This window comes from Brachyhypopomus gauderio, chromosome 10 (assembly GCF_052324685.1).
Source record: "Brachyhypopomus gauderio isolate BG-103 chromosome 10, BGAUD_0.2, whole genome shotgun sequence".
Classification (NCBI taxonomy): Eukaryota; Metazoa; Chordata; class Actinopteri; order Gymnotiformes; family Hypopomidae; genus Brachyhypopomus; species Brachyhypopomus gauderio.
Genome location: NC_135220.1, coordinates 1,614,669 through 1,753,868, shown reverse-complemented (window position 1 = coordinate 1,753,868; position 139,200 = coordinate 1,614,669). Strand labels below are relative to the sequence as shown.

The 139,200-nt window shown below is 44.0% G+C and overlaps 12 protein-coding genes and 1 long non-coding RNA gene across 20 annotated transcripts in view; 5 read left to right on the top strand and 8 right to left on the bottom strand.

Moving 5' to 3' along the window:
- Positions 1-1,026, top strand: part of LOC143525072 (uncharacterized) — a 3,514-nt gene extending 2,488 nt beyond the window's left edge. The window contains exon 3 of the long non-coding RNA XR_013133559.1: positions 719-1,026. This is a non-coding gene — a long non-coding RNA (uncharacterized LOC143525072). The remainder of the gene's footprint in view (positions 1-718) is intronic.
- Positions 1-8,690, bottom strand: part of pfkma (phosphofructokinase, muscle a) — a 9,963-nt gene extending 1,273 nt beyond the window's left edge. The window contains exons 1-20 of the mRNA XM_077018561.1: positions 8,519-8,690; positions 6,111-6,184; positions 5,885-5,962; positions 5,605-5,794; positions 5,272-5,437; positions 5,121-5,165; positions 4,831-4,939; positions 4,296-4,391; positions 4,117-4,209; positions 3,704-3,829; positions 3,558-3,622; positions 3,230-3,293; positions 2,936-3,082; positions 2,753-2,823; positions 2,327-2,414; positions 2,085-2,237; positions 1,831-1,995; positions 1,532-1,593; positions 1,250-1,361; positions 1,021-1,120 (exon numbers count right to left, since the gene is read on the bottom strand). Coding sequence (XP_076874676.1) covers positions 1,021-1,120; positions 1,250-1,361; positions 1,532-1,593; positions 1,831-1,995; positions 2,085-2,237; positions 2,327-2,414; positions 2,753-2,823; positions 2,936-3,082; positions 3,230-3,293; positions 3,558-3,622; positions 3,704-3,829; positions 4,117-4,209; positions 4,296-4,391; positions 4,831-4,939; positions 5,121-5,165; positions 5,272-5,437; positions 5,605-5,794; positions 5,885-5,962; positions 6,111-6,184; positions 8,519-8,609 — 2,095 coding nt within the window. The 5' untranslated portion in view covers positions 8,610-8,690. The remainder of the gene's footprint in view (positions 1-1,020; positions 1,121-1,249; positions 1,362-1,531; positions 1,594-1,830; positions 1,996-2,084; positions 2,238-2,326; positions 2,415-2,752; positions 2,824-2,935; positions 3,083-3,229; positions 3,294-3,557; positions 3,623-3,703; positions 3,830-4,116; positions 4,210-4,295; positions 4,392-4,830; positions 4,940-5,120; positions 5,166-5,271; positions 5,438-5,604; positions 5,795-5,884; positions 5,963-6,110; positions 6,185-8,518) is intronic.
- A 479-nt stretch (positions 8,691-9,169) lies between these two features.
- Positions 9,170-17,637, bottom strand: troap (trophinin associated protein). Of its 2 annotated transcripts, none has more exons than XM_077018562.1 (18): positions 17,518-17,637; positions 17,023-17,088; positions 16,656-16,896; positions 15,388-15,889; positions 14,919-14,965; positions 14,522-14,576; positions 14,164-14,300; positions 13,143-13,197; positions 12,860-12,999; positions 12,675-12,738; positions 12,373-12,509; positions 12,172-12,223; positions 11,437-11,504; positions 11,255-11,350; positions 11,043-11,156; positions 10,671-10,944; positions 10,018-10,187; positions 9,170-9,919 (listed from the first exon to the last, which is right to left on the bottom strand). In XM_077018562.1, exons 2-18 carry the CDS (start codon positions 17,076-17,078, stop codon positions 9,860-9,862), a joined length of 2,268 nt encoding a protein of 755 aa, XP_076874677.1. In that variant the 5' UTR covers positions 17,079-17,088; positions 17,518-17,637; the 3' UTR covers positions 9,170-9,859. The 2 variants fall into 2 exon arrangements, with proteins under 2 accessions (XP_076874677.1, XP_076874678.1); XM_077018563.1 differs by having other exon boundaries at positions 10,731-10,944.
- Positions 17,638-18,153: 516 nt separating this feature from the next.
- On the bottom strand, positions 18,154-29,945 carry phf8 (PHD finger protein 8). Of its 2 annotated transcripts, none has more exons than XM_077018556.1 (22): positions 29,560-29,945; positions 28,007-28,380; positions 27,814-27,899; positions 27,356-27,491; positions 27,047-27,207; positions 26,787-26,928; positions 26,477-26,663; positions 26,137-26,299; positions 25,626-25,713; positions 25,392-25,498; positions 25,105-25,196; positions 24,733-24,822; positions 24,306-24,614; positions 24,080-24,171; positions 23,833-24,002; positions 23,636-23,721; positions 23,415-23,533; positions 22,917-23,236; positions 22,661-22,756; positions 22,467-22,576; positions 21,958-22,351; positions 18,154-21,555 (listed from the first exon to the last, which is right to left on the bottom strand). In XM_077018556.1, exons 2-22 carry the CDS (start codon positions 28,102-28,104, stop codon positions 21,467-21,469), a joined length of 3,135 nt encoding a protein of 1,044 aa, XP_076874671.1. In that variant the 5' UTR covers positions 28,105-28,380; positions 29,560-29,945; the 3' UTR covers positions 18,154-21,466. The 2 variants fall into 2 exon arrangements, with proteins under 2 accessions (XP_076874671.1, XP_076874672.1); XM_077018557.1 differs by having other exon boundaries at positions 27,356-27,479; positions 29,560-29,942.
- A 2,091-nt stretch (positions 29,946-32,036) lies between these two features.
- arf3a (ADP-ribosylation factor 3a) lies at positions 32,037-38,507 on the bottom strand. Of its 3 annotated transcripts, XM_077018558.1 has the most exons (6): positions 38,446-38,491; positions 38,251-38,361; positions 36,400-36,566; positions 35,341-35,451; positions 34,877-35,001; positions 32,037-34,518 (listed from the first exon to the last, which is right to left on the bottom strand). In XM_077018558.1, the coding sequence occupies exons 3-6, from the start codon at positions 36,545-36,547 to the stop codon at positions 34,357-34,359; spliced, it is 546 nt and encodes a 181-aa protein (XP_076874673.1). In that variant the 5' UTR covers positions 36,548-36,566; positions 38,251-38,361; positions 38,446-38,491; the 3' UTR covers positions 32,037-34,356. The 3 variants fall into 3 exon arrangements, with proteins under 3 accessions (XP_076874673.1, XP_076874674.1, XP_076874675.1); XM_077018559.1 differs by lacking the exon at positions 38,251-38,361 and having other exon boundaries at positions 38,446-38,507; XM_077018560.1 differs by lacking the exons at positions 38,251-38,361; positions 38,446-38,491 and adding an exon at positions 37,648-38,226.
- A 3,267-nt stretch (positions 38,508-41,774) lies between these two features.
- Positions 41,775-47,505, bottom strand: wnt10b (wingless-type MMTV integration site family, member 10b). Its single transcript, XM_077020876.1, has 4 exons — positions 47,169-47,505; positions 43,835-44,097; positions 42,591-43,027; positions 41,775-42,311 (listed from the first exon to the last, which is right to left on the bottom strand). The coding sequence occupies exons 1-4, from the start codon at positions 47,240-47,242 to the stop codon at positions 41,826-41,828; spliced, it is 1,260 nt and encodes a 419-aa protein (XP_076876991.1). The 5' UTR covers positions 47,243-47,505; the 3' UTR covers positions 41,775-41,825.
- Positions 47,506-49,549: 2,044 nt separating this feature from the next.
- On the top strand, positions 49,550-55,991 carry wnt1 (wingless-type MMTV integration site family, member 1). Its single transcript, XM_077018555.1, has 6 exons — positions 49,550-49,863; positions 49,986-50,312; positions 50,646-50,751; positions 52,636-52,889; positions 53,154-53,419; positions 53,696-55,991. Exons 2-6 carry the CDS (start codon positions 50,303-50,305, stop codon positions 54,185-54,187), a joined length of 1,128 nt encoding a protein of 375 aa, XP_076874670.1. The 5' UTR covers positions 49,550-49,863; positions 49,986-50,302; the 3' UTR covers positions 54,188-55,991.
- Positions 55,992-67,584: 11,593 nt separating this feature from the next.
- ikzf4 (IKAROS family zinc finger 4) lies at positions 67,585-76,298 on the bottom strand. 3 transcript variants are annotated; one of them, XM_077018551.1, is made up of 8 exons: positions 76,062-76,298; positions 74,601-74,661; positions 74,335-74,439; positions 73,820-74,125; positions 73,572-73,739; positions 69,154-69,306; positions 68,913-69,041; positions 67,585-68,405 (listed from the first exon to the last, which is right to left on the bottom strand). In XM_077018551.1, exons 2-8 carry the CDS (start codon positions 74,638-74,640, stop codon positions 67,585-67,587), a joined length of 1,722 nt encoding a protein of 573 aa, XP_076874666.1. In that variant the 5' UTR covers positions 74,641-74,661; positions 76,062-76,298. The 3 variants fall into 3 exon arrangements, with proteins under 3 accessions (XP_076874666.1, XP_076874667.1, XP_076874668.1); XM_077018552.1 differs by lacking the exon at positions 76,062-76,298 and adding an exon at positions 75,811-75,999; XM_077018553.1 differs by lacking the exon at positions 76,062-76,298 and adding an exon at positions 74,883-74,921.
- Positions 76,299-76,831: 533 nt separating this feature from the next.
- Positions 76,832-81,215, bottom strand: dnajc22 (DnaJ (Hsp40) homolog, subfamily C, member 22). Its single transcript, XM_077020875.1, has 4 exons — positions 80,580-81,215; positions 79,608-80,222; positions 79,166-79,458; positions 76,832-77,435 (listed from the first exon to the last, which is right to left on the bottom strand). The coding sequence occupies exons 2-4, from the start codon at positions 80,152-80,154 to the stop codon at positions 77,253-77,255; spliced, it is 1,023 nt and encodes a 340-aa protein (XP_076876990.1). The 5' UTR covers positions 80,155-80,222; positions 80,580-81,215; the 3' UTR covers positions 76,832-77,252.
- A 465-nt stretch (positions 81,216-81,680) lies between these two features.
- Positions 81,681-94,627, top strand: lmbr1l (limb development membrane protein 1-like). The gene is made up of 17 exons (XM_077018549.1): positions 81,681-82,064; positions 86,571-86,655; positions 88,039-88,072; positions 88,251-88,390; positions 89,086-89,189; positions 89,426-89,549; positions 89,654-89,722; positions 89,871-89,935; positions 90,244-90,316; positions 90,557-90,640; positions 90,731-90,807; positions 90,888-90,965; positions 91,134-91,207; positions 91,533-91,623; positions 91,719-91,785; positions 91,966-92,127; positions 92,845-94,627. Exons 1-17 carry the CDS (start codon positions 82,002-82,004, stop codon positions 92,928-92,930), a joined length of 1,476 nt encoding a protein of 491 aa, XP_076874664.1. The 5' UTR covers positions 81,681-82,001; the 3' UTR covers positions 92,931-94,627.
- A 3,567-nt stretch (positions 94,628-98,194) lies between these two features.
- Positions 98,195-103,637, top strand: dhh (desert hedgehog signaling molecule). The gene is made up of 3 exons (XM_077018550.1): positions 98,195-99,569; positions 101,593-101,854; positions 101,964-103,637. The coding sequence occupies exons 1-3, from the start codon at positions 99,258-99,260 to the stop codon at positions 102,785-102,787; spliced, it is 1,398 nt and encodes a 465-aa protein (XP_076874665.1). The 5' UTR covers positions 98,195-99,257; the 3' UTR covers positions 102,788-103,637.
- A 2,683-nt stretch (positions 103,638-106,320) lies between these two features.
- On the top strand, positions 106,321-134,409 carry kmt2d (lysine (K)-specific methyltransferase 2D). 2 transcript variants are annotated; one of them, XM_077018547.1, is made up of 54 exons: positions 106,321-106,487; positions 109,684-109,766; positions 110,167-110,278; positions 110,535-110,737; positions 110,823-110,932; positions 111,026-111,188; positions 111,304-111,475; positions 111,639-111,753; positions 112,247-112,428; positions 112,748-112,899; positions 113,647-113,856; positions 114,015-114,838; positions 114,947-115,063; positions 115,717-115,830; positions 115,934-116,038; positions 116,160-116,341; positions 116,561-116,725; positions 116,829-116,938; positions 117,060-117,101; positions 117,227-117,415; positions 117,614-117,799; positions 117,912-118,028; positions 118,126-118,383; positions 118,482-118,565; positions 118,662-118,739; positions 118,848-119,009; positions 119,087-119,180; positions 119,264-119,502; positions 119,640-119,713; positions 119,797-119,847; positions 120,228-121,826; positions 121,917-122,084; positions 122,256-122,383; positions 122,509-124,355; positions 124,454-124,577; positions 124,680-124,767; positions 124,851-124,917; positions 125,087-125,319; positions 125,432-128,458; positions 128,544-128,687; positions 128,818-128,982; positions 129,192-129,339; positions 129,424-129,505; positions 129,586-129,761; positions 129,892-130,016; positions 130,104-130,242; positions 130,528-130,652; positions 131,179-132,499; positions 132,614-132,750; positions 132,857-132,987; positions 133,107-133,392; positions 133,572-133,645; positions 133,789-133,897; positions 134,023-134,409. In XM_077018547.1, the coding sequence occupies exons 2-54, from the start codon at positions 109,718-109,720 to the stop codon at positions 134,113-134,115; spliced, it is 15,195 nt and encodes a 5,064-aa protein (XP_076874662.1). In that variant the 5' UTR covers positions 106,321-106,487; positions 109,684-109,717; the 3' UTR covers positions 134,116-134,409. The 2 variants fall into 2 exon arrangements, with proteins under 2 accessions (XP_076874662.1, XP_076874663.1); XM_077018548.1 differs by having other exon boundaries at positions 106,322-106,487; positions 119,102-119,180.
- A 3,127-nt stretch (positions 134,410-137,536) lies between these two features.
- Positions 137,537-139,200, bottom strand: part of acvr1ba (activin A receptor type 1Ba) — a 13,915-nt gene continuing 12,251 nt past the window's right edge. The window contains exon 9 of the mRNA XM_077018545.1: positions 137,537-139,200. This exon is cut by the window's right edge and continues 510 nt beyond it. The gene's annotated coding sequence lies outside the window, so the exon portion shown is untranslated.

The following is a 139,200-nucleotide window of genomic DNA, read 5'->3' as shown; positions in this document are numbered from 1 at the left end:
ACTATCCCCAGGTGTTCCTTGGTCAATTTCCCCAGTATATAGATCCCTGGTCTTTGGCTGTAGCCATATGTATGCATATCTGACACCATACGTTTACCCCTCATCACATTGTTTGCTCTTACCATTGTTCGTGGTTCCCTGCCTCATTAGCCTCAGTATCTACGAATTCCTTTGTGTCTGTTGTTTTTTCTTTTTTCTTTTTTTTTGGTCTCCTATTCCCTTTGTTTGGGCCTCACTGCCGATTCCCCATGGGCTTCAGTAAAAGATCCTCACACCTGTATCCTGCTTGTGCGCCTCCTGCTTCCACATCACGGTCTGCAGTGCTGCCCGCCACTCTGCAGAGCTGGGCGTGGCGTCCTCCGGTCAAACACATCCGCACATCATGTGATCTCTTATATGGAACCATGTGAAACTGTCGCTCACTGGCTACAGTTCATACTTCAATACCACAGTCTCCCTCTGACTATTTGGTAAGGTCAGAGGGTCTGTGACCACACCCTCCAGCTCCTGTGCACATCTGCACACACTCCGCTGTGTGTGTGTGTGTATGTAGCCTTGAGTGCACACCTAATATGTGTATCATGTGTAGGTTCTTCTTGAATCTTAGGACTTGCTGAATTTCATTTCACCTTTCTGCCTGCTACAAATATGCATATAACAAATAACCTGATTCATTCATTCAGTATATGGTCTCATCCAGAGCTTCCATATTTATCAGTATGAAAGTATGGATGCCCCTGGGAATTGAACCCATGACCTTGAGGTTGCAGTAGAAGGTGAGCTACAGGAACACACTGAGGGAACCAGTTCATCAGCCTCCACAGGAACTGCAGCGTATCCATCAAACCTCTCACAAAATTCTGGTACATTCTGTGTTGAATGTATATTATTAAAATATTCTAAATTATTGTGGTACATTTGCCTTTAAATTGTGTTACATTTCTGTTGTAAAAAATACATTTCTATTATATGGATGTTTCCAATCCTCACAGGTCATAAGCACCAAAATGTGACTCTCACCTTGTCTGTAGCATTGTTTCAACTTCTCAGTTAGCCAGATAACAGATTTAGCCCCCATCTTAGTTGCAAAGTTTCTGTCAAATGGAGTTGGAGTTCCACCCTAAAGCAAAAAAAAAAAAGAAAACAAAAAAGCAACACAAGCAAAGCAAAATGTGTAATTGCATTTAAATAAATCTTCATAAAGCGTCTGTGAAACCATGATAAAACACTGATGTGGGTTCTTCGTCACCTGCTGCATGTGTCCCAGAACATTCTTACGGCAGTCAAAGATTCCTTTCCCCTCCTCTGAGTACAAGTTGAAGATGAAGTCTGTGGTGTAGTTGGAATTAGAGTTCTCATTTCTACAAAAAGAGACAGAAAGCACACTGAAGTGAAAGACTAGAAATGTAGTCTGTGATTCTGAGTGTTTGAAGGTTTAATGACTGAATCAAACTCTTGAAGACTGGCCTATATTCAAGCACATTTCATTTATGAAACAAGATCTGTGTGTGTTATTTTGGTTCTTGCCTACCTGAGAATTAGACCTCTCTTAACTGTGGTCTTCATCTTTGCTACAATATGTTCTACATTTGTCTGATTGTAGGAAAGAAGAAAAGTGTTAAATAAATGTAAATGTGCCATATTTTGTCAATTGTGATATATATATATATATATATATATATATATATATATATATATATATATATATATATATATATATATATATATATATATATATATAACTTAAACATCTACACATTTAAGGTTGTACAGTCATATAGTGTTTCGGTCCATACAATCCTGTATATAGTTTGTGTTTCACATGTTCACCTCCAGATCCCGGATGTTGAATTTCTCCTCAAAGATGTAGGCTGCGTCTGCACCTGCCGCCAGGCCTGACATGGTGGCCAGGTAACCACAGTAGCCTCCCATAGTTTCGATGATGAACACCCGACGTTTAGTGCCAGCAGCGGACTGCTTGATCCTGTCACAGGTCTGCACACGCGCGCAAGCACAGAGCTAAGACTAAGTAGAAATACAGAAAACCTCATCGACTGTGGTGTGTTTTAAGCTACAGCTCTGACCATGGTGATGGTGTTCAGGGCGGTGTCGGTGCCGATGCTGAAGTCTGATCCGGGGACGTTATTAGACACAGTAGCAGGTATGATTACCATGGGGATGCACAACTCCTCGTACCTCTCTCTACCCTGCACCAGCTCCAGACCACCTGAGAACGCCTGTGTCAAGAGAAAGGGGGGAAAACCCCTTTGAGCCCTCCAACATACATGGGGTACGTGGGCACGTATAATGACTCATTTTTGTATACCTCAAAACCTCCTATAATGACCAGACCATGAATGTTGTACTTGGCGATATTCAGGCTGATTTCCTCAAGGTGTTTTGCTGGAAGGACTCTGTCGAGAAAGCAAAGAGGTCAGAGGTCTCTGCAAGACCAAACGTGTGACTCAGTGTTTGTATCAGGATGAGGGAACTGTACCTGGAGTGTATCAGAGTTAGTAATCAGACATAACAGGTGAGGGAACTGTACCTGGAGTGTAACAGAGTTAGTAATCAGACATAACAGATGAGGGAACTGTACCTGGGGTGTATCAGAGTTAGTAATCAGACATAACAGGTGAGGGAACTGTACCTGGAGTGTATCAGAGTTAGTAATCAGACATAACAGATGAGGGAACTGTACCTGGGGTGTATCAAAATTAGTAATCAGACATAACAGGTGAGTGAACTATACCTTTTTGTGCCTAAAATTGATCCCCCCTTTCCTGTCCAGCCTCCAACACTGGTCCAAGTGTGCTGCTCAATCTGAGGAAGGGATCAGACCCGTCGGTACTATCAGACACTGGCCAATGGCGTTCCTGACGCAGTGATGGAGCAGCGTTCGTCTGCGTCTCGCAGGGCCCAGCGCGCCACTCACCTTTCCCTGGGCCAAACCCTCGAAGCCATCATGCACCGCCAGCATGTTATGGCCCTGTGTGATGCCGATCCTCACTGCAGCTCGCACTGCTGCGTTCATGCCCGAACAGGGAGCTCCGACATTTAGAACGGCCACGTTGATGTTACTCTACATAAGGAGGGAGAGAGAGAGAGAGAGAGAGAGAGAGAGAGCGCACTGGAGTGAGTACATTTCAAGTTCACATGGCATAAGCTGTAGTGTGTGAGGACTTGATTGAGCTGGTGTTAAAAAGCACTGAATGCTAGTGTTGAATACTTTGGTCTCCGGGACATGCACGTGGGCCAGCAGTTTGTACGTGTTCCAGTTGTTCTCGAAGCTCCTGGACAGAGAGACAGTTGTGTACGATAAAGACAAAAGAGTGTTGCTTTGAACACTGGATATGCTTTTGCCTAAAATTAAGCAAAATTTTATTTATTAAACCAACCACTTAAGATACTGCAGAAAATTTAAAAACAAACAGAAGATGAGTCCACATCAATATGTAAAACATGAAATACGTAACACCAAACTAGACAAACATGAAAGACCCAACCACAAACAGCATATCTGAAGACAATGGAATGAAGTGAATTTGGACACATGCCTTCCTCTGAGTTTCACAGCATCGTCATATCTGCCTTCTTTCATAGCAACAGTTACATCCTTTGTCTATAGAAGAGAAGACAAGGATTGTAAAGTATGTCCCCTACACGGCCTGCGGGGGGTGCTGCAGCACAGACAGGGACGTACCACTTGCACACACTCCATGAGGGGCAGCCTGACAGCCTGGTTCCCAGACAAGCTGACCACACAGGCTGGGGTGTCAGGTGTGGCCTCCATCAGAGCCATCACTGCCTCCACACCCATCCTGCTGCCCTGTTACGTAGTGGACACACACACACACACACACACACACACACATAAACGTGCACAGGCAAAACATTGTCATTAAAGACTAAACTAGGATTACAATACCACATAGAAAGTGTAAAGTTTGGGGAGGTCTATAAGACGAGGAGAGAGAGAGAGAGAGAGAGAGAGAGAGAGTGATAGTGATAGTGAGACTGAGACAGAGAAAAGCACAGGCAGTGAGAGAGAGATGATGAGAGTGAGACAGAGAGAGAGAAAGAGAGAGAGAGAGAGAGAGAGAGAGAGAGACCCACCAGTATCCTGTCGAAGGCAGAAGGAGTTCCACCACGTTGCACGTGTCCCAGGATAGTGGAGCGTGTGTCATAGCCCACTTTCTTACTCACTAACTAAATGGGAGATTCAAAACATGTTTTTGTTATTGTACCTGTGATGAAGACATGAGAAGGTGGTGATCTGGTGATTAAAGCATCACCTCTTTGATCTGATCGCAGGTGATGGGTTTGCCATTCCGTGCCATAGCTCCCTCAGCCACAATGATCACATTGAGACGAGAGCCTCTATTTCTGGTCTGAAAGAGGAATGATGTGTAACACAGCAATCCATGATCATTTCAGGTTGGAATATCATATATTTCACATCTTTGGAACATTGACAGGGTTTGGAAGGTTATGTTCAAAATATGTGGATCAAACTGAATACTGATTAAAATAGTTGAATTTGGCAATTAGTTAAATATTTCTTGACAATTCCTGATATTTTGTTTCCTATGAAAAACTCATAATATCAAATAAACATGTTGTTTATTTCACAATGATATCAATAATCTGATTGCAGCATGTTGAAAAACTTGTGTGTTTTTGCATCTACGGTTTAGTGAATATTCTGTTTACTATATTCTGACATAGCGGCATAGCAGCACCTGCTAGTTTGAGCTGTGGGTAATAATGCTGCTCTAACATTCAGAGTAGCTGCACCACCAACACCTCCATCACTCTAGATGAGCTCACCTCCATCAGTCTCCTGCACAGGTGCTCCTCCCAGCCGTCATCTGGAGGCATCTCAGGAATAAACACCCAGTCAGCACCACATGCCAAAGCAGTAACCAAGGCCAGGTAACTGAGACACACACACACACACACACACACACACACACACACACACACACACACACACACACACACACACACACACAAATTTATATAGACATTTATTAAAGTCAACAAAAAAAAATGTCTTATGCCATATCCTGGAGCCCCTGTGATTACCAGTGACGATTAGTGAGGACCTGCCTGCTTACCCACAATGCCTTCCCATGACTTCCAGAATGAAGGCTCGCTGGTGGCTGCCAACGAAACCAAAGGTCAAGGGTCACAGTGAGGCAAACATATGCTCAGAAAGCAGGAGATCCAGAAGACAAAAGTGTCATAACTCTGTGTGAACCCGCTCACCTCTGGGCTGTGGTGGTGATGCTGTCGACCACCTCCATAATGCGGTGGAGGGCGGAGTCTGTGCCGATGGTCATGTCCGTCCCACAGAAGTCGTTGTCGATGGAGCCCACCATTCCCACAATGTTCAGGTGAGACGAGTTCTTCGCTTGTTCTGCAGTGATCTTACCTGAAGGGAATATAGTATATTGCATCGTGCAAAGACTTCACATAATGAAAAATCAGGTGCAGCTAGTATATGATGCCAACTCACACGGATACGCACACTGTATATGTTGTTAAATACACTATTTTGACCTTGTGACCTTCCAGTAGGGGTGGTGAGTGGAGGCTCACCTTTGCTGACCAGGTTCATCAGCAATTCACTCCACTCGGTGCGGAACTGATTAGCACCGGTCAGACTGCCATCTCCGCCAATCACGCAGAGGTTGGTAATGCCAAGTTTGACCAAGTTATGGGCAGCCTTCATTCGACCTTCCTTGGTCTGGAAGTCCTTACAGCGGGCGCTGCCAATAACAGTGCCCCCCTACCAAAAATCCCAAGAAAGTGAAGAACGCCTTTAAACTGAACACAAACCGAAAAGGTTCAAGTTTTCGGTTGTTTCAGATGTACTCACAAGCTGGAGCATCATTGACACACTCTCCCAGGTGGCCTGGCGAATGTTATCACCTCCGTCCACCAGGCCCTGGTATCCCTGCAACACCACAAAACAACATCAGGGAAAAGATCACAGCACAGGTAATAATCCTAAACAATTCTACAGCAGCCGTTTGGAATGCTGGGGCGGTCTCTTAATTCGTAAATCCCACCGCTGTTATCTAAATGAACACACAGATTAACACCTCATGAATGAAGAAGACTTTGGCTCCGGTGTACAGTCCTACTCTGACAGTGGCTCTCACCGCAGCATTCATTCCTGAAACAGACAGAAGGTGTGGGACCAGAGAAAATACTCACCCTTACACGGATGCCACTAGATCTTATACAAGACAACACCTATCCTTATACACCAGCACACATACACACACATCCCTGTAGGTGCCTAAGGATTTGTGTAATATATGTGGGTATATGCAGAGAATGTGGGACCAACTGATGCTTCAGACCCCATCTAGACTAACACTGTATACTGTTACAACATCTGTAACCAGCAACTGCTCTCATGATGAAAGACTGATGAGTTATGAGGGGAATACCTCATCCTCAATGAGGGGAAACCAGGAAGAGAGGTATATCTTCATCACCTCCAAACCCCGACATTGGGAACCAAGACCCAGGGAACCAGAGACTGAACATCATGGTTAAGATGGGTACTAGTCATAGCAAAGGTTGGAGGACAAGTTGAGGGTGGCACAGAGAGTAGTTATACTCTATCAGAACTATCAGAACTAAAGCCTTGATTAACAGTGCTGACTAGCCACCTGAAGAGGAACACAACATAAGTAGAAGCCAGGAAGATAAACAGCATGTTCTCCCATGAACCATCTAAAGTGCTCCCAGGGGCAGAGCAATAGCACAAGGACAGATACAGCAGATCTGGAAACAGAACGATACTGGGAAAATGAATGGGAGATGTAGACAACACACAAAAATACTTAATGGCTGTTGAATCTGAGAGCAGACCACAGTATGGCAACATGGTGGCTTGGTGGTTAGTTTGTTTGCCTCTCAGCACTGGGGTCTTGGGTTCAAGTCTCTGTCTGAGTGGAGTTTCCATGTTGTCTCTGTGGGTTTCCTCTGGGGTCTCTGGTTTCTTCCCACAGTCATGTGGGAGCATGAAGGTCAGGTTTATTGGCAGTGTGTGTGTGTGTATGACTCTTCATGTCCAATTAAAAATACTGCTCTCTGAGTGTCTGTGCATGAATGTGTGTGCTCGTATGCCCAGTGGTGGATGGTGCTCTGTCAATAGGGTCTGTCCTCTGTCCCCTTTCTGTACCCAGTTCAGTCCCCCAGGGGGCTTGTGGATTCTAGTAGAGTATGCAGTGTGTGATTGGTCGTTTGACTTATACCTGTGTTAAAATTGTAAAGCGACCGTGAGTATTTTGAAAGGTGCTATACGAATCATTCACTCGTTCAACCTTTGAGACCACTTTATGAAATATCATGTTTCTACATTATTACAGTACTTTGCAGTTACTCCCTGTATATATATATCCAGAGAGGATGTTTTTGTTTTTTTGACAATAGTCCCTCATTGGCTATGCAAGCAAGCCATGTTGCTGTATGAGGATAAACTAGCCACTCATATTTTTATGCATTTTCTATATTTATGTATATATGCACATGACTGTCATATACATTTTAAATTTAGTCAGGGAGTCATGTGATCAATTGTGGAGATATGCATGGGCCAGTATTTAATCAAGCACCCTTATGTATAATGAGGGGAATAGAACATTTGTGGAGCAGTCATGAGATCAGGTAATCCATCTCCCGTGTCTTTGGAGGACTCTTCTGCAAAGGCCAGGATGCTCTGGCCTCTTGTTGTGCTCAAGTCAATGCGCTGTCTCTAATTTCAGAAGCCAACAGCTGTGTGGCCGATGTTCCTATCTACAACTTTGTGCCACTCCTGCAAAAGGTCACTGGTGCTAAATTAAGCTCCAAATTACAGAGGGACCAGGGAGCAGGACAAGAGAAGCTGAAGCTAAAGGTTATATGAAAATGAATATGAAAGTTATGAACTAGGAACAACTGCTGATCACACCATGTGCATGTTTTAATATATATATATATATATATATATATATATATATATATATATATATATATATATATATAATGTTAACCACAAAAAAGTACAAAGTAGAATAGTATATTTTAAACATTGGCCGATACATTATTTTATACTGGACTGTTTCACAATCTAATTTACTGATGGCTTCCATGCAAGCATAAACATTAATAAATTGAATATGTGAAGATTATATGAAGAATTCTCCTTCATAAGTACTTTAAACACTACATGAAACACTGCACAAAGAGTGGGACGGCACGAGTTTCATAAACTCACAAAAAATGCAAAGTGACCACAGCTGAAACCCCGTGGTTGATGGATCTGATGGTGCACCCACTCAGAGCATCCTGACCCTTCCGACAGCACAGGGGTCATCAGACTTCACCGCACTCTTCTGGCCTTCATGTAAATGCCCTTCAAAGACCACTACGCTCCTAGCAGCTCAAAGGGACCAATAGAAACCCTGCGTTTGACCAAGAGTCGTGCAACTACGACCATTCAGATGCATCTGCATACCTTGGGCGTCGCCTCCTGAGGTCAGCACAGCGATGGCCCGGCCGACGCCCATCTTGGTGGGGTCCACACCTGAAGCAGGTGCCTGGGACATGATGGGAGTTGCTCCAGGGAACCAAGTGGTGAAAATGAGGGGAGAAGCAAGTGCAGGATGGTTGTGTTCCTGTTAGAGGTCTCTGAGAGCAGGGGGGGGGGGGGGGCGGCACAGGGCCTTTATAGGTCCACCTACCACGTCCCGCCCCCTTTACCCCAGACCAACACCCCCACCCACCTCCACACGGGACTAAATATACTGTAAGCTAAATGTCACCACCTCAGCTTCTACTGTTAACACTCCTCCACTCTGAATACATTCGTACAATTAAAGTCTAATCAGAGGACTTAAAGGTGTGTGATCAACTCTTGGTCAGGTGAGTAAAAGATCAAACCGTGCACATTGAAGGAAAATGGTTATGGAAATGCTTAAAAACAGATGCTGTTTAAAATGATTCATTTTCATCATCTAATCACAATCAGCAGAATCATTATTGGATCAAATAAATGAAGTGAAAGAGGGTTTGTCCATTGCACGTGCCGGTAAATCAGAGACAGTGACGGTGGTTAGTCACACTTGACTCGATTAACAAACAAGCAAAAAAGGACAAGACAAGAGACCATCTGTGATGTACATTTATTATTAAATATAGACAATATAATTATAGCGATTGATCAAGATACATTTGAACTTTATAACGAAGTGGCGACGCCTCCACCTTATTCCACATGTACACGCATGATGGAGGGGGAGGAGTCACACAGCCGAGTCAGTGATCAGAAGCAGTCTAGGGTCGCCAGTCTTGGTGGTGTTTTTTCTTAGTGTCACTTTAAAAACAGAGCATGGAATAAACACCACAACCCATGTGCAGTTAAAGTGTTAATATCCCTGGGATATTTGTAAACCAAATTCGCACAGGGGAAATAACACATGAACAGGTCCACTAATAATACTGTCTAGTACAGGTCATTATTGAACATAGTACAAAAGCAAAACAAACAAAAACTACGTAGCCCACCACCCTGAGTCAGCCATCAATCCACAGCTGTAGAACGGCATCACCCTCAGATTGGCTTGAGAAGTGCTGTTTCTCAGTTGATGAAGAGATCCAAAATGCTCAACTACTGAATACAAAAAGTAGCCAACCGTAGCGACAGGGCTAAAGCTACTCGTTTGATAGCAGAGGATGGTGTGGTACAGGGAAACATGGGGACACTTGCCAGTCCAGGTTGGATTGTACAAAGCCGAGCGGAACTACCAAACGTCACCAACATTTGCATATGCGTGTTCATTCTTCAGGCTCTGATTGGTCAGGAGAGGCAGGACACCGGGCTAAGGTTCGAAGATCTTACACCAATAGGCACGAAGCGCTGTGGAGGGGAAGAGAGAGGAGAGCAGTTCAGGCAAACCGACTGGGACCCGTAGCCGTACTGCCGTGGGACGTGAAGGCCGAGAGAGGACCACGCACCGTGGAGTCGTGGAGGAGGAGCAGAGAGGCCACGGGGTTGGTGCAGCGCGTCTGCGTGGGCCTGGCCGCCCTGCTCGACGTGTAGGCCGCACACTCCTCATCCAGGAACATCTCCTCCAGGGGCGGGAGACGCCGTCTCAGAGCGCACACCGCCAAGCTGGAGCTCGAGGCTGAGTGAGCGAGTCAGACACACAGAGAGAGACAGACATGCTGTCCATTAAAACAGGATACATGATCGCAAATCAGCAAATACAACTGTCAGCTGTAGCACTTTGGAATTAAAAACATTTAACATAAATAGAAGTTGACAGGAAGTTGATATATCCTGCTGGTCACGTCATCATCCAAAACAAAAACACAGTTAACACACCACACGAACTGACTTTCAAAACACATATACATACAATAATACACATGTATAAACAGACTGGTGGAAAAGCATTATAGCTGGCTGCCTCAAAGGTGGTTAAGTGTGCACAAAGCATGAGTGTGTGTTCCTCATAGCAGAGGCACACGTCATTTCATTGATTTGATGCATTGTTTTCCTAAAATGTAGAAAACAATAAAGAAAATTTAGGCCTGTCCAACTCCCCCTTGTAGCCTATTAAAGTAAGATGTTCTACTTTCTAGTGAGTGAACTCTGCCCTCTTTACCTTTCGTCTTGCACAACGTACTGGGCGTCATTCGATTATTTGCATCTGGGTTTAGTGTACCCTGTGATCCGCCAGTCTGGACTGCAGAGGGTTCCTCAGGGGTCGGAGGGGCGTGGCCCAGGCCCGGCTTGAGCGGCTTCCGCCCAGATGAGAACACGATGACCGACTGCCGGTGCGCTGCTTGAATAAAGGGCTGAACGGCACCGAGCTCTTTCTTTTCAGAGCAGAGGCGATCTGGCTCCATGTCACCTTCCTGCTTCAAGCCAGGTTCAATCTGGGAGAAACCAGAACCACAGACAAAAGGCCAGTAGGTCAGAAACATTTGCCACAACGTAATAAACCAGAAGATCAAAAATCAATGGTGCCTCTTACAGTGCGGTGATGCTCCTGTGCTTGACCAGAAACGGCATCGATTTCCCCTTCCTGCGGCTGCTCGCTCTCCTTCTGCTCTGGTTCCTCCTGGAATAACCTCTGGACCACATGCTCCTAGCGCAGACACATATGAATGTTAGCAACTTTCATACTCCTGGCCTTCACGGTGTAAATGAAGCTGAATGGTGTTGAAGTCCAGGACGACCCCTTACTTCATGCTGGCCTGAACCGTCCGTGGCAGGGGCTTGGGCGTAGCGTAACCCGGGAGAACCGCTCAGGGATGCCTTGTGTGCGGAGATTAGCCTTCTCTGAAAAAGCACACAGCCCCCACACACTAAATGAAGCTTCGTGAACACCATGGACAACCATAGTGGCCACAACGCTGATTACTGACCACAGACTTGTGCTGGCTGTAGGGAACCCGCTGCTGCGTCTGGCTCCTCGCAGGAGTCCGGCTGGCACCTGTATCGCGAAAGGAGGTGCTGATCACAACAGTAAACAACAACAACAACAACGCCCTACTGTGCTGCTACTCCTGGTGTAGCCTGTGGCTTCACCCACTTAGAGCCACTGCACCTACAAGCCCTCTGCATCGACCATGCACAGCAACGAGCCAGTACCGCTCGCACACTTCCGCCCCCGCTGAAGGATCCTTCGCATGACAGGACCCGTGCGTTTGCACAACTGGAGCACCACACGAACACCCCGACACATCACAACAGTCACTAAAAGATCCGCGCACAAGCCATCAACCTGAGGTCTGCTGAATCGCTCTGCTGCATTACATAATGGGTGAAATACGCTTTAGTGCAATGCTGTTAAACGCTAAGCGACATTACTAGTCCAGACACCTCTAAAGCGTTCAGGTGAACAGAAAGCACATTCACATGTGGACGACACTGCACACAAGTCGCAGAGTGACTGAAGCGTCTTTCACACCACCTTCTCTCCACCGAAATCTCTTTAGGATTAGATCCACTGGGACAGCAAACATGGTGCTAATAGCACCAATGGCATGGGTTTGATTCCCTGGGAAATGCACTGCCATCCTGATAAATATGTAAGCTTGGATAAGTGTTAACTGTCATAAATGCATGACAATAGACACCATAAAACAAAGGACACTCACCAGGAAGTGTTGGGGCTTCTGTGCCGTGTTTCTTCACTGGTACTCTCTGAGCCTAGACCAGACATCGTTACATGTTTAAATGTCATTTATAACCATGGAACGACAGTGGGGCACTGTAAGGCGATCCACCATGCATGCACGATATGATCCAAATCAAACTTGGTGGAGATTTGAGTGGGAACAGCTCACAGGTTCACTCACAGAGTAGACGGGGGTTCCTCTTGCCAAGGGACAGGCAGAAGCCCGGGGCGTTACTGCAGGTCCCTCCACTTTAACACCCTCATTGAGCAGATTACTACTCAGGGCTGCTGGGTCAGGGGAGAATGGCATAGCGCCCCCTAGAGCAATCATTAGTATATATATTTTATACAAATGTCTACAAAGAAACACATACCCTGCAAATATTACACAACATTTTCCTTTCTAGTCAAGATACTTTCTGCATCCGACAGTAATACCCCACCCCCCATTGAACTGGTACTGCTGTAGCAAAGAGAACAAACCATTATGTCTCGGCAGTGTTGTGGTCATTTCTGTTTGAGCCTTCTTAATGGGTACTCTTTGAGCCTGTTTGGAATAAACCGCTTTGTTCAAATCTTATAAACCATAAAAGAAAAATAAATAAATAAATTTTAAAAAATAAAAAATTAAAAAACACTACATCTGGACATTTTTTTTAAGAACTCACTGAGTAAACAGAGGCTCCTCTCCCTGAGGGCAACACGGACGCTCGGGGAGTTGTTCCGACAGAACTCCCCACTTTAATACCCTCATTCAGCAGAATATTACGTGACGCTGATGGGGTAGGAGAGGATGAAACAGCATCTCCTAGAACGGACGTCACCACTTTCAATTTACAAAAGAATTTCACACAGGCTAATATGTCAATGTTCAACCATTTTACCTCTGTACTCAACTTACAGTACACAACGTGAATAATTATGAGGATGGAGAAAGAGCTGAGAGTTTACCAACAGGTCCAGCCGTTACGTGTGTCTGCGGATTTCTGACCGGGACCCTTTGGGCCTAAAGCAAAGAGACAAAAAACTAGATGGTTATGGAATACAAGAAAAATGTTCATTCTACTCAAAACAAACAGTAAAGGCAGACACTGATCATTGCAGTGGTCCCCATTTTTACAGAGGTCAAGGCAGTTAAAGTAGATGGTAGCAGGAAAAATGGACATCTGAGCAATTCTTATGGCACAAAAACAAGTGATGGGGTCCTGGGTTTGATAAATCACTCGTTTAAATCATGTGGGTGACCAGCAGTGTTGTGAATAATGCCATTAACAGCGTCATTTTGTCAGAAACGGGATAATATAATTACTTTTCCTGTCGTTACAATGCCGTTTACATTACTGGTCATTAAAAAGTGGTACGTTACTATATATTGATATGCTAACAGTAATCCGAGCGGATCTTTGCCCAGGCTAGTGAGGAGTAACAGATCTCGATAGGTTACAGTTCTCGGTGTAACACCTGTTTAACTTAACAAGTCAGTAAGTGATTGGCTAAGGCAGCGTTATGGTAGCCAATCAGAGTCAGTGTTTTTACATGCGTGCCGAAGCACACCAGTGACACACAACACAAACGGAGAAGAGGCAGAAATGGCGAGTCAGGAGCAAGCCAAAGAAAAATTTGCATTTTCAAGGTGGCAATATAAACATTATTTAAGGAAATACTTGAAGTTCCTGAATGTCTACCAGACTGGGTATTTGATTTATTTAATTAAGAATAGAGGTTTTATTGTTAAGTTTACTTCTGTTGTGAACAAACCAGTTGTCTCAGGTTGAGAGAATTTAATGTAATTTGATAGATGTTAATGCACTTTATATAGTGTAACTGTTTACTTTTGCTTTTTTTTTTTTTTTAACAAAGATTTGGGATTGCTACAGTGAAGCTACAAGCTGCAGAGCACATGACACATACCAAATAGCCAAATGGTGTGTTGAGACTATCATGGCTGGTGTGTATATTCCAATGGACTTACAGAGTAGACGGAGGTTCCTCGCCCAGAGGGGCAGACAGATACCCGCATTGTTGCTCCCGGATCACCAACTTTAACACCCTCATTCAGTAAAATACTGGACAGGGCTTCCGGATCAGGGGAGAATGGAACAGCGTATTCTAGAACAAACACACACAATCATGTTGCCATAATCTTAATAACTTTCAAATTCTGGTCTTTTGAGATGGCTGTATGATTTAAACCAATATTAGCCCTTACATATTTTCAATTGGAATACAGCAATATACAGCTTTTTCATAACGTATTTATAAAAAAAAAAAAACCCAAAATATTCTGCATTTGTCATCAGAAACTGGAAGCTGATTTAAGTCACACTAACCTGCCGCAGCCTGAGATCCAGAACAGGCCTTCTTCTTCACGGACACTCTCTGAGGCTAAAACACATTCAGCAGTCACTCTGGGATCTGCACTCCCACACAATTCCCCCACTTATCTGTACATTTCAAATGACCACAGTAATGGTCCCGATTGCTCCGACACTCACCCCGACGCTTCCGCAGCTGTCAAAATAAACTGCAGCTGTACGTAACCATTCATTGGCCATTATGAGGAACACACGTCAGATCAGTGAACAAATTAAAATTAATCAAGTCCTAAGACAAATCAGCCGGAATGACGCTTCTGCTTCAGATCATACTGATTATATGCTACACCCCAACATGCACACACGGCGCTCTGGAAAAATGTTTGGTTATGTATTCTAGTACAGCACTCACCAGGTAAAAACTGTCCACTCCTTCAGACTGCACGACAGCACACACACCTGGGGAAAAATCCAGAGAACCTCTCTGTAGAACCACTTACTACTAATTTATGACTAGATCTTGAATTAAGGAGTCATTCTAATTGGAAAATTAGTTTAGTGTCACACGTTAGTATTTCTTGGTTGCTAACTAGACAGGTCATTGGTCCAGATCGGGGGGGGATCCAGTTCTACAGGTCATTGGTCCAGATCGGGGGGGGGGATCCAGTTCTAGTGCTGGCACCCTTTTGTTCTGCACAGATTCATGTTTTGTTTTCCTTGTGTTGGCACAAAACATCCAGCTCCTAAATGGCTTGATAATTTGGAGTATTTACATCCAATGTGTTAAGAGCACGGAACCTTCAAGAAGTGTGGGCCACAGCACTGGAACCCGAAAGCCTCCCTTGGTCTGGGAGATAGAAGTCTGACATCTTTCTCCTCACCTGTTGTTCTGGTGCATTTAGCAGAAAGGGGAGTCTGAATGCAGCTTTTGGTCTTTATCTGGCAACCAGCTGTGTCTTCATTCCTACTGATTCCAACAGAATTGGCAAGATCTGAATGTGTAAGTGTAATGCCACCCAGCCGTGTGCTTAAGTCCTTCTGAACGGAGGACGCAAGTTCATTAAACAGCCCCTCGGCCAGCACTGTCCCAGACGGCGCTTTATTAACTTTTGACACTGCAACTGTATGGCGCTCTAGACCTAATGGGATATTTATAGTTGCTGTATTGCTTGGGAGATGCTTGCGTGTGTCTAGTGACGCAGCACTTTGCACAGCAATGCCAAGCTCGGTTCTGTTTTGAGGGACACTCTGTGGTTTGTACGGTGCCTGCAGAGGACGACTGCCCAGAGGTGCTCCAGATCGGTTTGCCTTAACAGACACGCTTGCAGTGCTCAAACCCAAAGGAACAGCCTTGGTGCTGGTCTTTCTCTTCTGAGCCTTACCCTGTGGAGGTGAAAAAGTCCATTCAACCAAACTTACGAAGTGCCCAGCTGGACGCATTATACAACAATGAATACTGGTAGTTACTTCCAACAGTCCTGAAGAGGTCTGACAAATGCACATTTGCACACTCACACAGATCTGTTACCTCAGCTCTTGCATACAATTGCAATACCTGGTACACTTTTTTTTTTACCTGGTAAACTTCACTGTTTCTAATCTAATAATACACGTTGTCTGCTCCTCTTACAGTCTTTAAGCTGTGAAAGTCTATTACTAATGCATCCAAGTGCATTGCATATTCAATACACTACAAATAAAATAGCACCCCATTACCCACCAACTATTATCTTGTCCAGTGTTGTATTTATTGCATTTGCAGTGTTGCTACTGTTTAATATCAAATGTGGGATAGTTTGCTGGATTTCTTTCCCCATTCAGCACATCTGTGGTGAGGAGGATTAAAGTTTACTGACTTGGAGTCCCACCAATGAATTACTGGTGCTTGGTGATAAAATAAGTGTCACACCGCCCACCCATCTGTGTGACATAAGTAGATCTGACCAGCAGTCTAGTCAATTAACTGTCATTAAACAGCCATTGTGTTTTTGAGCAGCTGTAACAACTCATTACATCATGTCTCAGTTCTATTGTCTCTATGAGAAAGCTTAGAGAGCTTAAAAGACACAGGGCAAATCTTTATTTTCTTTAAAATCTTAAGCAGGTCGATAACAGTTGTTAGGTAGATATAATCAAGACTCTGCCTTACCAGTAGTGGCCTCTCTTCCCATATGTTATGGATTGGAGTTTTACAGACGACGGTAGAAACTGTTTGCATGGATTTTACAAGAACTGGAAGCCTGCTGACACTCTTCATCTTATTTCCTACTTTTGTGTGTTTGGTTTCATTTGGGTCCTGATTCTCAGAACCTCTTTTGGACGCCTGAACAGTGAGGGGTTTAGTCCTAGAACTCTCGGACATTTTATTTAATTCCTGATTCTTCAAAATCCTGTAAGATTCATGGAGATTAATTCATGAGACAATGAAATTATTAGCTACTCATGACATAGCTAGAATGAAAAACTAAACTCTGGAGCGTTTTAGGAAAGAAAAACACGAGCAAAACTTTATTTACCCCGTAAATTCCTTTTGCTTATTGTTCTGAGGACCCATGTTCGATGAAGACGCCATTTGGTGACTTCTGTTAAAAACATAAATAAAAAATTTGCATAAACGTACAACTTGCTAACCACAAGACATTCCAAAAGAAAATGAAATGGCTAATAAAACCAATTAACAAATATAACGACATAGAAAAAATGAGACGGTTAGAGCTGGTTATGTAGTTGATTCAGTTAGCTTTACCACTGTTTCTCGACAAATGAACCAACATCAACATATATCTAACAGGCCTCTTTAACAGTAGATAGTCAGTCTGGCTAAATAAATTAGTTAACTAGTTAACGTCACCTGTCTCTAACTTAGTTAACTATCTAACCAGCCCAGCCAGCAGCTGCTGACATTACAAACTAACGCAAATCTGGCCACAACGTGCCATCAACGATATCTCAGCAATATCCATGTAGCTCTAAAGTTGAAGTAATCATTTTGCAAACACACCCATACGTACCTAATTACGGTTAACTTCAAATCCTCTGATTTTAGTATTAGTTTCAAGTTCACCACTGAGTAAAAGTAACGTTGATTATTTCTTAGGGAGAAGAAAAACCACCACAGTGGGATGTTGACTTCCGGGGTACGCGGTAATTTGTAAAAAGCACCCGTCTCCATTGGCTAAAACATATGGCCTGTCACCCAATCGTTGGGCTCCATCAGCATTGCCGTGGAAACCGTGATGCGGCTTTAAACCTCGTGGACGTTCTGTTTGCTTTTTTTGGTCTACAATGTTAACACACAACCAGAAAGCCACAAATGCATCTCTGGCAGTACTGCCAGAAACTACAGACCAGTAGAGGTCATACATCAAAAATACTATTCATCAACTTGAATGCGGTCCTGGCGATTACACATCATGTTAATCTGCTTCTACTGTCAGGATTAAATCGATGTGTAAAATGTTTAGGCTATATTTTGAGTTAAACTGGACATGCACTGCAGAATCAGTTTTCATTTTTGTCTACTTGAGCACCGCCAAGGAAATGTAATGTGTAAATATTTATATAGCTCGTTATCTACTGTAGTGAAACATGTTTGTTTCAAATAAATACGTAAATGTAAAGATGACAAAGATGCAATGAATAAAATACAAGTTTAAAAATATCCTTTAATTGGGCTCATTTGAAAAAATCACTTTAAGCCTTTTCAAAAAGCAAATGGTGTAGTAGACAATAGCTGGTTAGAACAATATCAGTATGTCTCATTATCAATTTGCAGTGGACACAATTTAAGCTTTTAAACGGGTAACTGTGTAGGCGCGACGGACATACTTCTGTGTTTTCCATCAAAATTATATTTTAGATACAAAATAAACCCTGAGAGAAACTGTGAAATCCATGAATCATTTTTCCCCAAAATAACCTTAACACACACAAAAAATACTTAAAGTGTAAAAGAAAATCACACATAGATAAAACAAAATACAAAGGTCATCAAAGAGAAGTAATTAACTGAAATTTGTATGGGAAGTTTAATTAGCCTTTAAAGGCAGAATAAACATACAACAAAAATACATTTTTTCCTTAAATTTTCTGGACTGTCCAAACATATTTTATTCTCAATTCATTTTAAGCACAACCCTTAATCACATAATTAAAATGAAAACACGGCAGAGGCCAATGGCAACCTGTGTAGAAAATAGTTCCTGGTAATTATCCACCCCCAAATCCCACCCTCCTCTCCTCAAAAAGAAAAAAAAGAAGAAGAAGAAGAAAAAAAAAAGGTTTTCAGTGGCCTACTAATGTCAGTTATTATTTTTGGTGCTCTATATATTCACACTATTCCTCAGAGGAGTTTCAAAAATGAAAAACAAAAAAATAAATAAAAATAAGGGACCACTAAAAAAATAATTCAGATTTAGTAAGAAAAGTGTTTCTAACCAACCCCTCTAAAAAGAATATTTAAAAAACTAAAATATATTGACATGTTGTTTATATAGGTGAGGGGAGGAGCAGAGATGAACAAAAGACAAATCTATAGAATACGTTAACTTCATTGTCACCTTACCAATGTCATAAAACATCAGCCAAAAATAATAACATTTACGCTATACAAATAAAAATGACTAAACAGCTTACTGTTAAACTCTCACACACATTTCCCAAAAACATTAAAGTATCTTTTTACAAGGTATGTTAAGAAAGATTCAGATGCAAGAAACCTTTCATTGTAGCTATAACAAAATTACACCAATTATGTACACTAAAACCTTAATAGCCCCCAAATTCCATGCCATCCCACTACACTAATTCAACTTTTGATGCATTACTGTTACCACACCATGCCTGCTGCAGTCAGCAGGCAAACACTATGCTCAGATAAATGAAGGCAAACAGCAGGGTACTAAGGGTACGACTCCAAGACACTCTACTGTCTGTTCCAGGTGACTAAAACCTAAACTAATAATAATAATGGATATTTACATTGCTGAAATGCATTAATCAGTAGAAATACATTACAAGACTATGGTAAAATTATGCATAAAAGCAAGCAGTGGGAGATTAATCGTAATCTAGAGACAAAAAAAGGTGCAGAGGGTAAAATTTATATTTCTTTAGTTCGTCCGTGTTATATCAGTATATGCAAACTGATAAACTCAAAGTGTAACTTTCAGTACTTCAATGACTTGTATTGTATTTACATGTCAGGGGTGCTGACCACATAAAAGATGATCATGCTTGCAAGAAACATTCACAGTGAAATATTGTTTGTATTATTAAGATCCACGTCACTCATTCTTAATTACTGTGCCTCTAAATGACCATAAAAAGTGATAAAAATCAGTTATGGTTTGGACCAGAATAACATAAAAGCTACACAACATAAACTTTGAATACTTGAAATGTCCATATTTTCTAGCTGTGGGAGTAGGTATATTGCATGTTAGGTATACATCAAACAATTCAAAAGTCATTACAAACATTCATCAGCAAAACAGACTTAAGACACAATTATTGTTTTTAAAAAGGTTTCTTGTTTACATGTTTTTACATTTGTTGAGCCAAAACAAGGATTTTTGACTCAAACAGTAAAACCAAACGAACCAATTTGGAACCTTTATTCTCTTGATGTACATTAACTACTCTGCCCACTTGTGTTTTGAAGGAAACAATGACTTCCCTTTCTTCTTTTAAATGCAAGTGTACTAGCACTTTGATTTCTGAAATTGCTGATTGTGTCTTTTAACATTAACCCAATGGAGTTTATTAGTCAGCAGTATAATTGTAAAAGCTCAGCTGAAGGCAAAGTGAGACCCCATATTCTGGCCAGTGATCACATGGGTTTTTGCTGGTGGTGATGGATTACATACAAGCAGACAGTTTGGTTTTCTTTGTTTTTGCTTAAAGTAATATTCCAGTATTTTCCAACCTAATCTCCATTTACTGCACCTTTGATTTATACTAGATTATCGCGGACAACAGTTTTGACACATTTCCCAAAATACAGAAATGGAAACTCACTCATGTAAAATAAACACACACACCCACACACTCAAAGCCTAAAAGGTGGTTGATGAACCAGGAAACTCCCATATTACTGTCTGGGGCAAGTGACTGTACACAAAAAGGCGCAGTAGACAGAGTGGTGCTGGAATATTTCGTTAGTAGTGCCGAATCTCCGCTGGGGGACAAAACCTAACTGGGCAGCTTTATGTTTCTGAATTTGAAGGAATAAAATAGTTAGAGACAGCATTGCTCAATTCCTTTCAACAGTCCCAATGCGGTTAAAGACTTCCTTACTATACAAGTAATATTAATGACCCCAAGCAACAGGAATTCCCCAATGAAATCACATTTCGGCTACAAGAAAATGCTGCACTTGTATATGAAACACACACCACGTTCCTCAAATTACACTGTCCAATTACTCAAGAGTCCAGGAAACGCCATAACCTGGAAATTAAACCATCATCGTTCTAGAATCATTACCATTATTCTAGAAATCATTTGGGCTGCACAATTAACTGTAACTAACTGTAGAGGCCTAATTTAAATTTAAATGTACATACCAATTACTTAGCCCAAAACAGTGATGAAGTTATATCCGCACTAACCCATTAAGTGCTTTGTAGGTTATTAGCTATTGCCTTACAGTATGCAAGTAGTAAATAATAACAAGAGATTGACAAAGACAAAACAATGGATAAAAATGTTAAATGAGTATTAAACATGCATGCTAAAAAGAAGAGGTATTGAGCTCAAAAACAACGAATAGCAAATTTTACATGAAACAAGTCACAATCACAATAGTGAAATCAGTCTCTCTGTCCTTTGTTCCCACCACTTTCAGTCACACATGGTGTATTTCTTCCATTTTCTTCCCCACATCTTTTTCTCCCCTGTCCCATTTTCCACCATCCTCTTGCAGCTCACGATCACAATCTCACCTTCTTCAAAGTCCTCTCACAGAAGCAGTTTCCCATTGCGGTGTATTTTCAGAATCTTTCCCAGTCTTTGTTTAGCTGTTGCAAGTCCTTTCTTTGGACGTTTCCCTATAAGGAAAACAACAGGCTGTTTATTGGCCGGAGTGGTTAAACATGTATAGCTATTAGAAGATGCAAAAACGGTTAAGTAATTTAGAAGAAAAAGGGCTCCCGAAGACTAAAAGCCTGAAAACTTTAGTATAAGTAGCACAATGGGATTCCCAGTAAAAGGAAATGCTTTTTTATGCTTCCCATAAAATAAAGATCCACGGCAGAGCAAGACCAGAGCTCCTGGTCTTCAATTCGGTATTTATTAAAAACTAGCATCTGAGAAAAGCGCTCCGTCATTCTGAATTCAAGGACAACAGTCAGAGACCAGAAAAGTACGATAACTAACAACATTTCCACAAGCTCTGGGTCAGACTATGCAGTCTTACTGAGGCCCTAATGAATATGTGCTCAGGCATTTACCTTGTCCTGACCCAGCAGACCCCGGGCTGGCCAGTCCAGCCGGAGAGGGCGTAGAAGGGGAGTAGCTGCTGCTGTTCTGGGGAGAAAGAGAAGGACGTCTCGAGGTGAGGAACACCCCCGGGGCCATGGCAGCGCTTCCTCTGGGGCCCCCCGAGCCGAAGGGGCTGGGCCCCGCCGTGTACTCGTGGTCCAGCAGGCTGGCGGAGTAGGCCTCCACCCTCCTCTCCTCCACCAGGCAGTCAGCCGTAGGCTCAGGAGGCAGGGGGGGGGAGGGAGGGCCCGAGTCGGCCTGCAGCTGGAGGTGGGCTCCTTCTGGTGCCGTGGTGGCGTGGGCTTTCTCTTGAGGGATCTTTTTCTTTGTGTATTTCCTCTTGGTCGCAGATTTCTGTTGCTCCTGACGTTGGAAGCAAAGGAAGGCGAGTGAATTGTCTCAAGTGAAAAGTCTAATTCTGCAGACTGTGCTGAAGTTTCTGAACCCTGTGACCAATCTCGGGAGTCTCTGCGCTCACCTGCTGGGCCAGTTTAGCAGCGGCCGCCGCCAGCCCGGTCTCCACAGACGCCACCCTGGCACCCTCTCGGACCGGCCGCTCCTGCTTGGGCAGGGTGGGGGTCACACGGGCTGGGATTAAAGACACAGGCGTAGCAGTCATCAACCGTGCAGACGTTGGAAAAGCATTCAGTGTTATTTGTTGCACACTGGTACCTTTGGGGCTCCATGGCGTATCATCCCAGTTCCTCTTCCTCTTCATCTTGGACTTCATTGAGTGGTCCTCTTCATCAGACTCCAAAGAAGGGTATACTGAAGAACAGCCCAAAAGGCATGTAACAAAAAAAATCCAGTTAAGTTCTAGTGAACGATTTTAACGAGAATCAAGTGAACAGGAGCCAAGAGCCAAGACCAATCTGAACAGTGATCTACAGACACAACAAATGCATTAGGTCCTTCAGACTGCGCCTACCGTAATCAGAGTCTTTAAAGCAGGTGCCCAGGGTGTCCTGATCATCAGGGCTGTCCTCGTCACTGAGGTGCCTGGCAGGCCGTTTGATCGGTCGCTTGCCTGGCCTCTGGATGGTGGCCTTCTTCTCGTGCCTCTTCTCCGCACCACTCGAACACGATGCCCCGCCGCCTTTCAGCTTCATGAGCCCCATGCCCTCGCCCGCTCCAGACACAGAGAGGGGAGAGGAGGAGGAGGAGGAGGAAGAGGAAGAGGGGGGGTTGGCCATGGAAAGCATGCCCTGGATGGCATCACGGGTGCTGGGTGAGGCCGGAGCTTCCTCACTAAAAAAAAAAAAAAAAAAAACCCAAACAATCTTAAATCTCTTGAACACACCTCTTGAGGTCCGTCATCACCTTCAGTTCATATAATAATACTGCAGTTCAGATCAGCCTAACTGTAACTGAGAGCATTATTATCAATAAAGCGGAGACCGGAGCGATGTTGTGGTCGGTGCTGTACCTGAGGGCTGGGTCCAAGCCCGCCACCTGTTTGCTGGCCTTGAGCAGGTCTAGGATCCCTCCTGCTCCCCCCTTCACTCCCTGAACAGCCAGCATCTCCTCGTCTGTGGTATAGTCCTCCTGAGGGAAAGGCAAAGACGTGAGGCTGTCCATTACTCTCCTAAGTAACTATATATAATAAAAGAAAATGTTACATGACAAATGTAGAAAGGACAGGTTTACCTCTATGTCAAAGTCCACCTCTCCTGGTTCCCTGACTCTGTGAGGGTCAGTGCACGGTTTTGCCCGAGGTAGTTTCCTGGGGAGACCTAGTGCACAGAAATATAGAAATAAAGAAAATGAAGTTGCATCTTGATATAAATCTACTTCTAATCTGATTGACTGCACTAGCACTATTCCAAGACTGAACATACTCCTACCAGCTATTTTCTTTTTGCTAGGTGCAGCTGGCCTGCGGCGAGGGGGAGGAGACTCATCGATCTGAAGCTCGTCTTCGGAGTCGAAGTCTGAGAGGGCCGAGCTGCTGGTGAGAGGCTGTAACTGAGCGGTGCGTCCCGCCCCGTTGGTGCTGCTGCGGGACCCCTTCTTCCTGCAAGGACACGCGGGTCAGTGACCTTAAACGCCACCTCTACAAGAGAGCAGTGTGGGCCCAGGCACGCCTCATACCCTTGGAGCTTGCCATTGGTCAGGACCAGCTTCAGCTTGCTCTTGTTCATTTTCCCTTCAAAGTCATCTAGACACGCGCCAGACGGCTCCATCTTTTGGGACAACAGAAACAAATCAGAAACACAAACGTTGAAAACTTACAGGACGCCGGAGAATCTTCCGGTTCAAAGTCCAGGTCAAAGTGAATCGTTATGCATGTTTTTCATGCTGATTCACAAGGACCTACCTTGCTCTTGCTCTTGACTTTGCTTCCAGGATGAAACTTCTTCAGGGTGTGTTTAGTATGAATCTCAAGCAGATCCAGTTCTCCTGCCTCCGTTTTAATATCCTTGCCTTTCTGGCCCTTTTTCTTGACCCCTGGAGGGCCTACGCCACCTGCTCCTGCCACGTCCTTAGGCTTGGGACCTCTCTTTTTACCAGGAGGTCTGCCCAGGTTGAGAGGAGTGGTTAACGGCACTTTGGGGGCAGGAGAAGGAAGACCCTGGGAGCCACCGAAGGGAGCCCCAGTCCTGCCCATGTTCTGCTGGAAGATATCCTGCCCAGAGAGGAACACGATGGCCAGTGAGTAAACACCAGACACCTCAAAACAACAAGTCAGTGAAAGTGCATAAAGAGATTCCCCAAACATTTACTGAAGGTAGTGCACCACTCACCTCCACCAGACGTATCTCTTTAGCCAGGTCCTTTATCAGTTGTTGGGTCTTAATTGTCTCTGGGATCTCATCCTCGTGCTCGGTCAGGGACTAAAAGGTCAAGAAGTCATAACACTCTTATCTTGTTCTAATTCAATTAATCCTAATTCATTTAAATTTAATTCATTAAATTTATTATTAAATGCATATCTTTATGCATGGAAATTACTACAATGCATTATGGATTAGAAGCAGGTTCAAAGTTGGATATTTCTACTTTGTACAATATATATAGGACACAAACGTTTTACCTCTCTGACTGTTTAACAGTGTAAACATTACTTTGGATTGGTATTAACAGTGCTGTTTGACTGTGACAGATTAGCAAATTACCTCTTTGCGGGTCCAGCTTCTAAAGGCATTATTGAGAGCCTTGGCCCCGTGGACCAGATATGAGGCAGGATGGCGGCGATTTTCTCTTAGACCTGCGATGAAAAGATCAAGAGCATGTTTTAAGAGATCAGCACTAGTTTGGGTTTCTCTTGGTGAGTTATCGCCACTGTAGTATGATAAGCAGGAAAATAAATAATACAACATCAAAGATGTTATGTCAAGATTAGAGCATCTTATAATGATAGTCCCGAGTCCAAAAGACCTTCTGGTGTGGGTGGGCTCCTCACCTCTGAGAGTGTCCAGCAGATGCTTGCCAACGTACCAACATACTGTCTCAAAGTTTGGGAACTTAAACAGGTCTGCTGTGCTGAGTCTCTTCTCTATCTCATAAGCCCTAATAAATGCAAAATGAAACCACCATTAAGGAAAGACAGAAACTGCTTAATGCGTTTGGATTTACCACCATTTCTACTGCACGTACTTCAAAACATACGAAACCAAAAAGTGGACAAACATCTCACCGAAGCTGCATGTCAATGTTGAGGCTGTGTAGGAAGTTCCCCCCGAACGCCAGGCAGTCGACTGGGGTCAAAACTGCGTGGATCCACCCTGGTAGACAGATAGAGCCACAGGACAAGAACATCAAACACGGCATTACATGCAGCAGCCTCTCTGAGCCTCTCCACGAAGCTTCCCTGAACCGCTCACCAAAAGACACTTAAAAATGCAGCCATGGCACCACACAAGAGACTGAAATGTGCTCGTGTTTTCTGCATAATGGCGTGTGCGCAACTCGGACAGCTGGTTGTTTATCAGAGCCCTCGTTGGTTGGAAACAATCAAACTCGTTAAAAATCACCCAGAGAGGTGCAATGTACACTGTGTCTTGACCTGGACTGAATTCATGGCATGTTAAGCCATGACAAGGATAAGGCTAAACTTTAAATAACAAACTCAACAGTACTATTTTGTCACAATTTCACCACTACTTCAAGCAGCAAAAAATAAATGAATAACTAAATAAGCTGAATACCAGTTGGGATAAAAAGGGTGTTTCCTTGTTTGACTGAGCACTTGTAGCACATATCCACTTGGTCCCCAAAGAAGAGCTCATTCTGATTGGAAGAGGAACTCCAGCGTTCAAACAGTGCCAGGTTGGCAGCCGTCGGACGAATCAGGTAAAAAATCTTTTCACCCTAAGACAAGAATACACAGTGTTTACACAGTTCCGCAGTGTTTATCACTAACCCGGACACTTTCTCAAAACCAAAATATTTTTGTGGACGCTACAAATTAGGGAAAGGCAAAGGTTCTGGTAGTTATTATTATACATTTTTAATACTATTGTTATTACTATTACATAAATGTCATACTCGCAGCACGTGATACCACACAGACGTTCCCCCAAAGTCAATGTGGAAGTCTGTGTAGCTGTCCTTTACGCCCATCAGGCAGTACTTCTGTACATTCGGTCTCTCAAACACAGACTCCTCTGGCCAGAGGTTTTCCACCCACGACAGTTTCCTCACGATCTTTGGTGTCTCCACTAGGTTAGACAACCTACACGGACAAAAATAGAAAGTTAGCCAGTGGTCAAACCTACCTGAAGTGAAATGCAAATGAATCCATCTGTCAATTCAAATGAATTAATTTGATTGTGTAAATTCCCATTAAAAAATATACCTAGTGTCTGAAAACTCCAAGCTGATCACATTGAGGATTTTCTCTCTGTTGGGGCTATTATAGTACTCAGCAAAATCACCAAGTTTCATCTTCAGGTCTGCCTGACGAACCACATCGATCACGTCGATTTCCTTGTCACTCCCTACAACACGATAAAGTGCTTCAGCAACACCTCACGAACTCACACATAGTTCAAGCGCTAAACAAGTGTAGAAACGAAAAATTAAAAAGACCAGGAAGGTGGGGGGGGAGGTGTTTACCAATGTAATGCTCGACATCCGACACGGAGAAGGAGGCGGGGGGAAGGCTCATTCCCAGCCCGTCTCTCCGCAGGACAAGGACGGGGACGCTGAAGGAGCGCTCCTCTAAAAAGTCAACCGTGAGCTGGGCTCCGGTTGGCTTCAGCAGGACCTCGTCAGCACTGAAACATACAGCACAAGGTCCACATACGTTTTCGCTGTTAAAATGACCACTACTATACGTAATCAGCTCTGAAGCTCTGACAGTCTACAGTCCTGACTGTATCGCTATTTAAAGGACAGGGGAAATACGTGCCACAGAAGCATTACCTTGGGAAGGTGCGACAGCGTAACTCTCGAACAAACTGAGCGCTCCCGGTCTTCACAGGTCGCCCCGAGTCTCTCCCAACTGCCGCGCCATCAGACTGCTTAGAGCCTCCCCGACGTTTCCGCACTGGAAAGGAACCAACGACAGGACAAAACAGTCATTACACAATAACTCCAAAAGAACATTCAAAAGGCAGCAACATGTATGATGGAATTGCATAGTTGTATTTTGACTGACAGAAAAAAGCAACCTGAACAAACTTGCTAAAAAAAAAACAAACAAACCAAAAAAATAATGCAGATGATAAAATAATAATAATAATAATAATAATAATAATAATAATAATATCCTCACTGTCTTGAATTAATATTCCCTGACTACTAAGAATCTTTGACAACCTTGAATGACAAGCTCTGGTTAGCTCATTTAAAAAGACATATGGGAAAGCAGAGATACTTACTGACAGAAGGTCCATGTGTAACCTGACAGTTAGGGCAGTGATACAGGTCAATCTCTGCTGCTTTATCCTCTTCCACTCCAACACAACTACGTCAAAGTATCAATACTGTAAGACACTTCAACCACACATTTTGAAGGCGTACCGAGAGTACTGAGGCGTAGAAAGTTTAAAGTGTATAAACTATCACACTCACCTCCCATGAAACCAGTCTTGACAAACATCGCACTCAATCATGAAACGCGTGACATCATAAGGGAGACGACACAAGCAGTACACAGGGACAGATGCCATGCTGAAGTTGTGGACTATTTAAGCACCAGAGTCTAAAACGTCTTTCTTTAAGGCTGGTGCCACAACATACTCATCTGTAACTGAAAATAAGTACAGTCACCCACCTCAGTCTACAGTCATAAAACTATAGACTGCTCAGGTGACAAGTATGGGTGTCTTATTCACTGCAGTGTTGCAGTGTGGAGAATGACAGCAGGTAGAAGAGTCGCAAAGCTCTCAAGCTTCTGGTACCACCGCAGTCAGACTCAGCACAGAAGACAAGCCATGTTTTGGCACCTGTTGGAACAGCAAAACAGCAAGGAAACGTGTCACTGGAGAATACCTTTCTGCTGTGTCTATAAACGTGAAATAAAGCACACGTTCCTACAGAATCAGAAATTCAATTAGCATTTACATTAAATGATTATGCAAACAAGCGCACACTGCTTAAGTAAAACGTGCACGTGAATTGACTGTGTTTGTGTTTTTCGTGCTTTGCACAATCACTAAACAATACATTTATGAATATATAACAAAGTAATGAGTAGTAAACTTTTAAAGCCTTTGTTTTTTAAAAGTGTTCAAACCACTCCACCCAGAGACGTTGCTATAATAAATAGTAGCTTGCTAGGATAGCTACTAGCTATGCGTTGCCACAGTGAACCGTGTAAACACTTGCAGTTTAGAGCCGACTTACTAGCTAGCAATCAGCTGTACACTCATTTAGCGGGCTAGCTCGCTAGCTCATCTAGAATAGCAACATGGCTATGGTGGTGATGTTAATGTGTCCAAGAACAATTAAAAACTCTATTTTGCGAGTAGCAGACCAAAATCTAAAAAATATGTGTACTATGAGACGACAGACGTGCATTATTACTTAGTTAGTATGAACACAAATACAACGTAGCCGAGCAGCTAATATGAACTTAATAGAAAACGAACACAATAAATCAGGGAAGCCGAGTTAGCTAGGCTAGCAAATAAATAGCCAAGCCCTTAAATTGCCGTTAGCTAGCAATTTAACTAGCATGCACAACTAGCCAACGACCTAGCTAAATGGGTTGGACGAGAGCATTCGTATTTAAATTGTGATTAAATCGGAATTGTAATTAACAATTTAATTTAACAATTTTAAAGATAAAAAAAACCTTTCTGGCCAATTGTACTTGACTTGGCTAACTAATGTGCGCTATTTAGCATATAACAAAGCTAATCTAGTTAGCCATCGTGCTAGCTAGCTAAATAGTCGGCCACACTACACACTAAAGTTAGCTAATCTATTTAGTAGCCGAGACGGCTAACTTTAAGTTCAACGCCGCTTAAAATGTATTGATTTTATGCTGTATTCGGGCTACCGCGGTCACGTAGCCAAGTTAAACAGCGGTGTGTGTCTCATAGCGCCGGGCCTGCTTCGAACCAAAAGACAAAAGAGTTCTCGAAAAAGCGCGTATGAGGGGCAGCCGGGTCCGCTCTTACCGAGTATAGAGTGTCATTAGTGGGCCGAGGGCCAGGAGCGTCATGCTGCTTGGCGTCCTTAGGAAAATCCGAGGCGCTATGTAGGCCTATCTTAAAATATTATGATGTTTCCCCAAGTCCGTTATTTCGCATTATTTTTTGCTGATACAAAAACAAGAACTGATAGGTAATTCGGACAAATTGACAAAGTGTGATACAAAACTGCAAAAACAATAACTATGCAAAAACACTAGCGACATAAACATCCGCGATAGAGATGATCCATGTCAACACATCCGTGCAGCGACCACTGTCTGCGGTAGAAGGAACAGTGTCGGTTCAGCTACATTTCGGATTAACGGGCCTGGTTGTCGGCTAACTCTCCCAACAGAAACAGTCGTTTCCACAATAGGCTCAGTCTGAGCATAAACTTGAAGAAAACTACTGTTTTATAATACTTTAAACGTGGTAAATTCTCACGGTGATACACCACACTGTATGTACTTTATCTTGCTTCAAGTTACAATTGTGAATGTTTTCATTAAGATGTTTGATGCTCAAAGTTACTAATCTGTAAATATCAATTTGGTCTTAGGGTTCCTGAATAATAGACGTGTTTCTTCTATGCAATATGTATAGTTTGGAAAATTGTATGTTATTGTGCTGTTACCGAGGATGGACGTTTCTCAAATCTTCCGCTTATATCAGTGTACTCATTTGAAAATTAGTTGTGGATTTTAGAGACTGGATTACTGCGCTTAAAAAAGCGATCACTTAAAATTGTGTCGAATGTAATTTTTGTACATAGTATGCCCTAGATAAATTAAATCAAATAGAAACATAAGAAAATAACTTAATGTAAGAGAATAATATGTGTATAAAACATTGAGAGAAATATTTGTAGAATATTAGAAGGTTAATATTTTCTTAAACATCTCGCATTAAAAAAACATGCGGAAATGCGAACAGGCTATCAAATAGTGTTCTGATGATTTGGCGTAGGACTATTTCAAAAACGTGTCACAAAATATCCCCCAAACACACGTACAGCACACACTGCTACATAATACATTTTCCAATTTTGTCCAATAGGAGGAGGTATTAGCAAAGTAGTGTCAGTGCTAGAAAAGCTGCAGCAAGCAACCAGTTCAGAACCCATGAAACAAGAAAACGTACCCTTAGAATTGCAAATATTTCTATTTATCTATTTTGTACATTATACATAAATTGTTTGTGATAGTCTGTGATTTTGTCCTTAAGTGAATCTTTGTGATTCAAATATTTTGTATTTCATTAACTTATCAAATACTTCTCATCACAGCAACTGTTTTGAGGTCCAGTATCAGAGCACTTTTGTAATGGTGTAAACACAAAAAGCAAAACTTTAGTAGATATCCAAACCACGGAAACTGAATAATTCTAGTTTAATGCACAAATTATCATACAACCACATGACAATTCTGAATTCAAAAATAAATTCCTATTCTGTAAAGCAGCTAAATCAAAGGTCTAGAAAACAATTGTATGTTTGCAGTTTTGCTATCATTATAGTCTTTTCCCCATTGTTTCTTAGACCAGCTCCCTAAACCCTCAAATGAACTTTACCCATAGCTTCTACAGCAGTACCGTTTGGTACACACTGCCATCCCCCAACCCCCCACCGTCGTTGTGCACAACTTCCATCCAACTGCAGCCCATCCAGCTCCATAGGCCTCCAGCTCAGCGCCCCGGCCTCAGCGCCGGTGGCCGAGGCCCGCAACGGGGGTGGGCTGGCTGGCCCTCAGCACTCCACACTCCCATCGCGGATTGATGAATTGATTGCAGCGCTGCTGCCAGTGTGTCTGTGCCCTGGGCGAGGGCGCCCCGGTTACGAGAGGGAATCCCAGCAATGGCACCCGCCGCAGTGCTGCTATTGTGCGTGGCCTGCAGGGGGCCTTGGGGTCTGGCAGACCAGGGAGCAGCCCTGACCCACATACTGCTGTCACGCCCCTGGAGACACACACTGTGAGGGCAGGCAGGCAGGGGGGTGTGTCAGTGTGAGTGTTTTTGTGTGTGTGTGTGTGTGAGTGAGTGAGTGAGTGTGTGGGATAAGCCAGGGGAAAGAGGGGGTGAGATGCTGGACACCTTGTTGAGAGGATTTTCCCAATTCCCACTGCTCGAATTTTCCGAGTTAGTGATTAATGTTTGCAGCGAGCAATTAAAACCCTTTAAGAAAGGGAGACTGCATGAGCTGTTAAAAACTCAGGTACAGCCGCTCATTCTGTATCCACAGCAGTGTATTCCGAAAAAAAGATTTATAACTTTCTGTGGTATCACACAACTTTACCAGCATAGACACATTCTGTAATTACAGACCAAACCACAAAAAGACTGAAATATATGGTAACACAGTCCCACATCCCACAGAACATGGACTGATTCTACAAATAACTAAATAAATAATAACCCCAATGTGGACACAACTGAAAGAGGCAAAGCTCTTCTGCAGATGCAAATAAGAGCTCTATCATTTTGGTTATAGAGAGTTTATTAGTCAGGTTGCTTCAATAAATTACCATGTATAATATCTTCATACGGGCAAATACATTGCATCAGTGAAGGCCAGTAACTTCATGAACATATCAACTAGTGAGAGGTTTTAACTTGGTTTAGATGATCAGTTTCATTAATTACTCAGCTGCTGAGCGTAGCAGTGATAAGAAAGTCATATAATGATTGTACAAATGAAGCTTTTCCCTGTCTGCGACAGTTTGCGATGTTATTCTACAATGGAACAGAGAATCAGAGAATGTGAGATGGCTATACGTTTAGTGAATGTCCAGTAGTTTAAAAAACAGGTACATATATGTAAATATATACTACTGGGAATTGATGATACACTGAAGCTGTTGGAGGCCGACTGGTGAAGGAGCAGTTGTCCAGACAGGAGGTCACATTGAGGAGCAGAGGGATGCGGAGAGAGAAGGAAAGTTCTGAAGGTATCACTGCCTTCTTCTCAGAGGAACATCTCCAACTGAACATCTGCTGAACAGTTGACTTCAACAATGCGATCTCAGCACGAGGAGCTTTGTTACATAAAAATCACAAAGCGCACCCCCCAGTCCCAACCCTTCTGTCAGCAGCAACGAAAAAAAGAAAACACACACACACACACACACACACACACACACACACAGACAAACAATAATCCCCAGATCCCCAACAGAAAACATGATCTGACTTCCACAAACAAACAAATAAAAGAAATCACACAGTATTTCCAAGTCAACACAATGTGAAATGTGACTACAGTGTCTCTGAATCAATCTCATGAAGAACCACACATATTACAAACAGCTAAACCAATCACAGAGTCAGGGGGAGCTACACCTGCCCTTCATAGCATCAACAAAACACATGCAACAAAACACAGCGAGACGGCAGAGCACGCTTGCATGACACACGGGAGTCATGCAAAAGCAATCGGTCCCTTTCACGGGGTGCAAAATGCAAAAATTCAGCAGCCTTGTCATAGGATTGTAGGACTGCACCGTGTGTCTTCCCCAGGTAGCGCATGACTAAAATTAGCACCCAGTGCACAAAGGATCATTCTGACCCAGCAATGTGTATGTGCAAGGACAAAGAGTAGTGATCATGTGATCTATCTGTTCACAAACAGAGAACTGACTGAGGCCTGGGAGATTATTATATTATTATATATATATTATATATAGGTGTGTGTGTGTGTGTGTGTGTGTGTGTGTGTAAGCAGCCAGTATGACTGTAAGTATGACTACCATGCTACCATTTTCACCACTGAATTCAATGCTACTACAACACAGTGTATTATTTTAATATTTAAAGTTATTCTGGAAAAAAATCATATAAAATTTAAACACATTTGAGAACACTGAAATCTAGTGTTCCATGTCTCTGAAATTCCCCAGCAATCAAAACCAAATTTCTGGATTCACTCAAGAACCATTTAAATTTATTTCCTGTATTTAAAGGCTGCTGGAAACAAGATTCAAAGCCACTAGGACAAAGGTTCTAAACCAGGGGTAATCAACTATATTGTTCCGCGGGCCAAATTTGGCAGATAGCTCTGACCTGCGGTCCGGGGGGCGTAACACTCGTGACGGAGTTCAGCGCTATTTTCAATATTTTCAATAGTGCTGAAATAAATGCTCCGGTTTAAAATGACTTCTCCCGTCAAAATTAAGAACTATTTTTAACAATTTATTCTGGGTCCGGATGGGATGTCATTTGGGTCCGTATACAGTTAATCAGGAATGAGATTGGGTCCGGACAGGACTGCGTTCGGGTCCGGATCCGGACCGCGGTCCGCCAGTTGCCGACCCCTGTTCTAAACTATTAGGGCAGTACATTATGATAGTTTAAATGACCTGCATTTAACACTAACTAATTAATGACTATATAGTGAATATATACTCATTTTGATTATCAAATACTAGTGTTTTACACTTTTTACAGCATGAAGATTGGAACTTAGTTTTGGACTACTGAGTCACAGTTTACACAGGAAACAAGCATCTTTCGTCTGTCTTATCATGAGCAAATTGCATAAGCCATGCCAACGTGCTACCATTTATAATATAACTGTCATGGTAGATTTGTCAAAATGCGAGAGAGAGACGTTTAAAGCAACGTCATTCTACCGGCGCCGAGAAGTGGGACACCGTCGGCACTGGGAGGCTTCAAGTTGGCCCGGTCCGTGCAGCCGTCTGGAGAACAGAGTCAAAAGACCCCACGAGCCCGCCGGTCATCCCCATGCTGGTGTGCTCCTGCTGGGGGACACCCTGTCCTGCAGTCCTGTCTTCACTTCTTGCTCTTGAGCTGGTTGGCGAGCCAGTCGAGGCCCTCGTACAGCCCGTCCCCGCTGGTGGCACAGGTGGCCTGGATGTACCAGTTCCGGTGGCGGAGAGAGTGCAGGCCCAGTTTGTCGGTGATCTCGGCAGCGTTCATGGCGTTTGGGAGGTCCTGAGCAGCGGAGGTTAAGGATGTGAGAAAGGCTTGGGTCAGAGTCAGTCAACTGATTAAGTGGTTTAAAATACAAAAAGGAGACAAGGCAAGAATTGTTTCACATGCTTTAAAAGGGAGTTATATACCAGTTATATGCCAGTGTTTGGTCAATTAAACATCTGATAAAATTAGGCTTATAATGAAATATGTTCATTCGACCATCTAAAAGACTCAAAGTATCACTTCTGATAGCGATCCTCTGTGTGGAATATACGAAAATGTCCCAACCAAATGCAACAAGCGGCATTTGAAAACCGTCTTAGCCAGTACAGCAGGGTGCCTGTGTGCTGCAGGAGAGGCTGAATGTCTCTCTTGCCTGTTTGTTGGCAAAGACGAGCAGCACGGCGTCCCGGAGCTCGTCCTCGGCCAGCATCCTCATCAACTCCTCCCGCGCCTCGTTCACCCTCTCACGGTCGTTACTGTCCACTACAAATATCAGACCTGACCAAGCACACAGAATCCACAACAGAAACATGGCACAGAAATGGAACTACAGACCCCTGTTCAGAAGATTTTAAAATAGCAATGCCTTTACAGTTCAGTGAAATGTGTTCAGGCAATGACCTTTCTCAAAAGTTGATTAGTAATTAATTAACACATTGAATCAGAACAACATTAAGGTCAATAAACTACAGAACTTGACATATTTAACTTAACCGTGTCTAACCTGTGATATCTAACCAGATGTATGTCTGCAGATATAACATGGCATGATTCTTGCCTTGATCTCTGCTAGTTGAGATTGATATTGGTCAGCGTGTGTGTGAGCAACAAACTCACCCTGTGTGTTCTGAAAGTAATGTCGCCAGAGAGGCCTGATCTTGTCCTGTCCACCCACGTCCCACACCGTGAAGCTGATGTTCTTGTACTCCACCGTCTCCACATTAAACCCTGGACAATCAAACAGGACAATGACAAAACAGTCAAAACCGTCTCAGTTCTACACTCAGTAGAACACAAAGTCACGGATTATGCACAAAGTCACGGATTATGTAGGATTACAGTCATCAACAGTCATACAACAGGCAATACAGTCATACAACAGCTATAGTTGTATACACTATGCCAAACAAGTGGTAATGATCATTATTTTCATATGTATTCATTAACTGAAACAGCGGCTGTGTGGGAGGCTTAAAACTGCTTGAGGAACAGGCCCATTCTGCTGCAAAGGTGACGTTTTGTCATACACCATTGCAAGACACAGCAACAAGACACAATCAGTAGGCAACAGTGAAGTATGGTGGGCATATTGGGGCTCAATATCATCAAATGGAATAGGGGATTTTGTTTAGTGTCCTCAATGTTGAGAAATATGGATAGATACTTATTCATCATGCAATACCATCAGGCATACATCTGATTATTGTAGGACAATTTATTCTGTAGCAGGAAAATGGCCCCAAACATACATCCATCAAGAGCTATTTTCAGCTATCTTCAGCTCTTCAAGAAGAACAAGGATTTCATGCCCCCCATAGAGCCCTGATCTCAGCATCACTGAGGCTGTCTAGGGTTTGATGAAGAGACACAGCAAGCCTCCAGAAGATTTGTGGTTGGTTCTCCTTGATGAATGGCTCGATCGCCTTAACGTTATTCTTCAAAAATTGTGTGCAAATGTACCTAGAAGAATTCGTGCAGTTCTGAAGTCAAAGCAAACTAGATCTAGATGTCTCTTTTGTTAATAGACAAATAAACTATTAACACTTCTATTTTTGAAAGCATTGCTACTTTGCAGCATATTGTCTATACCTGCCTAAAACCTTGGCACAGTGCCTTATGTGTGTGTGTGTGTGTGTGTGTGTGTGTGTGTGTGTGTGTGTGTGTAAATGAGTATACCAATGGTGGGAATTGTTGTGACGATCTCTCCCAGCTTGAGCTTGTACAGAATTGTGGTCTTCCCAGCTGCGTCCAAGCCGACCATCAAAATCCGCATCTCCTTTTTGCCTATTAGACTCTTAAGGAGGTTGCCAAAAATATTCCCCATGCTTGCAGATTGGCCTTGCCTTTAATAAAGATATCATACAGACAGGCACACATTTCTCTAACAATAAAACACGTGTGTCTATTTTGGGTAATTACTCTAATGATATATTTTTGTTTCCAAACTGACATGCATCACTAAAATTCTAGCATATCAGTTTAATGGCACATTTCATAAATTTTTTTGGTAAACGATCCCTGTCGCTTGAGTTAAATGTAACAGACCTTACACTGCTATGCAACAACACCCTGAGGAAAACGTTATTTTGACCACAGGCGTATTGAAAATCAGCAAATCGGGACATTTATCAACAAAACTGGCAATTTACATTTAAATCATTTCTCATTCTGAAAAGATTCCAAACCGAGAAACAATTCTTACAGCACCATAAATCATCTTACATACACCTGGTATCTGTAATTCTGAGTTGTGGCTATGGAACCAATACAATCCCAAAAATATTTGTCTCTTTAAATCTTGAACTGCAATCGTTTCATTCGTATTGCAGTGCACAAGGCACCAGTCACCCATGTCAGAGTTTTTGTCCATTTTGAGCTGTGTTCTCCACAGCTTTTTGGTTTTGGTAGTGTGGTTCCATTAGTTTGGCCATGCAGGTCAAGAAATACACAGGCCCATTATCTAGCATTAATCCTCTACTGCAGTCACAAACATCTAAGAGGCAGCCATCCCAATGAACCATTACTTATATGAGTACAGTGGACTGCAGGCAAACAAAGTTAAAATGGAAGACCTGACAAACAGTTTGCCTCTGTCACATTGACGGTCAGAGAGAAGCACTGATGATGCTTTGGGGTGTATGCCTTCTAAAAAGAAAGCTTCTGTGTGATGATGGTACAGCAGACACAAGGATAAAAAAGACTGAAATTATTAACATGACAGACACAAAGGGATTTCACACATGTCTATTGACAGTACATGAGTGGAAAATCTGATAACAGATGTAAAGAAATACCACAAGCACAGAAAAAAAAACTTCACAGTTTTTTCAGTGGCCATTACTGATTACCATAGCAACAGAACAGCAAGAAGATACCACTGAGCTCAAGATAGTGGAGCAAAACGTGGCATTATTGCTACGTCACCTTAATCTTTTCAGTAAGAAATGACCACCACTGTAAACCTCATGTGACTCACGGGCGTCTCATCAAAATGAGACTCGGTGATACACGCAGGCTGCATGCAGAGACACTTGGTAATTCTCAAAAACAAAACAACAAATAGACAGTGTCATCTGGATTGAAAACGCAGACAGAGGGGGATCATTGGGCGGATGTTGTAGAGGTGTTTCTATACTCGGAATCATTGGGTACCAACGCGTGCGTGGAGGAGGCGCAGGGGAAGCAGTTTAACCGCAGCTACATTCATGCATTTGAAGCCACCACTATCACTACTATCACTACACTACTACACAACCTAAATGTAAACAGTTAATACTGAACACTGCACAGTCATAGCAGCACTGAAACATATCCGAAATATAAAAAAAAATTATAACAGTAAAAAGCTTGATCACAGCGTTTTACTTATGCAAACGAGTTCAGCTTCTGCTCACGTTCGCCTCCGATATCAATAAATTCCTACATTCGTACTGATTCTGAGACATATTCCAGTGCGCTCAGTCAGCACAATATCATTACAAGATTTTTAAATCACCCAACCATCGGGAATCGCAAAACATTTCTCACCTTTCCTACGGCGTGCTGTGTCAGCTCTAGTGACCTAAATAGCTCACCAGCAGTACGCAAATAAACACGAACACAATCTTGGATGATTCGTCGGCTCTCAATGATCCCACTCTATAAGGCACAATATGTACTCAATAAACAATGTTAATTCATGTGGTTTATTTTATAGCCCACCTTTACCGCATCCTTACTCACCTCTGACAGCGGCAACTAACAAGTCACCCCGCGCTAGTCTCGCGATAAAACCATTATGGACGACGTTGCAGCACGTTACACTGAAATGCAATCTCGCGATTTTATCCAATTTAACAAACCATTATACCTTTGCATTACTCTCATGAAAAGCGCAAATTAACACGCAGGACACAAAATGTTTATGAAAACGGAAAAAAAAACTTGGCAATATATATATATTTTATCTGGGAAAAGAACAAAATTACACAGTATCAGTTGTATGTAATACATTAAGATACAATAGTAGTCTACAGTGGAAGAGATTTAGTTTTTCTTTAAAATAATATTTCAGTCACATCTGTACATGCAGTAGGTCATAACTGAGGCACAGTGTCTTAGACATATCCAAGGTATTTAATTATTCAGCCAAGACTCTACTCCATAAATAAATAACTTGCCGTGCCCTGCCAAACGATATTATTTGGCAGCCTGAAATGTGTTCAGTCATTAACAGAAAAGCAAAAGAGCCAAATGGCATTTCTAAGTAGGCCTCGAAGAGTCAGAATCTGCAGTGAAACCTTCACTGATATCATATGTTGGATTAATATGGTATTCATGCACTCCACCACAATAAAAAAATATTCCTCACATATCACATATCTTCACCATTCCATGCAACATCTCACTAAGACATACGTAAATGATCACTTGACATGCTCTTTCAGTAACTTCATCAATTTACCCCAGTTTCAGAAATTTCCCCCACATTTTTATTTCCACCATACCCTAGAAGCCCATATTCAGCCCCGCAGTGACACGTTGGTGTGAGATTCATGCGTGCTTGGACAAACACTGCTCAGATGAACTCAGAAGGGTCTCTCTGCGTGTCATCTCACGCGCGCGAGTGTCTGTCAGTGGCTTCGTGATGGATGTGTTTATCAGTTCGGCGGTTTCGGAGAGAGAGAGAGAGAGAGAGAGAGAGGAGCGGCAGCAACCGGAGCAACCGCTTGCAGCTGCGCACCAGATTATGGGGTGGAGAGGGCCACGGGGGTGAGCGCTGGGACTCTGCGTGCAGGGAGCCTGTGGGGGCTGCGTGGGGGGAGGCGTACAGTGGGTAGGGGTGATGGAGGCAGAAGCTAGGGTGGGGGTGGGAATTATAATTTAAAGGAACCTTTCCTCTGAAGTGTTTGCCAAAGTGCAGCTCGGCAAACACAATCACGAGTCGGGTTGGTTAGGCTTGCAGAACTAATGAGGGCTTGCACGTTGAGGCTTGGGCTTTGATGTTCTGGGTAGCTGACTCCTTGTTTTTCTCCCTGCCTTTCTCTCTTTATCCTTGTCCCACATCAAAAATGGAGAGGGCTGCCTGGACACGGTGCCCAGAAGCAGATGTTCGAAGCCGTTTTGACCATGTCTCTCTCTTTTGATGTTTGTAGCATGTGCACAAGTGTACGTGTTGATCTACCTGCCCACTTGTCTACCTGCGCATGTCCGTACGTCTGTCCATCTGTCTGCCTCGGCGATGACAAACCACACAATGCTCTGACCCAGCATCAGATTTGTGCACTCCACGCCCCCAAGCCTTACATTTTGGAGTGTCTGGTTGTCATTATTCTAGATGCTGTCAGTATGTTGCTTTGTATGTGTAACTGGCTGCACAGCATCGATGGGGGTGGGAGAGAGAGAGAGAGAGAGAGAGAGAGGTCCAAAGCTATCGAGGCTCTCTGTCTCACACATGGGAGAAACAGCGACAGGAAATTCTCCTTTGCGGCAGCTCCAGGGCGAAATGATAAAGGAATGAAGAAATGCGAGCCAGAGATCCAGCGCTTTATCGTTCCACACCAGCCTCCATCACTCCGTTCCCCTCCCTGGTCACACTAAACACCATGCTGGTCACCGTCGCCGGGACAACAGGAACACCGTCGCTGGGGTCCGCTGCACAGTAGCGCAATGCACATCTTAATCGCTAAAAACGTCGTCAAATGTTTGTGAAATTTGAGGCTTGTAGTTATCCAGGCTTCAGTGTTGGATCTGCTGGATCTGGCTTGAGTTAACGCAGAGCAGTCAGGCATCTTTTAGTGGGAGATGCTCAGAGAACGACAAATTGTCCTAGGCAGTGCACAGCCTCGGTTTACTGTCAACTACGCCTCTGATCCCACTAAGACTGGTACCATTCTTACCCTCCATCTTGTCCTTTCCTATAAAAGTCTCCCTCAAGAGAAACCAGGCATATTCACTGTGAGCCACTCACTTCTAGAATGTTCTTTCATCTCACGTTTCCAGATGCTTCCTTGGTGCTAGAGACACTGCAGGCTACTTTACTAATAAAGAAATCTCCTGAAAAACAAACAAACAATCAGACCAACCAAACTCATCAAAAAATGGTCCAGCGCAAAATTCCAGCTTGGCGCATTTCTCGAGAGGATAAAAAGAGACAATTCATATAACATTATAATTCATCTGTGTCACTTACCATCATTTGTACAAACATTAAGAGTGAAAAAGTATACGCTTCAGTGTCATTACAAATGATTATCATTACTGCAACTTAATGCAGCTTAAAATGGTTTTGAGAAGACTAAAAGGTCCTTTAAAAGTCTAAAGGTCCTGTCCACAACACACCGTTTGGTGTTAAGATGCAGCAGAGTGAGATAAAACGTGACTGTTTCCAATCATATAGGGGGAAAACCCATGGGAAGTACAAGTATTCCCTTCAGTCTGTTGTTTCATTGCTTGCGCTCTGACTGGTCAACATCTGTACAGGTTGGGAACGGCAGTGTGCTATTCTTACATCACACTTGTCCTGGTTTACATTAAATCCTAGCCAAGCAATGTGCGTGGGCACAATCTCTGTTCCCTGTGTCAGTTCACGATGAAATTGCCTGGCTTATGACATCAGCACTGACATCAAGAAGAACTTAAAGAAAGCTTTGCCGTGATAAGACAAGGCCATTAGGCACACATTTACGAACGTACGCTCAGTTGTCTATGGTGGCCGTGCCTTTGCTGTTCAGTAATAATGTGTTCCTGCTGTTGCGCCTTGTTATTGTGAAGAACACAGATGGCTTTTAGGGCATTTTCATGGTCGAGGAACCCAAACAGGGGAAACAAAGGCGAATGACATGAGTCCCTCCTCTCCTCAGTCTTTGTCTTGGCATTTGGAGAATAACAAGAACCACACAAAGCAAATGGATCCCAGATAATGGGGGCTGAAGGGAGACATGGTTAAAGCGACGCTGGGGGAGAGTAAGACAGGAAGGCAGACGCACGCTCGGTGTGAGAGGTCGTCCCGCACCCGTCTCTCCCTCCAGCCACGGACCAGGCCGGGGGGGGGGGGGGGGGGGGGGGGGGGTGGTTGGTTTGCGTGGTGGGGCGGAGGTTCTGAAGCGGCGGGCGGGCCGTGTTCACTTGCACACGTTGACCCACTCGGTGACCCGGCACTCGTCACACAGCACGTAGCAGCACCAGTGGAAGCGGCAGTGGCAGCGTTCGCTCCGCGTCTGACGCAGGATGTTGTGGCCACGGCCGCAGCACAGCGACCCGCAGCCCTCCATGCCCGCACCGCTCTTGGTGCACACGCGCCCCTGCGTGCCCGGCGAGTCCACGGACGGCTCGCGCTCGCAGAAGTCGGGAGACTTCTCGAAGTAGACCAGCTCCCTGGCGAGGCCACGGCGACGGGGCCGGGCCGACTCCGGCCCGCCGGCCGCACGCGGGTCGAACGCACCGCTGTTCTTGTTCTGGGAGTTGATGAAGACAGCGGAGAGGAATTTCTGATGGAGCAGCGTTCCCACTAGGCTGAACTCGGGGGTCACATACCAGCAGGTTTTGAACTGGCAGCTACCAGATGTGCCGTGACACTTGCATTTTCTCTTCATGTTGTCAGTCACTGTCTGTAAACAAACAAACACACATGCCTATATCAATGTTCAGTGTTTCAGTATTAAAACTAAAATGATAGAAAATTGCTAAGCGCTCAAGTCAAATAAACTAGTTCACGAACATAAACTTGATTAATTAATTAAACCCATTATTGAATAATACGATAAAAAGTCATGAAGGCATTTTCAAGCCCACGTTGGCCTCTTGTGCTGCTACACATTTACAGCCACTAAAAGAAAAGAAAAGACACATAAAGATTAATGATGTGAAGATTTTTTGAACCACTGTACCTGCCTGCCAACGCGATTGTTGTGCATCTTCATTCGGGCGTGTATGTCACGAGGCGACGCCCTGGAGTCCAGCCAGTCCCTGGCGAAGCGTACGCCAAAGCGGGCGTCGTGACTGCAGCCTCCCCACTCCCACGTCTCCTGCACGGAGGAGCCCTCCTCCGGCAGAGGCTTCAGCAGGGCGGCGGGCCGGGCCGGGCGCGGGGCGGCGGGCGGGCCGCTGTGGTTGGGGCTGAAGCCCGCCCCGCCGACGCTCACTCCGCTCCTCTGGAGGGTCTGCAGCTGCAACTGGGTCAGCTTCAGCCGGATCTTGTCGTCGTCCAGGCGACGCTTGGCTTCGCAGCCGCAGCCGCGGAGTTTGCCCAGGCTGCAGGCGGAGGCCACCGAGTGGGCCACGCCCGCCGACAGCAGCGCCAGGGAGAAGGCGCTCTCCCTGAACCCTGACGGTGAGAGGACACGGGATTCAGGCTGCGTGACGCAGACGCTCACAACTCGAGAGCCTTTTCTCACTTCCTGCCGCTCTATACACTGAAAAAAATAAAGCATTGGCTCAATGTAATAAAATTGAATTAATCAATCACACAAACTTTTTTTCATTGACTCAATCTAAAAAACTGTCATTTAGTCATGAATTTAGTTTTTTGGATTGAGTCAATGAAAAAGAGTTTGTGTGATTGATTAATTCAATTTTATTACATTGAGCCAATGCTTTATTTTTTTCAGTGTATGTAGGCAGTACTGCGTTAAACACATGATGCGAAAATTACAACCCCCCCATGCTTTATCCTGTCCATCACTGATCGGTTTCTGACCACAGGACCACAGCAGAACGGCTGTTGTCTTGATGTCAGACCATTCAACACAGCATTGTCGATGATTGTGAAGACATGATTAGGGGTTTGGAGCAGTTTTATCGGTTTTTTCAGAAAATATCCAGCCAGCAGTGGCCCTGTGGTTAGTATGCGATCAGTATGAGATGGGCTCCTACAAGGGCTCCCTAATGAAGCGGCCAATGATTACACTGACCCAGCTTTCACAATTCCAGCAGGATACGAGAGCGTTTGAGATTCTGACATCACAATTTGTCGTTTCTCCCACAGACAAACTCTGCCTTCAGCATTTCTTTGCCAATCAATGCCATGTTCATTTGGGCATAATGTAATATTGCACCGGTTCCGTGAATGCTGGTACTTCGGTCAGCGGTTACCCATCTCTCCAGCAGAACGGGCCGTGTGTCTCTCCCTCACCTCTGGTGAGGATGACGCTGTGATGCGGCACTTTGCCGTGGTTCTCCAGGGTGGAGCAGTTCCAACGCTGGTCTCTGAGCTGGTGCTGGCACTCGTGAATGGCGACCTGTATGCCCTGCAGGGCGGAGGCCGTGACGTCAGGACTGCGGACACACAGTCGCATCTGTCTCTTAGTCAGGCCTGCCAGTCGTAAACACACGGCGTTGGGGGTCAGCACTGGCTCTCCTGCCACCTTCAGGCCAAGGATGTCATTACACAATACCCTGGGAGAGTGGACAAGCAATTAATTAAACAAAGCAACATGGTACTGCCTTTGGCAGACACTGCTGATGTTCAACTCGGAAATATGGATCAGCGCCAAGACAATGTACCGGTGTGAAGTCGTGCTTTCTGTACGGGTAGGTGAGAAAATTGCGTTATGACATCATCAAATCACATAGAGCATATTAAAATGAACACTAGGACACTCCAGAGCTCCTGTTTCAGAGATGGTGCCTTTTTTGTCTGATCTTGTTCCTTTGAATAATAAAGCTTGACTAAATTATTAAGCCAGATGTGGCATCCTATTTATCCATGTTATATGATGTCATCTGCTTGCATGACCCAAAATAGCTCCATTTCTCATGTCAAGCTGCCGAGAAGATTTCTGTAGGTATCTAGTGCAAGGTACTAATGCAATAAGGGTCACGTGCACTTTACACATGAACATCTGGAGATGTGCACTTTACACATGAATATCTGGAGATGTGCACTTTACACGTGAACATCTGGAGATGTACACTTTACACGTGAACATCTGTAGATGTACACTTTACACTTGAGCATCTGTAGATGACCTCTTTACACGTGAGAATCTGTAGATGTCCTCTTTACACGTGAGCATCTGTAGATGTCCTCTTTACACGTGAGCATCTGTAGATGAGCTCTTTACACGTGAACATCTGTAGATGTCCTCTTTACACATGAACATTTGTAGATGTCCTCTTTACACGTGAACATCTGTAGGTGTCCTCTTTACATGTGAACATCTGTAGATGAGCTCTTTACATGTGAACATCTGTAGATGACCTCTTTACACGTGAACATCTGTAGATGTCCTCTTTACACGTGAACATTTGTAGATGTCCTCTTTACACGTGAACATCTGTAGGTGTCCTCTTTACATGTGAACATCTGTAGATGAGCTCTTTACATGTGAACATCTGTAGATGTCCTCTTTACACGTGAACATTTGTAGATGTCCTCTTTACACGTGAACATCTGTAGGTGTCCTCTTTATACGTGAACATCTGTAGGTGTCCTCTTTACACGTGAACATCTGTAGATGTCCTCTTTACATGTGAACATCTGTAGATGTCCTCTTTACATGTGAGCATCTGTAGATGTCCTCTTTACACGTGAACATCTGTAGATGAGCTCTTTACACGTGAACATCTGTAGATGAGCTCTTTACATGTGAACATCTGTAGATGTTCTCTTTACACTTGAACATCTGTAGATGACCTCTTTACATGTGAGCATCTGTAGATGTTCTCTTTACACGTGAACATCTGTAGATGAGCTCTTTACACGTGAGCATCTGTAGATGTCCTCTTTACACGTGAACATCTGTAGATGAGCTCTTTACATGTGAACATCTGTAGATGACCTCTTTACATGTGAGCATCTGTAGATGTCCTCTTTACACGTGAACATCTGTAGATGAGCTCTTTACACGTGAACATCTGTAGATGACCTCTTTACACGTGAACATCTGTAGATGAGCTCTTTACACGTGAGCATCTGTAGATGTCCTCTTTACACGTGAACATCTGTAGATGAGCTCTTTACACGTGAGCATCTGTAGATGTTCTCTTTACACGTGAACATCTGTAGATGAGCTCTTTACATGTGAGCATCTGTAGATGTCCTCTTTACACGTGAACATCTGTAGATGAGCTCTTTACACGTGAACATCTGTAGATCACGGACGTAATTTTCAAAAGCCGGGTTTGGTCCCCCCCCAGTTTTTATGGTTAAAACCAAATATTTAAATAGCGACGAATCCATGTCCCCCCCCACTTTTTATTACAAAATTACGTCCATGCTGTAGATGTCCTCTTTACATGTGAACATCTGTAGATGTCCTCTTTAGATGTGTGAGGTAACAGTTTCCTGTGTTATTTTTCAATTACAAAATGGCAAGGAATAAACAAATGTGTCTTCTAAAGCAAAGCACCTTGCTTGACGAAGTTCTTGGTGAAACTGCTTTCTCTGTGTATTAATATGATAGTGTCTTTTGTTTCTGCTATATCCTTGTTTAAAGGACATTTGATTTAAATGTAGCATGATAAATAGTCGTGTGAATCTCTTGTTACAATGGTTTTCATTCTCATATTTTCATTAACTCACAGAGAAAATAGAGTGTTTTTTTCTATAACACAAAAACAAATCTTTGGAAGAAAATTACAAGGCTTTTGTTTAGTGACATGTATTTTGTACAAAATTTTAAGTATTCAAAAACAATCATGAATTACTCTTTAGGCGCGTCTCAGGCTAACCCCCCAGACAGAGCTAATGTTACGACATTACAGCTATTCCACAGCCCTGCTGTCTCTCTCATTTCTGGCAATCTTATTAACAGTTGTGAAGAGAAATGAGGGTGCTTGGAAGCAAATGTTGGGAGGTGTTACATCCACAAACACCTTATTGTTAATAACCACTCTGTATGTTCACTGATCCTCTGGGGATTATGGAAAGACAGCGATTGTCTGTAACCATGCAGTTTACTTGGCACATGCTTAAATGGTTTTGATTAGTGTGTGTGTGTGTGTGTGTGTGTGTGTGTGTGTGTGTGTGTGTGTAACTGCAAATATGGTTGTATGACTGAAATAGTGCTCACAAAGAATGACATTGGAAATTATTCTTGCTGAAAACTACAGCACAGCACAAAACAGTACAGCACATTTTCAGCACAGTGTGTTCTATATGCCTATATGTCATTTACATAATCATCTTAATCTAGAACATGATCACATAAATCGGTCAGATATCAAATATATGTCTGTTTCTACACACACACACACACACACACACACACACACACACACACACACACACACACACATATATATATATATATATATATATATATATTATATATTATATATTATATATATATATATAATATATATAATAGTACATCAAACACAGCCCATTACTCATACATAAAATAAAACAACTTAGTTTCCATAAAGGCTTCGGACTGTAAACTTGCACCTTTCTACTTACGTGAACGTGTAAACTTGCACCTTTCTACTTACGTGAACGTGTAAACTTGCACCTTTCTACTTACGTGAACGCAGGTGACAGAAGTGCGGCGGCCAAAATCAGGATTCGTTCCAGACGACGTTTGTGTGACAATTCCATTTTGTAAAACGCTTTTCCTGACGTGACATTAAAACACTGGTTTGATAAACGTTTTAACGGTAAATTAGGAGAAACCAATACACAACACTTTCAGTGTGGAGCCGAGAAGGATGTACGGAGCGTTGTAAGAAGGTTGGGACGGTCACTGAGGAGGAGGTCGTATAAGAAGGTTGGGCAAACACCGCCCGGGCGGTTGTTTTCAAAAGTGCTTGACTGAAGCAGGCTATTGAATGGTTCAGTTGCACTTTTAAAAAAGGAATATCAAAATACCAAGTTATGGTAGAGTTCTTACTCCAAAAGACAGCGTGGAGCTACTGTTTTTTCGCGAGCTATGTGCGACATTAATTATTGCTGTGAACAGCTGTTGTTTAAATGTATTCATCTATTTTTCAGTAGCAAACCCAACAGTCTCGACACAAAATTTGTGTGTGCGATATACGCGTATCCACATTCTCATTAAGAATGTCCTTATTGCTACATTTGATGAAATTGTTCACAGTATAGTATCTTATATCTTCAAGGTGCAAGCCCTAACTTGAGCAGCAGGCAGGCGCGCGGCTTGCAGCGCTGGAACAATAACCGGAGCAAGTGCGTGATCACGCGCGCACAAGTGCACCCGCCACACCGTTCAGACTCACCACAGCCAATGACGGTTTAGACTCATTACATTCATCACTCTTTATGGCATTCTTTAATACGGTTATAAATTCCTCTTCTTATTATGTGTGTTTCTAAAGAAGAAGAAGAAGAAGAAGAAGAAGAAGAAGAAGAAGAAGAAGAAGATGATGATGATGATGATGATGAAGAAGAAGAAGAAGAAGAAGAAAAGCGCTTGGAAGTCAGGGCTTTTTAATCTAAACTTTGCTAAACAAAGTTTGTTCAGAAGATTGTTGTGATTCCAATACAGGTCTCGAGACAATAGACTGAATAAAACTTTAAGAGGTTGTTATTCCATATTTGGATAATAGGCCTATATATTGGATAATTATATTGGTTATTTCATCCAAATAAGAAATCAAAGCGATAATTCCCTTCCAGCGGTTGATAAACGTCGGATCTAACGTTGTTATGAACTGCATTAAAGGAAAGTATCTGTACTGGCCACAAACGCGATACAATATTTTCACAGCAGGTGGGCAAAATTAGGGCAAATGAAATAAGCGTATCTTCGTTTCGGATTTGCGTAAATCGTTATATCGCCAGTTTACTTCAGTCGATACTTTATTATTACGAGCCTTAAAATGTTTTGCACATAAGTCGTGGCAAAACAAAACCGGATTATTTTCTTAATGTGAAACTAGTGTAAAACTACTCGGATTTATTTTTAAAAATTGAGTTAAAACAATCCGTACCTACAATTAACAAGAGATACTGACAATTCCTCATTTAATCTCTTCTATTTTATTCCCTAATCTCTGGCAATGAAAAGTGCATTAGCATTTGCCATGGCGTGTAAGTCTAAGTGGCTTAAAAAGTGATTTGAAGTTGATTTGTATATAAAAGGCATCCCTTTAACCGGATTGCCACTAATCTGCTCCGTGTCGCATGAGTGCACCAGGAAACCAGTTTAAGCACCTTCAAGAACTAAGAGTAAGTGTAGAATAGCGGCACTCATTAAATACCCCCAACAAAAGCGCACTTCCTTCAGTTAGCCATTTGCTGCAAACCGTTAGAGAAATCGTGAATTTAGGCAAGTGTGTATGGGATGTGTGTGTGCTACAAAGAATGTGGGGGACCACCATTCTTACGGAGAAAAATGTTTTTCGACAACCTCAACGTAGTATATTTGTAGAAACGGTACGATTCAAAGGGCACAAAATTAACAGGGAGATAGTTCTTAGTGCAAAGATTTTCGATACATCGCACGATGTCTGTACTCTTCTCTGACCCGTGCCAGAGTTCCACTGGCCATATGCGCTCGAGGAAGGTCTGCAGTCCAGATGCTGGAATTTATATCTCTGCTTAGGTCTTTTCTCTATTAGAGTCACCCCTTAAACCTCTCATCCAAAGAATTATTAATCTACTAGAATAACTTCCCTTTCATCCTTACCCTGGAATCACACAAAAAGAGTTCTGCGAAACCTTCGATAAATGTTTAGAATAATACTCTCACGCTGATAAAGTGCGGCTGTTTAGATTTCTTTCCCCAGATCCTGCATGATTTACCTTCAGCTCACCTAAAATTTGTTACGAAAATGGAAATTTCCATAGAGGGCTGGCTTTTGAATTATATCTGGAGTAATATTCATTATTCAACCGAAGAACTAAAGGGGGGAGAAAGGACGTTACGAACGCAAAACGCGTTACATTAGCTGGAATTCATGAAAACACGGTTCTTTATTGCCGGGTGAGAGAGGGAGGGGTCGCGGTTAAGGGAGTAATCCAAACACTCCGGGTGAAAAGGCCAGATTAGATGTTTCATATTCCGCGTGTACTGTACTGTGTCGTGACACTGTCTACGGCATTGGAGAGAGACGCGCGTGCCCTCCCACTGCAATCAACACACACCCTTGCTCTGCTGCTGGAATAAATATTGTTAAATAGCAAATGGAAGACGCGCGGCGAATGAAGATTATATTTCATTATTCCGTTGCATGTATCAGTGGAACCTTTGGATTTAAGTAAGGATATGTCGTTTGAGACATGCTTGTTGTTTTCTTTCGTCTACTCTTTCTCTCTCTCCGGTTTTGTTTTCTTTATCCACTGTGTCCTATGAGGAGAATTAACCTATCCGTCTTTTCAGTCCTTTTCAAAGGAGGGAGGGAAGAATCAGAGGGAGATGAGAACAGCAAATCCCTTTTTCATTCTTGTAGAGCTTCAATAAGCGAAGAATGTATCGCCTCTCAGTCACCAAGGGGATCAAGTCTGCGGGACTGTCCCACGCGCTCAGAGCGCCGTGCAGCGCATCACTGAGACACAAACAGTGAGCGGGACCTGAGCGACAGCGACCACAGCAGCATCACTACTGGGACTGCATTATTTATCGCCGAGACTCGCCAGTTCCGCAGAAAGATTGAAAAAAATAAATCTATTATTTTCCATCGCGTTTCTCGCACTGGAATGTGGAGCGGTAAGTAGACAGTACGTGTGCATGCCGGAAAACAAGAGGACAGATTACTGTGCATGATTATATCATTAAGTCACCTTTAAGTTTAATTTGAATTCAGTTTGCCAAACTGAATTATGGGAGGAGTGTAGAGCAAGTGAAGTAAATCGGTGCACTGATCACCATGAATAGAAAATCATACAGATATAAGACTGCAGGTGAATGAATCAGTTATGAATATTAAAAGGCTATTGTACTGACTGAATATTCTCCCATTACGATCGGTACTAATTTGGAACTCGACAGTAATTCTCATGTAAGCTCGCGGGTAATTCTTTTTAACCCGTTCTCTTTAAGATACCATGCGGGTACTCGCATTGCTTCTCGGAATTAAAGCCGCTTGTATCCTCCTGGTATCTTCGCTGTCAGGCACAGGAGCGGTAAATAACAGCGGCCGGTGGTGGTGAGTTCATATGTGATGTATTTGTCTCATTTATGAGCATCCATGCTCATTGTAATTGACGTTAATGTGCAATTTGGGTGGTAATTTGTTCTTTTTTAATTAACTAGGTAACCTATGAACTTAACAGGTGGTGGGACTACATCTAATGCATTAAATAACATTGCTTAGTAATACTGGCTATTGTCAAAATGTCAGAATGGAAATTCAGCGAGATAGAAAGTTTCCAAGATTATAGGCTATTTCGACGTAGGAACCTTTAAATGAACGATGCTACCCTACAAATATCCATGTTTAAACTCAAGCAATAAATAACCAGATTTAATTAGAAGCCAGCATTAGACAGTTTCACACAAAACAACACATAAACATCAAAACAATGACAATGACGTTTTAGTGACTTTTTCACGCTGCGTTCTACCCTTTAAACGTAATTACACTGTAAAAACGTAATTAATACGTAATTTTCCGTATGAATTTAAGAATGAGAGTAGGGGTACGTTAACAGTTTACCCCATTCCAAGCGCAAGAAAGAAGTAACTCCCGAGTTTGTTTATCTAGAGTCTGGACTTCTGTTCACGTTCTCTCTCTTCCACCCCCCCCCCCCCCATTCTCTCTCTCTCTCTCTCTCTCTCCCTCTCGCTCTCTCATTTTGACCGTGTGGCTTGAACACGAGACAATTTTTTTTCGGTCCAATGTGGGATAAATTAAATGGGGATTTATTTCATGGCTGAAATCAATTGCGTTCCAGAACTCATGGTAGCATTCTCGTAACGTGCTGAAACTGTAGACTAAATACACGCCATTGCTAACATCCACATATATTTATGACAATAATAATGATGATGTGAAATGTGTTTAATAATACTTTAATTTATAAATTGTACACAGTGACTGAAAGAACCACTAAGTTAACTACTCGATTCTTGCGCAATCACTCGTCAGTACAGAGCGCATCCCCTAGCCAACTACTTGTCGTCCCACCCAAATGTTTTAGGAAAATGGTGATGTGCAGTGTCGTTTTGGTCTCCCGGTTTACGATGAATTCTAGAACTCTGTGAACTTGCAAAAGTTCTGTCTATGACAAAGAAGTCACGAAGACAAGTATGCTAAACTATAATGGAAAGTTGTTTTAAAATACATTCTAAAATGAAATAGTCATCTTATTAATGGTCTTGTACCACAAATTCAGCTTGGCCGTTTATTCAAATTTCTGACAAGAATTTGCTTTCAAAATTGAGTAATGCAACCAAATGAGATGCTCATAACAACTGAAAACTGAGGTCAGAAACATTTAATAAACTGAGATAAATCTTTGGTTTCACTTGACATTACTGATAGTGTGGGCACTTCACTGGCCCATATCCAGCCAACTTCAACTGTTTATTTGTCTTTTCTGTATAATTATAATACAGTTCTAACAATATGGGAGCTAATAGGTCGAGGATAACAAGACTTTTCCTGTTTTGTATTAAAGATCTATAGCCGATTATGAAATATCCCATCTGTCATTCTGGTCTGTTTTGCTGGTCTGCAGTCTGAACATTACCACAAACAAATCAATGATCAGTGCCCAGCAAAACCCCTGGTGCAGAATGAACTCAAATAGCACTCACTTGTGTCCTGCTGGGGCTAAGATTCATGGACTGTCACTTAAGTAAATGCTGTGTTTATTTATTTAATACTAGGGATTTTGCTGCGTGTGTTCTTCAGATTTTTATTTTTTTTTTACTTGTCACTAAAGCGAGTGAACTAGAGACAGAATGAACACAGATGAACTTCTCAACGTGGCACAATTACCTTACTGTAATCATTTTTCAGAGTCCATATAATCACTCAAAGTGACACCTAAAGCATGCAGCTTCATCCACTCCTTTGGTCTGCCAGGGGCATTGTGAACGTGGCCTCTTCTGCCAACCTCCTCACCAACACGAAAAATGTGCAGTTGGCGCTGGACCCCAGCATCGCGTTGCTAAGCCGTCGTCAGAGGAGGCTGATTCGGCAGAACCCGGGCATTCTGCCCGCCATCGCGGTAGGCCTGCACGCAGCCATGAAGGAGTGCAAGTGGCAGTTTCGCAACCGGCGCTGGAACTGTCCGACCTCCCACACTCCCACAGTCTTCGGCAAAATTGTCAACAGAGGTGAGCTTAGCCTGTCTGTCACCGTGTAGCCTTGCATAATAGACTCTTTCCTGGCCTCCCCGTCGAGCTTTTCTCTTTAATATAAGCCTACTGTACATTTGAATGGATACAAAATGTGGGCCTACGGTCTTGGTCTGTGGAACAGAATCCAACCACAAGTGGGGCTTTATCGAAATGATTTATCCACTTAAAAAAAAAAAAAAAACAACAAAAACAGACACAGCATGCATTTCTGAGGAACGCCGGGGCTGTTGTGTTTGCCAGGTTGCCGGGAGACGGCGTTCGTGTACGCTGTCACGAGCGCGGGTGTGACCCACGCTGTGGCACGTTCCTGTTCTGAAGGCTCGATAGAGTCCTGTACCTGTGACTACCGCCGCCGGGGCCCGGGGGGGCCGGACTGGCACTGGGGGGGCTGCAGCGACAACGTGGACTTCGGCAGATTGTTCGGGCGAGAGTTCGTGGACTCCAGCGAGAGGGGCCGGGACCTACGATACCTCACTAACCTCCACAACAACGAAGCAGGGAGAATGGTACGAGACAGCACAAGTCACCAACAACATGCACTGATTAAAAAGTATTTAAACGATTGCAGACAACGAATTGAGACATTTCAGAAACAGACAAGGTTTATCCAAAACACAGAGGTACACTTGCCACCCAGGGGAAAGAACGTTTCATGCCATTATTGATGTAGCTATGAGTCAAAGCACCATTTAAGATGAAACTTTTAATTTATCATGCAAATGCTGCTTGTCTTTTGAGCTTTGCCGGTTCAGACGGATAATATTTCCCACCCTTCCTTTCAGACCGTCTCATCGCAGATGCGCCAGGAGTGTAAATGTCACGGGATGTCTGGGTCCTGCACCATTCGCACCTGCTGGATGCGGCTGCCCAGTTTCAGGGTAGTGGGAGATGTCCTGAAGGACCGGTTTGATGGCGCGTCCAGAGTGGTGTACGCCAACAAGGGAAGCAACCGAGCGTCGCATCGGGCCGACCCACGTCACCTCCAGCCTGAAAACCCAGCACACAAACTCCCCTCGGCCAGGGACCTGGTCTACTTTGAGAAGTCGCCAAATTTCTGCTCCTTCAATGGCAAAACGGGCGCGGTGGGCACGTCGGGGCGCACGTGCAACAGTTCCTCGCCCGCGCTGGATGGCTGTGAGCTGCTGTGCTGTGGGCGGGGCTATAAGAGCCACGTGGAGAAGATGACGGAGCGATGTCACTGCACCTTCCACTGGTGCTGCCACGTCAGCTGCCTCAACTGCACCAGCACACAGACACTGCACCAGTGCTTATGAAGCTGGAAGCAAGGACCAAGAGCAGGGCTCCTCAGAGAGGAACTCAGGCTGGATGAGGTCAATGGATCACTGGCGTCTTCCCTGAGGGACGGGTTTGCTCTCTTATTCTTTTAAAAACAGACAGCAGCTGATTGAAACCTGGTTTCAGGGAGTAATAAACAAAAATCAGCACCAGTGAGTATGGCATGATAAGCAGCCATTTCTTATTATAACCATTATATCTCCTTACAAGCTGAAGAGAGCTTGAACTGTGAGAGCAATCCAAAAATAACTGGGAATTCTCAAGGCTGCTGAATGTGTACAAAACATCGGCTTTAACATTGCTCACACCAGTACAGTACTAGAGGCAGGACGGTGGAACTCTGGTTAGTGTAGGGATCAAATGAATACATCAAATTAAATTAGCTGTGATGGAGAACGTTACGCACCGCTATCTGCAATGGCACAGACGGAAGCTACAGTAAATGAGCTACAGCCGAGAGGATTAAAGTCCAAAAATACTCATGGACGTTGAAGCCAGAAGCACCGATCCCAAGGATCTGCCATATCGTCCCTCGGTTGGACTCTGAATCTCTGAGGAAGAGAAGGAAACTGGAGAACAGGAACTAGACACAAAGTTTGACAGATGTTCCTGTGGCCAAGGAACCACAAGCATGTTCTCTCTTAAACTGGTGAAAGACTCCTAGAAGAGGACGGTGATTTAAAATATCTCCATGTTTTCTTTAGCTGCAGTTAGTTTTCATGTGTTAAAAAAAAAAAAAGGAAAAAAAAAAACTGTAGCATATCGTGCTGGATGTGCAGTTCTTTTCCAGATTTCGGAGCCATGAGATTCTGGAATGTGCCCAGCCTCTTCTGATTTCCCACTCAAACTCTTCCTCCTTCCCGCCGATGCTTACAGTGTCGTGTCCTTCTGTAGCTGTACTCAACTACTGTGTGGTTTACCGCACCACGGCACTGACAGACGGTGGGTGGGAACAAACATTACAGAAGGGACTAAAATCTTTCCTTCTAAAAATGAATGAATGAATGTAGCATCAAAACACTGATGAAAGACACTTGTTCAGTGATTTGATGATTGTGGATGTTTGGACTAGAACATCTGCACTGTGAGCAGTAAAGTCAAGTGGTCCGGAGATCCAAGAGTTCAGCACGAAAACTTTCAGACAAGAAAGAGGTTAACAATATTAAAATGTCCTAAAAATGACTGATGGTATAAAAAAACAACAACAACGTGTAAAGATAATCTTGTAAATTCTCTACTACCTAGTTTACAATGGACACAATATCCATACTGAGGCTCTGAAACCACAACAGTGGAAACATGTTTTGTATATCAGCTGACATAACCAAAATGTAAATAGTATATATAGATGAATATATATTTATGCTGATAAAACCTCCAAATTATGAATATGATATAATCCAAAAGTAGAGTGAAAAGCTATCATTATTTGCAAATGTGGGGAAATTGTATCCATTCTGTTTTAATTTATATGACAGACCACAAATAGATTCATTTGACTGTTATCTTTAACTGGGACATCCAGGATGGCACCTGATTAGCCTGATAAGACATGGTGGCCATAGAAACAGCTTTGCTTGCTTGTCTCTGAAAGTCTGATTGTTACATGCACTGAATGTCATGTTTAGTTTTTGTTTTTTTTTGTGAATAGAAATATTTATTTTCTGTACGATGGACTTGGTACAGGAGGGCAGTGAAAACAAAAAAAAAAATCAGTATTAGGAATTTAAGATTTAGAAATAACCTTGTTTTAAATAGTGTAATAGTAAAATAAAGTTTATATTTTCAAGTAAGAATGTGTCTTTCCATCTCATTCCATCAACTGCTTTTTTTTAAGTACTTTTAAAAAGTTTTGCTCCACTTACCATCTGTCACTCATATCTTGTAGCAAAACCATAGCATAAGATGACAAAAGCATGTTGTTTGAGCTAAATCACCAGGGCAACAAAAGCACGCTCTTTCAGTAACATCACCAGGGCGGGTGCAGTCGCCCTCTAACCCTGAAGCCAGCGTTTGGTGCACAGAGGCGGAGAGGCGCGCCCAACAGCTTTGCACCCTGAAGCCACAGAAACCGCGGAGGGAGCCTGAACCGTGCCATAACACAGCGTCGATTCTATATGTTTTTACAACACCAAATGTTTTGCTTCATTTACTTTATGTCGGAAAAAAAAATTAAGAAACGGTCAAAGACGTAATGACAGGCCAGTTTTCCCCTCCCCCTCTCCCAGTGGCAGGCCAGCGTGACCACAGAGGTTTGGATGCGCTCGGGTTCGCTCTGCGAGGCCAGCGCAGCACAGCCGAGGGCCGGCCGTCGGGTCAGCCAGCCGGGGCCCTAGTGCAGGCACTCAGGCCAGCATCGCTCACGCCCCGAAGACATGGAGACAGTTAGGGAGGGAGAGAGGAAGGGGGGGGGGGGGGGGGGCAAGGGAAAAGCACAGAGCTAGATGTAAGGCAGAGAATGCCAGAGAGGGAGGGAGCGGGAGAGAGAATGAGAAAGAGAGACAAGAAGAGAGGGAGTGAAATAAGAGGGATAGAGAGGGCTAGAAAGAAGACAGAGAGAGAGAGAAGGAGAGAAAAGGAGAGGAGGGTGGAGTACATCTGAGAGACGAGCGTGAGGAGCGTGGATGAGCTGGATGTCAGCAGCAGATCGGCACAGGGGCAGTCCCAGTCAGAACGGTAAAATGAAAGGGTGGCCAAAAGAATGATGGGTAGAGTGATAAAGTGAGCTCTCTGGAGAAACAGAGCAAAATGTGTCTCGAGTCGGACTGCATAGAGCACAAAACCCTAGCAAACTGTGCGAGGTGAAGGCAGGAGCCACGGAGAGGCGAGAAGCCAAGGAGACGTGGGACTAATAATAGACATATCCTCTGTCTCTACAATTAAATTTATATATTTTTACAGGTTTGCCAAGACAGAAATTTATTACTCATTTAACCCAAGACGTATCATTAAGTAGCTCCTAATAGCCCTACTTGAAAGGGGAAAAAATTAACTGTGAGTTAGCAAGAATCAAAGTGGTGTAGGCCAAAAATGGATCCTGGGCCTGAGTGTGTTAGCCCAAGTGGTTGTTGGGTACATGGATATGCTCTGGAAGGCTGGAAGTATCGGTATACAGAGCATGAACTCTGAGAGTGAGGTAAAGGGAGAGAGGGATAAAGAGACTAAATAAGGCAGTATTCCCAGGCACCGGAGGGTTTAGGGAGGCGATGGAAGGCTACTGTCATTGTGGGAGTGCTGAGGAGTCAGTGATAATTAGCTCAATTAGTGACAAAGGCAGTGTAATAAATACCGACTTAGTGTCTGGGTCCCTGCTGTCCTCTCCCCGCACGGCCTGCGAAGCAGCCAGGGCCTGATGGACAATTCATTAAACCGACAAAATTCCCCACCGGCCAGGCGTGACGCTGTGAGTTAGCCCCCTACTGGCCTCGCCCATTGTTCTAATTGTCTGGGCTGGAGTCGCTTTCTGGACATCTTCTCCTTACCCCCCTCCATCACTCTTGCCTTTCAAAAAAAAAACCCCACAGTTAATGCCCCTACCTAACTCCGTAAGCAGATGATCGGCAGGTTTGGAAAAAAATGGAAAGAGTTTCTTGGTGGGGGCGGGGGGCGGGTTCTTGGTGGGATTAGGGTCCGAGGGTTGCCTGGGAGTGCGGTGAGCGGCCCCGATCGGAATGTCGAAGAGATGAGTCCAGAAGCTCGGATACGGGACGAGGCGAGAGTTAATTAGGAAAGATTGAAGGGGCTGGCGACAATGGGTCGCCACCCGAGTCGAGATGAAATTGCTTCCGCGGATTATTGGGGAGCAAGAGCGTGGGCTGCAGGGCTGTGTACTGCGAGGGCAGGGGAGGGGAGGGGTCTCATGCAGGCCTGGATTGATGGCTGCCTCTCTGTTTGGGGAGCAGGGGACCGGAGGAGGCTGACCGGCTGTTCCCACAGTCTGCTCTCCTGCGGCCACCTTTGACACGCAGGCCTGCCAGGCGGCAGGCAGGGAGGGAGGCTGGGAAAGAGACCGGCACACAAAAACACAAGGCATTGGGGGGAAAACGCGTAAATTCATCATCGCTCCGGTTCCAAGGAGAAGCACGAGACAAGTGAAGAAGGCTAGAGGGAGATCGGGAAAGGAGGGCAGGGTGAAGCGATTAAGACAGAGATAACAGATGTCAGAACCATTATTTTTGTTTACGTACACTTGCCAGAGTGAATAAGAAGTTTAACTAATTGGCCATTTCCTTAAGTCCAAAAATTCATCCATTTTTCCATTTCTGACAACCACCTTAATTTAATAAGCACCGCAGAAAGTCTCTAAAGAGCCTTTAACTTGAGAAGCAACTTGACCAAAAAATTTAGGGCTATGAGTGGTTTGAAGATAATTTAATAATTGCACAAATTAAGTCACTTGATATTTGTCCAAGACAAAACCACACCGCGCTGGATTGAGTAAGACATTGACTGAGTGAGCCCATTTCACTACAATATTTTCCCTCTGACCCTCCACTACTGCTTCTGGGATGCAGACACAGGCTAAAGAGCCTCTCCAAACTCCCCAGGAGGGAACCCAGGAAAGAACCCAGGAGGGAATCCAGGGGGACGGTACAGTAAACAGGTCAATTACGGTAGGTCGTTTTCTGGAGAAGATGATATACTGACCCCCTTTGCCCAACAATACCCCCCCTCCCCCAGCCCCCAAAAGCAATCACAACATGGTCAGGGCTTCTTATTAAAATTCCTATAAAATTGTGGAAGATTGTTTCCCTTGTGAGGAACGGTGTCTGCAGTGGAGCTGCGGGTCAGGGGCCGCCAGAGGGCCAAAGAGGGTGCGTGGAATGTGAACGCACTCCGGGTCACTACGCGGAACAGCACAAGCTGCACCGCACCCAGGGGGAAGGTCTGAGCGGAACAGTGGGGCGTTAGGGCTCACCCGTGCCGTACGGCACACTCCTGAGACGCACCCGAGAGGGAGATCCCGAGACAGGCCGGGGTGGTGCGGCACGCTCTGGGATGGGCTTGGCGGCTACATTTGCAGGCGAGCGAGCGCGGGGAGGTGTGTGAGCATGGCAGTGATGGCGTGTGGGCTGGGAAGTACCCGGCAGACATGTCAGCTGGGCAGTAGGCCCGGGCGGGAGGGCTGAACCCTTACGGTCCGCCTGACCCTCTCAGCAGATGGCGGCTCCAAAGAACCTGCCACTTCACATCACAAAATCTTTGCCCTGTAACATCTCCATCATGCTCTCACATTCAGCCGTGCAACAGAGGAGCATACAACACCCCGAGCACGCATTCAAATGACATTTGATACACAATTGTTGAGATATTAAGCATGGGTAAATAGTACTGTTAAACTACACCATTCTCTAAAGATTCTTTAGAGGAACCTAAAGATTAGGTTCTCAACTAAAATATATGAGTGTACTACACAATACAATATATATGCTGAAAAAAAGGAACAAGGAAAGTGTTGATGGAGAGAGAGAGAGAGAGAGAGAGAGAGAGAGAGAGAGAGAGAGAGAGAGAGAAAGAGAGAGAGAATCTCATTCAGTGTACATGCAGAAGATGTCCAAACACAGAGGGACGCAGACACTTTGCACTGCGTCCATGTGGACATGTGTGCTGTGCACATGGAAAGAGGGAGTGGCGTGGGGACGGACCACCGAACCAAACAGAACTGTCAGGCTGATGTGTGTGACTAACCCTCGGCACCTCAAGAACGTGCTGTTTGTAGATTAACTCACTAAACTGTTTCAGAAGAGTTCAAATGGCTGTGTGCAAGTCTGTGTGAAGGTGTGCAGATTTGTGGGGGTAATATAATTTACACTGCAATATCACTTATGCCCCTGGCCACTAAAGGGTTGTGACCTTTTAACCTCTCTATTGAGGTGATAGGCAGCTCCCATTTGGCCTGCATTTCCCCCAGACTAAATCATTTACTGCCACCTCAGGACTGCTGAAATGAAGTTCTCAACTAAAACATCTCTGTGTTGCATACTGTATGTTGTATGCTTGGGATCTCAGGTTAACAGGTTTTCATTACTGCAGTCACCATGAATATTAAATACAGTGCCTACAGAGACACTTTTATACATTATGACAAACTTGGATAACATTTATGATTTTTTATTAGTTGATTTACTGTAATATATTTGCAATATTTTCTATTTCATTACATTACTATGTTATGGATTAAATTTTTACTGTATTAAATCACATTATGGCTGGGTGCATAGTTCAGAGGAGACAAGACAGCACATCCACTGATATAAGCTGTAATCATTTCCTGATGTCAAATCCACTGACAGAAGCTTGTGAGCTTGTGAAGTCCATTCTGAAGCAGACTGAGATGTCACCAAGTTTTTTTGACTGACATTATAGGGTCACCGTGCAGACATATCAAGTGAAGAGCAGAAAAATGCAGATAACGCAGATACGTTGTACAAATGCGATACTTGGGGAACAAAAATGTTTAAGACAAAGGAAAACCGCATTGGGTTTTTTGGTTTTAATTACTGGCTGTGTTTTCACAGCAACAGTCGGCAAGCGCTCAACTCTGACACACGAGCGGAGGAATGTTTATGTGCAGCAGTTTAGTGGCTTACAGGAAAACTGACACATTCCTGTGTCACCGTCTCTCTCTCTCTCTCTGTCTATCTATCTCTCTCTTTCTGTGTGTGTGTGTGTGTGTGTGTGTGTGTGTGTGTGTGTGTGTGTGTCTGCGCACGTGTGTGTGTGTGCTGCAGTGCTGTTGCTGGACATATTCTCAACAGAAATGACACTGGTATCATCATCATCATCATCATCATCACTCTGCTTACTTCAGCTCTTTTATCGCACATTAAAAGTGACTCGTCTGAATGATGAGTCCGTGGGTACCTCATACGGAGGGAAGCTCGTGGCCGCAACTATGCGCTAACTCTGCATGAGTAGTGTGTGTGCGTGGGTGAGAATGTGATGGGAAGAACCTTTGGACTGGCTGGCCTGAGCTTTTGTCCCGTCTACTATCCCCTCAGCGTGTGGAGCCCAAGCCCCGTCAAGAACACGTTTCCTTTGGCAACCCAAGTGAATGCTGACTGCAGTGTCACAGAGGACAGCCAACCGCAGGAGACCCACTTCCCCTCTTCCACGCATGCGGAGAGCGGCTTGCATAACCTCTGGCTCCTCCAGCAACATGCACGCGCGTGCGCGCGGTCACGCAAGCCCGTGCTAGCCCCCAGCCAACCTTCCCTACTTCACAACACACCCAACCCTATAATGGCTTCCAGAGGCAACACTGTGCTCATTTCACAATGTCAAACGTACACCATTTCAATGTATGTCTTGCACAATTATAGTAAATTTAGTATTGGGTATATTTAGTAAATCCCTCTGCCAAGGGACCATACTTACTAGCTACTGGATAACAAATAAATTGTAAACAGAGCGTGAGTACTGATGAAACTAGTTTAAACCATACCTCCCTGACTTTGTTTTGTTCCATCCATGGTGGACGTAAATCGTCTTACTTCACCTGGCCGTGACTTTCATTATTTCATTATCGTTCAGGCTGCTTCATCACCGCCACAAGGTGATTCTCTGCTGACATCTAGTGGATTTCCTTTGTTAATGACATTCGTTGAGGGACGGTTTGATGTGCCGTTTTGAAGTTATCAGCCATACAATAAAACCATGTAAACCAAATCGTTTACACCGTGAACATTTTATAGAAACTTTTGCTGACTCCAGGATTACACTCACGTATTAATTCAAGATGTAATCTACATATTTCTTAAATCAGATATCATGAAACCTTTTTAATATTTGGTATAGACCATAGTGTTAATGTTGATGTACTAAGCGAACTAAGTACTCTCTATATATTATAACAATTAAATTAAATTTAAAGAATAAACAGAGACTTTTTCCATAAAGTAGTTCCGCTAGCATCTCGGGTATAGTAGGCCTACATAATGAGGTTCCCGGGTCTCTTCCCTGCTATCTTAATCAACATGGTGTGTCTGTGTATATTAATCTAAAGCCAACTGGTTATCTTAGATTTTTTTAAGCTTTCCATCTTTCCCAGTGGATTAATGACACATTAAGTTTAAAATTAAGGCCGTGCCCTAAAATCGTTTCTTGTGGTGGATGGTTGCTATAGCTAGCGAACAACGTAGACAGTTAATGTTGGATAGATAGATAAGTTCATGGCGAGCTAGTCAAAGTTATTAAATGACTTTTCTAATAACAACATTTGTGTTACCTGGTGTCAGCTAATGTCTTGGGGCTTGATTGGTATTCGCCCATGTCATTTTAACAAAAGTTAAAGCCTCTCTTGCGACTCCAGCTCTACATTTGATACTTGGTCGTCAAGAACACAGTGTACATACTGTCTCTCCCTTTCCCCCTGTGTTTATCAGCCTAAGTTCATTCACAGCAGAGGTGAGGAACCCATCACGGAAGGGTTTAAAGGACCTCACCCCTCCACCTCGTTTCAGACCTGAAGGTATTTTGATGATAATGGGCAGCAATGAAATTAGGAAACTAAATAACTGATTACATTACCAATCTCGTAACACAGGGGTGCCCACAGTTTTCAGCTTGCGAGCTACTTATAAGATGACCAAGTCAGAAAGATCTACCGGGGTGGCGGCGAACGTAATTTGTTGAGCGGGGAGCGGGGGGCGGGGGGGGGGGGGTGGCGAACGTAATTTGTTGAGTGGATTGCAGATTGGCCACCGTGAATGTCAATCAAAATACAACCGTCGGTGCAGATGTGCGATTCATCTACTACTATTTTATGTGACGCGATCTACGCACATTCCTTCGCGATCGACCGACACTACTTTTTCTAATATAAACAAGAGCCACCTCTAGTAACCTCAGAGGCACTTTAATTGCACCACGTCAGTGCACATTTGAGGAGCTCCACCCGCCCCCCGGGGTGCTGCCCCTAGAGTTCCTGCTAAGCCCTTGTGATTTGAATAATTTTTCTTACATTTTAGTGTTAAAGAAAAAAGTATGCTACATACATATTTAATAATAGTGGTTAGTGCACACTACATACTTTTGTGCAAGTTCACTGCCTCAATGGTTGTACAATGTTTAATTAGTGAATCAACACAAAATTAGTGGAATCAACACAATCCAGGGAAGCCTGAGCAAAATCCTGGTGAGGACTTTTAATCGCATATTATATATGTGTGGTGTCTCTTTTTCTTGAGCTTTCATATTAATAATTATGTTTAATGATAATAATTAATAAATAATAATTAACTATAAATATAAAAGGTGCACTAGTAACATTCTTGTGAGTTGCTTTTAAACTGCATACAGAAACCTCACCTTCACATGGTTAGGACGTTGGGGGAAAACTACTCTAGTTTGACATCTAGCTCAAGATTAACCATAACTGTATCCAGACAGTTTGAGATGTATGTTTTTAATAAAATTACAATTATGGAAGTATGAAACAAACAAGAATATGTACTAGAAGCCACTGTGTAATGAGCAGTTCTTTTAAAGTGCTTTGGGGGATGTCTAGAAGAGGCAACTGTCAAGATTATAAACTATGCTAATTCTGGCAAGATGGCTGGCAAGTGTGGAAAGTACCTGTCTGTTTTATATAAGCATTTTCTATTTTCTGAGGAACCAGAGAGTTGGCAAGATTCTGGGTAACACCTGACCTTTTGCGGTGAGCTAAGAACAAATACTTCCCTGCGAACACCTGTACATATTAATTCATAAAAAATGTAGTGAAGTTGTTTCCAGAGAAAGAGCAAAAAATAAAATAGAAAATGTGTATATATAATCCTTTATTCAGGATGTCCAGATGTATTTTCTGAAAATAATATAATGGAGAATGTTCATATTTTGTGTTGTGCACTAGGCATCTGTTGGTGACAAACTCATGTTCATTACCTTGTATATGTTTCACACACCTTTCAGTGTTTCCTATTACAAATGCTAATGTTCAGTACCATATATATTTGTAATATTTAATTTTTGTCTTGCTTTTAATTGATTCATTCATCGGCCATGCTGATTTCTTAAAAACAACAACAACAAAAACACTTTTTATGTTGGGTTACACCCCCTGACCTGTACTGGAGGAGCAGACTGACATTTTCCCTGTGGGAACTGTGTACCAGTGTCAGGCCCTACAGCCAAATGTATATTCACATAGGTAGCTTCTTCTGTGGCCAAAAAAACCCCCTTTTTAATATTTACGATGGCTTTTATGAAATTTTATGAATTTGACGACAAGCTATGTTGAAAGCAACTGTGCAATGTTTAGGTGGACAGGAGATACAACAAATATTACTTTATTGGACATGAAAAATTACTTCAACTGAATGTTGGGTTACAGTCCTTAAAACCAAAGAAACAACACCTCTCGAAACCAACACACCTTTTTTAAACATGAGGCAGTTTTTTATTTTAACAAATCTGAGGTAAAGAGTTTCTTCTTTGTCATATACATATCTTTTTTTTTTCTCACAAAGCCTTTAAAAACACTGAACCCAGGAGAAACCTGTAAGTATGAAAGGGATCTAGATCCCAGCCTCACCAAAATGCTCGGGCTCTGTTGCTGCTTGTTATGGTTGCTTCACAGTTCATTTAAAAATATTAATTTAAATTCATCACACATGGATTCAGGGAAACAAACTTTGGAGGAAAACACCTATAGGTTGGGATGGAGAAAATGGGGAAAATTTGCAGCTAATATTTTACAAGCTGAACAGTTCCAGATTTCCAGTGAACAAATAAACAGACATGCTACCTCCTCACTCATACATACCATATAGTTATTTACATAATCATTTCATTTCAACCATTAAGTGCATCATTAAGTATCATATATTTGATTTCTTTTTTTTAAATAACTTCAAGTAAATTGTTATGTCTGCGGTAGAAGAAGAGTGAATTATCTTCAGCTATGAAGGGTGCAAAGCTATTGTATAACATTGTATAAGAAATACTGGTTTTGGTCTCATTGATATTTTACTTCTGAAATCATTCACACTGAACTCTTTAGGCTTGTACTGGCATGAATCCAAACACACATATATTAAGAGATCTCCAGATGCATTTCTAGCAACAGGTGTAACACTAGATCAGTGGATCACACATAAGCAGGTTTTGGGAAATAGCTGACCATCTTCACGAAGTCCAAGTGACAAACATGCTACTACGTCCTTAAGCACGGTCCACGGTAGAAAAGGCGGTAACAAACGAACCTCAAACGACAAAAATCTTTGATATTCTCAAAATTTGTTCATTGGTGCTTTAGATTTACGCTGTATTTGTCTCAAATTGTGCAAGAGGACTAAAACAGGCCACGATATCTTGGCAGCACGGTACAAAAACGACTCGTCTCCTTCCCTCAACTAAAGCAGCAGTTCCTAGTTGGTGGGGGTTAAGTGTACCTTGATACATTAACTCATATGTAACAATCACACAGGACACGCGTACAGCATACAGGTTAATATCAAGGGCCGCACAAACAACCAAGCACCAATTTTACAACACAAGGAGAATTTTCTGTTCTGAAACCTTTGTGACAATGACCCCTTTCATTAGGAAAATAGTATTTATAGAACTTTAAAAACAACACATTGTTTGTCTGGTCTTTATAACCTACATAATCTTGTATCAAATTGTTACTTATTTTCCCTAAATAGCATTTTTATCAGAAATCAGTGCAATAGAGCAATTTCAGAAAACAAAAGAATACGTTCCAAAGCTCAGTCACCAGTGAGTACTGCAGGATCCCATAAAGCCTTTAATGATAGCGCCAGCCCCACAGCCCCCCCCCCAACAGCCCCAGCAAAAACTCACATTTAAGCAGAGTTAGAAAAGTGCAAACCTCCGCCGAGGTAACAACCCTTCCCTATCGCCCAATTAGTCACAGAATGCAATATGGGTCTACGTTTGATCTGCACCAGCACCACAAAGACTGCTCACACCGTCCCAACGGGTTCACCGCACCTGTACGTGACTGCCGAGTACACGAGATTCTGACAAGGTTTTCGGGATGTACTCCAGTACAGAGTCAATGTACCTTAAATTAGCTGAAGCCATTCACGAAACCCATCATTTCATCATCAATAAGTTCATCACAGAGGTGGACGTCGTACTGCAAAAAATGATGCAAAAACCCTCTGTAGTCCTGAAGATGCCCCCCCCCCATAAACTACTTCATCATCATCGCCACTGAGGTGAGGTCTGTCTAGACAAAAACAACCACAATCAAGATTTGAGGCACAAGGGAACCAGAAAGTCCGAGATATTTAATAGGACAAAGGTCATCTGCCGCTGAACACTCAAAAACTAAGGCAAAATATTTCAAGTTAATTTCAACTTAAATAGACAATTAGTGTATATTGTTTTCAAGTAAAAAAAAAACATACACAGTTGTCCAAGGCTTGGCCTAATTCTTAATCCTCCTTCAGTTTGCCACGCTGTCTAAGTGGTAAAGACGACCACAGTTAGGCAATTGGCAATGGGTCATACTGTGCTTCCTGAAACCAACAGCATCAAACAGCAGACGCAGTTCAGTAAGTATATCGTACAGGATTAATATAAAGCAACTATTTAAGGCAATATGTGCGTGTGCTCCGTTTGTATGGCTAACATGCAGACCTCCTTTCTCCCAGCCCTAAAGAGGTTCTCCCTCACTCCTCTCTTCCCTCCCTGAGTCCTCCACCGCCCACAGCCCCTTAGAACAACCGAAAAAGGAGTCCAAACACAAAGAGTCTACGTTTTAGAATACAACTGTGGATCTCATTCAAGCAGCAAGCTTCTAGACGTCTGTTCTCTCTCTCTCTCTCTCTCTCTCTCTCTCTCTCTCTCTCTCTCTCTCTCTCTCTCTGACACACAGATACATATACACAAACACATTTAAAACTTCTTACACGCTGACTGTGTGAGAATGCCGCTGGCGAGACATCACTGGTCCTGCCTCTTGCAGCAACATGCTCAAGCACCAAGTTTCTCTACCTACCCAAGAAAAGGGAAACCCCACTGAAGAAAGGCACTTCTAAAGCAAAACTGCCATGTCTTGCCAAATGAATTGATTTGGGAGTGCAATCAGACTGTGGGATTTATTCCCTCTGTTGTAATCTAATCACTCTGTATTTGATTTCTCCAAGCACCAGGTGATACTCCGCCTGGCAGCTTCAGTTTGTGCCTATGCCAATTAGCCTTCGACAAGAAAGCTTGGTGTGTACAATCGGTAAAAACAAGTGCTCATTGTGTCTTGTCGCCCGTCAATCTGGTGCAGACCAAACCAGACTCCGCATAACCTCAAAGCAGCAAACGGCCCTCTTTCACTACGCTCGCCCCCCTCCGAAAAAAAACCCCCGTCCCGCCCTCTGACCGGCCCCGCCACCTCCCCCATCCCTCCAGATCAGCCCACCTGATGCTCCCCGCGGACGATGTGCGAGGAGAACTCGTAGCGGTCCTGGCTGCGGTGCCCGCAGATGTTACACTCGAAGGGCTGGCGGAAGCCGTGGCAGCCCATGTGTATGGTGAACATGACGTGGTCCAGGAAAAAGATGCGGCAGTGCTCGCAGCGGAAGGAGCGCACCGGCCGGCCCTCCCCGTCCACGACCTGCACGGCCTCCCTGGAAGCGGCCGGCGAGCGCGGGCTGCTCTTCGCCGCCGGCACCCCCGGCGGGCCCCCGGGGACCCCCCTCTCCCCCTCGTGGTCCGTTTCTTTGGCGTGACTGGGGCTGTGCCGTGCCTCGCGCCCGCGGTGGTTGTAGCTCCCGGTGGGGGCCGCGCTAACCACGCAAGGCTCCTCCGCCATGCTGTCGTTGTCCGTGGAGTCCTGGCAGCCGTTGCTGGGCGAGGGGGCGAGGCTGCGGCCGGTAGGCCCGTCCTCGTGGCCCTCTCCCGCCTCCCGGCTGGCCAGGCCCACAGACACGCCCCCTCCGCAGTTCAGCCGCTGGCCCAGGGGCGTGATGTGGGGGTAGACGGAGCTGATGACGGGGGCGAACTCCGACATACAGGCTGGGTGAGGAGGGGGCAGTCTCAGGGCGTGAGGAGAGTCCACGTCTTCACCTCCACTTCCACCTCCTCGGGGCCCCCGGAGGTATCTGCTTCCCATAGCCACCAAAGCAGAGGGGTCGACCCCGGCGTGTGAGACCAGCCCATCTCGCTCTTTGTCAGGGCTGGAGCTGAGTTCATAAGGTGCATCAGACAAATTCAGTCGCATGTGCTTTTCCCCTAAACATACAGAGACATGGCAACAATAATACACTGTAAGTACAATAATACACTTTGACGTCACTGAATCATGTCACTGTAAAGCAAAATGATAATGTATACGCAAAAAATATTTGTTTTGTGGCTATTTTGCTGTACATTGCAATTGTACATTTATTTAAAAACACATTCTTGATCCCTAAAGATGGCGTGAGTATAGACTGATCAGCAATATTTTGATCAAAAACACCTTTGTTAGATCACATGGATGCTTTGTGATATTCATGGGTAACGTCTGAAATGCCAGGGTGCGCCCATCACACAAAATAACCATGTAGTATAATATAATCCATCTTCATAGTTTGATAACATTGTTATTAATACCATTATTAACAACATTGTTATTATAAATATTAATATGATTATTAATATTAATAATAATTAACAATATATTGGGCAGCCCCTTGTCATTTGCAACGAACTGTGCCTAATCTAAAAACTTCAAGGGACATGCTGAAAACTGCCTACCAAGAAATTTTTGAGGTGTGGAGCGTTTTCGTTTAGTGATGCTGTTAGCCACCCGTTCAATGAAGGTCATCTTCTCAGAGGGCTGGATCAGGGCGTCGGGCATCATATCCATATTACGACAGTCCTCACCTGCAGTGTAGCAAATAGAAGTGTAAGAACACACACGTGCACAAACACACACACATTCATTGACAAACACACCTAACCTTTCAGCCCTTGTTGGACGTGTTTTGCGACGTACCGTGTGTGGACTGGGTGCTGTGGGCAGGCTGATGATCCAGACTCTGGAGGTAACTGTGACAGCGTTCTCGGTGTTCTTCTAGCGTGCTCTGCTGTTTGTAGCTGCGGCCACAGTAACTGCACTTGTAGGGTTTCCCCACAGTGGGAGAGGAGACTGAAACAGCGCAGGGTGACAGGGTAAACGTGGCCCGACTACATACATGAATTTTTAAGGTTTAAGGTTTTAATCAGTATTAACCCTTCGAGGTACTCCTCGTTCTACTGCCTGGTGGCTTGGTAACTGGGACAGAATGAAAACATGTTCTAACCGGGCTTCCCCGAGGATTGGACTCAAAAGATCTATAATGTAGGTCTTCAGTTCTAGTAGTGGGACATGACATGTGCTAGAGCAGTGAAACCCTGAACTTGTGCAGTGCAACAGGGTTCCATGACCAGAGCTGAACACCCTCACTCTAGGCAAATACCACATGTACTTTCCTCAATGCCATCAGGGGGTCTTTCATGATTCTAATCAATATTTAGTTTTATTTATGAGATATACTTAACTCAGGCGTTGGACAAGTTTGTTTTTAAGTGACTCCATCTTGATATTCCTCAGATACACAGTTACTGATCTCCCCAATTATTTCCTATTATAGTCCTATTTTCCTATTATAGTCCTATTTTCCTATTATAGTCCTATTTTCCTATTACAGTCCTATTTTCCTATTACAGTCCTATTTTCCTATTATAGTCCTATTTTCCTATTATAGTCCTATTTTCCTATTACAGTCCTATTTTCCTATTATAGTCCTATTTTCCTATTACAGTCCTATTTTCCTATTATAGTCCTATTTTCCTATTACAGTCTTATTTTCCTATTATAGTCCTATTTTCCTATTACAGTCTTATTTTCCTATTATAGTCCTATTTTCCTATTACAGTCTTATTTTCCTATTATAGTCCTATTTTCCTATTACAGTCTTATTTTCCTATTATAGTCCTATTTTCCTATTATAGTCCTATTTTCCTATTTTGGGCCCTTTTCTGCCAGTGATTTTGGAGAAAACTGGTGTTCTGCTTTTTAAAAGAATAAATGAGCTTAAAATGTTTCAGTCTGTCTACAGTGTAGCTCATCATAGCTCTGAGTCACTCATGGATAAACTAGTCAGTGACCTGCCACTCACCAGGCTCAGTCAACTCATGTTTCTCATTTGGTATTGAGTACAGCAATTTATACTGTCAAGATCAATATTTTATATACAGGCATAACAGCACACTCACTCCTTGCCTAAAACAGATTTTATATTACAGACCACTGCCGATGTGATAATGTAAATTGTAGGGGTAGAAATATCTGACCTCACAATGACTATAGGAAATTATTCAATGCATTGTAAGTCTTAAATATCACCACAAAAGCAATAAGGCTGTTTTGGAATGATTCAGACAGTATAAAGTGTGACGCAGCTAGATGACAAGGTGCTAGCATTAGAAAATAAGGCAATATATGCATGCATATTTTATTGAATATTATTATGATCAATTCTAACATTCCAAAATCAATGTATTCAAATTGTTATCTTCATATGAATCATGACACGTCAATGTATTTTTTACAGCCCTAAGTAAATTAGATGTAAAGGAGCCTAAAAGAATGCAATAACAGTGTCCTTGAAAGCTCTGGCCTATTATTGCTCTTATGCTATTTATTGCTACTTATGATACTATATTTAGTTTGGACAGTTGTAGCAATACAGCTACAAAACATGGAATTTTATGGTAAAGACATCAGAAATGCATTTCAAATAAATAACAAGAACCCTTGTTGAGTACCACCTTGTTGAGTCTGCTCATAATAAGGTTGAAAATATTAAATCCCTCAGTGGCTACACAATCTTACTTGTATTTTTATATGCATTCTTCTGAATTCTTTAAGCATTATACTCCAACCTGCCTACTTAAAAGATGGGCTTATCACTATATATGAGATATACAAATATTTCTTGTCTGACTACTTAGCATACTGGCCTAGAAGAGGCATTTTCATTTACTGACCAATTGGCTGTTTTACTGACAAATGCACATACAAGGCTTTCATCACACATTCAGCATCTATCAGTTAGTCAGGTAGGCAGTTCACAGAAAATTGTACTAGTGAAGACAGCAATAAATACTGCTGTGAAGCCAGCAAGTCACGAGTTATTGTTGTTCTCCCTTTAATCACACAATTCCATAAATAGTTTTGCAGTTGTACTGTAGACTGTATATAAATATACCTGTATACCTTTTCAAACTAAAATCATTGGATCTTATAGTACGTTTTACACTACATTCAAATCTGTTAAGAATTTTTCTATCTCATACAGTTTTTAATTGCTTAAATTGAAAATAAATTATATATTACTTAAAAAATAAGGCTATTCTTAAGTTAAAATTTGTACAATCACATTTATAAAATCTAATAGTCATTTTGCCAAACTTAATATTCCCCTTCAGTATCCAGCAGTCTGCTAACAGAGTGGACCAACTTTCCTTGTTACTGCTTTTCTAGATGATACATAATGACATACGAGCATACTGAAACAAAAACATATGGGTAATATAGAAATTCTGAAAACACATTTGGACATATCAGTCAATATATTTGCACATATCAGTATGCAAAAATACATAAGCAGCAAATCTTAGCAGGAAGCAACATTATCTGTTGACATGTTATTAATCTAGTGTGTTCTGAAATGTTCCAGTGTGAAAAGAACTGTTACGCATGCACTGGAGCTGCTTTTAGCAAGAAATCAGGCACATATGTGTGTAAAGATCAGGCCACATTTTAATGTATTTATTCCTTGGATACTGTTGTCAAGCACATGGGAGCAGGGGGTTATCTACATTTGAATTATTTTATTTAAGAGCAACATTAGGGTCTTTTTATTTATATTTGAGTGACTACCTCCTCATAAACATCTTTAGCATTTATTGTCGACTGTGGACTAACAATTATGAAGTACAAAGTAGACTAATATTTTGCTACTCAAGGCTTGCAGGACATCACGGCTGTAAGAATATTCATTTGTTTTATCAGCAATTTATCAGCTTTTTGTAAGGATTTATGGATGCTGCAGATGTCATACTATTGACAATTACATGAGAAATACAGTGTAATTATTAGTATTTATTATTATTAGCATTATTGTTGTTATTATTACTGCCAAGCTAAAACTTGTAGGTGAAAGTGAGAAATTATAGTTGTCTTAGGTTTATGCACATGAACATACTAATTGTGATGGCTGTATTAACTATGCTGTATTAAAACTATTCACGAAACATGCAGTTTCTCAAACTGTCAGATGTGCTTGATATATTTGTGCATATTTGGTAAGCAGAGTTTTCTCTTTATTTCTCATATATATATATATATATATGAATATATACATATATATATATATATATATATATGAAAATATATTCTGTGTTACACTGGCTGAAAATATGACTGGTGATTCTAAACGAACAAGCATAAATGCACAGACTAACCCAATGTGTTAAAACTAGAGTGTTCTCATGTTCTCTGAATTACAACTAGTGGCAGATATAGATATTCATAAATCTTTACATGCCTTCATATAAGACACATTCAGTCAGCTTTACTACTATTAATGATTAATTATAAGCTTAATTATCAAATAATACAATAAAAAAAATTCTATTTGACTGGACCAAATTGGTATTTGATAAATACCAATAATTATAAACAAGCTGACCCATGAGACATTTTTCAAAATCTGATTGCTTAAGGAAAAAATATAATTGAGGTCAGGTAATTAAATGGCTTTTTCCAATGTGATAATACCAGTCTGAAATTCTTTTCTTGTAATTTCCTAAAACGAAATAATTGTATCAAGACTTTTTTTGATTGACGTTTGGCCAGAGGTTTATGTAACTTTGCAAAATCCATGACTCTTGGTCACCATTTCTCTGAAACTACGCATTCACATTCAGAAGAGTGATAAGAACTCTCTGCATTATAACAGGTGAATGCACATCAATATTTTTGAAAGCTCATGCAGGATATCCTGTTTTCATATTACTCTAAATGTCATGTGGGGGGACTTCACGGAGGTCACTGCCATTTATTCAGTAACATTCACAGCTCATCTAAATGAAAAGGTCTTTTTTTTCCTGCCACCACAAAACCTATCCTTGGGCAGAACTGCTGAGTCTTGAAGTGAATATCTTTCATGCTACAAGTCCAAGTACATTTCAACACAGACGACTCATTATGGTCAACAGCAAAAAGTGTTTTCAGCAGAGCGTCAATAGATGTGATTCATCCCACACACTCTTCTACATTTCTACATTTTCTTAGCCACGTATTCTGCAACAATTTCTTCCCCACTTGTTCTGGATCCCTTGTTCCTAGCTGCTGTGCAGACTCACCGGAGTGGGTGCGGAGGTGTCCTGTGAGCGCATCACGCCGACGGCAGGCATAGTTGCAAAAGGGGCATTTGAAGGGCTTTTCACCAGAGTGGAGCTTAATATGGCGAAGCAGGTTGCCCTTCTGCGTGAAGGATGCGCCACACTGGTTACAGTGGAACGGCCTCTCGCCTGCGGGCACCCACAACGATCGCTGCTTTAACAAACAAATTTATATGAACCCTAAACAAATCCATTCTAGTAGAGCTTACCTGTATGGCTGCGTTTGTGTACCATTAGAACATTGGGGCCAATGCAGATCATTCCACATATGTCACACTTCAGCTTTCCATTGGGGAGGCGAATGGGTCCGGGGGAGGCCGAGTGAGGGCTGGCCATCTCCCCACAGCCGCTGCCTCCCTGACCATGCAGACCTCCACCCATCTCCACTCCCCCTTCCTCCATGACGTCCCCCTTATCATCCTTCCAGCCTTCGTCCCTCTCTGCTCCTCTGTGCTCTGCGAGCGGGGCACCCCCAGCCTCTTCATCACTGTACAGCTCCACCTTGATGGAATTAGCTGGGATGATGAATACGTGTGTGCAGGGGACGTCAGTCAGTCAGTCAGTCAGTCCGTGAGAGAGAGAAAAAGAGAGAGAGAGCGAGAGAGAGAGGAGCAATGAACTTGTAGTACTATACAAGGCAAATAATGATAGACTGAGATAACCAAACTGTAAGCCAGTTTCACACACAGAAGTTTGATGTGTGTTTATATATAAAGGTACGGACCACTGAGGGAGCGACTCGGAGAGGAGTGCTGACTGTTAGGAGTGCTCACTGTTGGACCCCTCAACCCTGCAAAAAACTCCCGTTCTGTTGAAGAATCTCCACTGCCTGCATACAGACAGTCAGTCGCGCGCGCGCGCGCACACACACGCACACACACACACACACATACACACACATACACACACATACACACACATACACACTGTTACTTTACTACAGATATCAAAAGACTGTACCAGATAAAAATCAATAAGGCTTCCTGATACCTGACATGTAAGAACGGCCATTGCAATCGTCAGCATTCATTCTCACGCAGCTGCCTGAAAACTAGGAACCACAAGATAAACTGGTCAACCTGGTGTCATTCTATGGCACAGCAGTAGTGTCAATCACCTCAACATCTTTATAAAATCCTAATACTCTAAGACAATTCAAGCCTAGACACATGATACATAAAACCAGAGTTTGATTGGCACAGCTTGCATCTTCCACAATTAGCCATGCGACTTTAATGTTTGATTAGGCTCAATATTGATATGGTATCCTACCGTAATTATCACCTAGTTTTAGTAAGTCCTGGACCTTTGTCTTCTACAAAACTTTGGTTAAGAAAGCAGTATGTAAAGACCCAGCCCCCCCCCCCCCCCCCCCCCCCCCCCAACTGAATGTCTGGCCAATCAGAAATCAGAGGGAAAAGAATAATAAATGATGACGGTGCTACCTGAATGGTTACCATATACTCACATGACTGCCTCATCACATGCAAATGGTACATATTTTCCCGCAATTAATGGTATATTAATATGGTATATTAGGCCTACGTCAAAGCAGACAACAACACTTCCAAACAAAAGACGAGTATGCATGTGAAACACATTCTTTCATTATACTTCAATCTTGACATCAACTCAAAGTGAGTGACAGGAATAACTAACTTCAGAACAGCTCTAACAGGCAACTGGCGTTGTTCGCCGACATATTCACTGACAAATGACAGATTTCGTGCTCTTCCCTATAGTATTTGTGTATTTCTATTTATATATGCTTATGCAAAAACTAAAAGTTTTGTGTGTGAGACACACAGAGCTGGGGATGTTCGTGCTCCACCGCATAAATTAAAGTCGAAGTCACACGTTTACACGCAGGTCAGTGACATCCAGTTATAATTCCAGTGGTTGGACGTATTAATTGGGATGAAAGCAGATTATAACCGGCAGAACAAAAAGCAAAATGAGCACTGGTAATATACTGTTGACCAGAACACGTTGACAAGTCTCCAGGTATCACATGTCACGTCTGCAGCAACACCGCCGACAGCCCTCACGCGCTACGATGACTGACGGCACGCGCGCTAGCGCGAGCGAGCTAGCTAGCTCCTGTTAGCTGACGAGCTAACCGAGACGCGACAGGTCAGAACGGGGGCGAAGACGCTCGTCAAACTTGTAAACAAACGACAAAACTAACGTTATAACTCACCTTAGGGGCTCGGGTGGTACATTACTCCCCCAAACACTCGCTATTTCGTCGTGACAAACTAAAGCGCAATAATGTTTTCTCGAGAGCCCGTTGGCGTTGCTATGGCACCCAGCGCCCCGACAGATGCTGTTTAAGCTAGCTAACGTTAGCGGGCTAACTCGTCTAAACGGAACACGGCCAGATGCGCGAGCTACTGTCAGCTTCCTGGGACGACAAATAACCGCGTACGTCGGTTAAATTGTATTTCTTACCTGACGATCGACTCTGATTACTCTGTTTGTTTAGCGAGGGCACTGTTTGTTTTCTCGGGCGAAGGCAGCATCTCCGGGATCTTTTACCTGAAATCCCAAACAACTTCCGGGCCCATGCTGGGATACAGGCCCGAATAATCCACCCGCCGAACCCCCGATCGACACAGATCACCGAGAGCATCGATCCTTTGTTTTGAAGTTGAGGGATGAGGACATAAAGGATCACACGCAAAACAATGCCACTCGCCTCGTGTTTAACAAGTGTGGCGTGGATTATGTTGTAAACTGATGGCACAATAGTAATCAAAGCAGCACGGATGCGTAATAGCTCCCACATTAAATCGTCTCAGCTAGAGATGGGCTATGCTGTTATGTAATGTGCTGGACAGTTCATTCATTTCAAGCACGAAATGCAGCGGTTGACTCAGTTGTGGATTTTATTCCACTGGTTATCTTATTTAACTTTGATTGCCCGTCTAGTTTTTAATAACAGTCAAACGAGTAAAACAGCGCATGAAAGCTCGATTGCTGTATACAGTGAAACTACTGAATTCTGCTTCAAGAATGCCTCAACGCTAGTATTATGAATTAAACATGTAGAAGGTAGTATATAAAAATGGTTAAAAGTTATAATTTTTCTTTCACTTCTATAAAAATACAAAATTAAAAGCCAAAAGCAAAAAAATAGAAGCACCAATGTTTTTTTATTGATATTGATTCATTAAAATCTGTACTGTGTGATTAACTTGACTGTATCGGTTGTAGGTAATGAAAGTCAGTGATAAAGAAAAATAAAATACAATTTGTGATCATTAACTGTAATTTTGTGTAATAAATGGTTTATTGTTGTTAGTCACTTCAAAATCACCTGTTGCCATATCAGTTCTCCATGACAACCACAAATGATTGTTCTGAGCAGCGGTTTAATTGGTCCCAATTGTAATAACGTATTGCCACTAGGTGGCAGAAGAATATTACAGGAATTCAACTTGTATGCACAAATAAGGCAAATTTATTCAAATATTTTTACAATATTATGGTTAAGACAATGTTTACATGAGCAACAATAAAACTTTTAAAATGAAACAAAATTATGAACTTTTGCTTATGGTTCAATTTTAATGCACCAGACACCTGTTGGGTCAGATGAAATAATAATAATAATAATAATAATAATAATAAAAATAAGGTTCATTTGCTTTTTTGAACCCTATCTCTATGTAGCAGTATCTCATATGCTTCTTGAATTTTAATGAACATCTGTTGTGCTTCTTCTTGCTGCTTGAGGTTGTGGTCTGGGTGCCATAATTTAACCAGATCCCTATAGCTGTGGGTGATCTCCTCCATGGTGGCCCCCTCAGAAACTGAGAGCACCTGAAAGAATAGAATGGAATGCAACAGAATAGCTTTATTGCCACTGTGTAAGAACAATTTGGTTTTACAACTCCTAGATTTTGATGCAGTAATAGATAAATTACGAGAAAATAATAAATAGAAAATAGAAGGATATGTAAAATAACAATAATAAATGAAGCAGAATATATATCTATATGAGCAAATAAATCTAAGCAGTATTGTCCTTGTGTATGCGCGTGTACTTACATGTGCATATGTGTGTCTTTTGCATAGGGTGGTGCAAATACTCCCATGTTAGCAGCAATATCAATAATAAAGTGAATAAAGTGACAGGATTGAGTGAGAAGTGAGAGGAAGTATCAGGCCTTGTTTACACCAGATATAAAGAGCATAGCATTTTAGAATCACTTCCACTTTTAATATTATAAGAACAGCAAGCCAGATTCTAGCCACTGGGAGTCTTTTTTACAGTCAATCTGTGGAGTGAATCTGATCAACAAAAGCATGCAAAAATACTCAGAAACATCCTGCGCCTCATGCATATTTATGTACACTAGAGCTTTGGTCAATCACGCTGAAGTGTCATTCATACTGAATACAGCTTCTAATTGCAATGGTGGGTGGTTACAAACGCCAGGCACTGTCGGTTTCATCATATAATTACACATGTCTCTATTACCTCAGAGCTAAAATGATTGCATACTACTTTTGCAAGCCATAGGTCTGAAGCACAAAGGCAGCCATAACATTAAAACCAATCAGCCATAACATTAAAACACTGACAGGTGAAACGAATGACATGAATTATCTCATTAAAATTGATGCTCTTCTCATGGAGCAGAACACATTAGGCAGTGATGAACAGTCAGTTCTTGACGTTAATGTACTGCCAGCCAGAAAAATGGGCAAATGTAAGGACGTGCATGTGGACCAAAGGCTCACTCATCTGGTCCAAGCCCACAGAAGAGCTGCTGTAGCAGCAACTGCAGAAGAACCTAACCCTGGCTATGACAGACCCCTTACAGCATGTGGATAGCCAGATGCATGTGCATCGTTTACCTGGGGACGAGTGTCACCAGGAAAACACGATAGGAAGAAGGCAAACCAGACATCATGACATCTTGGCTCCTGGCATTAATATGGATGTTACATTGAATGGATGTTACATGTTCTTCTTGCAGAGAAGTGCACGGCTTCAGGGTGACAATATTCCCTAATCGTAATGGCCTCTTTTAGCAGGATAATGCACATTGCCACACTGCACAAATTGTCCAAGAATGGTTAGAGAAACATGTGAAAGGTGTTCACTTGGACTCCAGATTTCCCTGATCACAATCTGACTGACCATTTGCAGGTAAAACAAGTCCACTCCATGGAGACCAAACCATACAACTTACAGGGCTTAAATAACCTGCTGTTAGCATCTTGGTGCTAGGTACCACAGAACACCTTTAGATGTCTGTGCCTCAGTGGGTCAGAGTTTGAGATGGCTCAAGTGAGACCGACACAAAATCATGGAAATGGTTTTATAGCTGATATTGGTATGTACAGGACTGCGACTGAAACTAAAAGCAGATTTGAAAGTATGAAGCAGCTACAGAAGAAAGAACAAATATAAGCTGCAGCATGTTCTGAAGTGCCCAAATTTCAGCCAATCCTACCAATTTAATACTCATGTCAATATGTTTCTGCATTAAAACGTCTGTGCGTATTGCCCTAGCCTAGCTGACCTGACCTTAAGCGCTCACCTTCATGGCTGCAGTCTCCTTTTTGCTATATTCATTGAGAAGTATATCAAAAACCCTCTGCCAGCTCTCTTCATAGTAATTGCCTCCCGTCAGAGCGCACAGGAACCGGTATGGCAATAACAGGAAGAACTCCACAACCCCTCTGAGCCAGGGGAAGAACCAAAATGTGTCCAGCAGTGTTGCCACACAATCTGAAATGTAATACAAAGTGGCTGTGGTGTTGTGAAAAACACAGTATCCCAGAGGAGCAGAGAACGCCAGCAGAGCTAGTCCCAGGCGGTACAGGCGAGGCCCTGGGACACAGACACAAAAAAATGGTATGCATTATTAGAATCTTATACTGTTGTGTAATCTATATTACATATACATAATGAGGCTTGGAAATGAACAATTCCATATAAACAAACAAAAAAAAAGTTTAGTTGCAGAGTTTGAAACTGACCCAGTGGTTCAGGTGGGCTTCCTGCACGTCGGACACGTTTGAACCTCCTGTGCTGTGCTGCTGTGATACTGGCCGCTATGCTGATGGGCAGAGGAGAGACTCTACTCCCATAGAATATGGATGAGGTCAGAATACAGGCAGTGAGCGTCTTCTGCAAGTCCGAAGTCTGCTGGCCGACACATGACACCAGGTGGACACCCGCACCCACGCTCAGTGGGAGCACGATCAGGTAGAAAAAGCGGAGAGAGCTCAGACTGATCAAAGCGACCGAGCCGAAATAGATCCCCACACAAACCTGGCCGGTGAACCGAGCCAGGCCCACCTGTGGGGAGGCGGCAGGGGCGGGTCTAATGCCTCCCGCCTCCCGATTGGTTTCTCTCACATAAGCAGGGATGCGAAAGAACTCTCGCAGCCATCCGACCCCAAAGCCACCGAGTGTGAGCATCCACAGGAGGGCGTGACTATCCCTCTGCAAGTACAGATGATGTAGACCCAGGGGTCCGCCCACTGCCCACAGGGCATAGGTCACTATTAGTCGTTTAGCCATAGAAACATCCTTTATCTGGACCCTCAGCCAGCTGAGCACAATACTCCTTTGCTTCTCAGTGATGTTATCTGGCAAAAAAATGAAATTAAATCTCCACACACAAATAAAATGGTCTAAGGCTGACAGAGCAGTGTGCCATTAAACCATCTGCCAGATTTATGAAAGTGCTTTGATTACATTTTTCACATTCAGTTTCAATTACGTGGATGTTTAGAGCATGTCATATACTGTTACATATCTAACATTTAACCCAAGGAAAAAAAAACATTTCACTCATTTTAATGCAAACAATATTACACAAACATTACACTAAACATGAGGGAATACTAAGAAAAGTAGAGTTAAAAAGCTTCACATGTAAGAGCTGTGACATTCTTTCAGAGGCTAGATTTTGTAGACATATTTTCTGATAGTACATGACTTACCTATAACTGGTAGATTGATTGACGGTTCATACAGAAAGCACTGTGCTTCAGAAAGGCTTCTTTCAGTTCAAATGATGAATATAAAAAAATAATTAGCACACGTATATCACTGTGTCAAACTTCTTTGAGGACGTCTTTAATATCTTGACGGGTAAAATGCAGTGAATGAAGTGTTAGTTCTTTTCCCAGTTGGCTCTTTTACCCTCTTCTCTCACAAACTCACATGCAGTGGAATGCGTTTGTAGTGGAGTCACTTTGGCCTTTGGACTTTAAGAGATGAGTGAGATTGTCAGAGTCATTGTAATATTAACTTAATTGACTCTTCCTGTTCAAACATTCACAGTTGTGATAGGCTGAATGTCATAGTATTTGTAACACAGTATTACCCTTTACGCCTAATTTGATGCCCTTTATTGATCAATAATGACATATGACCAAGCTACAAGCATTTCCCTGAAATTATGCATTTAAATTGCTAGACTGTGTCTAACAAAAAATGCATGTAAGCTATATTTCAAAATGTGCAAATGTTTTTGACATTGTAGACACAGTAGACACATGAATACGTCATTTGGTCTTACAGAAGAGAGTATATTTTGATTCAGAACATAAATCTATTTCCCCCAGTTTTGACAAACACTATGGAAAAGATAAACCCTGAAGGACTGCGTACAAATGCTCACTGAAAGGTTTTCATTGCCTTTACCTAAAAACTTTAGCTGAGTTTCTAAAACTGACCCAAATGAATAAGATTCATTAAAACACATCCAGCCAAATATTGTGTCTGATACATTTCCGAGACGCTTCAGATTATTCAGAATAAAGCCTTATGTAATTGCACGTATGGTAAAATAGCAGCGTCTTAATCGTTTCAACAGCATCAGCAAAACCTACGACCAACTGGCCACTAGGTCAGCAGCAGGCCACGGCAGCGATTTATAAGCGCTCTCACGTCTTCTTTTAAATCACGTAGTACCGCCTCTTCTCCCTCCCACAGCCCCTCCCACAACTCGTCCCCCCTCCCACAGCCCCTCCCACAACTCGTCCCCCCTCCCACAGCCCCTCCCACAACTCGTCCCAACCCCCAATAGATGTTTGGGAGCGTATATCAAAATGTATGCAGTTTGTTAACGGCCAGTTAACTTCCATTGGCACATTTTGCTGGCTTGTAACTTCATTTTTTAGAGGTAGAAATATATTTTAGAATTAGCTTCTCACCTTACAGACTTTAAACGGTAGCTCGCAACGGACTGGTGTTTTTAAGAGCTATTTTTTCTGCTATAAGCAGCCAACCTCCCTAAGTTAGCGTTATTTAAGAAAACCATCTTTGCCGTTTTATCCAGACTGGGTCTTTAAGCGGACTTGTGTGTAATAGCTTGTAACTTTACACACCGCTCGCTCCTCAAGATATGGTGTCGAAGGATGGAAACAGACGACGTGTCGGTTAGAGAGCAGCTCTTCCACGACCGTGTCCGAGAGATCATTGTAAGTCTGCGTTCCGGTTTCACCCCGATCACTTGGTGCTCCGTGAACTTGCCGACTACGTTGGGTTAGTCTGTAGAGTGACTGGCAACGATTCAAAGACTGTTGGGTCTTCAAAACGAGGATATTAACCACAGAAGAGAGAGAGAAAGGGGGAGATGCGTTGGTAATCATTGAGCTTATTTTGCTTTCTGTGAACGCATTTGTCTTACATTTGTCTATAACCTCCTTCTGGTGAAATGTATAGCCTGCATCCTCTTTCATATACATTGTTTAATCTTTTTAACCTTGGTATCATGGTACAGAATCAATACGTGAAAACTGAGAATGAAAAATGTGAAACGGACTTTGAAAGATATTAAAATGCAAAGGTTACATGGAATTTATATAACTGAAGTTTGCAGACTTGGTATAACTCTGTGCACGTATTACAACAAACCTTTGATTTTACTGGACTTGGCCTTTACAACACAAACTGCACTTTAGACTTGAAGAACCTTACAACGAGGCATAGACAGTGACCTTTACACCTGCAGGGCCTGCACTCACACTACTTTAAGTACACTGATCAAATAAATGTGAATTAACCTCTACTTTAACCATCACAACACTTTTAGAAAATGTAAACAATAAATGCACTAATTTCAGAAATGGAAATCTCTTTATGGGTTATGTTGGGTGTAGTATATTGTGCTGAACTGGCTTTTGAGTTGGGATGTATTAAGTATCTAATGAACTTCACAGACCTGTTGGCTTTCGTAGCAGCTGTCAGGGTTAAGCCATGACCTGTGCAGTTATGTGAAAGCTGCATTAAAGTATTTTTCTTTTGCTAGCCTGTGTTCATACACATACATTACTCTGCACTGATTTCAGAGACTCTTCACTGGTCTTGGTAACTTGGATTGTGACTGAATCTAAAATGTTTACAAAAGAACACTTTACTATAATAACACAGCCAAGTGTTTCATGTGATCCTTGTCATCATAAGTTGATCCTTTTATCGTTGCTTGAAGCATTCGCGTCGAAATACAGATACAGGATCGGCACTGATGATTAGCATAAAACTGGCCAGTTTAAATGGACGGCTCGTGAGTGCAGTAATTGGTTAAAGTCATCCGCTCTGGTTGTTCAGCACAACTTGTTCACAATCCCAAGATGCACTGTGTGCAGGCGTGCTTCCTCTGCTTATGAGCACTTGCATAAAATGAGAAGCAGCTGGACGTTTCGCAGTCCTGGCCAGTCAAAAAGACCCAATAGACACCGGCTACAGTAAGACGAGAGAGGAGGTCGATCGCTCTCTGACTGACTCAGTGTGGAACGCACTTTGCGAAGTGCTTTCCAGACGTCTACACCCATGTCTTTGTGCTCCACTCTGCACGAAGTGGGCCTGTGTGTGTTTGGTGCTGTTTGCAGATCGGGCAGTTCCGTGCTGTTTGGTGATTGCTCAAGTTCCTTTTTGACGAGCGAATTCTTTCCTGTATATTCGTGGCGTTTTCTCGGCGCCGCTTTGTGAGTTCAATAAAGAGACTTGCCATATTTGGTTTCAGAGTTTGTGAGAAGCGTCTGCATGATTCCGTAGTATTTTTTCACTTCTTGTTTAAAGGGAAATACAACACTAAATCCTCATCTTTATGCTTTTTTGACAACTGTCAAATTCCTGACGCTGCTTGTGCGCCTATCTAGCTTTTGTGACTAGCTTAAGTAGTCAAACATGAGTTCTTGGGATCTTCTCAATGTGGGAAACCACTGCTGTATTTCCGCTCTTTTAGCAAACCACAGGTTTCCATTGGTCAAATGTCAGATTTCAGGCCAGACTGTAGTGTGGGGGTGAGCAATGTGAATAAATTTATTTAGCCTTGACAAGTTTCTGATGCTTCATCCCAATCTCTTGAACAGTGTGGCTTTCGATTGCCTTGCCCTGTTTAGTCTCAGTGTGTTGGTGTTGATTACTGCTGACATGGGTTTCCTGCAAGGGCAGCTGTTCGGTAAAATAGGCAGAGGGTGTTTTACAATATGCAGGCCATGTTCTGTCTGGAAACAGGCTTGCTGTAAGCAAGGTGTTTGCTGTTACCTTGGGGACAGGTGTGGTGGTAAAGCGGCCAATCAGTATTGACTACCAATCATCACAAAAAAAAACAAAAGACTGGGTTTGGATTTGTGATCCAGGCACACTGCTGTTTAATTGAGCCAGATGGCTGTGGCTTGGCACGCAAATGTTCCACTGCCAAGCCATTGTGTAATGGAAACGTATATTTGGTTCATTCTCTGGGGCTAATTCTCTCAGCATGTACCGCAGTGTGCTGTCTCCTTACTGAAATCTGTCATGTTGATGGCATGAACAATAGATGATGGTGAGATCATCTGTTTTGATAATGAAGGATCGAAGATGGTCTTGGTTTATTTGTGGACGTCTGTTGCTTTTCAGTAGCTAATGGTAAATTCTCTGCATGTATAATGTATGTATGGAGCGCTTCAAGTGCAGAGAGTATGTATCCATTTTCATTACCTTTAGCTGTTTATAAACCATCTTTTATATAAAGCGTCTTGAATTGTCTTTTGTATTAATAGTCTTGCATTTATTATATAAACAAACCTGCCAAGTGGTGTGTGTGTGTGTGTGTGTGTTTGCTTGTGCGTACATGCTTAAATATCTCGCAGGGATGGGATGTTGGCGCTCTCTTTTGCTCGTGTTTGCACCTTTGAGGCTGACATTCCCGTTTCCTGTCCTGTTCCCGTCTCTGCGCACGCTTCCTGTTCGCTGGACGAGTGTCAGGACGGTTTTTGCTTAGCTTTGCTTTTTTTCGTTTGCTTCAAGCTTCTCATTTGCTTCACATAGTCCTATCTCCTTGGGAACAATGACGACAACTATACCCCCCCCCCCCCCCACACCCCCATTCAGTTTTTAACTCGTGCTGCCGGTCTGCAGTCACACTAGCTGTACGACCCGCCTGTGGTCCGTACATCAGCACAAGGTCGTCATGATTTTATAGATCTCCATTCTGAAACGGAAAGAAGGGCGGTGGGTTGTTGTGTCAGGTGGTTCCTCTTCTCCCTCACCGCATGGCGGCCGAATGTGTTGAAACGTGTGCATTTGACTAGAGAACAATGGAAGAAGGTTTTAAGCAACACACTTGTAGCACTGATTACACGACACGCGCTAAAAACATTGACAGTCGATACTTTACTTTCTGGACAGTAGAAAATGTGATTCATTGGACGACAAGATAGTGAGGCCAAATTAATAGTTTAATCTATTGTGATTAATCACATTGTTGGCTTGGCCAATCTGTCGGTACACACACTCGTTTAATCCTGGTCAGCCACTTTCATCCGGCTGTGCTGCCCTTTGGGATTACAGCCGTAATCTTCCACTTCCGTCTGTCACGTCCACGAGAGTGCAGGACGCAGCCCTGGCCTGAAATTCTTCCCTCAAACAGTGTTTCGCTCCTCGCCAGTTCTTAAACTCTGTAACAGAGTTGTCGTATATATTTTTAAAAAAGAAAGATTGAGATTATTTATCTGTCCTTAATCTCAGGAGCTTCTCTTGTTTTGTGTTCTATGTTCTCTATTAAATCTGATTTGAGTGGCCTCGCCTCATGTTCCCCTCAGACATGAGGGCAGTGGGGGCGTGGAGGTCACTCTAAGGTCACTCTGTGCTGCCTGAAACACAGAAAATACTGGCCCAAGTTATTTCTGAAAAAGTCCTAATCAGTTTGGAAATAAACCCATTTTGTAATCTGCTCTGCTAGCTACACTGTTGTCCAAGGGTTGTCAAGCTGTTCTGTGACATGTCATAGTGCAAGAGTACAATGTGCAAAAACGTTATTAAACAAAACTGGGGGGGGCACCATTATAGTTGAGCGTAGCTGAATTTTCCTCACACACCGTATGTGTACATTCGGGAAATGTACATGTACTCGTAGGCTGCTGGAGAACAGCAGTAATGCACGTCACGGGGGGGGGGGGGGGGGGGTGTAGGATGCTGTCTGTCTCTTCTGGCCCCCTGTACGAGTCCTCGCCTGGTTGAGACGTCGTCCACAGCTCTGTCTCCTGTCCAGCCTTCAAACTCGTCACACCCATCTGACTCGGCTGATCAGGAGGGTGTGTTTTCATAGCAGGTCGTCTATGCTCCCGCGATAAGCGGCACCAGACACAGAGCTGTAAGACCAGCTGTGAAGGAGAGGAACATTGTGTCGGGGTGATAAGCTTGTGTGTGTGTGTGTGTGTGTGTGTGTGTGAGAGAGCATGTGGGAGAGGCTTGAATGCTCTGGATAGTATTGAAGCTAATTGCTGATAACACACTGATAGCTGTAACACATAACATCAAGCTCCCTTCTTTGGCATTATTAGACCCATAAACACAATAACTCGTATGTCAAATGTAGCTGTGTTGAATAATTGATTTTTTGGGACAGAGGGGTTTTGTTTTATTGCATCATCTTTGCAAAAAGATATTGCTTTTTATTATAATATTGTATGTAGTAATACCTTTTCTCTCAACTCTTCTAGATTTGTGTACAGCTCTTCGTCTGCCTATACATCTTATCCTACCTCATCCTCACCCACTTCAAGAAGAATGCAGAGTTTGTCACAGGTGCGTCTGCCTGTCCTGGGTGGTGTAGGTGGTGTAGGTGGTGTTCCCCTGCCATCGCTTCTCCCGCTGTGACAGCTTACTGCTTTGATCTTTTCCCACAGGATAAGATATAAGGTGCAGTATTGTTGACCCGGGACTGAAAACAGTACTTTGAGCGGTTTGTGAGGGGTGAGCGGGTTCAGGGGGATCTGGAAAGTATTTAAGGGTTCTCTGAAAGGGTTCGCTGTCGCTGATCATGTGAACAGCTCATGATCCCGAGTACTTCATCTGCGTTTGCGGTGCAGGTCCGTTTGCTTTCCTCCGTCTGTTTATAAGTGCGGTTTACGCCTGTGTAAGTTTCTGGCTCTCAAGTGGGGACACTAAAATTACACGCAGGATCAGTGCCCCAACAGCAGAGAACAGCGCTTATGCAACGGCCCTGTCAGCAGGGGGGGGGGGGGGGGGGGGGGGGGGGGGGGGGGGGGTCTGGGGGGTGTGAGGAATTTTTTCCTGGGAGATAAACACTCTCCCTTACCTAGTACTGCTTGAGGCCACATAACATAACATCTCATAACTTTACCTCTTGGTTTTTCTTTAATATCTGGATCCAAAACGCTCCACGTTCTCTCATTCTTTAGCTTTCTGTTTCTTTACTCTCCGTGTGCTTATGAGGGTATCATTTGCAGCGTAGAGATGTTCAGAAACATTAAACGTTAGTGTACTGTCCAGTTTGGAAAAGGGCGGCCCTTTGTTTTGTTGTATCCGCACGACTCCGTTCCAGTGTGGCCAGACTGTAACCAGCTGTACAGACGGGAGAAGTTGGGTCGTTGGGTTGTTGCGGGCCTGTGCTGGATTGACTGGAGGCGTTCCAGAGGGCTTTACTGCCTTCATAGCAGGAAATGTGCAAGAACCTGCTTTCTTACTGAAGTCGTTGGTGTTGTGGCTCACTGACACTTCTGCCTCGCGGCTCTGTGGGATTGTGCAAGTTCTGTTTTGCATAACATGTGCGAGTAAAGGTGTTTTCTCTTGGACCATGTTGTCATTTATAGCTTATTATACATGTCAATCTAGACTAGAAGTTTGTTTTCGCTTCCGCACCAGTTTAGTATTTTTATTGTGCTTCTGTCACTGGGTAAGGAGAAATACATACTCGTACACATGTGACCACCAATGGCATAAACATATCCTACGACAGGGGGCGGGGGGGTTTGCCTTCTGTGTGCTTCACATTGATTCAGAACAACATCGGTCCTAATACTGTTCTTCTAATACTGTCATATCAAGACATTCTGACCTTGTTCACGCACATTATTTACTGAAACAGACCAACTTCAGTTTCATATTCTCTCTCTCTCTCTCTCTCTCTCTCTCTCTCTCTCTCTCTCTCTCTCTCTCTCCCTCCAGATGATGTTGAAGATGCCACAGTTAACAGAATCGTGTAAGTAATCAGCTCTTGGTGTGGGAGTTTTACCGAAGCTGCTTTAGATCCAAGCTAAGCACGCTTCTGTTTGTTTGTCTGGTCTGCCTCGCCCTTTGACCCCGTGCCGTGCCGGCCGGGCTGGGTTGGGCATGCTCTGGCTCTTCACCCGCTGGTTTGTCTCTGGTGTGTCACCCAGGCTGTGGCTGTGCACCTTCACCCTGTCTGTGGCCGTGTGCGCCGTGCTGCTCCTCCCCATCTCCATCCTGTCCAACGAGGTCCTGCTCACGTTCCCGCAAAGCTACTACATGCAGTGGCTCAACGGCTCCCTCATCCACGGTAACGCACGTCCGCACAAACCCCCACACCACCCTGCGTCCTCTGATTGGACACGTATGTAAGACAAGTCATGGAGGCTAATAAACGAGTGCGAGAATCATAAATATAAAAGCGAAATAGATGACGATTGAAGACTTGACATTGAAGGCTTTGTTTTTTTGGAGTGAGGCCAACGGGGTTGTGAGATCATATGAACGCTGATGAACTGACAAACATGAGCACGACTGCTCACGCCAGCGCCAAGCGTTAGTGATCTGGAGAAAGCGATCTCTTACTGTTATGTGTAAAATTCAAACACTCCATGTTAATTGATCTCTCCATTACCCCACTGGGGCTCAGAAAAGAAAATATGGACGAAACAAATATCTAATTTCTAGCTTTTTACAGAAGTTTGTTAAGGAACATATAAAATAACTTTGGAGAGCTGTCTTTATTGTGAAATTTTGACATGAGCTAAAATATTTCAAATATTATAGAATTCTAAATAATGTATGCAAGCAGTGTAAAATATGAGGACACAGCATTTGTTTTGGCCTGATGAGTAGATGAGCAAAGATTTACATTTCTCTTGAATTGCATTTTAGCCAAGGTTTGCCCTCTAGTGGTGACTTGTGGTATATTAAAGATTGTCCCAAATTATAGTTGGTGTGTGTGTGTGTGTGTGTGTGTGTGTGTGTGTGTGTGTTATCATTCAGGTCTATGGAACTTGGTCTTCCTATTCTCCAACCTCTCCCTGGTTTTTCTCATGCCCTTTGCCTATTTCTTTACTGAGTCAGAAGGGTTTACAGGATCCAAAAAGGTAATAATTATCCTTCCTCATTCTTTGTAACTCCCCTGTTGTGATTGTACATGTGAATGTACATATTGCATTGTCAGCTTGCTTGTTTTCCAAAGGTTTGTAACATGTCTGGGCGTGTGTATGCATTTGTCTGTCTGTGTGGGGGTTTGTGTGTGTGGGTGTGGTGTGGTGTGCATTCCTGTGTGTGTGGGTCATGTGTGTATGTGCATTCGTTTGTGCGTGTGCACCCGTTGCAGGGGGTGATGGCTCGAGTGTACGAGACCGCTGTGATGCTTCTTCTCCTCTGTCTGCTGGTGCTGGGCATCGTGTGGGTGGCATCCGCCCTCCTGGACCACAACACCGCCCGAGAGAATCTCTACGGTACGGGTTAAATAGCCCCGGCCCCCCGAGCTGCAGTACAGTGTGTTTTGATCTTTTTTCGGTTTGCCGATGCTGAGTTCCTTGTCTGTTCTGCTCCGTTCCAGACCTGTGGGAGTACTACCTGCCCTACCTCTACTCCTGCATCTCCCTGCTTGGGGTTCTGCTGCTGCTGTGTAACGTCTCACATTCCCTAAAATATGTTTTTGTAAAGTTATATCATTTTTTTTTTTTACCCGGTGGGGATTGTTTGGGTTCGTGTCAGCGTGCCTTGCGGCCCGGGTAACCGGGTCATTCCCCCCCCTCCCTGTTCTGGATCAACAGTGTGCACCCCGCTCGGTATGGCCCGGATGTTCAGCGTCACCGGCAGCTTGCTGGTTAAACCTCGGGTGAGTGGGAGATGTCGACCTTTTCAACAAGCGTTGCAGGAGAGCACGTGGGCCTGGGGACGGCTGTGTAGTGAAGTGGGCCTGTTCGCCCACCGATGAGTCCGCGGTGAAGGACCGTCGCTGAATTGGCACGTCTGCTGCTTCTAAAAGCACATTTAGAGCAAACTTCTTCTCTTCTTCTTCTTTTATTTGATGGAAAGCGCAGCGTTGTCTTCATAGTGTCACTGAACAGCTGCTCAGAGTGAAAAGGGGAGTTGAGTGTGTATTGAAGGAAGCTGATGACTGTGTGTGTGTGTGTGTGTGTGTAGCTGTTGGAGAACGTGGAGGAGAGCGTGGACTGTGCTCTGTTCGAGGAGGCTGCACTCTCCCAGAAGCTCAACAGTGAGTCAGAATAAACTGGTGATATTAACTGCTGTAACTACTCTACTGTGTGTGTGTGTGTGTGTGTGTGTGTGAGCTTTCTGCAGAGGTTTAAAACCGTTAACACTACTGCTTTAATCAAATGACTAACAGGTTATATATATATATATATGTGTGTGTGTGTGCTCTTGCCTTATGTCTCCTCCTCCTCCTGTTTTCCCATCATGACCTCCTTCTCTCCTCCTCTCTCCCCTTACTCAGGTGGCGCCTCCTGTTGGCAGGGTCTGAACTTGCAGGCCATGAAGAGTGAGTTTGTGAGCGTGCAGGCCATGCGTAAGGCCCTGGGTGAGAACTCTTGTCTCTGCATCACTGTCTCCTCGCATCAAGACCTCCCCCGTCCCTCGCACACCCTCAATTACTCTCCCTCCTCCGTAGAGATGCGCAGGAATGCATCGCCGTGGCAGCGTAACCTGGGTTACCCGTTGGTCATGCTGCTGTTGCTAGCTTTAACGGTAAGAATTAGTTTTCTTTGGTGCCGTCATTGGTTTGAGTTGCACTGCAGTTCTGATTCAGGAGGATGTTTGCTGCTCAGGTGGTGTGTGCGTTGATGGTGTGTTTCCACGTACTGGAGTTGCTCTTCGATGAGTCTGCCATGCCCCGACACATGGAGGTGAGATTACGAGATATTACGTTTTATATTTCACGCTTCCAAAGCAAACCCCAAACGCTGCTTGTTCTTGAACTTGCATCGTCACAATGTTGAACTTTTATTCACTCACAACAGGTTGTTTGTTTGTTTTGTAGTCCATCCCCACCAGTAATTGGTTTGTTGTTACAGGACCCCCATCTGGGACTGGCGTCTTTCTCCGTGTTCGGCTCTCTGGGGGCCACGGTGCAGGTCGTCCTTATCCTGTATCCTCACCACTTTAGCCCACGTGTGTGTCGTGTGTGTGTCGTGATCGGTGTCCAGGGAGCTGCTGTAGCTCCGCCGTTTTCCCTGGCCGTTTTCACACCGCTGAATTGAAAGAAGAAAATAAACCAAGGGCCAGACTTCAATTAGCCTCTGTGGCTTTTGGGAACATTTTGCCCTCCTCCGCTCGTTCTCTCTCTCTCTCTCTCTCTCTCTCTCTCTCTCTCTCTCTCTCTCTCTCTCTCTCTCTCTCTCTCTCTCTCTCTCTCTCTCTCTCATATTATCTTCTGCACAGGCTGTGTTAGGACCCTTAATGCTCTCTTTTAGATACCTGATGGTTTCTTCAGTGGTGGGTTTCTACAGTTCTCCTCTTTTCAGTAGTATGCTGCCTCGTGCTCAGGACACCACCCTCACACAGGTACAGAGGCTTCACACACTCGTTCTTGTACCTGTACGCTCTCATTCGCATGAATATTCTAACCCTTGTGTTTTTGCGTGTGTGTGTCTCTACAGATTATAGGGAACTGTGTGTGTCTACTAGTGCTGAGCTCTGCTCTTCCTGTCTTTTCAAGAACTCTGGGTGAGGTCCTACTTTGTGTTCAATGAAAGTCGGAGTTTAGTATAATCTTGGGTTCCACCACTCGCCACAAGAGGGCGCTTATAAGCCATTATTATCTGCAGCTGCCATGAGAATGCATTCACATTCAGGGAGGGAAAAAAAAATCACTTGTTCTTTTTTTTTTTTTTTTCTTGTATTTAGGAATCACAAGGTTTGACCTGCTGGGGGACTTTGGTCGTTATAACTGGCTGGGTAACTTCCACATTGTTTTCTTGTACAACGTGCTGTTTGCCGGGCTCACCTCTGCCTGTCTCATCAACGCCGTCACCTGGGCTTTACAGAGGGAACTCATCCGAGCCTTCGGTGAGTTTCGCAGCCTGGTTCTCAGGATGCTGGCTATGGCTGTGCGGCTTTTCCGATCACTGTCTGTTGTTCAAGATGGTCGAAAGGTTGTTTCAATGAAGTGGTTTGAGCCTGATCAGCTTGTAGGTCGCTTAATGAAGTGTGAAGGAGAGATTCATATCAGTAGCATCGTGCCATTGTAGCAGCCTGACTGCTCTGTGCAAGGAAGTTTATATGCACGGCTGTTTGTGTTTTGAGGCGGCCCTTGGGCTGAGTTGGTGTTTCCAAAGCAGGTCGTGTTTCCCTATGGGCTGGTCTCCTTCCTCAGATAGAAAGAGTACAATTCTCTCAGGAAAGCACAAGACGACTGAAGGGCACCCCTGAGTCGTGAACACAGTCAGGCCTCTTCTGTAGCACACACGCCCGCACCCTCCACCCAGTGCAAACAGCCCTGTGGAGCACGCACACAGACCAGAAACACTCCTGGTGCGCTCCTATAAAACAACAGTGCTCCAAGTAAATGTTAAGCAGACCAAACCTGCTCTCAAGACGTCTCCCATTGGGCGTCTCCCTTACTGGCTGAGTTGTTTTGGTTTCATGTGTTTTTCTTTTTTTTTTTTTTTTTGAAGGTCATTTTTTTCCCCCTCCCATAGTTTAGCCTCAGATCTAGATAATGGCTATCAAGGCTCTGACCTGCTGACCCCTAAAGGCTCTGACCTGCTGACCTCTCTTCCACAGGTCTCCATCGGCTGCCCTTTACCATGGCCCGCTCTGCTGTCCCCTTCAGACTCCTGCTGGCCAGTGGACTCTCCAAGATCCAGTGATTTATTATTATTTTTTCTTCATTTTTATCAAATTGTCCTTGGGTAGTACATTGTCAGCTGAAGAGCGCTGCCTCTCTGGTGGAAGCCCTTGACATCCGCCTCCTGTTGGACCGACCGCGACACGCCTCCGCTCCATCGGCCCGGCAGTGAGCCGGCCAGCGGGGTGCTCGTGGACGACCACAGCTGCCTGCGGTCTGACTGAGCCCCACCGAGCTGCTTCTGAAGAACATCTTGCCTGCCGTAACCTACCGGGGAGATTTCTTTTTTCTTTCAGGGCAGTTTTATCACCAATACTAGGTGTAGGGGACATGAAAGACAGAGAGATGGAGACTTCTGCCTTCTGTTGTGCCTTCAGGATCATGGGTTATCCCACTCTGAGCTAAATGCCTTAATGAAAAATGCAGACAGGCTACAGTGGTGGGACTCTTGACGCTTGTCAGTCCACCAGGGCTATTTTGGAGAATGACGTCACAAACAACATTTCCTTCTCTATTTTCCCCCCCGTGTCTGCGGACTGGGGAGGGGAGGTCTGAGCCAGTGGGCCCCGACGCTTTCTCCTCGTGCACTGCTATTTTTAGACTTCATACACAAAGTCCCCTTGCTGCTCGCCAATGGGTCCCGACTACGAAAGGACGGACGTCTCATCTGAGGTGGGACTGGGGGGGGGGTTGGGCAGAGACGCCGGCCGCGGCATCGCAGGATGCCGTCTGCACCAGGGGATAATCAAGTGGAACAAACGGTGATGTTTAGTCTTGTGGGGGCTTTTATTTTGTACATCTGTTTGAAGTGTCAAATGACACGAAAGAGGCATGGCTTCCACCAGCGGCCGAGTTTGGTGTACGCCTTAAGAACAATTTGATGCCTTTATGAGCCAGACCTGACACTCAAATCCAAGTGTTTTATTTTATTTGATATATATATATATACACACACACACACACACCGACTTGGACCAAGGTAACTGTGAATGTTTATTCATATGAGCAAGTGCAATGTTACACTGTGTGAATGTAGAATTTTGTAATTTCTTTTCCCAAATGCATTCAGATGGCCTTTGCATGGCTTGTTTGCATCTGGTCTGCTTTGCAGGACAAAAAAAACAGTTGATTTTCCAGTTCTTAGCATATCTCAATTAATGTTAGTGTTTGAATTTTACAGTAATGCCACTTTCACTTTCTCTTAGACCAGTTAATCAATTGGGTCTATTTAATCGTTTATCTTTTTTATAATATTTATATCCACTCACTTTTTTAAAAATGTCATTTGCTGTATCAGCATGTCCTTCCAGTAATGACCAGAAGGGGTCAGTGAATCTCAGTCACACAACTCGGTCTTTGATTCTTGTGCAGCTTTTATATTGGTGATATTGTTTCACCTTGCTTTTCTTAAGATGGTTTTGGCTTATTTTCAGAATGGGGACACCTTTTCCACTATAGTTATTTGTGTTGCATGTCTTAGTGTGGGTGGTTGTAGAGTTTGAGTTGTGTGCCTTCGAAATTAAAAGCTATGAAAATGGTGAGATAATATCTCTGCCCAGTTATGTGAATAATGTTTGATTTAGTTTATTAAGACAAAAAAAAATGAATGCAAAAAACTTTCAATTGTAAGGTGTAAATCCACAGTTAAATTTTACAGTGTTTGTAAAACTCTGGAGTTGAGAAGAAAGGAATAAATGTGTTTCCGTGTGGTTTTCTAAAGACTGCCTGTTTTGTTCTGTGTGTAGGAAGACATCTCACAAAGCAACGATAGAAACAATTAGTAAATCTCCACGTTCCACCTCAGGAGTGAGCATATCCCCTCATGGCTGTTCCGGAAACTTCCTGCCCTGCTCAAAGCTTCGCCTCTTCTCTGATTGCATCCTCATTTAGTGTCATGGCAGCATGCATGTCTTACCCCACCACCCTCAACTGCCCTGCGTTTAATCAGCGACCCGGTGTGTCAACACGGTAGCGTAGACGAGGTGCAGCTCTGGGTCAGCTGCAGCCCTCCCCTGCATGGACGCCTGAGACAGATAATGTCCCTTCATCATCAGCACGGCCATCAGTACGGCACACTTGTCCTCTCTGTCCTCCGTCTGCTCGGGCTGGTCTTCATTTCCTCCTCTTCTTTCTTGTTCTGTCTCTCTGGATTAAACGGGCCGCGTCCTTCCCTCCTCTATGATCGCTGATTATTGTTTTCGTTTGTTGCGTGTCTTAATTGAGGATAGTTTTGATTCTGCAATTGCTGTCTGATTGGCTTCCATGGCACAAGGCCCGGTTCATTCTCCAGGAAGAGGCGGGACCTTCACAAGATCTGCTCGTACAAAAGAATTCATTTTGTTTCTCTTCACTACTTGTAAATTATTTATTTATTTATTAGAGTTCAACACGTGGAAACTAATGATCAAATTGTCGTGAGGGTGCCGGAGTTCCTCATCACGAATTCATTGTATTTCCCTTCCTGAACTTGGTGCATAAGGGTGGACACACACACACGGCCGTGTTTGAGTAACTGTGACCATTTGACTGGTCAGAATTATTTTAGCCTATCGCACACAAAGCGGGAGACAGGCAGGCTTTCATGGGATACGATAGGATATCTTTATTGTCAAAACACAAGAATGAAGGGGGTGGGGGGGGGGGCTCAGATTAGCTTTCCTGACAGTTGCTTGTTTGAAGTGTGAGCCAAAGTGCATTTGGAGCTATTATTCCTGCTGGTAAATAGAAGACTGGTGGCAGGAAAAGGCGAGACTTGGTGCTAATCAGACGATAATGGGTCCCACTGTCCGCCTGCCACTGGGTCCCTGCGCCCTGTGAGCACGCTCACAACACACTCACTTCACACGCTGCCTGAGCGCACTGCCTCTCGCCGTCCCCATTGCTGCCACTGTTGAAAGGCAAGGCTTTAGAAAGGCAATGTAACTTCCATCACTTACTGTCAATCCTTCGGGAAGTGGCTTTGATTCCACAAGCGTCATAGGTCAGCGACGAGGAGCAGATGCAGTTAATGACCAAAAAATGGAACAATGTTTAAATTTTTGTCACCATTTTGAAAAGCTTAAGCCCTGGCAAGACAGAGGGAGGCTTTGAAATGCATTGCATCACTGCTAAAAAAAACTTAAGCATATTGTTTTGAGAGAAAACAATTGGTCTTAGATATGTGGTGAATGTGATAACAGGTATGAGGTATATTTTCTTCTTCTGACCTTTGACCTTCTTGCCTCGGGGCCAGGAAGTTCCACCCTGGTTAGCTATTGTCCAGTCCCTGGTAGCATTGCAGCTATCACACTACGGCAAATCTAAATCTTGTGCTGAAAGGCGGCTCTGTATAGCAGACGCGTGATGTGTGATCTAAAATAAGCCGTATTTGCAGTATGTATGTTGCGACGTGTCTAAGTACGTCCATGACGGATCGTCCTGTTTCCGTGATCCCTGGCCTCGTGGCCGCCGTGCCGCGTGTTATTTAAGGTGGGAGGGTTTGGCGTCGGAGCCCGCACACTGCCTCACACCGTGTCACTCTTAGCACGGCTCTGGTGGGGCGCAGAGGGTCACACCACCCTGCCTCTTCCTGCCCTGATAACGGGGTGAGGGAGATGTTGGGATGGCCCGTTTGCTCCTTGACCTCCCTTGCCAGCAGCTTCCCTGTCAGGAAGCAGCAGTTCTGCAGAGTGTCTATTCAGCTGATTTTGTTTTGTTTTGTGTTTTTTCTTTCCCCCCCAACTTACATCCTCTACAACTGCCCGAGTCTCTGAGAATGTAACATGTTTTAGTTAGGTAAACACGTCGTGTGTTATGGCTATAATGTCAGCTCTGAGTGCTCTCTGATGGACGTCCCCCCGACAGACGATTGCAAAGCAGCGGAATGAGGAGCTTTACAAATGACTCAGCATCTAATTTTACTGGAGCTGAGCGCAGAGCCATGATCTCAGCGGCGCGGTGCTATTCTGGGGCCCAGGTGCGGCCGTAGGGCCCCGCTGTGATGCAGAACAAAGAGTGACTCCAGCAGGAAAGATCTCGTCAAGATCTCGTTTTCTCTGCCATAGTTGCTCAGGAAAGGCAACCATTCATGGCGCTAAAAACTCCCATCCTGCAACGTGGGGAGGTTAAGAGCCAAAAAGTGGCGACCAGGGAGACAGAAGTACAAACTAATACCAATTACTCCGTTAAAAAAAACGCATGTTTGTGTTCATGGTGCGGCTGTGCCATAAGCCTCCCTTTCATGTTGAATAGCAGCAAGTTCTCCACTTCCTTCTGGAAGAACGCACGTTTTCATCACGCTGCTCCCTTTATATGTTGCTATTTTTAAAATCCGTAATGTTTGACTGAACTTAGGAAACATACAACTTTATACATATTTTATGTACATATGCAGTATTCGTGTTTTTATAGAAAAATGTGAAGCCGTTATCAGGAGAACCACACAGCTGTGTGCTCACATCATAGATCTGCATTTATGCCAGAAACACTCTATGTATGAGTAGTTATGAGTAGTTTAAATTGATGCTGTTTTAATTATGCCAGGATATAGTGTATAGTTCAAAGGTGAAAAAAGTTAACCTTAATCTAACTGGAGACACGCACCATGATCAGTGAAAGCACTTTTATATGACATTATTAAACCAAACCATATGAAACCACTTCATTTGATATTGAATTATACATAAAACATTATCCACCTTCTCTGAAATTCAAGGGCTGATTCAACGATGACGTTGATGAAGGTGAGACTTCTCACATAATTGAATAATTAATTATGAAGGAATAATATTTTTTGATCTTGCTTGAATATAACTATTAATAATATTTCACACATTAAAAATGTCGACATGTATTGATCATTTTCATTTATGTCAACTGCCCTCAGGTTCTTTGCTTGTGCTCTCTGGTGATACAGTAATGTCCTGTACGGTATTCAAAAAAAAGAAAGAAAAGAAAAAAAAACGCATACAGTGGACAGTAAAACAGTGTTTTCCTGAGGACATTCGGGGGCATTCCTTAACCTTTGCCCTGTCTGTCATTTTGTGCCTAAACGAATTATCTTAGTTGTCAAAGTTCTGGACGCATATTGTAGGTCAGCGGAAATAGCTGCAATATTTCGTTGCTCTTTATTTTTCTTCCATATCTCATTCATTTCGTGACATTAACTGTTCATTTTTTTATTGTCATCTCAAATCAAGCCATTGTTCTTACGTGGGTAAAAATACATGTTTTCAAATGGGTTCCCCGCCCCGTCGAGGTCTTCGTGTACACAGCCACGTGTGTTGTAGCTTCTGTTGGGTCAGGGGCAAACAAAGGAAATCAGTAAAGACAGAAGGTTTTAGAAACTACGCCTCTTTGACGAGAAGCTTGATGTCACTGACCTTTTATTTTTATCTACAAGGCGCTATTCCAAGTCCATGTACAGTACAAAATACCTACACACAGGCTGGACCGCTCAGCTGTAATCTGTTGTCTGTTAAAACAACGTAACACACTGATCCATTTCATGATAATGGAGCGCCGGGGAATTCAAACGGATCTCACCTTTTTCTTTTTCATTCACGTCCCGTATGAGTTTGGTGGAAGGAGCGGAGCGTGAGTCGTGCTGCGTGAGAAGCGAAGGCGTGAGCGCTACTGTCTCCATCCGAGCGCGCAGGAAGGGAGGGCAGTCCTGTCCGCTCACCAGTACACTACTCAATGATCACAGCCAAGCTGTTAAAAGGCGCTCAGTACGAAACCGGGAGGACAGAAGCGCACTTGGACACGTTGGAAGTATCACTCGAGGACCAAGGGAATTAAATGAAGCACGAGCGTGTTCATTAGTCCGGTAATTCTAAAGGATGTGGCACGTTAAACGTGAGGAGTCGTTGTTGTGTGTGGAGCTGTCCAAGGTGGAGAGATGAAGGGATGATGGGGTGAAACACCTGTTGCTGTGCCCATCAGTCAAGGATAAAGAGATAGCAGTCAGTCTAGTGTCTGACCTATTGTCAACATGAGATATAAATAGCGACTACTGGAGAGTTTCCGTGTTCTCTTGTTAGCTTCTATAACTCTAATGCTTCTTAAATGACATATTCCGCTTTATTTTGCTGTAAAATAATACTTTTGTCAATGGTCGGATGATATCTTTCTGAACCATGCGGTTATGCCGTTTCATGCTTGTATGCACCGGTGAAAATGTGATCGGGCACATAATTAGTTCAGGTCAATGATTTACAACCCCAGCCCTCGAGAGCATCCATACTAATTCGGGATCGTGATATGGACGTGGAAAAACTCGGTCGTGCTGAAATGCCAGCAGGTGCTCGGAGCTACGACCGCGCTGCGTACTTCGTGGGTCGCTGATCCTTGGCACACTAAACACGCGTCAATGACGTTGGCTCCGTGGTTAAGGTTGGCACGGTTCGGCCTGCTGGCAGCGTGCACATACACATGGCTGTTGGTCCATGGTTGCGGGCCGGGACCAGGCTACGGTAGCCGCCCCAGGCAGCGCAGACTGACTCCACTGGCTTACAGGCAATACGTTCCCAGTATCTCAGAAAATAACTTGGGCGCGAGCGGACGAGCGGAGGGGAAGATAGCGCGCAACTCTGAACGCTTCAATGAACTTGTGTGCAACTACAACCCTGACATTGACTTCAAAGACGAGGAACGCACCGAAGCAGACCGATTCATGACCAAGGTAATGGAATCCTGTGTAATGGGTTACTTTTGTTAAAAATAACAGGACGCTGTATTTAACTCCATGCCATGTAAAATGTGCTTATTTCATGATTTTAGCAGACCCACCACAGCTTTCTCAATGCAATACTGTGTGCTATTCATCATCAGTGAAACAGTGAGGAAAACCCCGGATTTATTCATCATCCTTATTGGACTGCTGGAATATTCTTTGAAAAAGGTGCAAAATGTGCATTGATATCCACTGTTTCTCTGGGACAGATAGTGAAATTTCAACACTTGAGCCATTGTATGTTGAAGGCCCACACTGATGTTAATTAAGAAACATGATAGCAAAATTAGGTAACAGGATAGCAAAGTAACACTCCAAACAATGATGATTCTGGTACTTTATAGACAATTTGGATATTTTTATAACTCATCAGGCTTTCATCTAATAACCAAAAGGGGGATTAACAAAGTAACAATCCTTTATGTTTAACAATGTTTAACCAGGCTATGATTACTACACTCATGTTTCCCTTTTGTCTGTGCACGTTTTGTTAAAGGATCAAGGCAGATATGCCCGCAAAACACTTTGAGCATAATTCAAAACAATTCAGACAATTTGGGAAAGGCTGCAAATAGATATTCTTATCTTATTATTAATCACCTTCAAATAACAGACAAGAATTGTCAACATTTTGAGCATTGTTATAACACTTAATTAAATGGTTAATTGTCAATGCCTGAAATTGATCCTCCAAATTCTTTTGCAAAGCAATCAGGTGTACAAAGAGAAATATATGATTCATTGTCGCCTCAATATCATACATCAAACACATTTGCAACAATGTAACGAGGCCCACCTGGAACCAAACAATTCACAAAACATAAGAAATGAGGGGGAAAAAATGACAAGATAGGAATCACAGAATCATTCTTTGGACTGCACACATCATCTTGGTCCACCACATTGTGTGAAGTTGGTTTAAGATATTAAGGATATCTAATCTGTTTGATTACACGTGATACATATCCAGCTGAGTCATAGATCTCTTTATGATGCCAAGACTGGGAGTTGGTGTATGTGTATGTATGTATGTCCCCTCTCTGAAAGACATCCTTTGTGCATGTTTTGGAGGGTTCTGCCGGGTCGCCTTTACAGAATTCCCGCCTGCTGAAGTAATGGCGGTGGTGGAAAAGCCTCTATTGTAGTTCTGACAATGAAACGCCTCTGTCAGACCGCACTGCGAGAAAAATGCCCCTGGTTTGTTTTTTGCCCTACTTGATTTCTCACTTTTTCTGTCACATTCCCAAACGCATGCCCAAACATTCCACCAGTCTGCCCTCTCCCTCGGTCTGGGTCTTGCCCTTTTCTTCTTCTCTTGCCTTTCCTAGACCTCCTGTCTCTCTCCATCGCTCATTCTCAGTCCTTATCAATGGTTTCAATATACTCTAATCTACAACGTCGCATTTCCCATGAAAATCCACATTTTTCATTATATACTGCATTATCTGCAGCACTGAGAAGTGAAACCATAGTTTTGTGGGTGGAACACATGGCAGGCAGTACAGATACTATAATGACAGAACAATTTGACTAACAGTGTAAGAAAAGACTGTGTGAAAATATCACTATCTTGTGGGAAAGAGAATTGACCTTGAATTTGCTCTCTTACATAGCTGAAATGGCCAAAGAATGTTGGAGATTAGTTACAGTAGCTTTGTTCTGATTGTTGGAGGCCTTTTTCGGAAAGGGGGTGGCAATGGCCTTTATCAGAGGAGCATGTACAGACAAAAATTTGCTGATATCAACCATTGAACAAAAACCCAGGCAGAAGGACAACACAATGGTGTGTTGTTCAGCCTTCTTTCAGAATGAGCGAATGTGGAAAGGGAAGGTAAAACCACCCAGGTCAAGAGTCGCGTGCGTTTTGGTCATACGGTCCCTCTCTAGGGTATGGAAATCTGCTGGAGTCATACCTCTATTTTGGTTCAAGCTAATTCTCTCTATTCCTCTGTTCTTTGTCTTGCGTGGGCAGCGGTGTAAGGACTGCCTAAACAAGCTGTCCATCGCAGTCATGAACCAATGGCCAGGTGTTCGCCTACGAGTAACTGAAGCTTGGGACGAGGACGACAACCACCCGCCCGGCTCTCTGCATTATGAGGGTCGTGCCGTTGACATTACCACCTCGGACAGGGATATCAAAAAGTATGGCCTCCTTGCTCAGTTGGCTGTGGAAGCCGGGTTCGACTGGGTGTACTACGAGTCCAAGCATCACGTGCACTGTTCTGTCAAAGCCGGTAAATCTCATTAAGACCTCCCTGTGAATGTGATTATAGCTGCTTTAACAATGGAGTATGGCAAGCGTTGTGAACTCCTAACGCTGCTCTCCGTCACTTCATTTCACAGATCACTCTGTCGCAGTGGAGAAAGGGGGCTGCTTCTCAGCGTCAGGAGTGGTGACGCTGGCTGGAGGCTTGCACAAGCCCATGTCGTGTCTGTGCCCCGGAGACGCCGTGCTTGCCTTGTCCGAGCTGGGTGAGAGGGTTTTCAGTCGCGTGCTCCTGTTCCTGCATCTGGACCCCGAGAGCAGGTCCAACTTCCTGATTCTCGGCACAGAAGATGGGCAACACCTCGCGCTTACCCCCAACCACCTCATATTTGTGGCTTCCAACAGCAAACTGCACCATAATGAGTACCACGCCGGCTTTGCAAGTCGGGTCAAGATGGGAGACTACGTTCTGATTTCTGAAAGGGACGGCGGCGTGCGTCCGTCCAGAATAGTCTCGGTTTCACAGGAGGAGAGAATTGGGGTTTATGCTCCACTGACCGAACATGGCAACCTGTTTGTGGATGGTGTGTTGGCGTCCAGCTACGCATCGATCGAGGATCACGGACTTGCACACTGGGCACTTGGGCCTCTTCGCTTCCTCTTTGGATTAGTTCAGTTGTTTGTGGACGAGAACTCAGAGACAACAAATAAGCAATATGGGGTGAGGGTTCACAGAGCTTGTATCACTTGTCCAATTCCCTCTGGAGGATATATTAATGTGAAGCATAACATTAGTGGTGTTTACAGCACAATAAACAAAATAAACAACACAAGTTTGAACAAACGTGCATTCAAACAATATTTTGATTGTATGGATGGATCACAAGTAGGGGTTTATTGGTATGCAAGGATTCTACACACGTTTGGTCAGATGTTTTTAAACCCTCAGAAGTTTTATTAATAAAAACTTAAGAAAGCATACACCAATGCCAGCTGTCTGTGAGGTCGTCAAGTCCTAACCAAATAAACCAACTCACAGAAAAAATCCATATGAATGACAAAAGCAATGATAAAACTATTCATATATGTAATATGGCATTGTTAATTTCTTTTACTATATAATTAGATTATTTTTTGCTGTGGTCAGGCATACACGTGAAGCACACGGTATAACAAAACAATTATTCAACTATGGCACATACTAGTGTGAATTTCAAAGAAAATATTTTATACAAAAGAGAACATATTTCATAGAGCAAAACTATTTATTTTTATATATTTGATTGTATAATATATATACACATGTTCAAGTTATGATAAATAATCTATTGATATTGTGTCTTTTTATGACACTTGTTCTCCAGACTAATAAGTAACAACCAGCATTTTTGATGATGAATTGTATGCTTATATTCCATGGGAATTCTAATACATTTTGTCACAAAATTAACCTAATTGTGTTACATTGACATGATGCTCAATGTTAAAGTATCATGCTAAAAGTGTCACACTTTTAATGACTCAATCTGGAATCGGTGTAACTGGCAGGCCAGTTTTTAGTACAGCAAGAACAAAGGGTTTAAATAATAACAGTGCACTTGTAAAATATTTACATGTCATGTTGCTGAGAATAAATTCAGAGCTAGCCCAATGCAAATCGGGTGATCTTTCAGCCATTCCTGTTTGGGGCTTTATGAATAAAGATTATGAATTCAACCTTTGTTTCAGCTTTATTTCTTCAGTTTCAACAAAACAAGACCAAATAAAATATCTCTCATCTTTAAGAACAATCATTTGGGCTGAAAAATAAATGTAATATCACCAAAGTGATTGTGATTTTTAAAGGTAATGTTTGATATTTGAACATAAAAATGTATTAGTTATTTTATACTTTGTTGATCTTCTGAGTTGAGATATATGTCTAGTCTGTATCGTTTTGTCCAAACTATTAATTATAAATGTTTAAACTAGGTCTATATTCTATAGTCCAATATTATAATCCTAAAGTGATACAAGCATTTTGGCCCTGAATTTTGTCTGGGTTGGTTAACCTTGCTGTGTTTAACGTTTTACACCCCCTTGTGGACAACATGTATAATGCATCATTAGTTTATCGTAACATTTCCCATCTTATCGCCATAACGTAAGTCCAATGTAATTCTGAGTTATATTTAGGAAAACTTCTAAAATGTACCGAAATCTATTGACGATTGCAAACATGGGTTAAGCCATTAAAAATGTAGCTGGTTGTTTATTCATTTTTGTAATAATTTATTAATTACACAAAAAACATTTAGAGGAGGGATTTCGAAATAGCTTAGAAACACTAGTTGCAGAAATGTGAACAATAAATGACCTTCAGAGGTCATTTAGGTCTAATGGTTTATATATATGAAAATAAACACTTAGTTCAGGCTGTATTTGTGTTAAATCGGATTACAGTAATTTCTGCACTGTAGCCTTTGTTTCATGTGCACTATGTCAAGATGGGCATAAGACAAAGCTGAAAAAGCCAAAGCGTTAGTTTGGAATACAAGAATACTTCAAATTATAGTATTAACACTACAAAATGTAATAGTTTAAGTCACTGGATCACTGTATTACGAAGAATAATTGATAGAATAAAAAATGGTAATTCATCTTCATAATTGTTAAAATAATTTTATTTTGACGGTTGTGAAGATAGTCAATAGAATCATCCTGTTGATAGACGTGGCAGATGGATACATATTATCTAAAAGATTTGATGTTCTGTAAGCCACCTGAATCACGCCAACGGCAGGCGTAGCCCCGCCCCTCAATTATCTTTGCTTATCCAATCAGATGTTACATACCATAGAGTCTATGCTCTTCTCCAAACCTGGCGTTTCAGGCTGTAGTTCGTAGTGAATGGGGTAGTATGATCACATGCTGCGGTTAGAAATGTTGTATACAGTACATAGCAAGAATAAATGTATTATTCAAAATCTATGCTGACTTCCTTCAAGAGAACTATTTGGCGTAAACTTGATTTGCTGCATAGACGCACATTAGGCAGTCTACATTACACACTGTTCCATAAATGTCATGCTGTAAAATGTCACTAGCATATAAAGATACAAATGTGATCATTATACGAAGCGTGTGTGTATATATATACACACGAGTGTATGCGCGTGTATATATATATATATATATATATATATATATATATATATATATATATATATATATATATATATATATACGCATACACTCAGCTACCAGTTTAAATATATGAGCACACAATATTACATAATATATTCGTTAATACTTTATAACATAAAAGACTCATGTAGCAAGTGTAGCTCATGAGAATAAAATGTGTCATCGCCATGTATGTGGTGGCGCATCCATTCGCCACAGTTGTACATTTTGGATCTTACAGCGAAGTCCGACTTCCAGCGAATCCCGTGGTCTGGTCGTCTTAACATTTAAAGGTGCATGTAAAGGCCAAAACCGCTACAACAGTCACTTCCTTTCCATCATCTTCATGGGCGCAAGGGTCCCAGCTCGTTGTTTGAGTACATGAGTCCTATAACAATCCCAAAAGCCTTCATTAAAACGCTTGAAGTATCTTAACAGTTCCAGATGTAGTTGAATGTTTTAACAACTTATCTAGACTATTTTGGTACTCTGTTCGTTCGGTAACATTTTAAAGAAGGGTAATTTATTTATTATCGCACGATGTACACCGAAAGCTGGAGCGCCATAACAATTACTGGAGGTAAACAAGCGTGCTGGAAAATGGCTGCATTTCAGTTTCATTTAGCGAGACGCTGGTGCTGATACTCTCAGCCATGCATGTGCCCCTAACTTATATAATATCTGAAAAACCCTGGAATTCCGTTGATATAAAGGCAACAAAATGTGGTTAAATAAATTGCTTGATACGAGTCCTTCGAAGTTCCCTCACACACACAAAACCAGTGCATTTGCGTCGTGGAGACTTGTTTAGCTTCCCAGCGACGTAGCCAGCCAGCTAACGTGTGAACTCTCCCGGTGGGACTGATGGACGTGGAGGTGGCTCGAGTGGAAACGCGTCTTCTCCAAGTTGAAACACAGCCGAGGAGACGAGGTTAGGCGACGGAATGGCGAGCACTCGGCTTCAACGACACCGTCGCTTCCTCCTGGTGCTACAGTAACTAAACGAGGGGCGGGGGGGGGGAGGCAGTTTCACTCGGACGCGAGATTTAGTGAGAAAACTTACCGTGAGACGAGCCCCGTCTCCCCGGGATCTGTAAAGCCGCCGGTGGAAGCTACGCAGTTACCTTTCAAACTAGTTAACACCAGAAAAAGAAGCGAAGAAACTCGCAATACTGCACCAGATTGCCTTTCGTGCGGAGATATTTGTGTTTATTCGGCCGCAGGTCCGTCCTGTCTGGATTAACCCGTACGCGTGAACTCGGTATGATTGATTTTGTTGGCCATCTTGGTGGTGGTGGTGGTGGGGGGGTTTAGCTAATGCATGATCAAATTAACAGCGTTACGGACTTGTTTCTGCCCCCCGCCGCCAACAACAACAAACCGGTCCCCGGTCACCCAGCCGCCCAACTCGAGCTTCATGAGACCAAACCAGGGCGATGTGTGTCTGTAGGACTGTGTTCCCGTGATGGATGTGGGGACGAGTGTCGCTCTGTGAGGTGAGTTTAAACTCTTAAAAACGGGTTTTCACAAAAACATTGTTTTGAAAATCACACTGCTAGTAAAGTTGCCCCCCTTTTAATTGCATTAATTTGCAAAATTGGCCAATTTAAGCAACTTTGCTACCGCCATCAGCACATAAAACAGTGTGTAGTTAAGTTAGCTAGCTGCTCTACCAGCTGGGGGGGGGGATAGCTTCGAGCTAGCTGAGCTGGCTAACCGGGCTAGCCTTCTATTCGTTAAGATATTAACCGACCACCTAGACTCGTCTGTCAGAGTTTAAAAGGTCCAAATAGCTAGTTGATGGTCCGTCTTGATTATTTTAGAGGGGGTTTGTGCCATGGTGTGTGTGTCCTCGCAGGAGATCGGGCTAAACCGGGTGATCACTACTTGGTTCACACGGCTAAGACGCACGAATGGTGCCCTTGGTCCGCGTTAGCCAGCTTCAGCTCCCGTGGACGAAGTTCAGACGGGATTAACTCGAGGTCTGGGCTGGATTAAACTCGAGGTCCGGGCTGGATTAGACTCGAGGTCTGGTCGGTTTGTGATGAAGTGGTTGTTAGGGCAGGTGTGGCCCCGTCAACGACACCTGATGGCACCACCAGCACTTCAGAGCTGGTAGAGAGTTTGGTGCCCTGGGTCGGTGTCTTGTGTTTGACGGCTCTGGAGTTGAACTAAAGTGGTTTAACCTGTTAACTTCAGCTCCGTGTTCGTGTAATAAGCCGTGTGTTTTGTGCTGTAACGTCCCCTGTGTGTGTGTGTGTGTGCGCTGCAGGGTTTTGTATCACCCATTAACGTTAGTTGGCTAACTTTAGCTAGCCGGACGCACTTGTAGTTGTTTTTAATTGTTTATACTGCAGACTCTGCACAGTTTTGATGCAGTGCTGGACTCGCACGAAATACCATTAAAACGTTTGAACGTGTTCACGTTTTTATAAGGTGAACTCGGTTCGAGGTTTAAATGAAAACGTGTTGTCGGTGAAGCTGGTGTTTTGTTCAGATAATTAAGATAGCTAACGTTGACAGCTAGCATTAGCGCACTAGGGCCGTTTGTAGTGTGCATTTAAACTAATAATCTAGGCTAGGGGGTTTTACTTCGACTTTTATATGGAAATTCGTTATTTTATAGTTCACAACTGTGAGGTTAGTAATGTGTTATATTGTTTTATAATTTAACTGAAGGCAAAAATAATATTTTTGGCCTAGTTAAACGGCATGCAACACGGTAATGTGAACTCAGCTGATGGATCAAGAGTGAATTCATTTAAGCTATTCTGTTAACAGCCCTTAGGGGCCGTTTTACCACTTGCTGGTAAAATGACCAATAGTCATTACTGATTTGAACAGTGACTAACATTTGCATGTCCCTGTTGTAGCATTTCCCATTTATATGGTTCATCTCCTAACATAAGCTCGTAATATATAAGAACATGGCTCTGTTAAGACCACGTTGTAATGCAATGTCATCTCTTTTCTTAAAAAAATAACGGTGCAACAAGTCATGTATATAATAGATTTAAAAACCTTGTAAAACCATGCATGTGCAGTATCTCAATATCCCTCTCCCTACCACCAAGTTCTGTTTGCATTAAGTTGCGATTTGCGCCGGAACATAATCATATTTTCATGCACTTTCAATCGTTCAGGTAGATGTTAAAACCCTATTTCTAAAATTATTTTTTTAAGTAACCTGCGTAAAAACCTAGCCACGTCAAAAAAGTTTCAAATGTCTAGACGCTGCAGTTTCCCTTACCCAACGGTCTCTTATCGTGAGAGGAAACAGACATGTAAATCAAGGGATATAGAGCCAACGGCATTTAACCGAATGCAATAAGTGAGCAATGTGTTTCCTATGTATGTTTGTGACACCCCCCCCCCCCCCTTTTCCAAGAAATATCTGTGTGTCGTGTTGCATAAAAGATTTCCCCAAGCTTGTCATAACCATATATAATACTAAGATATAATTATTATTATTATTCGCAGTAGTAGTGGCAGCAGCAGTAGTACTTAAACATGTATTAACTATTAAGCAACGACGGGAAAATGTACTAAAGTAGAGTTGAGATGACCGAGACACGACGTACAAAATAAATTAATCCAAATAAAGTAAGACTGTTAAGTAATAATATTTAATACATAACAAATTAATAATAGATGGTACACTATGGACATCGACAAAATATGACTTCTTTTAAAATCCTGCATCTCCCAAATGTTCACAATTGGGGCCAATTACAGAAATCAGACATATATTCAAGATTACACCGCTGGGTTTTTTTTATGCCTTGTTCAGATTTGACGGAACGGGCGAGTTTTGGGTCTTGTTTCAGCCCGAGGCCGTTAAACGCGCCACAGGAAGTGGGCCACTCGGAAGTTGTGTTTCCTTTGTGTATCTCCGTTTAGGGTTGTTTTATATGAAGGAAGTAGCGTTATATGTGAGTTATTGTGCGCGGAAAAAAAAACATTTTATTGATCTCGTTTTTTTTTACAATTACTCATCACACCCGAATGTATGTGTGTGTTTGTTTTCATGGTTCGCTCAATCGCGACCGGGAATTTTGTGCGGACGGATCGTTAACCCCGGTTAGCTAACGTGCTAGCAGGCTAACGCGCTAGCAGCCGCGGTGATCTCGGGCAGCTGCGCCGCGGCGAACTGGCACATCAGGCGGATTAAAAACACACACGCCACCCGTTAGCCATTGTGTGTCGGAGATGGTCGCTTGGCCCTTAAACCACCACAATGACCAGTATGTGAACGCCTTTTCATGGTTCGTATTCGGCACTTTTTTGTCCTCATTCTTAATTTTGGTTTATTTGTGTTTGCGTAGTTCAGTGCGGGGCGGTTTTAACTTTACGACACGCGTCGTTGTGTCACGTTTGGTGTTTCACTGCTCGGCGTGTATTCCTGGCACGCAACACGCGAAGTTTCGTTTTTACGAGGGAACTTTGTTAATTAGGAGTTTGTCTATTAACTTTGTAGGTCGTTAGCACACGAGCTAGCTGTGTTGTTGCCCTGACTAGCTAGCCTGGTCCCGCGAAAACACACGTACGTGTTTCATACAAACACTCCAGTCGTGTGGCGACGTGCCCACGATACTGCCGCATGTTGTAGTGAACGGGGATGTTTTTAACGTCGAAATGACGCGGACGAGCGCCGTGCAACAATGTTGTGATGCAAATCTGCGCCTGTTTCAGATCTCTGTAAAGGAGATCGTCTTTAGGAGAAGGAATGGACGAGCAGAAATCAAACTGCGAAGAAAATGATTCAGAAACGGCAGGTACGCGACTGCATTTGTAATTTTGTTTTAAAATTAAAAAAAAACTTTTTTGTATATGTATAAAAAATACACACACACACACACACGTATATTTGTATTTGTAAAATTGTTTATATTGCAGACATGTAGAAATGTAATTTTGCAGTCATGTGCATCCTCAGCAGTAGATTTTATTTGAGATTTTTTTTGGGGGGGGGGGTGTGATTTATTTGATAACTCTCACTGGGATTGTGCGTTAAATAGAGATGTGGTTTGTCATGTAGCAGCCTTTGCAAAATGAGAGTAGATTATGATGTTTCATTTCAATCATTTTTATGTAATTGCAACATAATGGAGAGTCCTACTGACCTTTGTCCTGCCTTACTTGTCATTTAACCTGTACCTACCATGTACTTTGCAGCTGATGACAGTGCCTCTTCAAAGGAGACTGTCCCGTCTCCAGGGGAATCAAATGCCCCTCTCTCTGCAGGGGACATCTCAGGCACTACTGTGGACACTTCCAGCGCACCAGTGTAAAGCTTTCTATTAATATTTCAGTCTGGATTGCTTTTCATTATATTTGGGCCATTTGCAAATTACTTGGCTTATGTGGAGGCTTACATTGGTACCCTACCTCATATCAACAAATCGAGCTCAGTTTTGCCAGTGTTTTAGCCTTAAGGTTATAAGGCTAAAGTTATATTGTCTGACTTGTTTTGGGTTTTTTTTTTCAACTTGTTTATTTTGTGGCTCTGAGCGCTGCTGATGTCTTGGGGATTGTTTGTTTAGGGAGATTGTCAGGGCCTGCGCACTCTGTAACTGTGTGGAAAGAAGTCTTCACGGACAACGGGAGCTCCGGTGCTTTGGGCCTTCTTCCTGTTGCCTCAGTCTGGAGGCCTCTACCTCCTTACCGCCGTTGGCTGGGAATGATGACCTGTCTTCCATTGGCTTCTCTGAACCCAACGGTCTTGCGTTTCTCTTCAATGACGCAGGTTTGGGCATAATTAGCAATACCTTGAGTAAAGTAAACTCGCAACGCATGCTCTTGTTTATGACTCCTCATATAATGTGCTACAGGGAGGTGTTGGGTTCATCACTGGTGTGCAGTGTGGTCAGAAGGAGTGCAACAGGGTGAAGGCGAGGAGCTGATAAACGTGGACAAGGCGGTCATCTCAGGGATACAGCAAGTAAGTTGAACGGTCTGCAGATCGAGCTGACTCGAGCGTCCGGAGTTTTAAAGTGAGCAGCCTCCCTCAACTCTCTGTTCTCGTACGTTTCAGCCGTGCGATTATTGTAAAAGGATGGGCGCGACCATCAGGTGCCGAGGCAACGGCTGTTCACACTTCTACCACTTCCCGTGTTCGGCGGCAAGTGGATCATTTCAGTCCATGAGGCAGTTGGCACTCCTGTGTCCTGAGCACTTACACCAGGCAGAGGAGATGGGTAAGATGGGAACAACATCAAACAACATAGCATCGCATTTGTTCTTGTATATGTCTGTTAAGACCACTGTTTTGTTGCTGTGGGGTGTTTTGTGTGTGCGTGTGTTGGCCGTTAGCTGGAGAGGAGGCCCGCTGTGTTGTGTGTGACTCTGCTGGGGACTTGTCAGGGTTGCTGTACTGTACAGGCTGCGGGCAACACTACCACGATGCCTGTCTGGAGATCAGTGCTACACCACTTCAGCGTTCTGGCTGGCAGTGCCCAGATTGCAAGGTGTGCCAAACCTGCAGGTATGTTTCATGTTCATCATTTGAATAAAAGTCAAGGTGTGGTTACTTTGCATCTGGGCGACCTGCCTTTTGTGTTTGTGTTTTTGTTTTTTTGGTGATTGCTCAAAGTGTATGGTTTGTTTTTCATCCCCATAACGTCTCTGGATGTGCTTGTGATTTCTAGGCAACCAGGGGAGGACTCTAAGATGTTGGTTTGTGACGCATGTGACAAGGGCTATCACACCTTTTGTCTGCAGCCGGCTATGGACTCCGTACCTCCGGACTCATGGAAGTGCAGAGTAAGTTCCAGTCTTGCCATTGCTAAACACGAACGATGTAGGGTTGCTCACGTCACTGCTACTTCCCCCTGTTCTCCAGTAAGTGGAATGTTCCAGTCTCTGAAGAAGTGGTCTCTATTCTCTCTTGTGCACATAGACAAGGCAGAAAGAGATACAGATCTCTTTCATATAGGGTGTGCGAAAGAGATTTCATAATTAGATAATTTGTTATTGTATTGTCCTCACTGCAGAAAAATAATCTATTTGTGAAGTCCCAAGAAGCAGAAGTTAAGCGGCCAAAATACTTACAATAAAGCTGTAATTTTTTCATTTCTTAGGTTAAGGGTTTTAGTTTTTACAGTAATGCCAATATTGAAGGTCCTGTTGACCTCAAGATCAGCTTGGCGGTTAAAGACCCCTGACAAACGACAACGCGGAGCACCTTAATTCACAAACGCTTGAGTACAGTGTGAGTGGCAGCGGTACGATAGTTGGTTTCTCCCTCTCTACCCAGCGGTGTCGTGTGTGTGCGGACTGTGGTTCACGGGGACTTGCCCTCCCTGGCTCTGAGCAGTGGTTTGAAAGCTATTCGGTGTGTGAGGGCTGTCAGCGACGGCGCACTTCCGTCTGTGGGGTTTGCAGTAAGGTCGCCGAGTCCTCAGGCCCCCTTCAGCACTGCTGCACCATCTGTCACAGGTGGGTCTGCTTGACCTAGCAAATGTTTTGAGTGTTGTGCAGTTTCCCCTACATTGGTTCTTATGAACTACTTCTGTTTTCAAATTTTTATAAAGACCAGTTCAGATGTTTCAGGCCACTAATAATCATGGAATTTTTTGCTGCTCATGAATGTGTTGCTTGGTTTCGAAAGTACACTTGGTAGCAAGCGTTAGATTCAAAAGGAGAAGATTAATAGCATTTTTTTTGCTGGTCTTTTTTTATGGTTTTGGCTTATCAAAAATGTGTGTGTGCATATGTTTACACACACGTGTGTTTATATTCGGTTTCTGTATAACAGATATGTGCACGGTGAGTGTGCCTCACTCTCTGAGGAGCCAGAAGAGAAGTGCGTCTGCCTATCATGCAGAGAGACACCTGCTGAAATCACAGAGACGGAGGTGCAGTCCGCGCAGACGGACAAGAGGGATCTGGAGGAGCCCATGGAACTGGGTATGACTTGGACTCGAGTCCGACTCGAGTCACTAAACTGATGACTTGTGACTTGACTCGACAACATCACTGAAGACTTGCGACTTGACTTAGACTTACCTTTACTGACTTGGAACCGGACTTGAGCTTTAAGACTCGAAAAGACTTGAAATGCTTATTTTAACATAATAAATAAGTAATATAGAATCACATAACTGGATCATTTTGTATTAAATGGTGCTGTAAACTGTGAACTGCTCAGCGCAGTTTATCCATAACCGAGAGGGGGAGGGGGGGAAGGGGACAGCAGTGTTGAATTTGTGCGGAGAGGACAAGCAACATGCTCCCAAAAATTATCCTGTTCAATTATAATGATTATGCTGTTGTGAATAAAAGAAGAACTGCGACATGCAAGACTTGGGACTTGACTCGAGACTTGATTGTATTGACTTGGGACTTGACTCGAGACTTGATTGTATTGACTTGGGACTTGACTTGAGACTTGATTGTATTGACTTGGGACTTGACTCGAGACTTGATTGTATTGACTTGGGACTTGACTCGAGACTTGATTGTATTGACTTGGGACTTGACTCGAGACTTGATTGTATTGACTTGGGACTTGACTCGACTTGACTTGTTACTTGCAACTTAGTGACTTGTTCACATGTCTGCCTCTTGCTGAAGTTGCTCATATGTTCTCTGGTGCTTTCTCTTGTCGTTTTTTGCTGGTGTTTTTCTGTGTATTCGAATTCTGCTCTTGTCCAGGTACGGAGGCCGGGGCGGCAGGACCGGCGGATGTGAACGAAGGCATTACAGAAGCAGAGCTGCAGAAAGACACGGGCACGCTCTCCACGGGCGCTCTCTCCACGGGCGCTCTCTCCACGGGCGCGCTCTCCACGGGCGCGCTCTCCACTGATCCACACCTGAAGAGTGGAGACTCCACCGAGGTGCAGACCGTTGGGGTCGAGGCTTCAGGTAATCACAAGGGTCAAAGCAAAGTGCACACATCATTTTGTTTATCGAAGGTTTGCACAGTTGCTTATCGAGTGTCATTTTGCTCTTGCTGATGAATGCAACTTCACTCTGCTGGAAAGTTATTTACATACATTTTCATAATGTGAACATTTTTATAGGTGGCAGTGGTGTACCTGGAGGAGCCTCTATTGAGCCTGTTGAGTCTGATGGTGCTGACGGTACAGAGGAGAAATCGGAAGAGTCACACATTTCTCTGGACAGCCTTGCTAGCCCGGTCACGGACACTATGGTGGAAGCCAAATCTGATGTAGCAGAGACCCAAGCAGATTGTGATGAACTGCCACAAGAGGAATCCAGCAGTCAACAGGGGAAAGAGTTAAGCACCAATGTGGATGCTACAGAAACGGCGCCCCCTACAGTCAGCTCATCCCCTTCTTCTCAAACCCCGCCATCTGTTGTTTTGGAAGAGGCGGAGCCTATTGCAATGGACGAGGAGAAGGTGGAGCCAAAGGAGCAGATTGAGGATGTTTTGGACAGGACTTCTCCCAGCGCTCCTCAAATGGAGCTTCCCTATGCCTCGGACACGGATGAGAGACCGGGTCAGTCGGAGGACGAAGAGGAAGACGAGGAAGATCACGGCGAAGAGGAGCTGTCTGAGGAGCCTCTCTGTAAAGATGACCTTTCGGAGGAGGCTCAGAAACGGGAGGATGAGACTCGGGAGGAAGGCGCCAAGTCGGACCTGCTGCTTGACGAGACGTCCAACATGAGTCACGGGGACGAGAGCAGCAGTGGCTTCCTGGGCTCGCCGGCAGAGGCCGACGTCCAAATGCTGAACATGGACCTCGGCGGCGTGCCCACCGGCAGGTCGCGCTCGGACTCCCTGCTCACCGAGACCGATGACTCCTTGCCCTTTGACCCGCTCAAGTGTGATGGAGAGAAGCTGAAGAGGAGAGGGTCTCCAGGTCGCTCTAGAGTGAAACCGGTAAAGTGTTTAGACATTGGCTCGCGAATCACCATCCTTACTGTGTGCGGTTATTAAATAAACACACATTTACAGATGCAAGTAACTTCTTGTTCTGTAAATCTACAGGGAAGGGGTGGTGGCGGTGGTTTCCCAGGGAAACGACGACCACGAGGTGGGGGCACTGGAAGAGGTCGAGGGAGATCGCGTCTCAAGGCCATGGCCTCGTGCATCGACGCCTTCTTGGTAAGTTTCACTTCCAGAACTATATATTTTAGTTATTGTTTTCTATTTAAATGATATCTACATGCTCCGATTAGGTTTGATGTGTCGGTGGTATGTAGCTGTCACAGTGCATTCAGCTGCCAACTCACATAACATTTCTTTTATCTTTAGTTCATTTATTTGTTTTGGGCATGTGCTTTTGTTTATCCAGTGAGATAAGCAATTCAGTTTGTTTCAGCTCAGAATTCAGTTTTCTGTACCATATGAAATTTAGACCCTATATGAGGATATTAACATGTAAGAATTCCGTGGTTGGCACAACTTTAACATTTAAAAAATCTATACAATTTTTTTAAATAAATTTTTTTGAACTTTGAATAATTGCATTAGTTTAATTTTACCAAAAGTTATTTGGTCACTGGATTTAAGCAGGTATTTTAATTTACAGTGCATTCTAACGTATTTCTAGCAAAAAACAATCCAACACACGTGTGTGTGTGTGTGTGTGTGTGTGTGTGTGTGTGTGTGTGTGTGTGTGTGTGTGTGGCATCTTGGAGGGATTGTGCAGGGGAGCAACCCCGATTTTATTTGCACAGCTTGAAACGACAGGCAAACACCATCACTGTTCTGTTTCTAGCCTGAGCTAACCGTTTTCACCGTTTTCATCGCTATAGCAAACCATGACTGCAGACACCGGACTAAACAAAGAGGAAGAGGAGGAGGAGGATGACACCATGCAGAACACGGTGGTGCTCTTCTCCAACACTGATAAATTTGTTTTGCAGCAGGTAATCATTTAATGTTTATTGCTGGATTATTCTGTTCCTGTGCTCAGATTTGACTTGCAGTGTCTGAGTGCTCTCTTTGTCCTGCCCATGTCCTGCCCCCTAGGACATGTGTGTAGTGTGTGGCAGTTTTGGGCGTGGCGTCGAGGGCCAGTTGCTGGCCTGTGCGCAGTGCTCTCAGTGCTATCACCCGTACTGCGTGAACAGCAAGGTAGGCCCTTCTCTGCTCTCTGTGCTGTTGCTCTGCCCACTGGGGGGTTGCTCCACCCACTTCTGTGTTCTGTGAACACAGAGCTAGCCAATGAGCCTTTGTCTCCATGCTCGCTGTGCAGATCACCAAGATGATGCTGAGAAAGGGCTGGCGGTGTCTGGAGTGCATCGTGTGTGAGGTCTGTGGCAAGGCCTCCGACCCGTCTCGCCTGCTGTTGTGTGACGACTGTGATGTCAGCTATCACACCTACTGCTTGGATCCGCCCCTGCACAATGTGCCCAAGGGAGGCTGGAAGTGCAAATGGTACCTCTCTCTTTCCTTGATGGGTTCACCGTTCCTCTGAAAGTCTGTGCGAACATAGTATTGGTGTTATGGTTTTGTCATATTTGTAACTGGTGTGTGTTCTTTTCATTTTATTGTAAATAAAGTGTTGTCCTAATAGTCTGACCAGTGGCAGTTAGAGTTTTAGTGTTCTAGTGTCCTAGTGTCCCAGTAACAGAGCTGGCACTCTCTCTGCCTCAGGTGTGTGTGCTGCATGCACTGTGGGGCAAGCTCCCCGGGGTTCCACTGCGAATGGCAGAACAACTACAATCACTGCGGCCCTTGTGCCAGTCTGGTCACGTGCCCCGTGTGTCGTCAGAACTTCATGGAGGAAGAGCTGCTTCTGCAGTGCCGGCACTGTGACAGGTGGGAGTTACGCCTCGTGGACCGTGGAAGTATTCATTAGAGGGAATGGGTGGTAGTTTTGATCACGTTGGGTGGTTCTTGATGCTTTGTGGTTCTGCCTTAGATGGGTCCATGCTGTATGTGAGAGTCTCTATACTGAGGATGAGGTAGAACAGGCGTCGGATGAAGGCTTTGCCTGTACGGCTTGCACTCCATATGTTCCCAGACCTGTTGGTGAGTTTCTTGGAAGTGGACCTGACTGTTTTTGTTAGCGTATATGAGGGTAAATTTGTCTCACTAGCTAACATTTGAAGTGGCGTTTGGTGATTTTAACATTTTGTTTTCCTTTCTGCAGTGGAGTCTCCAATGATCTCTACGTTTAAGATAAAAGAACCTGGTATGTTTCATTTTCTTTTTTTTTTGTACATCCCGTGACGAGGGAAAACGTTTGCTCCCTGTGCACGCGTTCCTGAAATGCTATGTAAAAGGTTCTAATCTACTCTTAACGTTTGGCCCATCCAGAGCCGCAGTTTTACAGGCTAGAGGGGGTGTGGCTGACCGAGACGGGCATGTCCTTACTACGCAGCATCTCCATGTCGCCCCTGCACAAGCGAAGGCAACGGCGCTCCCGTTTGGGTACCATCTGTATCGAGGGAGCCCCCGACGGCCTAGATCTGAAAGAGGGTGAAGGTGATGGAGATGAGGCTAAAGGTGTGTGTTTGTGTTTTATCAAGGTTTCCTCGTGCCCTAAGCCATTTTTTTTTTCCATGCCCCTTGTTGTCTTTTGCTTGCGCACTGGGGACTTTGCTTTTACTATATATGGTCTTTAAAAATGTCTGTTTAGTTGTGCCTTGAATCTCTTGCTTGTGAACAGGTTTAAATAGAGCCATGATTGTTTATTTTTGACAGGCTGTGCTGAGTCAATGGAGTGCGAGTCCAAACTGGAAGCCCCTGGAAGTCCTGACCGTGAAGGAGTGGACAAGGAGACTGGGGTAGATGGGGGCATGGAGGGTCTGGCGGACTGTGAGGCTCTCAAAGGTGGAGTAGAAGACACCGATGAGGGGAAGAAGAGGAAGCGAAAACCGTACCGGCCAGGTGGCTACATCCCTGATTATCAGATAATCATGTGTTTTCTGGTGGCTTATGTTCATCAGTGTTACCACAGTAGCCTACGTGGCCGCTATAATGAACACTGCCTCCGTTGTAGGGATCGGTGGGTTCATGGTCCGACAAAGAAAATGTCACACGCGGATGAGGAAAAGCCTGTCTGTGTCTGGGGACGGTGTGTCCGAAGGACAGGCAGCTGAGACTAAACTCGAAGAAGGCAAGTGGAATCAAGACGCAACTGCCAAGCAGTCTGTACAAACGTTTTATGTTTAGATGAAAAGAATGAATAGCTTAGTATGTGTTTTTGTGTTTAGGCCCTCATCCTGACATGGATCCGCCTGATCTTAAGGCTTTGGAAGGAGAGGGTGAGCAAGCGAAAAAGCGTAGGGGGAGAAAGAAGAGCAAGTTGGAAGATATGTTTCCTGCATATCTACAGGAAGCTTTCTTTGGGAAGACCTTGCTTGACCTGAGTAAAAGGGCTTTTCTAGCTCCTTCGGGCCAGAGACCTTCTCAGGGCCTTCAGAAACCCTCGTTACCTGCTCTCGTGGGTAGACCTAATGCTCCAGTATCAGGTTAGGCCCAACTCTATACTAATGGGAAAATCTGTATGTAACCTGTTATGCTTTTGTACATTACACAGGTTTTTACATTCACATGCGTTCTCTTCTAGCAGAGGCTGGCCAGCAATCTGCTGGATGCTCAATGCAGCTTAAGCAGGAGACTGATGGCCCAAAGCCTCAGGGAGAGATGAAATGTAGGTTGCATAGCTGTGAAGTGTTCAAAACAATGGCTTCTGAACTTTATCTGGAGAAAATTGTTTCAAAAAAAATTTTTTGACACTGTCTTTCAGTGGTAACAGGTGAACAGCCCTCTCTCCAAGGTCAAAGTTTAGACGATGCTTCTGGCCCAGACACACAAACGAATAAAGGTAGAAGCTACAATAGATTAAATTTCTTAACATTTTGTGAATAGATAAATCAGAATTATTATAAAACTTGGTTTGTGAAAATTGCTTTTTTTTTTTTGTTGTGCCCAGGTCTTCCACAGGAAACTGAAAGTCAAAATTCTGAGCAGTTCTTCCAGAAGGTACTTGGACCCTTGGAGGGGAGTTCTCAAAGTGGCACAGTTCAAGCTGGCAAAGGGCCAGTCCTAGAAGGGGAGCCAAATCGCAGTGGTTTGCCCCAAAGAATCCTTCCAGGTATGGACAGATTCTGTGCAGACCTGCCAGCTTGCTCTTGCCACTGACATTAAAAGTGCAGTCTGACTGTGAGTTAGCTGATTCTTTTACAGGTACCTCTGGCTCATTGCCCTCAGCTAATATCACAGAGCCGTTTCAAGGACTTTCTCAGTCCCCGTTTTTTGACCTGCGGTGAGAATTAAACTTTCTCAAAACTGTTCACATGATATCTTCATTTGTGATAGTTTTGTAATCATTTGGTCTGTCTCCCCCAGTGACCGTAGTGGACTTTTCAGTCCAGAACAGGATGAGGACAGCCCTTGGGCAACACCCTCTACTCCAGCAACACCCTCTACTCCTCCAACTCCTACTGAACAGGAGGGTGATGGCCTCTCCTACAACCAGCGCAGTCTGCAGCGGTGGGAGAAAGACGAGGAGCTGGGAAACCTCTCCACCATTTCTCCTGTGCTCTATGCTAATATCAATTTCCCTAACCTCAAGCAAGACTACCCTGGTATGTACAAATTCACCAAATTAAATAAATATGTATAATTAAAATATCTTGGCTATCCAAAGGTGTAATTAAATTACTGAAATGACTAATTCAAACGACTGACATACAGGGGCTAAGCTTTTTATTTATTTGTACAGACTGGGCCAGTCGCTGCAAGCAGATCATGAAGGTTTGGAGAAAAGTATCCGCTCCTGACAAGGTTCCCTATCTGGTAAGAGATGGATATAATGTTGACAGTGCAAGAGATGACTAAATATTGATAATTAACTTGGCTTTTTTTCCCTTTTCATCCAGCAAAAGGCCAAAGATAACAGGGCGGCTCAGAGAATCAGCAAGGCACAAAAGGTATTTTTTAATTCATACACCACTCCTCATTTGTGTAGCACGATACGATACATTTTTGATACAGAATTAGAAAAGAAATGCTAACAAAAATGTAGCTTTTGTTAGTTTTGGGGTGTTTTTTTTATTTTTCTCATTTTCCAACAAAAAGGACAACCTGAGTAGGGAGAACTGGCACGTGTAATTTTCTTAAGATGACAAAAAATGTTGAGTGGTAACATCTAAGTGTGGTTTGCAAATTGAGTGTTGCATAAAAGTGTTTGACAAATGTTATTTGGTAAAAGTAAACAAAATTAGACCATAGGGTAACATCTCAAAATTCAGCAAAATGAAACTCAAACAACAATACTGATATCGGCTCTTTTCTGTGTTCTTCTCCACAGCAGGCTGAAAGTCAGGTGTTAAGACCTATTAAAACCGAGACGGTTCGGGTAAAAGGGGAACGTCCCAATCTGCACCTTCAGATTCCACCACCCTCTGGATCTCTTTCCACTCCTTCTCAGCCCAGTTCTGCAGAGAGCCCCTTTCCATTTACCCCGGATACGGCGTCTTCAACCTTTTTCCCAGATGGATCTATGAAGTCTTCAGGCTCAGCAGATGTTCAGACTGAACCTTTTTATAAGCCACCATCCCAGTCCCCTCATGCTCAATCTCAACCATCTACCCCATTCTCCCATCCTTCCTCCAGCCCCCTGCAGGCCTCCTCAGGTTTCCCTTTACCTGGCCCACAGGGTGCTCCTCAGGGACGGCCAGCCAGTCTCGGATCTCTTGATATGCAGCCAGGGACTCCTCGTAGGGCCCAGCAGATCGATCCCTTTTTTAAACCACAACAGGTCCTTCCACCACAGACCCAACAAGCCTCTCAGGAACCTATGCGCCTCCCTGAGAGTCCCAGACCCAAAGCTGGTGGGAAGGGAGACTCCCCTATGTTCTCCCCACCTCACGCAACCCACCTTGGAGAACCCATTCGTGGCCAGCAGGGAATTGTTCGACAAGAGTACGCTTCATCTCCATCTCCCTCTGCTATGGCTTCTTCTCCAGCTGGAATGGGTCAAAGCAGAGCAGACATGCGCGCCCCTTCTCCACGTGCCTCTATTGGTCGACAGGAACTAGGCACAGGTTCCCCAGCGGGAATGCTGGACACTGGCGATGGCTTGTTCAAAGCTCCCATGACACCCCGCATGCATCAGGGGGATGCTGGGAGCTCATCTGCTCCCCTCCCACTTAATGCCTCGCCTAATCATCCCTCTGAGAGTTATCGCCAGTCTCCCTCTTCATTTTCTGATCCATATGCCCAATCTCCCCTCACACCCCGGCCGCAGTCTGGAGACGGTTCTTCCCCTTTACCCCAAAAACTGACTGCACCCCAGCAAGAACCGTATCCAAAGGTGGCCTCTAGCCCTCATTCAAAAAGTAGTTCTCAGTCACCTCTCACTCCAGCAGTCCTCTCCAATGATGGACTGTCTGTGCAGTCACCAGCCACTCCTCGCTTTCAGTCTCCAGACCCGTACTCCCGGCCACCCTCACGACCTCAGTCCACGGACCCTTTTACCTCTTTACACAAACCTCCTCGGACAACTTCAGCACCCACCGAGGTTCCCTTCAGAGGCTCTCCTCACCATAGCCAGCAGCCTCCTTGTTCGCCATCTGTAGGGGATCCTCTCACTGGAAAACCTCCCGGACCTTTTAGCGTCAGCCCCAGTATGGGCGCCCTTCAAATCGGCCAGCAGCAGGCAATGAGCCAGCAGCAAGTGATGACTCACCAAGCTCAGGTTCAGCTCCCCCAGTCACAAACCATGGCTGCAGACGTAAATACTAGAATAGCACTATCATCTGGAAACCAAGACGGCATTTCCGTGCGGCCACCGGATGCACCACACATGCCAGGCATGCCAGCCACTCAAGAACTACCTGAGCTTTCGACTGGTCAGGATCAGGCTCTCATTGGCCTAAGTCCGTCTGAGCTCGAAAAGCATAGACAGGTAATTGAACAACTCCCAAGTGGTTCGAGATTGTTAGTGGCAAGTCGTTAACACGATGCTCAACAGCTCTGCTTCTCTCTTTCCCTGCAGAGGCAGAGACTTAGAGAATTTCTGATCCGGCAGAAAATGCAGAGGACCTCACTCCGCCAAGAGAAGGAGGCAAGTGCAGCCACTAATAATGCTTCAAATTGGCAAGAAGGAGAAATGGCAGGTTATCAGCAAGATAAAACACAACGGGCACCACCTCCTTACCCACAGGTATGCCTTAACACTTTCCGCTGAGATGAGGACCTGTATGGCAGAAAGATTGTTTGTTTTTACTATATATGCATGTTTACTAAATATTACATATCTTACATATCAATGTTTCCATATTACTGTATGATGTTGATCTCTAGTTGTTAATTTTCTTATCAATATGCATATTAGGACAGAGCCGCGGTTGCTCAGATAGCCGTCACTGGCAAGTTGGCTTTGCCTATGGGGACAGTGGAAGAGAAAATGTGTCGCCCACCCCCATCAGGAACACCTGGTATTATAGACCCTAATGTTTTAAGGTATGTCTGGCTCAGTAATTTTCCTAAATATTTCATGTGTGCTAAGTGCTCATTCAAGCACCTTCATGATTATTACTATGTAACCTGCAAATAATAAATGTAAGTGTCCTTTTGTTCGTCTTTAGGCAAGCTGGCCCTAATATCCCCCAGGGCATGTATCCACGGGCACCATTTCCTACACAATGGCAAGGACAAGCTGTTGGTCCACGGAGGTTTGCGCAACCGTCCATGATGGATATTGGGCCCAGACATCACCTGAATGCTTCTATGAACAATCCTCTCGGTATGCAGGGTATGCAAGGCATGCCTAATTCTCTTGCAGTGGCACAAAGCACTGGAACAGAGACAGTGCAACCTTGTGTGACTGGGCCTCCACCACAGTTCATAGAATTAAAGCATAATGCCCAGAGGATACCACTGGGGCCCCAGTTTTTACCAAGGGGACCTCAACCCCGCCCTCGCATGTTTATACCACAACCAGAAGTGACTGCTTCATTTGTCCCACCACACTTGCCTCCTCCTCTTGATACTCAGGCAGAGGGTGGGCAAGAGGCCAGACTTGGGATGCCACAGCCCAGCATGGGCTTGTTAATTCCTCAGCAGGGCAATATTCCTCCGTCTCCTTCCCAGCTACAACCTCAGCAGGTGCCAATTACCCCTTCAAATACATCTGGTTCCCGCTCAGATGCGCAGCAGCAGGGTTCTCAGAACAATACTGTAGGGGAGCAACAGTCGGCTGAAGATGCTGTTGACTTACCAGAGCCTGATCTTGAGGATCCTTTTGTTGCCAAAGACCTGGGAGATGCAGGAACAGAGGCCGGAGTTGAGGATGAGGATGACCTTGCCCTCGACCTGGATCCCGACAAAGGGGACGATGATTTGGGGAACCTCGACAACCTTGAGACCAATGATCCACATTTGGATGATCTGCTCAACAGTGATGAATTCGACTTGCTTGCATACACCGACCCGGAACTTGACCAAGGTGATCCTAAGGATGTTTTTACGGACCAGTTGCGTCTTGTTGAAGCAGAAGTAGAAGGCTCGAGTACCACCGTCGGTGCAGAAATGAAGACAGAAGAGAGACCTAAAGCTGGTTCAATTGTCAAGGGCTCACTCACAGATCTCAAGCAACCTTCAAAAACCGAGGGCACATCATCTTGCAGTGTTGCACATCCACTGAAGACGGAGTGCTCAGACACTGGTGGACTCCCTTCTATAAAGCTTGAGGAGAAGGACTTGGCTGAGCAGCAGCAACCATCACAGGCTGTGGTTAAAGATGAAATGGGACAGGCTGTTTCTTTGCTTCTTGGTGCAACGCCATCCAAGTCCTCGACTCAGCCGGAAAATTCATCCGCGTCACTCAGCACTGTTCGTTTAGGGGGTGTGCCATTTCCTCTTCCTACCCAAGCTGATTCGCTGTCATTTCAAACAACTTCGACTCATTCGGACTTGGGTGAGGATCCCCTGGGCCTACCAGATGGTGGAGGGCAGCATTCCCCTGCGGTTGACCTTGACAAAGTAGAAAGCTCGTTGGAGGCGAGCGAGCTGCCTTTATTGATTCAGGACTTACTGGAGCATGAAAAGAAAGAGCTTCAGAAACAGCAGCAACAGCAGATGAACTCTTTACAGGGAGGGTTAGGAAGTCACCTTCACAATCTTCAGAATCAGCAACAACCTCCCGGAGGGCCAAATCAGATTTTGCTGCCACATCATCGTCCACCTCAGGGTATTGTGAGTCAACCTGGAATGGGACCGAGGCCCCCTAACATGCTTACACCACAGCAGCAGAGGTTACTTGGTGCAACAATGCCTCCACCTCAACCTGTAGCGATGGGACAACCGCAAGGTATGATGCGAGGCGGACAGCCAACTAACATACACCCTGGGCTTAATCCACAGCACCAAGCACCACTACCTCAACACTTGGCAAAACAGCAATCTCTCCCCAGCAACTTCTTCCCTGATAAAGGTATTTTTTTTTTTGTTTTGCGTAGTTCATCTTTTGGCTTTTGCATTTGTTGAGGACACTGCATCTTTACATGTATGTGTTGCTTTGTGTTCTTGTAGATCTGGATAAGTTTATGACTGATGATATAATGGATCCTATTGCAAAGGCAAAAATGGTTGCCCTGAAAGGCATTAAAAGGGTATTGACTCAAGACCCCATGGGTGTACCACCCGGGATCAATAGGTACTTATGTTAATTTAACAATTAACCAGATCATTCAGTCTTCTTACATAGCCTTGGTTAACGTTCATCATATATATATATTTTTTTTCTTCATGGGGTCAGGCAACAAGTAACTATTTTGGCTCAGAGGCTGGCCTCAACTCCAGGAAGTGGAGACCCTCAAACCCACATTGGACCTGGATCATCTAAGGTTGATGAATTTCCTTTTACGTTCAGCTTATGTTTCAGTTTCTGTGATTTATTAAAGTGTGTGCCACTTTCTGTTGTTTTCAGGAGGGGGAAAGCAGTGACCAGGCTCAACCACGACCTAACCCTCCCCAGTTTGTTCAAGGCATCATTAGTATGTTCTGTACTTGTGATATCTTCCTGTACTTTTTGTCTTTACCACATAGGTTCCTTGTACCACAATTAATTGTGTTGTACCACAATTACTGTGTTAATAGAGGCAAATGTATAAACCTTTTGTCTACATATTTATCATACCACATTTCAATCCCTCTGCAAAATAGATGATGCTGAGCAGCACCAATATGAAGAATGGCTTGCGCACACCCAACAGTTGCTACAGATGCAGCTGAAGTTTTTAGAGGAGCAGATAGGTGCTCATCGCAAATCTCGCAAAGCGCTTTGTGCTAAGCAACGCACTGCTAAGAAAGCAGGGCGAGAATTTGCAGAGGCAGATGCCGAAAAGCTAAAATTGGTCACCGAAGAGCAAAGTAAGATCCAGAAACAACTGGACCAGGTGAGCAAACATTTGTCTTTTATATTAACAAGTGAACAGCCTGATTTGTGTGTGTGTTTTTTATGTACCAGATAAGAATCTTTCCATTAAAATCTCATCTCCACCCTTCCAGGTACGTAAACAGCAGAAGGAGCATACTAATCTGATCGCCGAATACAGAAGTAAGCAGCAACAACATCAGCAAAGCTCCTCCATGCTTGCACCTGGTCCTCCCAACCAAGGTCCACACATGCTTTCAAAGATGCCTGGACAGATGATGATGGGCCAGCAAGGTGCACCAATGATGGGTCAAGTATCTGGAGGCGTTCCTCAAGGAGGTATGCCTGTTAGAATGCCACAAGTGCATCCGTTTCCTGGTGCCCAAACTCATCATGCTGGGGTGCATGGTCCTGTGCCACCTGGCACACCTGGTGGATTCTTCCCACAAGGCACTGGAGCACAAGGACCGGATCCAAGGCTTCTTCAGGACCGACAGTTGCAGCAAAGGATGCAGATGGTCCAGAAACTACAGCAACAGCAGCAGTTTATGATGAGCCAGCAGCCTATGCCACATCAAAGTCAACAACAAGGTGTTTTGAGTCAGCAAGCTGGGACTGTGGGTGGTCAGCCACCTCAGGCTTTGATCGGCAACCCGTTAATGGGACAGCAACAGTCCAATCTTCAACCAGGATTAATATCCACCCCACAAAATCAGCAAAGTCTACTCCAGGTTCCTCAGGGCATGATGGGGAACCAGGGAGTCAGGCAGGCGCAGCCAAATCTCATGGCTCAGCCACTGACTCAAAATCAAAATATGATGCCGGGCCAACAAGGCATGACTGGAAGTCAAGCGGTGCAGCAGCTTCAGAGACCTCAGGGTTTGATGAGTCAGCAGGGACCTGGTGGACCACAACATATTCTTAGAGGACCGCAAGGTGAACTTCAAGGTGCACCTCAACAGCAGAATGTTTTGGCACAGCGAATGCTTCTTACTCAGCAACAGCAGAACGCGTCAAAGACCCACGCACAGCTCCAACAGCAGCAAATGCCCCAGCAGAGACAACCGGCACAAGTAAACCCATTAGAGCCACAAGTGACGTTGGGAACGCCCCCTTCGAGCAATGTTCAAGGCGGTGTGGAGAATTTGCAGCAGGTCGTTCCGCCCCTCTCGCAAGATGTTCAAAGCCCTGCTCCTAAAGACGCAGGAATTCTCAGTCCGAAAACCCCACCACAGCAGGGTGGACCCTCCATTCCGGTTCAGATGCCTCAGGTGCCGGGTGGAGATTTGCCCGGAGCAGCCGGGCAGCAACAGCAAACACTTGCCTATATGACTCAGCAACAAGCCAAACAGCAGCAGCCTGGACAGAATGCCGGCCCAGTACAGCAACATGGCTATGTTACGGGCCAGCAGGCTGGAATACAACCTCAAGTGCAGCAACAGCAGATGCAACAACAGCAACAACAGATGCAGCTCGTTCTTCAGAGGCAAAACTCTCTCGGTGCAGAACAAGTGAAACAAGAAGGTCAGCAAATGTGTTACGTCTCCCAACAGCCACAACAAGGAGGTCAAAGTGTTCCACAGCAACTGCAAAGCATGCTGGGTCAGCAGAGTGGCCAAAATCCAGCTGCAATGGCTGGGAATGCGAATCAACAAGATGTGTTGCACCAGCAGCAGAAGCAAGCCTTGCTTGAGCAGATGAACAGAGGACAGCAAGTGATGATGTCCCCAAGGCCCGGTGCTCCTGGGCAAATACGAACCGCAATCAACATTCAGGCCTTCATTGCACAGAACCCACAGCTGCGTCACCTTCCTCCTAACCAGCAACTGCAACAAATTCAGGCCATGATTGCTCAGAGACAGGCACAGCAGCAGGGCCAGATTCTAAGATTACAGGGACAGGGACAGGCACAAATGCGTCCTCATGGTCAACAGGGCCAACCTGTTGGCCAAAGAATGCCAGGGCTCGAGACGCAGCAACAGCACCCCTATGGCTTTGCAGGTAAACAAGGTCCAGTGGAGTCTCCAGAGCACCAAGGAGTAATGGGCCAGCCCTCCGTCATGACTCCACAGTATCATCAGGGCGCTGGATCGCTGCCGCAACAAACATCGCAAGGAACCTCGCCTCAATACGGTAGTGTGCAGCAGATGATGCACCAGCAGCAACATCAAATGATGAGAGGTCAGGTGCCTTTGAATCGACCAATGATGGGTCCAGTTCGCACGGCACCTCTTGGTCACATGACTAGGCCATTGTCCCCTCGTCAGCTTATGGGTCAGGGTTCGCCTGGCAGCCCCCTCTCGAGTCAGCAAAGGCAAATCATGGGCATGGGTCAGACCCAGACGCCACCAGGACAGCAGTCTCATGGGATGACCGCACGTAGTCCTTTTCAGGCATCTCCTTCCCATGTGGGTTCTCCTGCTGGATCTACTGTTCAAGAAGCTGGCTCAAGCCCAGCATCTTTCAGTAAACAAGATTCGGGCACACCATCTCACTCTACCCATCTGTCACCTCCATCGAGATCAGAGTTCGTTATTGGCCATAGCAGCCCGTTTAACAATGTGGGAACACCAGCAGCTTCACCACTGAGATCTCCAATGGCCAAGACTCCACAAGATTTATTAGGTCTCAAGTCAGAGCCCCAGAGCCACAGTAATGATATGACCGCCACTTCTGTTCCACCTAATGGCCCATCTCCTAAGTCCAATGAGAGCTTCCCACAACATCCATTAACTCCAGTGGTGGCTGATGGTGATGTATCTCATTCACCACCACTGACTTCTGAAGGACATCCATGCAAAATCACACTCCAAAACATAAAACAGGAACCTCGTGAGATCCAGTGTGACTCGGGAAATGCTGGAGAGACTCCTACTGCAGCTGTTAAGCGAGAAATAACTGGCGAGTTGGTCAGTAACAGTAATGCTAGTGGATTTATCAGCTCTGCATCCGGGCCTGGAAATCAATCGGGAGACCCTGCAGCACAAATCCCCAAAACGGAGACAGGACAACAACTTTTGCAGAAGCTCCTTCGAACCAAGAATCTTCAATTGGCATCCCAGAGGCCATCTGATGGAATACACAATGAGATAAATGGTCATATAAACAGCAAGCTGGCAATGCTGGAGCAAAAACTTCAGGGAACACCACGAAACATGGAGGTAAAAAAAAGACGTTAGGTAGTGACACGTCAAAGAAAGACCTTTTTGTTTTCTAATCCCTTTCGTGTTAATTACTTGTTCTTAGGATCTTCAATCAATCTCTAAAAGAGCTCCGGTAGCAAAGACTAAGCGCACGACAAAGGCTGGGGAGCGTGGACCAAACTCTCGGAAGAAAACTAAAAAAGACGAGGTTGGAAAAACCGAAGCAATAATGAAACAGCTTAAACAAGTATGGACGAGTTCCTTTCCCGTTTCACACAATTATAAAAATTAGTTTAACGATTCAACATTTTATTAGACACATTTTGGCAGCATTCCTTAATTAACACCCCTCCCCTCTTTTTCGTTTTTACCCTCAGGGTCTCTCTCTCCTTCCTCTAATGGAACCCTCCATTACGGCTAGTCTGGATTTGTTTGCTCCTTTTGGCAGCAGCCCTGCTAATGGCAAGACTCCACTGAAGGGCTCTTTTGGAAATGCAGTAATAGACAACATTCCAGACTACTATTCCCAACTCCTAACTAAGGTACAATTGTACATGTATGCAATTCCAGAGTGCTCTATTACTCATTGACTTCACAAGAAAATCCTTGGGTTGTTAGGTTTTGTGCACACTAGTTTTGTAGTCTTGCAATTTTCTGTAGGTTTGGAAGATGCTCCTGAATAACTGTTGTGTTAGAAGACATGGTTCTTGGTTATGTATCATGCGCTAAAAATGTTCTCCTCTTCCACCAGAATAACCTCAGCAATCCTCCCACGCCTCCTTCATCTCTTCCCCCGACTCCGCCCCCTTCGGTGCAGCACAAACTTTTAAATGGCGTGACCGCGGTAGACGAGCTGGCGGAAGACAAGGGAGCGAGAGAGGCTTCAGAGGACGCAATGGGTAACAATGCTGACATGTCCAGTGCCTTAGCTTGTCTAGATAAATCAGACTGGGTGCTCAGAGTGCTTCTTCCTGTCCCTTAAGACCCTGTTCCTGAGGAGGTGAAGAGTGTGGATATTCTAGCGGCTCTCCCCACTCCTCCACATAACCAGAACGAAGACATGAGGTACGTCGCACGGTGTCGGGAAAGTTACTCCAGCCCTACTTTGTGGCCCGGCAGAGAACTCATGAATGGTTTCCCCTCAGGATGGAGAGTGATGATGACAGCGATGCTCCGGACAGCATTGTGCCTGCGTCATCGCCTGAAAGCCACCTTGGTGACGAAGTGTCGCGTTTTCCTCATCTGCTGGAGCCGAAAGAGGAGGAGAATGAGAGGGCCATTTCTCCCGTCATATCCATCATCCCTCGCTCTTCTATACCTAGTATGTTTTCTTAGATTTTGTTCCCTGATGTCTGTTCCTGAACTTTGATTTGCTGTCCTGTTCTTATGTGATGGAGACATCTTATAACCCCCCCCCCCCCCCCCCCCCCCCCCCCCTCACAAATGTTCAGATTTCCCAGAGACTAAACCCTTTGAGGCAGTAGAGGGGAAAGACGGCTCCTCTTCCAGCCCTTGGGACAAAGCCAGGAGCAACGAAGTGTCTGTCACCTTATCTCTCTCAGCAGCTGCGGCCAAGGTATTGAAGCTTCAGTTTGTCTGAATCCTCTTTTAACAATCCAATTTAATTCCTGTGTTAACTCCGCCACAATTGGTCTTCCGATAGAATCTGAACTCTGTCATGGTGGCAGTTGCTCAGCTGCTACACATGCGTATCCCTGGTTCCTACGAAGTGGCATTCCCCCAGAGTCCTGGTAGGGCGGCTGGTGTTGGCCCTGGGAAACCACCCGACTTCTCCAGCTCGGGTAACTTAGAATCTGTTATTTTCTGGACTTTTACTGCCGTCATTGGTAGTCAATTTATATGCAGCAGTCCAAATCCTTTTTATGTCAAGTTTGATAGTGTGATATTTACTGCTTTACTAGTATTTTTATTCATAGATGAGACATTTGGTTTATAAATATGAATAAACAAATAAGGTTTAATTATTGTTAAACAGTAGGTGACTGTTTTTGAACTTGAGTGTTTGGTGTCTGTCGATTTTGTTCTAAAAACACATTTTTCTTCTTTTTCTTTTGTCCATAACGTAGGAGGCCTGTGTGTGAAGACTGACCAATCTGCAAGTGGAGAGGCAGAATGGCTGAGACAGTTCGATGTCACTTTGCCAGGCTGTACTCTGAAGAAGGAGGTCGACATTCTGTCTCTAATCAAGCAGGTTGGTTGCATAGATTATTTATTAAACGTATGCGTATGTAGGAGGGATATTTGCATTTATATTTTTACATTTTATTATAAATTTGAAAATCAAACTACATGTATGGGAGTGCAGAAATACAATATACAGTGAGGCCCGCTTAATGACTGGGTTAGAGACTGAAAAGTCTGTCGTAAAGCAGTTTTCGTCATTAAGCATGACCCTAGATTTAGATATGCTTTTATCGTAAATACAGTATCGGGGAAAAAAAAAAAACTAACAATGTTCTTGTGCGTGCGTACAGCGTGAGAGAGAGCGATCGCGTTGCCGAGATAAGCTGAGGCAGTGCAGCCTATCGTACACAACACCCCACAACACCCCACATCACCCCACTGTGCTGCCACTGCTCCTCTGTGTTGTAAAAGTTGCAACTCCGGTCTGTCGTTATCCAGACCCGTCGTTAAGCGGGGACTCATTGTATATATTTTTTATAAATGTATTCCTACTATCGTCTCCCAAAATTAATTCTGTGTTCGTTAATAATTAGGAATACCCAGAGCATGAAGACCAACCTGCTCAGCACTGTTACATGACTAATGTATCAGACCTGGATGTACGACATCTTCCCATCATTCCTGTTGAGGAATCTCCGCCACCTTCACCACCAGCACCCACACCTGCTGAACCTGAACCCGTCGCTCAGTCTCACCCTGATCCGCAACCAGAACTGGACCTTGAGCCTTCTGTTCAGCTGAAGTCCTCGCCTAGCCTGGGCGCTCTCGTCAAGACGGAGCCTCAGGTCGAGTCTTTGAATATAGAGTCTCGGAGCCCTCATGTTAAACCCGAGCCTGAGGCTGAGGAGGCCTTTCTCTCGTCCCTCACCGCCACGTCGGAGGAAGAGGCGGTCTGTGCTGCCGCTCGCTCCGTGCCTCAGGACTCCCCCGCGATGGAGGTCTCCCCCAGACCCGTCAAACACCGCAGCAGGCCCCTGTCCGAGGATGACGAGGTGCGACCCAAGATCAAAAAGTGGAAAGGCGTGCGCTGGAAAAGACTTCACCTGGTCATCACCATCCGCAAGGGCGGCTCCAAGAAGGAGAACAGTCGCGAGGTGTCCGAGCTCATGGAGCGTCTGCGGATCACGCTCCGCCCGGAAAAGTTGCCGCGAGACAAACGCAAGTGCTGCTTCTGCCACGAGGAGGGGGACGGCGCCACGGACGGCCCCGCCCGCCTCCTGAACATCGACGTGGACCTGTGGGTGCACCTCAACTGCGCGCTGTGGTCCACGGAGGTCTACGAGACGCAGGGGGGCGCGCTCATCAACGTGGAGGTGGCCCTGCGTCGCGGCCTGCGCACGCGCTGCGCCTTCTGCCAGAAGACGGGCGCCACCAACAGCTGCAACCGCCTGCGCTGCCCCAACGTCTACCACTTCGCCTGCGCCATCCGCGCCCGCTGCATGTTCTTCAAGGACAAGACCATGCTCTGCACGCAGCACAAGCTAAAGGGCCCCAGCGAGGAGGAGCTGAGCAACTTCGCCGTCTTCCGCCGCGTCTACATCGAGCGGGACGAGGTCAAGCAGATCGCCAGCATCCTGCAGCGCGGAGACCGCGTGCACCTGTTCCGCGTCGGGGGCCTCATCTTCCACGCGGTCGGTCAGCTCCTGCCCTCTCAGATGGCCGCCTTCCACTCGCCCACCGCCATCTTCCCCGTGGGGTACGAGGCCACGCGCATCTACTGGAGCACCCGGGTGCCCAACCGCCGCTGCCGATACCGCTGCCGCATCGGGGAGCAGGACGGCAAACCCTTGTTTGAAGTGCGAGTGCTGGAGTACGGACAGGAAGACCTGCACTTCAAGGAGAGCAGTCCAGATGGTATATAACATTTTTGAAACTTTCCTATTCCCCTTTAAAGATTGAGCACTTTGGTGTGAAATTGGTCTCGAGGTTTGATTTAATGTCCTGCCGTCTTGTCTTTTTAAACATCAGGCATCTGGGAGAAGATTGTGCATAAGGTTGCCAAGTTGCGTGAAGATGCGGCCATGCTGAAGCTCTTCACAGACCATGTAAAGGGAGAGGAGATGTACGGCCTCACCGTCCATGCTGTGATGCGCATCACCGAGTCGGTAAGCAGATCCCTTCAGATCCCGTCGCACAGCTGATAACTGATGAATGGGCAGAGATGAAGATCCCTTTTAAGCATGCACGTTTACCAAACCTCTCGCTATTTAGCTTCCCGGGGTGGAGAACTGTCAAGACTACACGTTCCGATATGGCCGGCATCCTCTTATGGAACTCCCTCTCATGATTAACCCCACTGGTTGTGCACGCTCTGAGCCCAAGGTCCTCACACACTGCAAAAGGTGAGGCTTTCAATGTGAATACTCCTCTAACGCATACGAATGCAGGATGTAGTGTCACCATTGATTAGAAAGTAATACTCTTTACCATATCGTTACCATATTTGTGTTGTGTGTCTTAGGCCCCATACATTGAACAGCACCAGTATGTCCAAAGCCTACCAGAGCACATTCACAGGGGAGATCAATACCCCCTACAGCAAACAGTTTGTTCACTCCAAGTCCTCTCAGTACCGGAGGTTAAAAACCGAGTGGAAGAATAACGTGTACCTGGCTCGCTCCCGGATTCAGGGGCTGGGCCTGTACGCAGCTAAAGACCTTGAAAAACACACGATGGTCATTGAGTACATTGGCACCATCATTCGTAATGAAGTGGCAAATCGGCGGGAGAAAATCTACGAGGAGCAGGTTTGTAAACTAAACAACGAGGGCGGCCAAGTTTGGAAATGTATTTCAGTAACACACGTTTGGTCTGAACACGTTTTGAGTAATCCTCAGTACTTGCAGCTGATTTCCTGATGCCCTCAAAATTTTGTCTTGCATCAGGCTGTCTGATGATCAATATATTCATATTTGTTCTCAATCAGAATCGGGGGATCTACATGTTCCGCATCAATAATGAGCATGTAATAGATGCCACCCTTACTGGAGGCCCTGCACGGTAAGATACAGTGTTTTTTTTTTTTTTTTTTTTTTTTTTTTTTTGCTGATCTCTGATTTTCTCCGACTCTCTTTGATGTTGGACTCACTTGGGAGATACATTGTGTGTGTGTGTGCGTGGCGCGCGTGTGCTTCATTGACCAGCTACGTCAACCATTCCTGTGCACCCAACTGTGTTGCCGAAGTGGTGACGTTCGACAAAGAGGACAAAATCATCATCATTTCCAGTCGTAGGATCCCCAAGGGGGAGGAGGTAAGAGTCTCATGGATCAACCTGTTGCTTGGCATTCAAAGTCTTGTGGTGTATTTACTTTGTTGATCTTATAAACGATCTTTTACGTGTGTCTCCCTCTTGCATGCTCTCTGATGGGCCGTTAGCTGACGTATGACTATCAGTTCGACTTCGAGGACGATCAACACAAAATCCCCTGCCATTGTGGAGCCTGGAATTGCCGGAAGTGGATGAACTAACAGGGAGACGGGACGTGCGGAGCGTACCTTTTGCTCACTGGTGCCAGAACACTTCTGCGCCAAAGCTTCTTAGAATTTTAACTACCCAGATCATAAGCTGTTCTGAAACGAGGGGGGGGGGGGACGTTTGCTGTCTGTCAGTGGCAAGAAAAGGATCTCGTTATTCGCATCAGGAGCCAAAGCTTTGAATGGAGTCAGATTTGAAGCCACAACCTTTTCAGACAAGCTCAAAGGTGTGCTTGAATATTCAAAAAAAAAAAAAAAAAAAAAAAAAAAAACTTGCCTTTGCCAAAAGCACCTCCTTCCCATTTCCTCTACTGTTGCCCTCCAATAAGCTGACTGGCTGGAATCAATCCTCTCTACATCTACCAAAATGTCTGATTTCTATATCATATCAATACACTTAGGGTAGAACTCAGTGAAGAAAGTTTGATTAAAGCCATTTAAGTACTCAAACATGAACTAATACACTTCAGCTTTGGACCTATTTTTTTGTTTTTGTTTTGTTTTTTTTTTCTTACCACCCCGTCACCCCAGAACAACATCCTCACATCGTCATCCATGAAGATTGACAGCATGGATATTGGCAAGACAATCCTGAAGTGGCTGACATCAGAACTATGTATCTATGGTGGACAAGATGTAAGATAATATAAAGTTTAAATACTATTTGACCTGTGGCTCAAAAAGCACCAGATGTTTTATTATATTGAGTTTAAAGGTGGGTTCGGTTGACCCTGTCTACCTCATTGAGTTTGTGGGAAGTGACTGCTTTGTATTAAATTGTTAAGTGCTACTGTGGAAAGGGGAAGACAGGAATGTTGTCACATGGCAGTTGTCTTCTCGGCTCAGCAGGGAAACGTGTCTATTTTGCTTATTATTTACAGTAGTGAACTGTTGCGACTCGTGCAAATGATAGAGCCCATTTGACCGATTTTTCATGTCCTCATGCATTATTTAGAGTAATCAGAAACCAAATGGGTGTCCAGATGTAGGAGACCGCCTAGTCTGAATGACTGTAGATCTCATGTAGCCATTTTTGCTTTTATGTCAGCCTCACTTCTAGAGATCATTTTTCATCTTTTTTTTCTTTTCTTTTCTTCTAAGCGCACAAGCAAATCCATTCATGCATTGCTAGGACTGAGTTTCGTGCAAACAGAGTGACAGGTTTCATAGCTTAAACCTCAAAAGTGAAGCAGAATCATGTGTGCAGTTGGAGGTGTTTTGTTTGTTTTTATTTTTTTTGCAAGACGATTATGTTCCAAGACCCTCAACCAAAACGATTGATGCTTCAGGCTCTTGACTAATAAACAGTAACTTGTGATGCAGGGCTACTATTATGATTGGCATGTTTTCACTCTTTATATCCCATTGTTCATTAGATTCTTTATTTGATCTCCGCTCCAGCTACAACATTTTCATACGCCTCTTCCTTGGTAATAATTAGTCGACTGTTGTAAACTTACTGTAGAGAGCCTTTCTCCGCCTGGCCACAGCCAGTGTGCACGCTTGTGGTGTTGGCACGGTCTTGTGGATGCTAAAACAATGGCAGAGAGAGACTTTTAAAAGGGCATTTTTGTTTTTCTTTGATACTTAAGTAATTTAAAAACAGTTATAAAAATGAGTCTTCAGAGGAGGTAACAGAGCAGAGTCTCCACAAACTGTGACTTGTCCTGCTCCCTCCTCCCCTGACTTATGACCTCATATTAAAAAAATAACAATGTACAAACTGTATATAACGGGGGGCAAAAGCTCTTTAACCGACCCCTTTTTAATCAATAAAATCAAAATTGTAGAGAAATAAAATTGATGGAATAAAAAACCACTGGATATCATTTTATCAGAAAGATTAAATGTGTATATATATATCTATAAATATATGTAAAATGGCAAACGAAGTAATATCTATGTATATGAAATCAGAGTGTTTTGCATTTACCTGTTTTTCTATTATCATTTTTTGCTATAAGACCATATACAGTTTAACAAAATAGCGTGATGGTTATCTTGTGTTCACCAATGACATGGATGAGTGGTTGAGGTGAATTACAGCATTCAAGATGGGATTCACAATGCAAAGGTAGTCTGGATAATATTTCTTCATGATGCAAATAGATCATTGGGGGGTTGAGCAGTAGTAGAATGGTGCGTAGAGTTTGTGTATTTATGTAATATTGTTCACATATTTCTTCTTTTACAATTATTTATGCTACTGCTTGTGAAATACCTGAAATATTGAAACCTGTCCTTGAATTGGTTACCATTTGATAAGTAAATTCTCTGAATAGAAAATCTTGAAGTTCCTGAGATGATTCTGTTTTTGAAATGATTAGTGTCGTTCTATATTTTTTTCCTCCCTGTAGAAGTGAACGTGTTTTATATAACTTGTGAAATGGCAGTATAGCCAGTGTATGGTATGACTTCAATATTCAATGATATCCCCCAATTTTACCTGAGAATTGCACTCTGAAATGGTTTTGCTTAGAATACTCCTAAAGACAGTTTAAAACTAATAGCAGAATTGGTGAACTTAATCTGTTGTGTGTATCTTTGTCAAAGAAAGTTCATTATAAAACTCACTGGATTTTAACTCCTACCTTCTGTTGGATTATCCTAATTTAAGGTTTTTCTGCATATCCTCTAATTTAATAAAGAATAGTTTGCTTAATTTTTTTTTAAACCTGACCTACTTTTTAAAAAGGTTGCTGCATCTGTACAGCAGAGCTACTTTTAGGGAAGATAAAAGATCATTTTTATTGTATGTGGCATGTTTTGTATGGATATAATTTTGAATTGTACATATTTTTTTGATGATGTCAGAGGTTGCTTTACTTTATATACAGCTGCCCCACCCCTTTCCCTGATCCATTTTCTTTGTCTCTGCTTTATTTCTTGTAAAGGAAAATAAAATGCATTTTAAATATATGTTCCTCTTCATTTTGTATCACTAGTTCTCAAATGCAGTTACATTTTAGATGTAGCACACTGGCGTTTAGGAAAACCTTGTGCTCTCATTCAGAAACTGCTTCAACCAAACACTGAACTATTTCCTGAAATGCAGAATCTCACTAGGAGACCCAAAACAAAGATGCACAAAACTGTGACAGGAAACCAAAGTATCGTCAGTGTATTTTACATGCTATTTTAATGTCTGATCACTTAAATACAGCTGTGAAGGGATTTTAGACCAGAAGTTTTCTTGTTTGTCCAAGGTAGCCATTTATGAAGTAATTGTTTCCAGCAAATAGTGCTGAATTGGCAAGACCTCAAAATGATGCAATTCACTGATTGAAGCTGCCACTAGCCCAGTCTGTTTTTAACACTTGGTTATGTGTTAGATTTGTGTACAACACTTTTTTATTTTGCCTAAAACCCAGCTTCAAGACATGGTTCTTGGTGAATTAAAACAAGGAGATTGTGATAAGAAAGCAAAATGTATAATTTATGTACAATTTCAATTAATCCCCAAAAGATTTGCATTTAGAATTATTTATGGTTTGAATTGCAGACTGAACAGCATACTGACACACAAAACGTGGACGGTCACAATGACCACTTGGTCTACACACCCGTGTGGTTCTACCAGTAGGTGGCTCATCTAACATTTATTCCAACATTTCCTCCCACTCTAGGCATTAGTTGTAAGAGTATTCTGCATGTTACACTCACAAAGGCAAAAAGATGTGAATACAAATCCATGACATATAAATAAAAGGCGATGACTAGTCTTTACTCGTGTTCTTTATGTTGGTCAAGACTGAAATCTGTGTTCGATACAGAGCACATCAGTGACAACAAAAGATGGTCACGTTCTCTAGACGTCTAAGCTTTTACCATGTTGCAACTTTCATCTGTTTCCAGCTGTATTCAGTAGCACAATACGCCTTCCAGATTACACACGTCCATTCCGTAAATGCACCCATGCACCTGCTGTAGAACCTCAGGAGACCTTGGGCGGACTCCTGAGGTGGGCGGAGCTTTACTACTCTCTGGTGGTACCGACACACGGCCCAAAAGAAAAGGCCACTCCCTCAGAACAGGACAAGCTAACGCTCCTTTTGCACGTTTGTTCTAACTTTTTCTAAATGCTATACATTCCTCATTTCACCAAGATACTGGCGATTTATGATGATGTTCAGATCAGCATCAGCTACAGATCAGGACGAGCTGCTCTGGGCTTTGAGGGCTTTTTCATGCAGCACTTAAAGGAACAGGGGAGGGGGACTATTCAGTACCTTCTAGTTGGCCTGAAACTAAGATAAATCTATGATGAAAACCGATCATAGAAAGATGTGGGTTAAATGTTACCTTATAAATAAGCAGGTAGGGAGATGATTTTACATGAATTTACAGGATGCTAACAGATATGGTACAAACATCCTTCTGCCACACCCCCTCAGAGCAAACACAGCATTAAAACAACCTTTAAAATCGTAGTGCAGTTCATTCCAACAATACCCAAACTAAACGTAGACCCTCTGAGTATACCTCAGCCTTTGCTCTCCTGTCTACATTTAAAAATAACAACAAAAAATACAACAACAAAAACAGTGTAGCCGAAGGAAAACACAACATACAAATGATTATGATGCTACATCTCTCGCCATGGTCTTAGTCGTAGACATGGCACCGGGTGAGACCAAACTTGTCCTGTCACAATTCTCATTTCCAAATCAGTAATGGTTTTGACCCGAACAAACGCTCATCTCATACCTAAAAAAAGAAAGCGGGCAGAGGCATAGAGGTGGCAGCACTCGCCCGACTGCACATGAGGCCTAGTGCCTCCAGCACGCCTTCTGTACAGTTTCTGAGTGCGCACAGTGACAATCTTCATCAGCTTAACAAATGAGCCTTGATTACTGTGATGAGTATTTCACCTTCCAGACATTCACATTTAACTCCTGAACAGTGTCGAACGTCCCGTGTTTAACGGGAGGGATTATGTGGCGCTCTTTGCTTGAGAGACAGGAAGCGGTCCCATGCTCGGACAACAGCGCCAGAGCGATGTCTGTGCCCAGAGTACGACACACCACGAATACAGCCACGCTCATGTGGCACAGGCCACTTTTAAGGGCAAGACGTCAG

Coding starts and splice junctions, on each gene's coding strand:
- ikzf4 (XM_077018551.1), bottom strand. CDS start 74,640: ATGAATGCTGACGATTGCAATGGCCGTTCTTACATGTCAG. Junction 74,440..74,600: donor TGGCCGTTCTTACATGTCAG/GTATCAGGAAGC, acceptor GTCTGTATGCAG/GCAGTGGAGATTCTTCAACA. Junction 73,740..73,819: donor ACACAAACGCAGCCATACAG/GTAAGCTCTACT, acceptor GGGTGCCCGCAG/GCGAGAGGCCGTTCCACTGT.
- phf8 (XM_077018556.1), bottom strand. CDS start 28,104: ATGGCATCTGTCCCTGTGTACTGCTTGTGTCGTCTCCCTTATGATGTC. Junction 26,929..27,046: donor GGATGTCGAGCATTACATTG/GTAAACACCTCC, acceptor ATCGTGTTGTAG/GGAGTGACAAGGAAATCGAC. Junction 22,757..22,916: donor CTTTAAAGACTCTGATTACG/GTAGGCGCAGTC, acceptor GCTGTTCTTCAG/TATACCCTTCTTTGGAGTCT.
- arf3a (XM_077018559.1), bottom strand. CDS start 36,547: ATGGGGAATATTTTTGGCAACCTCCTTAAGAGTCTAATAGGCAAAAAG. Junction 35,002..35,340: donor TTACTTTCAGAACACACAGG/GTGAGTTTGTTG, acceptor GTGCTTGGTCAG/GTCTGATATTTGTAGTGGAC. Junction 34,519..34,876: donor TCGTCTTTGCCAACAAACAG/GCAAGAGAGACA, acceptor TCCGCTGCTCAG/GACCTCCCAAACGCCATGAA.
- dhh (XM_077018550.1), top strand. CDS start 99,258: ATGACGTTGGCTCCGTGGTTAAGGTTGGCACGGTTCGGCCTGCTGGCA. Junction 99,570..101,592: donor CAGACCGATTCATGACCAAG/GTAATGGAATCC, acceptor TTGCGTGGGCAG/CGGTGTAAGGACTGCCTAAA. Junction 101,855..101,963: donor GCACTGTTCTGTCAAAGCCG/GTAAATCTCATT, acceptor TTCATTTCACAG/ATCACTCTGTCGCAGTGGAG.
- wnt1 (XM_077018555.1), top strand. Junction 50,752..52,635: donor AATAACAGCGGCCGGTGGTG/GTGAGTTCATAT, acceptor TTGGTCTGCCAG/GGGCATTGTGAACGTGGCCT. Junction 52,890..53,153: donor CGGCAAAATTGTCAACAGAG/GTGAGCTTAGCC, acceptor TGTGTTTGCCAG/GTTGCCGGGAGACGGCGTTC.
- kmt2d (XM_077018547.1), top strand. CDS start 109,718: ATGGACGAGCAGAAATCAAACTGCGAAGAAAATGATTCAGAAACGGCA. Junction 116,039..116,159: donor CGTACTGCGTGAACAGCAAG/GTAGGCCCTTCT, acceptor CTCGCTGTGCAG/ATCACCAAGATGATGCTGAG. Junction 119,010..119,086: donor GCCCCAAAGAATCCTTCCAG/GTATGGACAGAT, acceptor ACTGTGAGTTAG/CTGATTCTTTTACAGGTACC.
- troap (XM_077018562.1), bottom strand. CDS start 17,078: ATGGCGTCTTCATCGAACATGGGTCCTCAGAACAATAAGCAAAAGGAA. Junction 14,577..14,918: donor GAGTGGACAGTTTTTACCTG/GTGAGTGCTGTA, acceptor AATGTGTTTTAG/CCTCAGAGAGTGTCCGTGAA. Junction 11,351..11,436: donor ACAGCCAGCACAAGTCTGTG/GTCAGTAATCAG, acceptor GTGCTTTTTCAG/AGAAGGCTAATCTCCGCACA.
- lmbr1l (XM_077018549.1), top strand. CDS start 82,002: ATGGAAACAGACGACGTGTCGGTTAGAGAGCAGCTCTTCCACGACCGT. Junction 89,723..89,870: donor TGGGGTTCTGCTGCTGCTGT/GTAACGTCTCAC, acceptor CTGGATCAACAG/TGTGCACCCCGCTCGGTATG. Junction 91,624..91,718: donor AGGACACCACCCTCACACAG/GTACAGAGGCTT, acceptor GTGTCTCTACAG/ATTATAGGGAACTGTGTGTG.
- wnt10b (XM_077020876.1), bottom strand. CDS start 47,242: ATGGAATTGTCACACAAACGTCGTCTGGAACGAATCCTGATTTTGGCC. Junction 43,028..43,834: donor CAGCGTCATCCTCACCAGAG/GTGAGGGAGAGA, acceptor TCTCACCGTCAG/GGTTCAGGGAGAGCGCCTTC. Junction 42,312..42,590: donor ACAATCGCGTTGGCAGGCAG/GTACAGTGGTTC, acceptor GTTTGTTTACAG/ACAGTGACTGACAACATGAA.
- dnajc22 (XM_077020875.1), bottom strand. CDS start 80,154: ATGGCTAAACGACTAATAGTGACCTATGCCCTGTGGGCAGTGGGCGGA. Junction 79,459..79,607: donor AAGCCCACCTGAACCACTGG/GTCAGTTTCAAA, acceptor TCTGTGTCCCAG/GGCCTCGCCTGTACCGCCTG. Junction 77,436..79,165: donor AGGAGACTGCAGCCATGAAG/GTGAGCGCTTAA, acceptor CTATTCTTTCAG/GTGCTCTCAGTTTCTGAGGG.